Here is a 122500-nt window from a genome sequence, read left to right on the forward strand (position 1 = left end):
ATGGTTCAGACATCAGGCTGTTGAAGGCTAGGATCCACCATGGTTCAGACATCAGGCTGTTGAAGGCTAGGATCCACCATGGTTCAGACATCATGCTGTTGAAGGCTAGGATCCACCATGGTTCAGACATCAGGCTGTTGAAGGCTAGGATCCACCATGGTTCAGACATCAGGCTGTTGAAGGCTAGGATCCACCATGGTTCAGACATCAGGCTGTTGAAGGCTAGGATCCACCATGGTTCAGACATCAGGCTGTTGAAGGCTAGGATCCACCATGGTTCAGACATCAGGCTGTTGAAGGCTAGGATCCACCATGGTTCTGACATCAGGCTGTTGAAGGCTAGGATCCACCATGGTTCAGACATCAGGCTGTTGAAGGCTAGGATCCACCATGGTTCACATCACCAGGCTGTTGAAGGCTAGGATCCACCATGGTTCAGATATCAGGCTGTTGAAGGCTAGGATCCACCATGGTTCAGACATCAGGCTGTTGAAGGCTAGGATCCACCATGGTTCAGACATCAGGCTGTTGAAGGCTAGGATCCACCATGGTTCAGACATCAGGCTGTTGAAGATCCACCATGGTTCAGACATCATGCTGTTGAAGGCTAGGATCCACCATGGTTCAGACATCATGCTGTTGAAGGCTAGGATCCACCATGGTTCAGACATCATGCTGTTGAAGGCTAGGATCCACCATGGTTCAGACATCAGGCTGTTGAAGGCCAGGGATCCACCATGGTTCAGACATCAGGCTGTTGAAGGGATCCACCATGGTTCAGACATCAGGCTGTTGAAGGCTAGGATCCACCATGGTTCAGACATCAGGCTGTTGAAGGCTAGGATCCACCATGGTTCAGACATCAGGCTGTTGAAGGCTAGGATCCACCATGGTTCAGACATCAGGCTGTTGAAGGCTAGGATCCACCATGGTTCAGACATCACTCAGGCTGTTGAAGGCTAGGATGCACCATGGTTCAGACATCAGGCTGTTGAAGGCTAGGATCCACCATGGTTCAGACATCAGGCTGTTGAAGGCTAGGATCCACCATGGTTCAGACATCACTCAGGCTGTTGAAGGCTAGGATGCACCATGGTTCAGACATCAGGCTGTTGAAGGCTAGGATCCACCATGGTTCAGACATCAGGCTGTTGAAGGCTAGGATCCACCATGGTTCAGACATCAGGCTGTTGAAGGCTAGGATCCACCATGGTTCAGACATCAGGCTGTTGAAGGCTAGGATCCACCATGGTTCAGACATCAGGCTGTTGAAGGCTAGGATCCACCATGGTTCAGACATCAGGCTGTTGAAGGCTAGGATCCACCATGGTTCAGACATCAGGCTGTTGAAGGCTAGGATCCACCATGGTTCAGACATCAGGCTGTTGAAGGCTAGGATCCACCATGGTTCAGACATCAGGCTGTTGAAGGCTAGGATCCACCATGGTTCAGACATCAGGCTGTTCAGACATCAGGCTAGGATCCACCATGGTTCAGACATCAGGCTGTTGAAGGCTAGGATCCACCATGGTTCAGACATCAGGCTGTTGAAGGGCTGTTCAGACCTCAGGCTGTTAGGATCCACCATGGTTCAGACATCAGGCTGTTGAAGGCTAGGATCCACCATGGTTCAGACATCAGGCTGTTGAAGGCTAGGATCCACCATGGTTCAGACATCAGGCATGGTTCAGAAGGCTAGGATCCACCATGGTTCAGACATCAGGCTGTTGAAGGCTAGGATCCACCATGGTTGGCTGTTGAAGGCTAGGATCCACCATGGTTCAGACACATCAGGCTGTTGAAGGCTAGGATCACCATGGGCTGTTGAAGGCTAGGATCCACCATGGTTCAGACATCAGGCTGAAGGCTAGGATCCACCATGGTTGACAGGCTGAAGGCTAGATCCACCATGGTTCAGACATCAGGCTGTTGAAGGCTAGGGATCCACCATGGTTCAGACATCAGGCTGTTGAAGGCTAGGATCCACCATGGTTCAGAACATCATCAGGCTAGGATCCACCATGGTTCAGACATCAGGCTGTTGAAGGCTAGGATCCACCATGGTTCAGACATCAGGCTGTTGAAGGCTAGGATCCACCATGGTTCAGACATCAGGCTGTTGAAGGCTAGGATCCACCATGGTTCAGACATCAGGCTGTTGAAGGCTAGGATCCACCATGGTTCAGACATCAGGCTGTTGAAGGCTAGGATCCACCATGGTTCAGACATCATGCTGTTGAAGGCTAGGATCCACCATGGTTCAGACATCAGGCTGTTGAAGGCTAGGATCCACAGACATGGCTTCTGATCCACCATGGTTCATCAGGCTGTTGAAGGCTAGGATCCACCATGGTTCAGACATCAGGCTGTTGAAGGCTAGGATCCACCATGGTTCAGACATCAGGCTGTTGAAGGCTAGGATCCACCACCATCAGGCTGTTCAGACATCACTCAGGCTTTTGAAGGTTAGGATCCACCATGGTTCAGACATCAGGCTGTTGAAGGCTAGGATCCACCATGGTTCAGACATCAGGCTGTTGAAGGCTAGGATCCACCATGGTTCAGACATCAGGCTGTTGAAGGCTAGGATCCACCATGGTTCAGACATCAGGCTGTTGAAGGCTAGGATCCACCATGGTTCAGACATCAGGCTGTTGAAGGCTAGGATCCACCATGGTTCAGACATCAGGCTGTTGAAGGCTAGGATCCACCATGGTTCAGACATCAGGCTGTTGAAGGCTAGGGTCCACCATGGTTCAGACATCAGGCTGTTGAAGGCTAGGATCCACCATGGTTCAGACATCAGGCTGTTGAAGGCTAGGATGCATGGTTCAGACATCAGGCTTGAAGGCAGATCCACCATGGTTCAGACATCAGGCTGTTGAAGGCTAGGATCCCACAGACATGGTTGAAGGCTAGACATGGTTCAGACATCAGGCTGTTGAAGGCTAGGATCCACCATGGTTCAGACATCAGGACATCACCAGGCTGTTGAAGGCTAGTTCAGACATCAGGCACTAGGATCCACCATGGTTCAGACATCAGGCTGTTGAAGGCTAGGATCCACCATGGTTCAGACATCAGGCTGTTGAAGGCTTCACCATAGCAGACATCAGGCTGATGAGGCTGTCATGGTTCAGACATCAGTGGTGATCCACCATGATGACATCAGGCTGGAAAGTGGTGATCAGGCTGTTGAAGGCTGATCCACCATGGTTCAGACATCAGGCTGTTGAAGGCTAGATCCACCATGGTTCAGACATCAGGCTGTTGAAAGATCCACCATGGTTCAGACATCATGGTTGAAGGCTAGATCCACATGGTTCAGATGACATCAGGCTGATGATGTCATTGACATCAGTGGCTAGGATCCACCATGGATGTCATGGAAAGTGGTTCAGACATCATCAGATGATGTCATTGAAAGTAGCTAGGATAGATGTCATGGAAAGTGAAGTGATAGATGATCAGACATCAGGCTGGAAAGTGGCAGACATCAGATGATGTCATGGAAAGTGAAGGCTAGGGATAGATGATGACATCATGGAAAGGTCCACCATGGTTCAGACATAGATGATGTCATGGAAAGTGGCGATAGATGATGTCATGGAAAGTATGGCAGACATAGATGATGTCATGTAAAGTGAAGCGATAGATGATGTCATGGAAAGTGGCGATAGATGATGTCATGGAAAGTGGGTGATAGATGATGGCGATAGATGATGTCATGGAAAGTGGCGATAGATGATGTCATGTAAAGTAGCGATAGATGATGTCATGTAAAGTAGCGATAGATGATGTCATGTAAAGTAGCGATAGATGATGTCATGTAAAGATGATGTCATGGAAATGGCGATAGATGATGTCATGTAAAGTAGCGATAGATGATGTCATGTAAAGTAGCGATAGATGATGTCATGGAAAGTAGCGATAGATGATGTCATGGAAAGTAGCGATAGATGATGTCATGGAAAGTGGCGATAGATGATGTCATGGAAAGTAGCGATAGATGATGTCATGTAAAGTAGCGATAGATGATGTCATGTAAAGTAGCGATAGATGATGTCATGTAAAGTAGCGATAGATGATGTCATGTAAAGTAGCGATAGATGATGTCATGTAAAGTAGCGATAGATGATGTCATGTAAAGTAGCGATAGATGATGTCATGTAAAGTAGCGATAGATGATGTCATGTAAAGTAGCGATAGATGATGTCATGTAAAGTAGCGATAGATGATGTCATGTAAAGTAGCGATAGATGATGTCATGGAAAGTAGTGATAGATGATGTCGTCATGTAAAGTAGCGATAGATGATGTCATGGAAAGTAGTGATAGATGATGTCATCATGGAAAGTAGTGATAGATGATGTCATGTAAAGTAGCGATAGATGATGTCATGTAAAGTAGCGATAGATGATGTCATGTAAAGTAGCGATAGATGATGTCATGGAAAGTAGAGATAGATGATGTCATGTAAAGTAGCGATAGATGATGTCATGGAAAGTAGAGATAGATGATGTCATGTAAAGTAGCGATAGATGATGTCATGGAAAGTAGCGATAGATGATGTCATGTAAAGTAGCGATAGATGATGTCATGGAAAGTAGTGATAGATGATGTCATGTAAAGTAGCGATAGATGATGTCATGGAAAGTAGTGATAGATGATGGAAAGTAGTGATAGATGATGTCATGGAAAGTAGCGATAGATGTCATGTAAAGTAGCGATAGATGATGTCATGGAAAGTAGCGATAGATGATGTCATGGAAAGTAGCGATAGATGATGTCATGGAAAGTAGCGATAGATGATGTCATGTAAAGTAGCGATAGATGATGTCATGGAAAGTAGCGATAGATGATGTCATGGAAAGTAGCGATAGATGATGTCATGGAAAGTGGCGATAGATGATGTCATGGAAAGTAGCGATAGATGATGTCATGTAAAGTAGCGATAGATGATGTCATGGAAAGTAGTGATAGATGATGTCGTCATGGAAAGTAGCGATAGATGATGTCATGGAAAGTAGCGATAGATGATGTCATGTAAAGTAGCGATAGATGATGTCATGTAAAGTAGCGATAGATGATGTCATGTAAAGTAGCGATAGATGATGTCATGGAAAGTAGCGATAGATGATGTCATGGAAAGTAGCGATAGATGATGTCATGGAAAGTAGCGATAGATGATGTCATGGAAAGTAGCGATAGATGATGTCATGGAAAGTAGCGATAGATGATGTCATGTAAAGTAGCGATAGATGATGTCATGTAAAGTAGCGATAGATGATGTCATGGAAAGTAGCGATAGATGATGTCATGGAAAGTGGCGATAGATGATGTCATGGAAAGTGGCGATAGATGATGTCATGGAAAGTGGCGATAGATGATGTCATGGAAAGTGGCGATAGATGATGTCATGGAAAGTGGCGATAGATGATGTCATGGAAAGTGGCGATAGATGATGTCATGGAAAGTGGCGATAGATGATGTCATGGAAAGTGGCGATAGATGATGTCATGTAAAGTAGCGATAGATGATGTCATGTAAAGTAGCGATAGATGATGTCATGGAAAGTAGCGATAGATGATGTCATGGAAAGTAGCGATAGATGATGTCATGGAAAGTAGCGATAGATGATGTCATGGAAAGTAGCGATAGATGATGTCATGGAAAGTAGCGATAGATGATGTCATGGAAAGTAGTGATAGATGATGTCATGTAAAGTAGCGATAGATGATGTCATGTAAAGTAGCGATAGATGATGTCATGTAAAGTAGCGATAGATGATGTCATGGAAAGTAGTGATAGATGATGTCATCATGGAAAGTAGCGATAGATGTCATGTAAAGTAGTGATGGGCCTCAGGATCTCGCCACAGTATCCCTGTGCATCCAAATTGCCATCAATAAAATGCAATTGTGTTCGTTGTCCGTAGCTTATGCCTGCCCACATCATAACCCCACTGCCACCATGGGGCACTGTGTTCACAACGTTGACATCAGCAAACCGCTCGCCCACACATCTGCCCGGCACAGCTGAAAACGGGATTCATCCATGAAGAGCTTCTCCAGCTTTTACCCACAAAACAGTTGGTTACGGCGCCAGACTGCAGTCAGTTCAAGACCCTGGTGAGGGAAGACGAGCATCACACGAGCTTCTCTGAGATGGTTTCTGACAGTTTGTGCAGAAATCCTTCGGTTCTGCGAACCCACAGTTTCACCAGTTGTCCGGGTAGCTGGTCTCAGACGATCTCGGAGGTGAAGATGCCGGATGTGGACGTCCTGGGCTGGCGTGATCTGTGGTTGTGACGCCAAATTCTCTAAAATGACATTGGAGGCGGCTTATAGTAGAGAAATTAACATTCAATTCTCTGGAAACAACTCTGGAGAACATTCCCGCAGTCAGCATGCCAATTGCAACGCTCCCTCAACTTGAGACATCTGTGGCATTATATTTTGTGACAAAACTGCACATTTTAGTGGCCTTTTATTGTCCCCAAGCACAAGGTGCACCTGTGTAATGAGTATGCTGTTTAATCAGCTTCTTGATATGCCACACCGGTGGATGGATTATCTTGGCAAAGGAGAAATTCTCTCAAACAGGGATGTAAACAAAATTTGTGCACAACATTTGAGAGAAATAAGCTTTTTTTTGCATCTGGAACATTTCTGCGATCTCTTTTTATTTCAGCGCACGAAACATGGGACCAACACTTCACATGTTGCTGAAACATGGGACCAACACTTCACATGTTGCTGAAACACAGGACCAACACTTCACATGTTGCTGAAACACAGGACCGACACTTCACACGTTGCTGAAACACGGGACCGACACTTCACATGTTGCTGAAACACGGGACCGACACTTCACATGTTGCTGAAACACAGGACCGACACTTCACATGTTGCTGAAACACAGGACCGACACTTCACACGTTGCTGAAACACAGGACCGACACTTCACATGTTGCTGAAACACAGGACCAACACTTCACACGTTGTTGAAACACAGGACCAACACTTCACACGTTGCTGAAACACAGGACCAACACTTCACACGTTGCTGAAACACGGACCAACACTTCACACGTTGCTGAAACACCGGACCGACACTTTACACGTTGCTGAAACACGGACCGACACTTCACACGTTGCTGAAACACGGGACCGACACTTCACACGTTGCTGAAACACGGGACCGACACTTCACATGTTGCTGAAACACGGGACCGACACTTCACATGTTGCTGAAACACAGGACCGACACTTCACACGTTGCTGAAACACGGGACCGACACTTCACATGTTGCTGAAACACGGGACCGACACTTCACATGTTGCTGAAACACAGGACCGACACTTCACACGTTGCTGAAACACAGGACCGACACTTCACACGTTGCTGAAACACAGGACCGACACTTCACACGTTGCTGAAACACGGGACCGACACTTCACACGTTGCTGAAACACGGGACCGACACTTCACACGTTGCTGAAACACGGGACCGACACTTCACACGTTGCTGAAACACGGGACCGACACTTTACACGTTGCTGAAACACCGGACCGACACTTTACACGTTGCTGAAACACCGGACCGACACTTCACACGTTGCTGAAACACGGGACCGACACTTCACGTTGCTGAAACACAGGACCGACACTTCACGTTGCTGAAACACCGGACCGACACTTTACACGTTGCTGAAACACCGGACCGACACTTCACACGTTGCTGAAACACCGGACCGACACTTCACACGTTGCTGAAACACAGGACCGACACTTCACATGTTGCTGAAACACAGGACCGACACTTCACATGTTGCTGAAACACAGGACCGACACTTCACATGTTGCTGAAACACAGGACCGACACTTCACATGTTGCTGAAACACAGGACCGACACTTCACATGTTGCTGAAACACGGACCGACACTTCACGTTGCTGAAACACGGGACCGACACTTCACACGTTGCTGAAACACCGGACCGACACTTTACACGTTGCTGAAACACCGGACCGACACTTTACACGTTGCTGAAACACGGGACCGACACTTCACGTTGCTGAAACACAGGACCGACACTTCACATGTTGCTGAAACACAGGACCGACACTTCACATGTTGCTGAAACACAGGACCGACACTTCACATGTTGCTGAAACACAGGACCGACACTTCACATGTTGCTGAAACACAGGACCGACACTTCACGTTGCTGAAACACAGGACCGACACTTCACGTTGCTGAAACACAGGACCGACACTTCACGTTGCTGAAACACCGGACCGACACTTTACACGTTGCTGAAACACAGGACCGACACTTCACGTTGCTGAAACACAGGACCGACACTTCACGTTGCTGAAACACCGGACCGACACTTTACACGTTGCTGAAACACAGGACCGACACTTCACATGTTGCTGAAACACAGGACCGACACTTCACGTTGCTGAAACACAGGACCAACACTTCACATGTTGCTGAAACACAGGACCAACACTTCACATGTTGCTGAAACACAGGACCAACACTTCACATGTTGCTGAAACACAGGACCGACACTTCACATGTTGCTGAAACACAGGACCGACACTTCACGTTGCTGAAACACGGGACCGACACTTCACATGTTGCTGAAACACAGGACCGACACTTCACATGTTGCTGAAACACGGGACCGACACTTCACATGTTGCTGAAACACGGGACCGACACTTCACACGTTGCATTTTATATGTTTGTTCAGTGGAGTTGTGATGAGTACCGAGAGAGTGCGCATGTACCGAGAGAGTGCGCATGTACCGAGAGAGTGCGCATGTACCGAGAGAGTGCGCATGTACCGAGAGAGTGCGCATGTACCGAGAGAGTGCGCATGTACCGAGAGAGTGCGCATGTACCGAGAGAGTGCGCATGTACCGAGAGAGTGCGCATGTACCGAGAGAGTGCGTATGTACCAGAGAGTGCGCATACCGAGAGATGCAATGTACGAGAGAGTGCGCATGTACCGAGAGAGTGCGCATGTACCGAGAGAGTGCGCATGTACCGAGAGAGTGCGCATGTACCGAGAGAGTGCGCATGTACCGAGAGAGTGCGCATGTACCGAGAGAGTGCGCATGTACCGAGAGAGTGCGCATGTACCGAGAGAGTGCGCATGTACCGAGAGAGTGCGCATGTACCGAGAGAGTGCGCATGTACCGAGAGAGTGCGCATGTACCGAGAGAGTGAGCATGTACCGAGAGAGTGAGCATGTACCGAGAGAGTGAGCATGTACCGAGAGAGTGCGCATCTACTGAGATGCTCATTACCGAGAGAGTGCGCATGTACCGAGAGAGTGAGCATGTACCGAGAGAGTGCGCATGTACCGAGAGAGTGCTATGTAGATCTCCGAGAGAGTGCGCATGTACCGAGAGAGTGCGCATGTACCGAGAGAGTGAGCATGTACCGAGAGAGTGAGCATGTACCGAGAGAGTGCGCATGTACCGAGAGAGTGCGCATGTACCGAGAGAGTGAGCATGTACCGAGAGAGTGCGCATGTACCGAGAGAGTGAGCATGTACCGAGAGAGTGAGCATGTACCGAGAGAGTGAGCATGTACCGAGAGAGTGAGCATGTACCGAGAGAGTGAGCATGTACCGAGGATACGCTAGGAAGATTAGATTTTTCACACACCATTTTATTTTTAAAACATCATAGTACAAACATTTGAATAGATAATTTAATACAATCACTAAAGATTTCTATAAAAAAAATATATATAAATGGTAAAATAAGCATGCAGAGTATGGCTTAATTATGCCCTTGAATACAAAATGGTGCTTGTAGTATTGCCAAGACTGTTTTTAAAAATGTTCAGTATAATCTTCAAACCTACTGTAGATCTCCTTTTAGAGTCCCCACAGCAGGTCTACTGTAGATCTCCTTTTAGAGTCCCCACAGCAGGTCTACTGTAGATCTCCTTCTAGAGTCCCACAGCAGGTCTACTGTAGATCTCCTTTTAGAGTCCCACAGCAGGTCTACTGTAGATCTCCTTTTAGAGTCCCACAGCAGGTCTACTGTAGATCTCCTTTTAGAGTCCCACAGCAGGTCTACTGTAGATCTCCTTTTAGAGTCCCACAGCAGGTCTACTGTAGATCTCCTTTTAGAGTCCCACAGCAGGTCTACTGTAGATCTCCTTTTAGAGTCCCACAGCAGGTCTACTGTAGATCTCCTTCTAGAGTCCCCACAGCAGGTCTACTGTAGATCTCCTTTAGAGTCCCCACAGCAGGTCTACTGTAGATCTCCTTCTAGAGTCCCACAGCAGGTCTACTGTAGATCTCCTTTTAGAGTCCCACAGCAGGTCTACTGTAGATCTCCTTTTAGAGTCCCACAGCAGGTCTACTGTAGATCTCCTTTTAGAGTCCCACAGCAGGTCTACTGTAGATCTCCTTTTAGAGTCCCACAGCAGGTCTACTGTAGATCTCCTTTTAGAGTCCCACAGCAGGTCTACTGTAGATCTCCTTTTAGAGTCCCACAGCAGGTCTCCTGTAGATCTCCTTTTAGAGTCCCACAGCAGGTCTCCTGTAGATCTCCTTTTAGAGTCCCACAGCAGGTCTACTGTAGATCTCCTTTTAGAGTCCCACAGCAGGTCTACTGTAGATCTCCTTTTAGAGTCCCACAGCAGGTCTACTGTAGATCTCCTTTTAGAGTCCCACAGCAGGTCTACTGTAGATCTCCTTTTAGAGTCCCACAGCAGGTCTCCTGTAGATCTCCTTTTAGAGTCCCACAGCAGGTCTACTGTAGATCTTCTTTTAGAGTCCCCACAGCAGGTCTACTGTAGATCTCCTTCTAGAGTCCCCACAGCAGGTCTACTGTAGATCTCATTCTAGAGTCCCACAGCAGGTCTACTGTAGATCTCCTTTTAGAGTCCCACAGCAGGTCTACTGTAGATCTCCTTTTAGAGTCCCAGAGCAGGTCTACTGTAGATCTCCTTTTAGAGTCCCACAGCAGGTCTACTGTAGAGCTCCTTTTAGAGTCCCACAGCAGGTCGACTGTCTTTGTAAAACTAGTTGGGAGGATAGGGTCTGAAAAAGATACATTTTCCTGAGAACGCGCCATTGAGTCGGCCGAGTAGGAGAACATATATCAAAGTCCAACGACACATTCAGAAAGTAAGACGTAGATATAGTTACATATTAAAACACAAGATACATCCATTCTGAATGCACACCCAATTGGTATAAAACAAAAACACACAAACCACGAAAAACGTCTTGGAAAAATGGCTCCCCCAAGGCAACCACAGTTTCACTGAGAATAGAGAGTAGCTATTATATATATATATATATGGGGGTAGTGCTGCTCAGTGCTCCCACACCCAACAAACATCCTAACCCCCAGGCACACGTAGAAAAACAGACCTTTGGGAAAGTGAGGAGCTGGAGTTGAGCATGGCGTCGTTTCAGGTAGAGAGATGCCACAAAGATTTCCATCCTGAATTAGCTCAAGGCACTGATATCCTGGTAGAAATAACATTATTTAGGCCCAACACCAGACACAGTAAATACAATTGCTAGCTGTTAGCAAAGCAGTGGAGTGACAGGTCGTGCCACTAAAAGCTAGGAATTAAAATTGTACTGGGCAAGCCTGGTTGAGCCAGACCTGGGTTCAAATACTATTTGCAAATCTTTCAAATACTTCAAGCGTTTGCTTAAGCCTGCCTGGGGTGCCAGGTTTGTACTTTTGGGACTTTTCTATTGAAACAGGCAAGCTCAAATCAAGCACAGCTAAAGTACTGAAAATTATTTTAAAATAGTATTTGAACACAGGTTTGGGTCTGAACATGTGAGCTCTTGAAGATCCTCTTGAGAGAAGAGCATATTAGCACCCCCCCCCCCAAAAAAAACCTTACAGATACTCAGGAAAAACAGACTTTACCACTCGCCATCAAACCAACTCAGCCGTCCAACCAAAACCGCCAGTAATACAGGTACCTTCCCCAGCCCCCATTAACACTAAGGGGCCAGTCAGTAATAAAGGTACCTTCCCCATTAACACTAAGGGGCCAGTCAGTAATACAGGTACCTTCCCCAGCCCTCATTAACACTAAGGGGCCAGTCAGTAATAAAGGTACCTTCTCCAGCCCTCATTAACACTAAGGGGCCAGTCAGTAATAAAGGTACCTTCCCCAGCCCCCATTAACACTAAGGGGCCAGTCAGTAATACAGGTACCTTCCCCATTAACACTAAGGGGCCAGTCAGTAATACAGGTACCTTCCCCAGCCCTCATTAACACTAAGGGGCCAGTCAGTAATACAGGTACCTTCCCCAGCCCTCATTAACACTAAGGGGCCAGTCAGTAATAAAGGTACCTTCTCCAGCCCTCATTAACACTAAGGGGCCAGTCAGTAATACAGGTACCTTCCCCAGCCCTCATTAACACTAAGGGGCCAGTCAGTAATAAAGGTACCTGCCCCAGCCCTCATTAACAATAAGGGGCCAGTCAGTAATACAGATACCTTCCTCATTAACACTAAGGGACCAGTCAGTAATACAGGTACCTTCCCCAGCCCTCATTAACACTAAGGGACCAGTCAGTAATACAGGTACCTTCCCCAGCCCTCATTAACACTAAGGGGCCAGTCAGTAATACAGGTACCTTCCCCAGCCCTCATTAACACTAAGGGGCCAGTCAGTAATACAGGTTCCCCCCCCAGCCCTCATTAACACTAAGGGGCCAGTCAGTAATACAGGTACCTTCCCCAGCCCTCATTAACACTAAGGGGCCAGTCAGTAATACAGGTACCTTCCCCAGCCCTCATTAACACTAAGGGGCCAGTCAGTAATACAGGTACCTTCCCAGCCCTCATTAACACTAAGGGGCCAGTCAGTAATACAGGTACCTTCCCCAGCCCTCATTAACACTAAGGGGCCAGTCAGTAATACAGGTACCTTCCCCAGCCCTCATTAACACTAAGGGGCCAGTCAGTAATACAGGTACCTTCCCCAGCCCTCATTAACACTAAGGGGCCAGTCAGTAATAAAGGTACCTTCTCCAGCCCTCATTAACACTAAGGGGCCAGTCAGTAATAAAGGTACCTTCCCCAGCCCCCATTAACACTAAGGGGCCAGTCAGTAATACAGGTACCTTCCCCAGCCCTCATTAACACTAAGGGGCCAGTCAGTAATACAGGTACCTTCCCCATTAACACTAAGGGGCCAGTCAGTAATACAGGTACCTTCCCCAGCCCTCATTAACACTAAGGGGCCAGTCAGTAATACAGGTACCTTCCCCAGCCCTCATTAACAATAAGGGGCCAGTCAGGGGCCAGTCAGTAATACAGGTACCTTCCCCAGCCCTCATTAACACTAAGGGACCAGTCAGTAATACAGGTACCTTCCCAACACAATAAGGGGCCAGTCAGTAATACAGATACCTTCCTCATTAACACTAAGGGACCAGTCAGTAATACAGGTACCTTCCCCAGCCCTCATTAACACTAAGGGACCAGTCAGTAATACAGGTACCTTCCCCAGCCCTCATTAACACTAAGGGGCCAGTCAGTAATACAGGTACCTTCCTCAGCCCTCATTAACACTAAGGGGCCAGTCAGTAATACAGGTACCTTCCCCAGCCCTCATTAACACTAAGGGGCCAGTCAGTAATACAGGTACCTTCCCCAGCCCTCATTAACACTAAGGGGCCAGTCAGTAATACAGGTACCTTCCCCAGCCCTCATTAACACTAAGGGGCCAGTCAGTAATACAGGTACCTTCCCCAGCCCTCATTAACACTAAGGGGCCAGTCAGTAATACAGGTACCTTCCCCAGCCCTCATTAACACTAAGGGGCCAGTCAGTAATACAGGTACCTTCCCCAGCCCTCATTAACACTAAGGGGCCAGTCAGTACTACAGGTACCTTCCCCAGCCCCCATTAACACTAAAGGGACAGCTGTTTTTAAACTGTAACAATTAGCACGTCGGGTACACACTCCGCAGCTGAACCATGTAGTGGGTGACAATCAAACCAACTGACATAACGGCTAGTTAACGTCTACGTTAGTGGCAGGGGCCAGACACTAGAATTATCATTCAAAACAAGAGTAAGTTTAAAAATCAGGCTAATTGTTCTGAACCATCTCCATTAACATAATATTGTCGTTGAGTATGACAGGCCACCGCGGGTGGAACGAGGCGAGTCGGTGTGTGAACGGGGGGGTTTACAGTAGGCTAAGTGCTGATTATGAAACAGACTTTCAGCAATGGTTTGACTACAGGGTGACAAGTGGAGCTGTGGTTGAGGGATGTTTGGTGGCCTGCAGGAGGCTGTGGAGCTGTGGTTGAGGGATGTTTGGTGGCCTGTAGGATGCTGTGGGTAAGGGATGTTTGCTGGCCTGTAGGATGCTGTGGGTAAGGGATGTTTGGTGGCCTGTAGGATGCTGTGGTTGAGGGATGTTTGCTGGCCTGTAGGATGCTGTGGGTAAGGGATGTTTGGTGGCCTGTAGGATGCTGTGGGTAAGGGATGTTTGGTGGCCTGCAGGAGGCTGTGGTTGAGGGATGTTTGGTGGCCTGTAGGAGGCTGTGGTTGAGGGATGTTTGGTGGCCTACAGGAGGCTGTGGTTGAGGGATGTTTGGTGGCCTGTAGGATGCTGTGGTTGAGGGATGTTTGGTGGCCTGTAGGATGCTGTGGGTAAGGGATGTTTGGTGGCCTGCAGGAGGCTGTGGTTGAGGGATGTTTGGTGGCCTGTAGGATGCTGTGGTTGAAGGATGTTTGGTGGCCTGTAGGATGCTGTGGTTGAGGGATGTTTGGTGGCCTGTAGGATGCTGTGGTTGAGGGATGTTTGGTGGCCTGTAGGATGCTGTGGTTGAGGGATGTTTGGTGGCCTGTAGGATGCTGTGGTTGAGAGATGTTTGGTGGCCTGCAGGAGGCTGTGGTTGAGGGATGTTTGGTGGCCTGTAGGATGCTGTGGTTGAGGGATGTTTGGTGGCCTGCAGGAGGCTGTGGAGCTGTGGTTGAGGGATGTTTGGTGGCCTGCAGGAGGCTGTGGTTGAGGGATGTTTGGTGGCCTGCAGGAGGCTGTGGAGCTGTGGTTGAGGGATGTTTGGTGGCCTGTAGGATGCTGTGGTTGAGGGATGTTTGGTGGCCTGTAGGAGGCTGTGGTTGAGGGATGTTTGCTGGCCTGTAGGAGGCTGTGGTTGAGGGATGTTTGGTGGCCTGTAGGAGGCTGTGGTTCAGGGATGTTTGGTGGCCTGTAGGAGGCTGTGGTTGAGGGATGTTTGCTGGCCTGTAGGAGGCTGTGGTTGAGGGATGTTTGGTGGCCTGTAGGAGGCTGTGGTTCAGGGATGTTTGCTGGCCTGTAGGAGGCTGTGGTTGAGGGATGTTTGGTGGCCTGTAGGATGCTGTGGGTAAGGGATGTTTGGTGGCCTGCAGGATGCTGTGGTTAAGGGATGTTTGGTGGCCTGTAGGATGCTGTGGGTAAGGGATGTTTGGTGGCCTGCAGGATGCTGTGGGTAAGGGATGTTTGGTGGCCTGCAGGATGCTGTGGTTGAGGGATGTTTGGTGGCCTGCAGGAGGCTGTGTAGCTGTGGTTGAGGGATGTTTGGTGGCCTGTAGGAGGCTGTGTAGCTGTGGTTGAGGGATGTTTGGTGGCCTGCAGGAGGCTGTGGTTGAGGGATGTTTGGTGGCCTGTAGGAGGCTGTGGTTCAGGGATGTTTGGTGGCCTGTAGGATGCTGTGGGTAAGGGATGTTTGGTGGCCTGTAGGAGGCTGTGGTTGAGGGATGTTTGGTGGCCTGTAGGATGCTGTGGGTAAGGGATGTTTGGTGGCCTGTAGGAGGCTGTGGTTGAGGGATGTTTGGTGGCCTGTAGGAGGCTGTGGTTCAGGGATGTTTGGTGGCCTGTAGGAGGCTGTGGTTGAGGGATGTTTGGTGGCCTGTAGGAGGCTGTGGTTGAGGGATGTTTGGTGGCCTGTAGGATGCTGTGGTTGAGGGATGTTTGGTGGCCTGCAGGATGCTGTGGTTCAGGGATGTTTGGTGGCCTGTAGGATGCTGTGGTTGAGGGATGTTTGGTGGCCTGTAGGAGGCTGTGGTTGAGGGATGTTTGGTGGTCTGTAGGAGGCTGTGGTTCAGGGATGTTTGGTGGCCTGTAGGATGCTGTGGTTCAGGGATGTTTGGTGGCCTGTAGGAGGCTGTGGTTGAGGGATGTTTGGTGGCCTGTAGGAGGCTGTGGTTGAGGGATGTTTGGTGGCCTGTAGGATGCTGTGGTTGAGGGATGTTTGGTGGCCTGCAGGATGCTGTGGGTAAGAGATGTTTGGTGGCCTGTAGGATGCTGTGGGTAAGGGATGTTTGGTGGCCTGTAGGATGCTGTGGGTAAGGGATGTTTGGTGGTCTGTAGGAGGCTGTGGTTGAGGGATGTTTGGTGGCCTGTAGGATGCTGTGGTTGAGGGATGTTTGGTGGCCTGTAGGATGCTGTGGTTGAGGGATGTTTGGTGGCCTGTAGGATGCTGTGGTTGAGGGATGTTTGGTGGCCTGTAGGAGGCTGTGGTTCAGGGATGTTTGGTGGCCTGTAGGATGCTGTGGTTGAGGGATGTTTGGTGGCCTGTAGGATGCTGTGGTTGAGGGATGTTTGGTGGCCTGTAGGATGCTGTGGTTGAGGGATGTTTGGTGGCCTGTAGGAGGCTGTGGTTCAGGGATGTTTGGTGGCCTGTAGGATGCTGTGGTTGAGGGATGTTTGGTGGCCTGTAGGAGGCTGTGGGTAAGGGATGTTTGGTGGCCTGTAGGATGCTGTGGGTAAGGGATGTTTGGTGGCCTGTAGGATGCTGTGGGTAAGGGATGTTTGGTGGCCTGTAGGAGGCTGTGGTTGAGGGATGTTTGGTGGCCTGTAGGAGGCTGTGGTTGAGGGATGTTTGCTGGCCTGTAGGAGGCTGTGGTTGAGGGATGTTTGGTGGCCTGTAGGAGGCTGTGGTTGAGGGATGTTTGGTGGCCTGTAGGATGCTGTGGGTAAGGGATGTTTGGTGGCCTGTAGGATGCTGTGGGTAAGGGATGTTTGGTGGCCTGTAGGATGCTGTGGTTGAGGGATGTTTGGTGGCCTGCAGGAGGCTGTGGTTGAGGGATGTTTGGTGGCCTGTAGGATGCTGTGGGTAAGGGATGTTTGGTGGCCTGCAGGAGGCTGTGGTTGAGGGATGTTTGGTGGCCTGTAGGATGCTGTGGTTGAGGGATGTTTGGTGGCCTGTAGGATGCTGTGGTTGAGGGATGTTTGGTGGCCTGCAGGATGCTGTGGTTGAGGGATGTTTGGTGGCCTGTAGGATGCTGTGGTTGAGGGATGTTTGGTGGCCTGTAGGATGCTGTGGTTGAGGGATGTTTGGTGGCCTGTAGGATGCTGTGGTTGAGGGATGTTTGGTGGCCTGTAGGAGGCTGTGGTTCAGGGATGTTTGGTGGCCTGTAGGATGCTGTGGTTGAGGGATGTTTGGTGGCCTGTAGGAGGCTGTGGGTAAGGGATGTTTGGTGGCCTGTAGGATGCTGTGGGTAAGGGATGTTTGGTGGCCTGTAGGATGCTGTGGGTAAGGGATGTTTGGTGGCCTGTAGGAGGCTGTGGTTCAGGGATGTTTGGTGGCCTGTAGGAGGCTGTGGGTAAGGGATGTTTGGTGGCCTGTAGGATGCTGTGGGTAAGGGATGTTTGGTGGCCTGTAGGAGGCTGTGGTTGAGGGATGTTTGGTGGTCTGCAGGAGGCTGTGGTTGAGGGATGTTTGGTGGCCTGTAGGAGGCTGTGGTTGAGGGATGTTTGGTGGTCTGCAGGAGGCTGTGGTTGAGGGATGTTTGGTGGCCTGTAGGAGGCTGTGGTTGAGGGATGTTTGGTGGCCTGCAGGAGGCTGTGGGTAAGGGATGTTTGGTGGCCTGTAGGATGCTGTGGTTGAGGGATGTTTGGTGGCCTGTAGGAGGCTGTGGGTAAGGGATGTTTGGTGGCCTGCAGGAGGCTGTGGAGCTGTGGTTGAGGGATGTTTGGTGGCCTGCAGGAGGCTGTGGTTGAGGGATGTTTGGTGGTCTGCAGGAGGCTGTGGAGCTGTGGTTGAGGGATGTTTGGTGGCCTGTAGGAGGCTGTGGTTGAGGGATGTTTGGTGGCCTGTAGGATGCTGTGGGTAAGGGATGTTTGGTGGTCTGTAGGATGCTGTGGTTGAGGGATGTTTGGTGGTCTGCAGGATGCTGTGGTTGAGGGATGTTTGGTGGCCTGTAGGAGGCTGTGGTTGAGGGATGTTTGGTGGCCTGCAGGAGGCTGTGGTTGAGGGATGTTTGGTGGTCTGCAGGATGCTGTGGTTGAGGGATGTTTGGTGGCCTGTAGGATGCTGTGGTTGAGGGATGTTTGGTGGTCTGTAGGAGGCTGTGGTTGAGGGATGTTTGGTGGCCTGCAGGAGGCTGTGGTTGAGGGATGTTTGGTGGCCTGCAGGAGGCTGTGGTTGAGGGATGTTTGGTGGCCTGTAGGATGCTGTGGTTGAGGGATGTTTGGTGGCCTGTAGGATGCTGTGGTTGAGAGATGTTTGGTGGCCTGCAGGAGGCCTGGGTTCAGGGATGTTTGGTGGCCTGCAGGAGGCCTGGGTTCAGGGATGTTTGGTGGTCTGCAGGAGGCTGTGGTTGAGGGATGTTTGGTGGTCTGCAGGAGGCTGTGGAGCTGTGGTTGAGGGATGTTTGGTGGCCTGCAGGAGGCTGTGGAGCTGTGGGTAAGGGATGTTTGGTGGCCTGCAGGAGGCTGTGGTTGAGGGATGTTTGGTGGCCTGTAGGATGCTGTGGTTGAAGGATGTTTGGTGGCCTGTAGGATGCTGTGGTTGAGGGATGTTTGGTGGCCTGTAGGAGGCTGTGGTTGAGGGATGTTTGGTGGCCTGTAGGATGCTGTGGTTGAGGGATGTTTGGTGGCCTGTAGGAGGCTGTGGTTGAGGGATGTTTGGTGGCCTGCAGGAGGCTGTGGTTGAGAGATGTTTGGTGGCCTGTAGGATGCTGTGGTTGAGGGATGTTTGGTGGCCTGTAGGATGCTGTGGTTGAGGGATGTTTGGTGGCCTGCAGGAGGCTGTGGGTAAGGGATGTTTGGTGGCCTGTAGGATGCTGTGGTTGAGGGATGTTTGGTGGCCTGTAGGATGCTGTGGTTGAGGGATGTTTGGTGGCCTGTAGGATGCTGTGGGTAAGGGATGTTTGGTGGCCTGTAGGATGCTGTGGTTGAGGGATGTTTGGTGGCCTGCAGGATGCTGTGGGTAAGGGATGTTTGGTGGCCTGTAGGATGCTGTGGGTAAGGGATGTTTGGTGGCCTGTAGGATGCTGTGGGTAAGGGATGTTTGCTGGCCTGTAGGATGCTGTGGGTAAGGGATGTTTGGTGGCCTGCAGGATGCTGTGGTTGAGGGATGTTTGGTGGCCTGTAGGATGCTGTGGGTAAGGGATGTTTGCTGGCCTGTAGGAGGCTGTGGTTGAGGGATGTTTGGTGGCCTGTAGGATGCTGTGGGTAAGGGATGTTTGCTGGCCTGTAGGATGCTGTGGGTAAGGGATGTTTGCTGGCCTGCAGGAGGCTGTGGACCACAACTAAGTGATCCATGTGATAAAAAGGTACTCTAATACACAATTAAAAACAGCAGGTATATATTGTCATTGTTGTGTGTGAGCTAGTATAGAAGGAGGTCCCTGAAGCCGGACTACAGGCTCCTTCAGTTACCAACAATCCCTTTCACTCCTTCCGCCCTTCTGGTCTTAAGGGCCAAAAAAATCTAGTTTGGTAAATTAGTTTAAATATAGAGTCTGATTCAGCAGATACCTAACCTGGTAGTTTAGAAAACTGCACACACACACACACACTTAAAACCTGCAGACCGTGGAGAACAGGCTCGTTTCTCATACAGATCCACTGTCTGTGATGGATCCCAAAATGGCACCCTAGTCCATATACCAGCGCACTAAAAGTAGTGCCCTACATAGGGCGACACTAAAAGTAGTGTACTACATAGGGCGACACTAAAAGTAGTGTACTATATAGGGCGACACTAAAAGTAGTGTACTATATAGGGCGACACTAAAAGTAGTGTACTATATAGGGCGACATTAAAAGTAGTGTACTATATAGGGCGACACTAAAAGTAGTGTACTATATAGGGCGACATTAAAAGTAGTGTACTATTTAGGGCGACATTAAAAGTAGTGTACTATTTAGGGTGACACTAAAAGTAGTGTACTATATAGGGCGACATTAAAAGTAGTGTACTATTTAGGGTGACATTTGGGCCGTAACCAAGGGTAAAAAGAGTCATATGCTGAGTGTGATGCTTTGGATGGTGCTGGCGGAGATCCTGGCGTCCGTTTCCTCTCCGTTGATCCGGAAGATGACCTGTGTGTTGTGGGGGATGGTGCTGGTGGACGTCAGGGACTTCCCCAGCCAGCCTGGAGCTCCGCGTTTATACATCTTCACCGTCACCTACAGGGGAGGACAGAGGAGATGTGAGTAGTCACCGTTAGTTTAGGAGAGAAATATTGTTGTATTTTTTTTAAATTTACATACAAAACAGTGGTCCTCCACGTGTAAAGCTCCATCAAATTTCACAAACAAAAACATTTTTGTAAAAAAAAAAAAGAGAAAAAAAAAGAAAGTATTGTTTGTTTTAAAGTTATGGTGGTCAGTCTGGCTTGGAGGTGTCTCTGACAGTCTGTAACCTCTCTCTCAAGGGTCAGTGGGGACTGTGACCTCGGGTCTATACCTCTACAGACACCTCTGACCTCAAGCTATACTGACAAGCTGTCGCTTCCTGTCTGGGGGGGCGGCAGGAAGCAGAGAAAAGGAGGATGAAACAAAATCACTGGTCCGGGACTCAATCAGATGGTAGATTGACATTATGGCTTTGACATCATTTTGATCATTCACGCTAAACGCTGCAAATGTCAGCTCAATCAGAAAATGACCCAAGGCCTCCCAACCTGAACCCCAGTTTCTATCTGCACCGTCCGTCTTCCAGCCTGAACCCCAGTTTCTATCTGCACCGTCTCCCAACCTGAACCCCAGTTTCTATCTGCACCGTCCGTCTTCCAGCCTGAACCCCAGTTTTTATCTGCACCGTCTCCCAACCTGAACCCCAGTTTCTATCTACACCGTCCGTCTCCCAACCTGAACCCCAGTTTCTATCTGCACCGTCCGCCTCCCAACCTGAACCCCAGTTTCTATCTGCACCGTCCGCCTCCCAACCTGAACCCCAGTTTCTATCTGCACCGTCCGCCTCCCAACCTGAACCCCAGTTTCTATCTGCACCGTCCGCCTCCCAACCTGAACCCCAGTTTCTATCTGCACCGTCCGCCTCCCAACCTGAACCCCAGTTTCTATCTGCACCGTCCGTCTCCCAACCTGAACCCCAGTTTCTATCTGCACCGTCCGTCTCCCAACCTGAACCCCAGTTTCTAACTGCACCGTCCGTCTCCCAACCTGAACCCCAGTTTCTATCTGCACCGTCCGTCTCCCAACCTGAACCCCAGTTTCTATCTGCACCGTCCGTCTCCCAACCTGAACCCCAGTTTCTATCTGCACCGTCCGTCTCCCAACCTGAACCCCAGTTTCTATCTGCACCGTCCGTCTCCCAACCTGAACCCCAGTTTCTATCTGCACCGTCTTCCAACCTGAACCCCAGTTTCTATCTGCACCGTCCGTCTTCCAACCTGAACCCCAGTTTCTATCAACAATGTACAAGGATACTGGAGTGATGGAGGTAGATATGTATAGTGGGAAGGTGACTATATACAGGTTCAGTACCATATTAACAATGTACAGGGATACTGGAGTGATGGAGGTAGATATGTATAGGGGGAAGGTGACTATATACAGGTTCAGTACCATATTAACAATGTACAGGGATACTGGAGTGATGGAGGTAGATATGTATAGGGGGAAGGTGACTATATACAGGTTCAGTACCATATTAACAATGTACAGGGATACTGGAGTGATGGAGGTAGATATGTATAGGGGTAAGGAGACAGGGATACTGTAGTGATGGATATGTATAGGGGTAAGGAGACAGGGATACTGTAGTGATGGATATGTATAGGGGTAAGGAGACGGGGATACTGTAGTGATGGATATGTATAGGGGGAAGGAGACAGGGATACTGTAGTGATGGATATGTATAGGGGTAAGGAGACGGGGATACTGTAGTGATGGATATGTATAGGGGGAAGGAGACAGGGATACTGTAGTGATGGAGGTAGATATGTATAGGGGTAAGGAGACGGGGATACTGTAGTGATGGATATGCATAGGGGGAAGGAGACAGGGATACTGTAGTGATGGAGGTAGATATGTATAGGGGTAAGGAGACGGGGATACTGTAGTGATGGATATGATAGAGTAGCAGCAGCAGCGTAAAACGAGGAAGCAACAGGGATAACAGGACCAGCCGGAAGCCAGTAGAGACCCAGCTAGCACCAATAACCATTTAGCTCCATTCACGTCCCAGACCCACTTACTTTATGTCCCTACAACATAAGTGCATTTGCTGCGAGGAGGTTAGAGTAGGAATCTCCCCCCCCTCTCCCTCTCTCCCTCTCTCCCCCGCTCTCTTTCTTCAATGGGGTTGTCTGGTTGTCTGGCATGACTTGACGGAGCTACAATCTACGAGTGATTTAATTTAGCCCTTTACAAACATGTCTTAATGCCATTAACCCCCAGAGCATTCACTGACCGCCTCTCTGTGACTCCATTAACTAAAGCAGAATGGGGTTTAAAAAGAGCATATTGATGCTGAGCATTATTAACGGCTGATTATCGAGACAACAGACACACACAAAAAAGAAATGGGCCAAAGTGTCTGTTAACTGGTTTATGTGGGGATTCAACATAACAGATGGGAACTGGGGTTCTGAATTAGAATCTACGCCGTGTGTCCCAAACCGCACCCTATTCAATGCACTACTTCTGACCAGGACCCATTAGGTATTAGGGTGGCATTTTGGGGAGCCAGTCGTAACCTGGCACTACTAGATCGCATAGACAGACAATGGAGAAATCAACTGCGGGGATGACATCATCAACTCAGAGCAATAACAGAACGTTACAATACACCGAGTGCTTTAGTGACTGTGGCCCCTGGACAGTGGGTAGGATGTGATACAGACCTGTGGCCTCTAGACAGTGGGTAGGATGTGATACAGACCCGTAGCCCCTGGACAGTGGGTAGGATGTGATACAGACCTGTGGCCTCTAGACAGTGGGTAGGATGTGATACCTAGTGGTTATATGATACAGACCTGTGGCCCCTGGACAGTGGGTAGGATATGATACAGACCTGTGGCCCCTAGACAGTGGGTAGGCTGTGATACAGACCCGTGGCCCCTAGACAGTGGGTAGGATGTGATACAGACCTGTGGCCCCTGGACAGTGGGTAGGATGTGATACAGACCTGTGGCCCCTGGACAGTGGGTAGGATGTGATACAGACCTGTGGCCCCTGGACAGTGGGTAGGATGTGATACAGACCTGGGGCCCCTGGACAGTGGATAGGATGTGATACAGACCTGTGGCCCCTAGACAGTGGGTAGGATGTGATACAGACCTGTGGCCCCTAAACAGTGGGTAGGATGTGATCTCAGAGCCGTAGCCCCTGGACAGTGGGTAGTATGTGATACAGACCTGGGGCCCCTAGACAGTGGGTAGGATGTGATACAGACCTGGGGCCCCTGGACAGTGGATATGATATAGACCTGTGGCCCCTGGACAGTGGGTAGAATATGATACAGACCTGTGGCCCCTAGACAGTGGGTAGGAGGTAGCCTAGTGGTTTCTGCACCTGAACAAGGCAGTTAACCCACTGTTCCCCGATAGGCCGTCATTGTAAATAATAATTTGTTCTTAACAGACTTGCCTAGTTAAATAAAAAGGTTAAAAAAAAGAGAATTGACGGCATTTAAAATAAAAAAAACATTCAAATATATGAATAGTCAATTCTGACGACAACTGCAGACGTCCTCATCTTCTAACCATTGTGTTAGATCTAAAACATGGATTTCCACATGTTAATGTTTCACCCAATGAACAAAAAGAGGGCTTGAGAATGATGGCATCGTCCTACAAGGAGGAGAAGGGGGCCTGGATGGACTGAATACACAGTAGACAGATGAATAACATCCACCAGGCCTATTGAGTCATCTTCAATACAGACGGACACGGGATCTCTCCGCCGTTACTCTTCACCGTGGCTCGGCGCTCATCAGAGATAATAGAACGACAGAGATAATAGAACGACAGAGTTTAATTAGCCACAGTTACATAAAAAAAGGGTAGCGTTCATCGCCGGTCTGGTGCTCTGTGAGTGGGTACAGCGCCGCTGTGCTACACTGCTATAGCGAAGAACAGACACCTGGGACTCCGCAGCACTTGTCTTTGTGTAATTGCCCAAGCTCAGAGGACTCCTACACACTCTGCGGCAAGGGGTTTCTATACACACTGGAGATAATTATTTCAAAAATCACTGGCTCTTCTTTGAAGAGCTTTTTTCCAATTATGGGAAGAAAATAAATCTGAAACCGATGGTAATTTCCACCACAGTTTTCATCTGTTGAAAAAAATAAAAAATGCTTTGTGTTTTATTACTGGACCAAACACATTCTTCAGAAAACTTTTCCAAATGAGGAAAGTGCAAAAAAAAAATTGTGCTGCTATCAAACTTAATACAGAAGACAACCTGAGGTAACGGGCCACAGGACAGCTGTGATCTCCAGGACCTGAGGTAACGGCCACAGGACAGCTGTGATCTCCAGGACCTGAGGTAACGGCCACAGGACAGCTGTGATCTCCAGGACCTGAGGTAACGGCCACAGGACAGCTGTAATCTCCAGGACCTGAGATAACGGCCCCAGTGAGATAACGGCCCCAGTGAGGTAACGGCCCCAGGACAGCTGTAATCTCCAGGACCTGAGATAACGGCCCCAGTGAGATAACGGCCCCAGTGAGGTAACGGCCACAGGACAGCTGTAATCTCCAGGACCTGAGATAACGGCCCCAGTGAGATAACGGCCCCAGTGAGGTAACGGCCACAGGACAGCTGTAATCTCCAGGACCTGAGATAACGGCCCCAGTGAGATAACGGCCACAGTGAGGTAACGGCCACAGGACAGCTGTAATCTCCAGGACCTGAGATAACGGCCACAGGACAGCTGTAATCTCCAGGACCTGAGGTAACGGCCACAGGACAGCTGTAATCTCCAGGACCTGAGGTAACGGCCCCAGTGAGATAACGGCCCCAGTGAGGTAACGGCCACAGGACAGCTGTGATCTCCAGGACCTGAGGTAACGGCCTCAGTGAGAGCAGCTGTAATCTCCAGGACCTGAGATAACGGCCCCAGTGAGATAACGGCCCCAGTGAGATAACGGCCCCAGTGAGATAACGGCCCCAGGACAAATATAATCTCCAGGACCTGAGGTAACGGCCACAGGACAGCTGTAATCTCCAGGACCTGAGGTAACGACTCCAGTGAGATGACAAACCTACCGCCACCGGCCGTGACCACCGAACCTACCGCCACGTCACCGGTCGTGACCCTGACCACCGAACCTACCGCCACCGACCCTGACCACCGAACCTACCACCACCGACCCTGACCACCGAACCTACCGCTACGTCACTGACCCTACCGAATCTCTGTCTGCAGCTCCCGGAGCCAAAGTCTCCCCTTGGGATGCTCATGATGGGAGAACACAGTAGGACCTGGCCAATAGAAGGACAAGGAGGAGTAGGTAGGCAATGTCTTCTATGAAGAACAAACACTCTAGAGCAAGGTCAGGACACGTGGTCGTCCCACCTAGCTAACTACAGTGACGCGTGGTCGTCCCACCTAGCTAACTACAGTGACGCGTGGTCGTCCCACCTAGCTAACTACAGTGACGCGTGGTCGTCCCACCTAGCTCAATACAGTCACGCGTGGTCGTCCCACCTAGCTAACTACAGTGAGGCGTGGTCGTCCCACCTAGCTAACTACAGTGACGCGTGGTCGTCCCACCTAGCTAACTACAGTGACGCGTGGTCGTCCCACCTAGCTAACTACAGTGACGCGTGGTCGTCCCACCTAGCTAACTACAGTGACGCGTGGTCGTCCCACCTAGCTAACTACAGTGACGCGTGGTCGTCCCACCTAGCTAACTACAGTGACGCGTGGTCGTCCCACCTAGCTAACTACAGTGACGCGTGGTCGTCCCACCTAGCTAACTACAGTGACGCGTGGTCGTCCCACCTAGCTAACTACAGTGACGCGTGGTCGTCCCACCTAGCTAACTACAGTGACGCGTGGTCGTCCCACCTAGCTAACTACAGTGACGCGTGGTCGTCCCACCTAGCTAACTACAGTGACGCGTGGTCGTCCCACCTAGCTAACTACAGTGACGCGTGGTCGTCCCACCTAGCTAACTACAGTGACGCGTGGTCGTCCCACCTAGCTAACTACAGTGACGCGTGGTCGTCCCACCTAGCTAACTACAGTGACGCGTGGTCGTCCCACCTAGCTAACTACAGTGAGGCGTGGTCGTCCCACCTAGCTAAATACAGTGAGGCGTGGTCGTCCCACCTAGCTAAATACAGTGACGCGTGGTCGTCCCACGTAGCTAAATACAGTGACGCGTGGTCGTCCCACCTAGCTAACTACAGTGACGCGTGGTCGTCCCACCTAGCTAACTACAGTGACGCGTGGTCGTCCCACCTAGCTAACTACAGTGACGCGTGGTCGTCCCACCTAGCTAACTACAGTGACGCGTGGTCGTCCCACCTAGCTAACTACAGTGACGCGTGGTCGTCCCACCTAGCTAACTACAGTGACGCGTGGTCGTCCCACCTAGCTAACTACAGTGACGCGTGGTCGTCCCACCTAGCTAACTACAGTGACGCGTGGTCGTCCCACCTAGCTAACTACAGTGACGCGTGGTCGTCCAACCTAGCTAACTACAGTGACGCGTGGTCGTCCCACGTAGCTAACTACAGTGACGCGTGGTCGTCCCACCTAGCTAACTACAGTGACGCGTGGTCGTCCCACCTAGCTAACTACAGTGACGCGTGGTCGTCCCACCTAGCTAACTACAGTGACGCGTGGTCGTCCCACCTAGCTAACTACAGTGATGCGTGGTCGTTCCCATATATTATTATATTATATATTTATTATATTATGGTTCCCCCTTTGCTCTACAAGGGCCGCGGCTTTTGTGGAGCGATGGGTAACGATGCTTCGTGGGTGACTGTTGTCGATGTGTGCAGAGGGTCCCTGGTTCGCGCCCGGGTATGGGCGTGGGGACGGTCTAAAGTTATACTGTTACACTAGCCCCGACCAGTACAACTCTGAGTGAGAGGACACGCACGACCCGAGAACAGCGGGCTACGAATATAAACCATCATTTAGTCCATTACGGCCCGCTGCACTCCATCATACTGGAGTCTGATGGTTCCCTGCCTTCTCCAATGTCCTCACCAGAACCCATAGAAAATACACAGAATCCCTTACCGACTGTGGTAATGTTGTCAAGAAAACCGAGGCATTATCCTCCCTGGTATTTTAGTTTTCCTTTGTACGTAGGCGTCTATAAAATGTTTTGCTACGGATCTGATCTAATAAACAAACCTGGCGCCGTCTATTCCTTCTACCCAAACAGCAGCGTAATTAGGTGGCAGGTGGCGTCGTATCGGAGCCCATGTAGTTACAGTACTGGTAACAAATCAAAGACCTGCCGGCCTTAGAGGGTCTGACAACCGTGTCTGAGTTTCGGGTCCAAACCAGATAAGATTTAAGAGCTGTGCTGCCTGTTGACAAATGGGCCTGAAGATACTGACTGTATAATTAGATTTAAGAGCTGTGCTGCCTGTTGACAAATGGGCCTGAAGATACTGACTGTATAATTAGATTTAAGAGCTGTGCTGCCTGTTGACAAACGGGCCTGAAGATACTGACTGTATAATTAGATTTAAGAGCTGTGCTGCCTGTTGACAAATGGGCCTGAAGATACTGACTGTATAATTAGATTTAAGAGCTGTGCTGCCTGTTGACAAACGGGCCTGAAGATACTGACTGTATAATTAGATTTAAGAGCTGTGCTGCCTGTTGACAAATGGGCCTGAAGATACTGACTGTATAATTAGATTTAAGAGCTGTGCTGCCTGTTGACAAATGGGCCTGAAGATACTGACTGTATAATTAGATTTAAGAGCTGTGATGCCTGTTGACAAATGGGCCTGAAGATACTGACTGTATAATTAGATTTAAGAGCTGTGCTGCCTGTTGACAAATGGGCCTGAAGATACTGACTGTATAATTAGATTTAAGAGCTGTGCTGCCTGTTGACAAACGGGCCTGAAGATACTGACTGTATAATTAGATTTAAGAGCTGTGCTGCCTGTTGACAAACGGGCCTGAAGATACTGACTGTATAATTAATTAGATTTAAGAGCTGTGCTGCCTGTTGACAAACGGGCCTGAAGATACTGACTGTATAATTAATTAGATTTAAGAGCTGTGCTGCCTGTTGACAAACGGGCCTGAAGATACTGACTGTATAATTAGATTTAAGAGCTGTGCTGCCTGTTGACAAATGGGCCTGAAGATACTGACTGTATAATTAGATTTAAGAGCTGTGCTGCCTGTTGACAAACGGGCCTGAAGATACTGACTGTATAATTAGATTTAAGAGCTGTGCTGCCTGTTGACAAATGGGCCTGAAGATACTGACTGTATAATTAGATTTAAGAGCTGTGCTGCCTGTTGACAAACGGGCCTGAAGATACTGACTGTATAATTAGATTTAAGAGCTGTGCTGCCTGTTGACAAACGGGCCTGAAGATACTGACTGTATAATTAATTAGATTTAAGAGCTGTGCTGCCTGTTGACAAACGGGCCTGAAGATACTGACTGTATAATTAGATTTAAGAGCTGTGCTGCCTGTTGACAAACGGGCCTGAAGATACTGACTGTATAATTAGATTTAAGAGCTGTGCTGCCTGTTGACAAATGGGCCTGAAGATACTGACTGTATAATTAGATTTAAGAGCTGTGCTGCCTGTTGACAAATGGGCCTGAAGATACTGACTGTATAATTAAAATTGGTAGCATGGGAGGTTCCCAAATGGAAAATCTAGTCATTGCAATTTCTATAATATATTATCATGTGTAGCCCAACGCTCTACCTTGTTAATATTATATTTGAAGAGAGCCAATCATGTGCCTGAAAAAATGAAGTCTTCACTATTATTCTACAATGTAGAAAATAGTTAAAATAAAGAAAAACCCTTGAATGAGTAGGTGTGTCCAAACTTTTGACTGGTACTGTTCGACCCTGCTGGTCATTTATGAACATTTGAACATCTTGGCCATGTTCTGTTATAATCTCCACCCTGCACAGCCAGAAGAGGACTGGCCACCCCACATAGCCTGGTTCCTCTCTAGGTTTCTTCCTAGGTTTTGGCCTTTCTAGGGAGTTTTTCCTAGCCACCGTGCTTCTACACCTGCAGTGCTTGCTGTTTGGGGTTTTTAGGCTGGGTTTCTGTACAGCACTTTGAGATATCAGCTGATGTAAGAAGGGCTTTATAAATACATTTGATTTGATTTGCTGTATATGAATAAATAAATTAATAAATCATTGAAAATGTTCGAAATACTGAATTTCTTATACGAGAGGAAATGTCCTAAGTGTCTCTGTAACAAGACCAGCTGTGAGAAACATCATGGACCAGATCCACCCCTGACCGCTGTATATTATGACAGGAACAAGGTGCCTCGTCACCCAGTCTCTGAGTGGAGCAGAGAAAGCCCTGATGCCTCACAATGCCCAGTAAGCAAGACAGCCGTAACACAGGGCAGGAGGCCTTCCTCCCGGCATACATTCATGGATATCTATCAGAAGACTCATGTTTCTTTGTGAGATATAGATGGTGTGTGTGGTTTGCCTTATGATGGAGGGCCATTCAGCCTCCATTTAATAATATAATATGTTGTAACACACCGAGTCCCCCTGGGCTCTGGGCTAGGGCGCTAGGACTCTGGGCGCTAGGGCCCTGGACTCTGGGCTAGGGCCCTGGACTCTGGGCTAGGGCCCTGGACTCTGGGCTAGGGCCCTGGACTAGGGCCCTGGACTCTGGGCTAGGGCCCTGGACTCTGGGCTAGGGCCCTGGACTCTGGGCTAGGGCCCTGGACTCTGGGCCCTGGACTAGGGCCCTGGACTAGGACTCTGGGCTAGGGCCCTGGACTCTGGGCTAGGGCTCTGGGCTAGGGCCCTGGACTCTGGGCTAGGGCCCTGGACTCTGGGCTAGGGCCCTGGACTCTGGGCTAGGGCCCTGGAAGGGCCCTGGACTCTGGACTAGGGCCCTGGACTGGGGCCCTGGACTAGACTCTGGCTAGGGCCCTGGACTCTGGGCTAGGGCCCTGGACTCTGGGCTAGGGCCCTGGACTCTGGGCTAGGGCCCTGGACTCTGGGCTAGGGCCCTGGACTCTGGGCTAGGGCCCTGGACTCTGGGCTAGGGCCCTGGACTCTGGGCTAGGGCCCTGGACTCTGGGCTAGGGCCCTGGACTCTGGGCTAGGGCCCTGGACTCTGGGCTAGGGCCCTGGACTCTGGGCTAGGGCCCTGGACTCTGGGCTAGGGCCCTGGACTCTGGGCTAGGGCCCTGGACTCTGGGCTAGGGCCCTGGACTCTGGGCTAGGGCCCTGGACTCTGGGCTAGGGCCCTGGACTCTGGGCTAGGGCCCTGGACTCTGGGCTAGGGCCCTGGACTCTGGGCTAGGGCCCTGGACTCTGGGCTAGGGCCCTGGACTCTGGGCTAGGGCCCTGGACTCTGGGCTAGGGCCCTGGACTCTGGGCTAGGGCCCTGGACTCTGGGCTAGGGCCCTGGACTCTGGGCTAGGGCCCTGGACTCTGGGCTAGGGCCCTGGACTCTGGGCTAGGGCCCTGGACTCTGGGCTAGGGCCCTGGACTCTGGGCTAGGGCCCTGGACTCTGGGCCAGGGCCCTGGACTCTGGGCTAGGGCCCTGGACTCTGGGCAGGGCCCTGGACTCTGGGCTAGGGCCCTGGACTCTGGGCAGGGGGACTCCCTGGACTCTGGGCTAGGGCCCTGGACTCTGGGCTAGGGCCCTGGACTCTGGGCTAGGGCCCTGGACTCTGGGCTAGGGCCCTGGACTCTGGGCTAGGGCCCTGGACTCTGGGCTAGGGCCCTGGACTCTGGGCTAGGGCCCTGGACTCTGGGCTAGGGCCCTGGACTCTGGGCTAGGCTACATGTTTAGATAAGGTTAGTATCACCTCATATAGGCCTATGGGCTAGGCTACATGTTTAGATAAGGTTAGTATCACACCTCATATAGACCTATGGGCTAGGCTACATGTTTAGATAAGGTTAGTATCACACCTCATATAGACCTATGGGCTAGGCTACATGTTTAGATAAGGTTAGTATCACACCTCATATAGACCTATGGGCTAGGCTACATGTTTAGATAAGGTTAGTATCACACCTCATATAGACCTATGGGCTAGGCTACATGTTTAGATAAGGTTAGTATCACACCTCATATAGACCTATGGGCTAGGCTATATTACATGGATTTATTGTGATGGTGTAGACTATATTACATGGATTTATTGTGATGGTGTAGACTATATTACATGGATTTATTGTGATGGTGTAGACTATATTACATGGATTTATTGTGATGGTGTAGACTACATTACATGGATTTATTGTGATGGTGTAGACTATATTACATGGATTTATTGTGATGGTGTAGGTAGACTATATTACATGGATTTATTGTGATGGTGTAGGTAGACTATATTACATGGATTTATTGTGATGGTGTAGACTATATTACATGGATTTATTGTGATGGTGTAGACTATATTACATGGATTTATTGTGATGGTGTAGACTATATTACATGGATTTATTGTGATGGTGTAGACTATATTACATGGATTTATTGTGATGGTGTAGACTATATTACATGGATTTATTGTGATGGTGTAGACTATATTACATGGATTTACTGTGAAGGTGTAGACTATATTACATGGATTTACTGTGATGGTGTAGACTATATTACATGGATTTACTGTGATGGTGTAGACTATATTACATGGATTTATTGTGATGGTGTAGACTATATTACATGGATTTATTGTGATGGTGTAGACTATATTACATGGATTTATTGTGATGGTGTAGACTATATTACATGGATTTATTGTGATGGTGTAGACTATATTACATGGATTTATTGTGAAGGTGTAGGTAGACTATATTACATGGATTTATTAGACTTTTTTAAATGTAGATGTTCCTAAGGTCTGCATCAGTGGCTTGTAGTCTGTGTGTGGAAGCCAGGAGATGATAAATGGGTTTATGTTAATTACCGGGTCAATTACCGTGAGACTGACAGTTATTTTCGCTTGACGAAATTGTGACCGCCACAGCCCTACCCTTCCCCCCCAAAACAGCCGTATCATCTATAAAATACAGTTCTGTTAGTTGTAACATATACAATACAAACCAACTTTTTTGTCCAAGTCAGAAATCCGAATCAAGAAGCAGAAATATTCAACATAATATTACTGCAAGATGTTTGAATTCCACAGTCGAAGTGTAACTGAATTCCACAGTCGAAGTGTAACTGAATTCCACAGTCGAAGTGTAACTGAATTCCACAGTCGAAGTGTAACTGAATTCCACAGTCGAAGTGTAATTGAATTCCTGTTCCATCTCAGTACAGCAGTAAGGGTTCCTGAGCACTCGGTCAGAGTCACTATCAGGTTTGGACAAAGGCCAACTGGAGCAGCCGAAAATACACGGACAACGCTGAGCCAATTGTGCGCCGCCCTATGGGATTCCCGATCATGGCCGGTTGTGATACAGCCCGGGATCGAACTAGGGTCTGTGGTGAAGCCTCTAGCGCTGAGATGCAGTGCCTTAGACCGCTGAGTCACTCGGGAACCCTAAAACCCCCATCCCTAACACAGGGTTTTCACTCTTCTCTGCCCCCGATTTCAGATCCTTGTCTGGCCAAGGCGTTGTAGAGGCAAGCCACTCCTCTTTCTAAGCCCTTGTGTTTGGTCTTTCAGTCAGTGGGCAGAATCACAACCGTATTAACCAATCACAGCTCAATATGATGCGCTGGTTGTCATGACGACGGCAGGGCGGGGTGCACTAACCTGAGGGGCGTGTCCCAGCAGAGCCCACAGCGAATTAGCAGACAGCGTTTTGATCTTAAAGAACTCCATGGTGTCAGTCTCCTGGCGGTTCAGAGCGATGTAAGGACAGCTCCGGAAGTCTCCCTTCAAACCAAGTACAGACAAACTTTAATTAAAACAATTCATGACACACACTTCACAGTAAAACAAAGTGTCTTTTGGTTTCAGTACAGCACTAGAAAGAAGCCTACTTTATTATTATTTATTAATATTAATAATAAAATGTAGAAATACAAGGCTATGGGAGTCCTGAGTGACTCAGTTGGTAGAGCACAGCGCAGGTACCTCGCGGAATGTGGGTTCGATTCCCGGGGCCACCCATATTTATAATGCACACACACACACACACACACACACACACACACACACACACACTTCGTGGTGTAGGATAAAAGAGTCTGCAGAATGGCAGATATTAATATCCATTAAGTTGTAAAAGCCACCTTGAGCTGCTCTCCTCCCTGTAGTCTGACCAGGTCCCAGGTCCCCATTTTCCTCACCACTTGTTTCAGCTCCCCTATCTGACGGTACGACAGGTGACCTGCAGGACATGGAGGAAACCAACAAAAAACAGGATTTACAAAACGCTTAAAACACATGCAAATGTGCATCTCTGTCTACCTTCAGCAGTACAGCAAGCAATGAATGGCAGACGAGGCTAACAGTAGTAAATATGGATTAGCTTAGAAATATTGAAAATCTCCCTTATTTCACTATATTTTGGGGAAATATGACAGTTTAAAGTCTTTTCTTATCCAACACATCCATTTTTATTTACAAAATAGTAGAAAAAAAATTAATATTTGTGACCCAAAAACCCACAACGCCTCCTCCACTCACCAGACAGCCAGGCAGGAGTCAGGGCGTCTGATATCCAGGCTACATAGTCCTCTCTGAAGGAGCGGAGGAACTCATCTATTTGACTGTGGGAGACCAGCTCCCTCCTCTTCCTCAACTCTTCATCCAGCTGGCAGTCTGGGGCGAGGAAGACTAGCCTGGGTAGGAAGAGCTCCTGACGCACCGACAGGCCGCTCCTCCTCAGGTACTGCCACAGGTTAGTTGTCTTGGTCTGGAGGATATATATATAGATCACAGGTTAGTTGTCTTGGTCTGGAGGATATATATATATATATATAGAGATCACAGGTTAGTTGTCTTGGTCTGGAGGATATATATATAGATCACAGGTTAGTTGTCTTGGTCTGGAGGATATATATAGAGATCACAGGTTAGTTGTCTTGGTCTGGAGGATATATATAGAGATCACAGGTTAGTTGTCTTGGTCTAGAGGATATATATAGAGATCACAGGTTAGTTGTCTTGGTCTGGAGGATATATATAGAGATCACAGGTTAGTTGTCTTGGTCTGGAGGATATATATAGAGATCACAGGTTAGTTGTCTTGGTCTAGAGGATATATATAGAGACCACAGGTTAGTTGTCTTGGTCTGGAGGATATATATATAGAGATCACAGGTTAGTTGTCTTGGTCTGGAGGATATATATAGAGATCACAGGTTAGTTGTCTTGGTCTGGAGGATATATATAGAGATCACAGGTTAGTTGTCTTGGTCTGGAGGATATATATAGAGATCACAGGTTAGTTGTCTTGGTCTGGAGGATATATATAGAGATCACAGGTTAGTTGTCTTGGTCTAGAGGATATATATAGAGATCACAGGTTAGTTGTCTTGGTCTGGAGGATATATATAGAGATCACAGGTTAGTTGTCTTGGTCTGGAGGAGTTAGAGATCAGGTTGTTGTCTTGGTCTGGAGGATATATATAGAGATCACAGGTTAGTTGTCTTGGTCTGGAGGATATATATAGAGATCAGGTTAGTTGTCTTGGAGGATATATATAGAGATCACAGGTTAGTTGTCTTGGTCTGGAGGATATATATATAGAGATCACAGGTTAGTTGTCTTGGTCTGGAGGATATATAGAGATCACAGGTTAGTTGTCTTGGTCTGGAGGATATATATAGAGATCACAGGTTAGTTGTCTTGGTCTGGAGGATATATATAGAGATCACAGGTTAGTTGTCTTGGTCTGGAGATATATATATATATATATATATAGTTGTCTTGGTCTATATATATAGAGATCACAGGTTAGTTGTCTTGGTCTGGAGGATATATATAGAGATCACAGGTTAGTTGTCTTGGTCTGGAGGATATCACAGGTTAGTTGTCTTGGTCTGGAGGATATATATATAGAGATCACAGGTTAGTTGTCTTGGTCTGGAGGATATATATATAGATCACAGGTTAGTTGTCTTGGTCTGGAGGAGAGATCACAGGTTAGTTGTCTTGGTCTGGAGGATATATATAGAGATCACAGGTTAGTTGTCTTGGTCTGGAGGATATATTAGAGATCACAGGTTAGTTGTCTTGGTCTGGAGGATATATATAGAGATCACAGGTTAGTTGTCTTGGTCTGGAGGATATATATATATATCACAGGTTAGTTGTCTTGGTCTGGAGGATCACAGGTTAGTTGTCTTGGTCTGGAGGATATATATAGAGATCACAGGTTAGTTGTCTTGGTCTGGAGGATATATATATATATAGAGATCACAGGTTAGTTGTCTTGGTCTGGAGGATATATAATATAGAGATCACAGGTTAGTTGTCTTGGTCTGGAGGATATATATAGAGATCACAGGTTAGTTGTCTTGGTCTGGAGGATATATATAGAGATCAGGTTAGTTGTCTTGGTCTGGAGGATATATATAGAGATCACAGGTTAGTTGTCTTGGTCTGGAGGATATATATAGAGATCACAGGTTAGTTGTCTTGGTCTGGAGGATATATATAGAGATAGGTTAGTTGTCTTGGTCTAGGATATATATAGAGATCACAGGTTAGTTGTCTTGGTCTGGAGGATATATATAGAGATCACAGGTTAGTTGTCTTGGTCTGGAGGATATATATAGAGATCACAGGTTAGTTGTCTTGGTCTGGAGGATATATATAGAGATCACAGGTTAGTTGTCTTGGTCTGGAGGATATATATAGAGATCACAGGTTAGTTGTCTTGGTCTGGAGGATATATAGAGAGATCACAGGTTAGTTGTCTTGGTCTGGAGGATATATATAGAGATCACAGGTTAGTTGTCTTGGTCTGGAGGATATATATATAGATCACAGGTTAGTTGTCTTGGTCTGGAGGATATATATAGAGATCACAGGTTAGTTGTCTTGGTCTGGAGGATATATATAGAGATCACAGGTTAGTTGTCTTGGTCTGGAGGATATATATAGAGATCACAGGTTAGTTGTCTTGGTCTGGAGGATATATATAGAGATCACAGGTTAGTTGTCTTGGTCTGGAGGATATATATAGAGATCACAGGTTAGTTGTCTTGGTCTGGAGGATATATATAGAGATCACAGGTTAGTTGTCTTGGTCTGGAGGATATATATAGAGATCACAGGTTAGTTGTCTTGGTCTGGAGGATATATATAGAGATCACAGGTTAGTTGTCTTGGTCTGGAGGATATATATAGAGATCACAGGTTAGTTGTCTTGGTCTGGAGGATATATAGAGATCACATATATATAGAGATCACAGGTTAGTTGTCTTGGTCTGGAGGATATATATAGAGATCACAGGTTAGTTGTCTTGGTCTAGAGGATATATATAGAGATCACAGGTTAGTTGTCTTGGTCTGGAGGATATATATAGAGATCACAGGTTAGTTGTCTTGGTCTGGAGGATATATATATAGAGATCACAGGTTAGTTGTCTTGGTCTGGAGGATATATATAGAGATCACAGGTTAGTTGTCTTGGTCTGGAGGATATATATAGAGATCACAGGTTAGTTGTCTTGGTCTGGAGGATATATATAGAGATCACAGGTTAGTTGTCTTGGTCTGGAGGATATATAGAGAGATCACAGGTTAGTTGTCTTGGTCTGGAGGATATATAGAGAGATCACAGGTTAGTTGTCTTGGTCTGGAGGATATATATATATATCACAGGTTAGCTGTCTTGGTCTGGAGGGGGTATAGCTTACAGAACAGGGCGGTGGGCAGCTGAGTGAAAATGAGGGAAAACAAAACTTCCGGAGGACCCATCATCCTCTTCCTCTGTATCTGCTGTTAAAGTCACGTTCTGTCATCCTTCCACTCCCTCTTCCTCTGTATCTGCTGTTAAAGTCACGTTCTATCATCCTTCCACTCCCTCCTCTTCCTCTGTATCTGCTGTTAAAGTCACGTTCTATCATCCTTCCACTCCCTCTTCCTCTGTATCTGCTGTTATAGTCACGTTCTATCATCCTTCCACTCCCTCCTCTCTACCTTCCTCTGTATCTGCTGTTAAAGTCACGTTCTATCATCCTTCCACTCCCTCCTCTCTACCTTCCTCTGTATCTGCTGTTAAAGTCACGTTCTGTCATCCTTCCACTCCCTCCTCTCTACCTCCTCTTCCTCTGTATCTGCTGTTAAAGTCACGTTCTATCATCCTTCCACTCCCTCCTCTACCTTCTCTTCCTCTGTATCTGCTGTTAAAGTCACGTTCTGTCATCCTTCCACTCCCTCCTCTCTACCTTCCTCTGTATCTGCTGTTAAAGTCACGTTCTGTCATCCTTCCATTCCCTCCTCTCTACCTTCCTCTGTATCTGCTGTTAAAGTCACGTTATATCATCCTTCCACTCCCTCCTCTCTACCTTCCTCTGTATCTGCTGTTAAAGTCACGTTCTGTCATCCTTCCACTCCCTCCTCTTCCTCTGTATCTGCTGTTAAAGTCACGTTCTATCATCCTTCCACTCCCTTCTCTTCCTCTGTATCTCCTGTTATAGTCACGTTCTATCATCCTTCCTCTTCCTCTGTATCTGCTGTTAAAGTCACGTTCTATCATCCTTCCACTCCCTCCTCTTCCTCTGTATCTGCTGTTAAAGTCACGTTCTATCATCCTTCCACTCCCTTCTCTTCCTCTGTATCTGCTGTTAAAGTCACGTTCTGTCATCCTTCCACTCCCTCCTCTTCCTCTGTATCTGCTGTTAAAGTCACGTTCTATCATCCTTCCACTCCCTCCTCCCTCCCTCCTCTTCCTCTATATCTGCTGTTAAAGTCACGTTCTATCATCCTTCCACTCCCTCCTCTCTACCTTCCTCTGTATCTGCTGTTAAAGTCATGTTCTATCATCCTTCCACTCCCTCTTCCTCTGTATCTGCTGTTAAAGTCACGTTCTGTCATCCTTCCACTCCCTCCTCTCTACCTTCCTCTGTATCTGCTGTTAAAGTCACGTTCTATCATCCTTCCACTCCCTCCTCTTCCTCTGTATCTGCTGTTAAAGTCACGTTCTATCATCCTTCCACTCCCTCCTCTTCCTCTGTATCTGCTGTTAAAGTCACGTTCTGTCATCCTTCCACTCCCTCCTCTCTACCTTCCTCTGTATCTGCTGTTAAAGTCATGTTCTATCATCCTTCCACTCCCTCCTCTTCCTCTGTATCTGCTGTTAAAGTCACGTTCTATCATCCTTCCACTCCCTTCTCTTCCTCTGTATCTGCTGTTAAAGTCACGTTCTGTCATCCTTCCACTCCCTCCTCTTCCTCTGTATCTGCTGTTATAGTCACGTTCTATCATCCTTCCACTCCCTCTCTACCTTCTCTTCCTCTGTATCTGCTGTTAAAGTCACGTTCTATCATCCTTCCACTCCCTCCTCTTCCTCTGTATCTGCTGTTAAAGTCACGTTCTATCATCCTTCCACTCCCTCCTCTTCCTCTGTATCTGCTGTTAAAGTCACGTTCTGTCATCCTTCCACCCCCTCCACTTCCTCTGTATCTGCTGTTAAAGTCACATTCTGTCATCCTTCCACTCCCTCCTCTTCCTCTGTATCTGCTGTTATAGTCACGTTCTATCATCCTTCCACTCCCTCCTCTTCCTCTGTATCTGCTGTTAAAGTCACGTTCTATCATCCTTCCACTCCCTCCTCTACCTCCTCTTCCTCTGTATCTGCTGTTAAAGTCACGTTCTATCATCCTTCCACTCCCTTCTCTTCCTCTGTATCTGCTGTTAAAGTCACTTTCTGTCATCCTTCCACTCCCTCCTCTTCCTCTGTATCTGCTGTTATAGTCACGTTCTATCATCCTTCCACTCTTCCCCTCTCTACCTTCTCTTCCTCTTATCTGCTGTTAAAGTCACGTTCTATCATCCTTCCACTCCCTCCTCTTCCTCTGTATCTGCTGTTAAAGTCACGTTCTATCATCCTTCCACTCCCTCCTCTTCCTCTGTATCTGCTGTTAAAGTCACGTTCTATCATCCTTCCACTCCCTCCTCTTCCTCTGTATCTGCTGTTAAAGTCACGTTATATCATCCTTCCACTCCCTCCTCTTCCTCTGTATCTGCTGTTAAAGTCACGTTCTGTCATCCTTCCACTCCCTCCTCTTCCTCTGTATCTGCTGTTAAAGTCACGTTCTATCATCCTTCCACTCCCTCCTCTTCCTCTGTATCTGCTGTTAAAGTCACGTTCTATCATCCTTCCACTCCCTCCACTTCCTCTGTATCTGCTGTTAAAGTCACATTCTGTCATCCTTCCACTCCCTCCTCTTCCTCTGTATCTGCTGTTATAGTCACGTTCTATCATCCTTCCACTCCCTCCTCTTCCTCTATATCTGCTGTTAAAGTCACGTTCTATCATCCTTCCACTCCCTCCTCTCTACCTTCTCTTCCTCTGTATCTGCTGTTAAAGTCACATTCTATCATCCTTCCACTCCCTCCTCTTCCTCTATATCTGCTGTTAAAGTCACGTTCTATCATCCTTCCACTCCCTCCTCTCTACCTTCTCTTCCTCTGTATCTGCTGTTAAAGTCACGTTCTATCATCCTTCCACTCCCTCCTCTTCCTCTGTATCTGCTGTTAAAGTCACGTTCTATCATCCTTCCACTCCTTTCTCTTCCTCTGTATCTGCTGTTATAGTCACGTTCTGTCATCCTTCCACTCCCTCCTCTCTACCTTCTCTTCCTCTGTATCTGCTGTTATAGTCACGTTCTGTCATCCTTCCACTCCCTCCTCTCTACCTTCCTCTGTATCTGCTGTTAAAGTCACGTTCTGTCATCCTTCCACTCCCTCCTCTTCCTCTGTATCTGCTGTTAAAGTCACGTTCTATCATCCTTCCACTCCCTCCTCTTCCTCTGTATCTGCTGTTAAAGTCACGTTCTGTCATCCTTCCACTCCCTCCTCTTCCTCTGTATCTGCTGTTAAAGTCACGTTCTATCATCCTTCCACTCCCTTCTCTTCCTCTGTATCTCCTGTTATAGTCACGTTCTATCATCCTTCCTCTTCCTCTGTATCTGCTGTTAAAGTCACGTTCTATCATCCTTCCACTCCCTCTTCCTTCCTCTGTATCTGCTGTTAAAGTCACGTTCTGTCATCCTTCCACTCCCTCCTCTTCCTCTGTATCTGCTGTTAAAGTCACGTTCTATCATCCTTCCACTCCCTTCTCTTCCTCTGTATCTCCTGTTATAGTCACGTTCTATCATCCTTCCTCTTCCTCTGTATCTGCTGTTAAAGTCACGTTCTATCATCCTTCCACTCCCTCCTCTTCCTCTGTATCTGCTGTTATAGTCACGTTCTATCATCCTTGCTCTTCCTCTGTATCTGCTGTTAAAGTCACGTTCTATCATCCTTCCACTCCCTCCTCTTCCTCTGTATCTGCTGTTAAAGTCACGTTCTATCATCCTTCCACTCCCTTCTCTTCCTCTGTATCTGCTGTTAAAGTCACGTTCTGTCATCCTTCCACTCCCTCCTCTTCCTCTGTATCTGCTGTTAAAGTCACGTTCTATCATCCTTCCACTCCCTCCTCTTCCTCTATATCTGCTGTTAAAGTCACGTTCTATCATCCTTCCACTCCCTCCTCTCTACCTTCCTCTGTATCTGCTGTTAAAGTCATGTTCTATCATCCTTCCACTCCCTCTTCCTCTGTATCTGCTGTTAAAGTCACGTTCTGTAATCCTTCCACTCCCTCCTCTCTACCTTCCTCTGTATCTGCTGTTAAAGTCACGTTCTATCATCCTTCCACTCCCTCCTCTTCCTCTGTATCTGCTGTTAAAGTCACGTTCTGTCATCCTTCCACTCCCTCTTCCTCTGTATCTGCTGTTAAAGTCACGTTCTATCATCCTTCCACTCCCTCCTCTCTACCTTCCTCTGTATCTGCTGTTAAAGTCACGTTCTATCATCCTTCCACTCCCTCCTCTTCCTCTGTATCTGCTGTTAAAGTCACGTTCTGTCATCCTTCCACTCCCTCCTCTCTACCTTCCTCTGTATCTGCTGTTAAAGTCACGTTATATCATCCTTCCACTCCCTCCTCTTCCTCTGTATCTGCTGTTAAAGTCACGTTCTATCATCCTTCCACTCCCTTCTCTTCCTCTGTATCTGCTGTTAAAGTCACGTTCTGTCATCCTTCCACTCCCTCCTCTTCCTCTGTATCTGCTGTTATAGTCACGTTCTATCATCCTTCCACTCCCTCTCTACCTTCTCTTCCTCTGTATCTGCTGTTAAAGTCACGTTCTATCATCCTTCCACTCCCTCCTCTTCCTCTGTATCTGCTGTTAAAGTCACGTTCTATCATCCTTCCACTCCCTCCTCTTCCTCTGTATCTGCTGTTAAAGTCACGTTCTGTCATCCTTCCACTCCCTCCTCTTCCTCTGTATCTGCTGTTAAAGTCACGTTCTATCATCCTTCCACTCCCTCCTCTTCCTCTGTATCTGCTGTTAAAGTCACGTTCTATCATCCTTCCACTCCCTCCTCTTCCTCTGTATCTGCTGTTAAAGTCACGTTCTATCATCCTTCCACTCCCTCCACTTCCTCTGTATCTGCTGTTAAAGTCACATTCTGTCATCCTTCCACTCCCTCCTCTTCCTCTGTATCTGCTGTTATAGTCACGTTCTATCATCCTTCCACTCCCTCCTCTTCCTCTGTATCTGCTGTTAAAGTCACGTTCTATCATCCTTCCACTCCCTCCTCTACCTCCTCTTCCTCTGTATCTGCTGTTAAAGTCACGTTCTATCATCCTTCCACTCCCTTCTCTTCCTCTGTATCTGCTGTTAAAGTCACTTTCTGTCATCCTTCCACTCCCTCCTCTTCCTCTGTATCTGCTGTTATAGTCACGTTCTATCATCCTTCCACTCCCTCTCTACCTTCTCTTCCTCTGTATCTGCTGTTAAAGTCACGTTCTATCATCCTTCCACTCCCTCCTCTTCCTCTGTATCTGCTGTTAAAGTCACGTTCTATCATCCTTCCACTCCCTCCTCTTCCTCTGTATCTGCTGTTAAAGTCACGTTCTGTCATCCTTCCACTCCCTCCTCTTCCTCTGTATCTGCTGTTAAAGTCACGTTCTATCATCCTTCCACTCCCTCCTCTTCCTCTGTATCTGCTGTTAAAGTCACGTTCTATCATCCTTCCACTCCCTCCACTTCCTCTGTATCTGCTGTTAAAGTCACATTCTGTCATCCTTCCACTCCCTCCTCTTCCTCTGTATCTGCTGTTAAAGTCACGTTCTATCATCCTTCCACTCCCTCCTCTACCTCCTCTTCCTCTGTATCTGCTGTTAAAGTCACGTTCTATCATCCTTCCACTCCCTCCTCTACCTCCTCTTCCTCTGTATCTGCTGTTAAAGTCACGTTCTATCATCCTTCCACTCCCTCCTCTTCCTCTATATCTGCTGTTAAAGTCACGTTCTATCATCCTTCCACTCCCTCCTCTACCTTCTCTTCCTCTGTATCTGCTGTTAAAGCCAACGACCAAATACCCAGCGTCCGATTGAGTATACATATTTTTTTTTTTTTTAAATAGTATGCAACATTTTGAAAATCGATCTCTTTAAATGGGGCGGCAGGGTAGCCTAGTGGTTAGAGCGTTTGACTAGTAGGTTACAAGTTCAAATCCCCGAGCTGACAAGGTACAAATCTGTCGTTCTGCCCCTGATCAAGGCAGTTAAAACCACTGTTCCTCGGCCGCCATTGAAAATAAGAATTTGTTCTTAACTGACTTACCTGGTTAAATAAAGGTAAAATAAAAATATTTGACCAAAGACGATTTCTGTTTTCTCATTGAAAACCGTTTCCTGTTCTCGTGGCCTTCGTCAGAGTATTTAAACTAAAATACCAAACCATCTTTTGATTTCTGAATTTGTCGGCACCGGATTGATGGACTGGGCTGTTATTGAGGTCATGTTAACCCAGTTCTGAAGGCTGGCCTACCTATTTAATAACTGAATTGATGGACTGGGCTGTTATTGAGGTCATGTTAACCCAGTTCTGAAGGCTGGCCTACCTATTTAATAACTGAATTGATGGACTGGGCTGTTATTGAGGTCATGTTAACCCAGTTCTGAAGGCTGGCCTACCTATTTAATAACTGAATTGATGGACTGGGCTGTTATTGAGGTCATGTTAACCGGTTCTGAAGGCTGGCCTACCTATTTAATAACTGAATTGATGGACTGGGCTGTTATTGAGGTCATGTTAACCCAGTTCTGAAGGCTGGCCTACCTATTTAATAACTGAATTGATGGACTGGGCTGTTATTGAGGTCATGTTAACCCAGTTCTGAAGGCTGGCCTACCTATTTAATAACTGAATTGATGGACTGGGCTGTTATTGAGGTCATGTTAACCCAGTTCTGAAGGCTGGCCTACCTATTTAATAACTGAATTGATGGACTGGGCTGTTATTGAGGTCATGTTAACCCAGTTCTGAAGGCTGGCCTACCTATTTAATAACTGAATTGATGGACTGGGCTGTTATTGAGGTCATGTTAACCCAGTTCTGAAGGCTGGCCTACCTATTTAACAACTGAATTGATGGACTGGGCTGTTATTGAGGTCATGTTAACCCAGTTCTGAAGGCTGGCCTACCTATTTAATAACTGAATTGATGGACTGGGCTGTTATTGAGGTCATGTTAACCCAGTTCTGAAGGCTGGCCTACCTATTTAATAACTGAATTGATGGACTGGGCTGTTATTGAGGTCATGTTAACCCAGTTCTGAAGGCTGGCCTACCTATTTAATAACTGAATTGATGGACTGGGCTGTTATTGAGGTCATGTTAACCCAGTTCTGAAGGCTGGCCTACCTATTTAATAACTGAATTGATGGACTGGGCTGTTATTGAGGTCATGTTAACCCAGTTCTGAAGGCTGGCCTACCTATTTAATAACTGAATTGATGGACTGGGCTGTTATTGAGGTCATGTTAAACCGGTTCTGAAGGCTGGCCTACCTATTTAATAACTGAATTGATGGACTGGGCTGTTATTGAGGTCATGTTAACCGGTTCTGAAGGCTGGCCTACCTATTTAATAACTGAATTGATGGACTGGGCTGTTATTGAGGTCATGTTAACCCAGTTCTGAAGGCTGGCCTACCTATTTAATAACTGAATTGATGGACTGGGCTGTTATTGAGGTCATGTTAACCCAGTTCTGAAGGCTGGCCTACCTATTTAATAACTGAATTGATGGACTGGGCTGTTATTGAGGTCATGTTAACCAGTTCTGAAGGCTGGCCTACCTATTTAATAACTGAATTGATGGACTGGGCTGTTATTGAGGTCATGTTAACCCAGTTCTGAAGGCTGGCCTACCTATTTAATAACTGAATTGATGGACTGGGCTGTTATTGAGGTCATGTTAACCAGTTCTGAAGGCTGGCCTACCTATTTAATAACTGAATTGATGGACTGGGCTGTTATTGAGGTCATGTTAACCCAGTTCTGAAGGCTGGCCTACCTATTTAATAACTGAATTGATGGACTGGGCTGTTATTGAGGTCATGTTAACCAGTTCTGAAGGCTGGCCTACCTATTTAATAACTGAATTGATGGACTGGGCTGTTATTGAGGTCATGTTAACCCAGTTCTGAAGGCTGGCCTACCTATTTAATAACTGAATTGATGGACTGGGCTGTTATTGAGGTCATGTTAACCAGTTCTGAAGGCTGGCCTACCTATTTAATAACTGAATTGATGGACTGGGCTGTTATTGAGGTCATGTTAACCCAGTTCTGAAGGCTGGCCTACCTATTTAATAACTGAATTGATGGACTGGGCTGTTATTGAGGTCATGTTAACCAGTTCTGAAGGCTGGCCTACCTATTTAATAACTGAATTGATGGACTGGGCTGTTATTGAGGTCATGTTAACCAGTTCTGAAGGCTGGCCTACCTATTTAATAACTGAATTGATGGACTGGGCTGTTATTGAGGTCATGTTAACCAGTTCTGAAGGCTGGCCTACCTATTTAATAACTGAATTGATGGACTGGGCTGTTATTGAGGTCATGTTAACCAGTTCTGAAGGCTGGCCTACCTATTTAATAACTGAATTGATGGACTGGGCTGTTATTGAGGTCATGTTAACCCAGTTCTGAAGGCTGGCCTACCTATTTAATAACTGAATTGATGGACTGGGCTGTTATTGAGGTCATGTTAACCAGTTCTGAAGGCTGGCCTACCTATTTAATAACTGAATTGATGGACTGGGCTGTTATTGAGGTCATGTTAACCCAGTTCTGAAGGCTGGCCTACCTATTTAATAACTGAATTGATGGACTGGGCTGTTATTGAGGTCATGTTAACCAGTTCTGAAGGCTGGCCTACCTATTTAATAACTGAATTGATGGACTGGGCTGTTATTGAGGTCATGTTAACCAGTTCTGAAGGCTGGCCTACCTATTTAATAACTGAATTGATGGACTGGGCTGTTATTGAGGTCATGTTAACCAGTTCTGAAGGCTGGCCTACCTATTTAATAACTGAATTGATGGACTGGGCTGTTATTGAGGTCATGTTAACCAGTTCTGAAGGCTGGCCTACCTATTTAATAACTGAATTGATGGACTGGGCTGTTATTGAGGTCATGTTAACCCAGTTCTGAAGGCTGGCCTACCTATTTAATAACTGAATTGATGGACTGGGCTGTTATTGAGGTCATGTTAACCAGTTCTGAAGGCTGGCCTACCTATTTAATAACTGAATTGATGGACTGGGCTGTTATTGAGGTCATGTTAACCAGTTCTGAAGGCTGGCCTACCTATTTAATAACTGAATTGATGGACTGGGCTGTTATTGAGGTCATGTTCTGAAGGCTGGCCTACCTATTTAATAACTGAATTGATGGACTGGGCTGTTATTGAGGTCATGTTAACCAGTTCTGAAGGCTGGCCTACCTATTTAACAACTGAATTGATGGACTGGGCTGTTATTGAGGTCATGTTAACCGGTTCTGAAGGCTGGCCTACCTATTTAATAACTGAATTGATGGACTGGGCTGTTATTGAGGTCATGTTAACCGGTTCTGAAGGCTGGCCTACCTATTTAATAACTGAATTGATGGACTGGGCTGTTATTGAGGTCATGTTAACCCAGTTCTGAAGGCTGGCCTACCTATTTAATAACTGAATTGATGGACTGGGCTGTTATTGAGGTCATGTTAACCGGTTCTGAAGGCTGGCCTACCTATTTAACAACTGAATTGATGGACTGGGCTGTTATTGAGGTCATGTTAACCGGTTCTGAAGGCTGGCCTACCTATTTAATAACTGAATTGATGGACTGGGCTGTTATTGAGGTCATGTTAACCGGTTCTGAAGGCTGGCCTACCTATTTAACAACTGAATTGATGGACTGGGCTGTTATTGAGGTCATGTTAACCCAGTTCTGAAGGCTGGCCTACCTATTTAATAACTGAATTGATGGACTGGGCTGTTATTGAGGTCATGTTAACCGGTTCTGAAGGCTGGCCTACCTATTTAACAACTGAATTGATGGACTGGGCTGTTATTGAGGTCATGTTAACCGGTTCTGAAGGCTGGCCTACCTATTTAATAACTGAATTGATGGACTGGGCTGTTATTGAGGTCATGTTAACCCAGTTCTGAAGGCTGGCCTACCTATTTAATAACTGAATTGATGGACTGGGCTGTTATTGAGGTCATGTTAACCAGTTCTGAAGGCTGGCCTACCTATTTAATAACTGAATTGATGGACTGGGCTGTTATTGAGGTCATGTTAACCCAGTTCTGAAGGCTGGCCTACCTATTTAATAACTGAATTGATGGACTGGGCTGTTATTGAGGTCATGTTAACCAGTTCTGAAGGCTGGCCTACCTATTTAATAACTGAATTGATGGACTGGGCTGTTATTGAGGTCATGTTAACCCAGTTCTGAAGGCTGGCCTACCTATTTAATAACTGAATTGATGGACTGGGCTGTTATTGAGGTCATGTTAACCCAGTTCTGAAGGCTGGCCTACCTATTTAATAACTGAATTGATGGACTGGGCTGTTATTGAGGTCATGTTAACCCAGTTCTGAAGGCTGGCCTACCTATTTAATAACTGAATTGATGGACTGGGCTGTTATTGAGGTCATGTTAACCCAGTTCTGAAGGCTGGCCTACCTATTTAATAACTGAATTGATGGACTGGGCTGTTATTGAGGTCATGTTAACCCAGTTCTGAAGGCTGGCCTACCTATTTAATAACTGAATTGATGGACTGGGCTGTTATTGAGGTCATGTTAACCCAGTTCTGAAGGCTGGCCTACCTATTTAATAACTGAATTGATGGACTGGGCTGTTATTGAGGTCATGTTAACCAGTTCTGAAGGCTGGCCTACCTATTTAATAACTGAATTGATGGACTGGGCTGTTATTGAGGTCATGTTAACCAGTTCTGAAGGCTGGCCTACCTATTTAATAACTGAATTGATGGACTGGGCTGTTATTGAGGTCATGTTAACCAGTTCTGAAGGCTGGCCTACCTATTTAATAACTGAATTGATGGACTGGGCTGTTATTGAGGTCATGTTAACCAGTTCTGAAGGCTGGCCTACCTATTTAATAACTGAATTGATGGACTGGGCTGTTATTGAGGTCATGTTAACCAGTTCTGAAGGCTGGCCTACCTATTTAATAACTGAATTGATGGACTGGGCTGTTATTGAGGTCATGTTCTGAAGGCTGGCCTACCTATTTAACAACTGAATTGATGGACTGGGCTGTTATTGAGGTCATGTTAACCAGTTCTGAAGGCTGGCCTACCTATTTAATAACTGAATTGATGGACTGGGCTGTTATTGAGGTCATGTTCTGAAGGCTGGCCTACCTATTTAACAACTGAATTGATGGACTGGGCTGTTATTGAGGTCATGTTCTGAAGGCTGGCCTACCTATTTAATAACTGAATTGATGGACTGGGCTGTTATTGAGGTCATGTTAACCAGTTCTGAAGGCTGGCCTACCTATTTAACAACTGAATTGATGGACTGGGCTGTTATTGAGGTCATGTTAACCCAGTTCTGAAGGCTGGCCTACCTATTTAATAACTGAATTGATGGACTGGGCTGTTATTGAGGTCATGTTAACCCAGTTCTGAAGGCTGGCCTACCTATTTAATAACTGAATTGATGGACTGGGCTGTTATTGAGGTCATGTTAACCAGTTCTGAAGGCTGGCCTACCTATTTAATAACTGAATTGATGGACTGGGCTGTTATTGAGGTCATGTTAACCAGTTCTGAAGGCTGGCCTACCTATTTAATAACTGAATTGATGGACTGGGCTGTTATTGAGGTCATGTTAACCGGTTCTGAAGGCTGGCCTACCTATTTAATAACTGAATTGATGGACTGGGCTGTTATTGAGGTCATGTTAACCGGTTCTGAAGGCTGGCCTACCTATTTAATAACTGAATTGATGGACTGGGCTGTTATTGAGGTCATGTTAACCGGTTCTGAAGGCTGGCCTACCTATTTAATAACTGAATTGATGGACTGGGCTGTTATTGAGGTCATGTTAACCAGTTCTGAAGGCTGGCCTACCTATTTAATAACTGAATTGATGGACTGGGCTGTTATTGAGGTCATGTTAACCCAGTTCTGAAGGCTGGCCTACCTATTTAATAACTGAATTGATGGACTGGGCTGTTATTGAGGTCATGTTAACCAGTTCTGAAGGCTGGCCTACCTATTTAATAACTGAATTGATGGACTGGGCTGTTATTGAGGTCATGTTAACCAGTTCTGAAGGCTGGCCTACCTATTTAATAACTGAATTGATGGACTGGGCTGTTATTGAGGTCATGTTAACCCAGTTCTGAAGGCTGGCCTACCTATTTAATAACTGAATTGATGGACTGGGCTGTTATTGAGGTCATGTTAACCAGTTCTGAAGGCTGGCCTACCTATTTAATAACTGAATTGATGGACTGGGCTGTTATTGAGGTCATGTTAACCAGTTCTGAAGGCTGGCCTACCTATTTAATAACTGAATTGATGGACTGGGCTGTTATTGAGGTCATGTTAACCAGTTCTGAAGGCTGGCCTACCTATTTAATAACTGAATTGATGGACTGGGCTGTTATTGAGGTCATGTTAACCCAGTTCTGAAGGCTGGCCTACCTATTTAATAACTGAATTGATGGACTGGGCTGTTATTGAGGTCATGTTAACCAGTTCTGAAGGCTGGCCTACCTATTTAATAACTGAATTGATGGACTGGGCTGTTATTGAGGTCATGTTAACCCAGTTCTGAAGGCTGGCCTACCTATTTAATAACTGAATTGATGGACTGGGCTGTTATTGAGGTCATGTTAACCAGTTCTGAAGGCTGGCCTACCTATTTAATAACTGAATTGATGGACTGGGCTGTTATTGAGGTCATGTTAACCAGTTCTGAAGGCTGGCCTACCTATTTAATAACTGAATTGATGGACTGGGCTGTTATTGAGGTCATGTTAACCGGTTCTGAAGGCTGGCCTACCTATTTAATAACTGAATTGATGGACTGGGCTGTTATTGAGGTCATGTTAACCCAGTTCTGAAGGCTGGCCTACCTATTTAATAACTGAATTGATGGACTGGGCTGTTATTGAGGTCATGTTAACCAGTTCTGAAGGCTGGCCTACCTATTTAATAACTGAATTGATGGACTGGGCTGTTATTGAGGTCATGTTAACCGGTTCTGAAGGCTGGCCTACCTATTTAATAACTGAATTGATGGACTGGGCTGTTATTGAGGTCATGTTAACCAGTTCTGAAGGCTGGCCTACCTATTTAATAACTGAATTGATGGACTGGGCTGTTATTGAGGTCATGTTAACCCAGTTCTGAAGGCTGGCCTACCTATTTAATAACTGAATTGATGGACTGGGCTGTTATTGAGGTCATGTTAACCAGTTCTGAAGGCTGGCCTACCTATTTAATAACTGAATTGATGGACTGGGCTGTTATTGAGGTCATGTTAACCGGTTCTGAAGGCTGGCCTACCTATTTAATAACTGAATTGATGGACTGGGCTGTTATTGAGGTCATGTTAACCAGTTCTGAAGGCTGGCCTACCTATTTAATAACTGAATTGATGGACTGGGCTGTTATTGAGGTCATGTTAACCGGTTCTGAAGGCTGGCCTACCTATTTAATAACTGAATTGATGGACTGGGCTGTTATTGAGGTCATGTTAACCCAGTTCTGAAGGCTGGCCTACCTATTTAATAACTGAATTGATGGACTGGGCTGTTATTGAGGTCATGTTAACCCAGTTCTGAAGGCTGGCCTACCTATTTAATAACTGAATTGATGGACTGGGCTGTTATTGAGGTCATGTTAACCGGTTCTGAAGGCTGGCCTACCTATTTAATAACTGAATTGATGGACTGGGCTGTTATTGAGGTCATGTTAACCGGTTCTGAAGGCTGGCCTACCTATTTAATAACTGAATTGATGGACTGGGCTGTTATTGAGGTCATGTTAACCGGTTCTGAAGGCTGGCCTACCTATTTAATAACTGAATTGATGGACTGGGCTGTTATTGAGGTCATGTTAACCCAGTTCTGAAGGCTGGCCTACCTATTTAATAACTGAATTGATGGACTGGGCTGTTATTGAGGTCATGTTAACCCGGTTCTGAAGGCTGGCCTACCTATTTAATAACTGAATTGATGGACTGGGCTGTTATTGAGGTCATGTTAACCAGTTCTGAAGGCTGGCCTACCTATTTAATAACTGAATTGATGGACTGGGCTGTTATTGAGGTCATGTTAACCAGGTTCTGAAGGCTGGCCTACCTATTTAATAACTGAATTGATGGACTGGGCTGTTATTGAGGTCATGTTAACCAGTTCTGAAGGCTGGCCTACCTATTTAATAACTGAATTGATGGACTGGGCTGTTATTGAGGTCATGTTAACCAGTTCTGAAGGCTGGCCTACCTATTTAATAACTGAATTGATGGACTGGGCTGTTATTGAGGTCATGTTAACCCAGTTCTGAAGGCTGGCCTACCTATTTAATAACTGAATTGATGGACTGGGCTGTTATTGAGGTCATGTTAACCAGTTCTGAAGGCTGGCCTACCTATTTAATAACTGAATTGATGGACTGGGCTGTTATTGAGGTCATGTTAACCAGTTCTGAAGGCTGGCCTACCTATTTAATAACTGAATTGATGGACTGGGCTGTTATTGAGGTCATGTTAACCAGTTCTGAAGGCTGGCCTACCTATTTAATAACTGAATTGATGGACTGGGCTGTTATTGAGGTCATGTTAACCAGTTCTGAAGGCTGGCCTACCTATTTAATAACTGAATTGATGGACTGGGCTGTTATTGAGGTCATGTTAACCAGTTCTGAAGGCTGGCCTACCTATTTAATAACTGAATTGATGGACTGGGCTGTTATTGAGGTCATGTTAAACCGGTTCTGAAGGCTGGCCTACCTATTTAATAACTGAATTGATGGACTGGGCTGTTATTGAGGTCATGTTAACCCAGTTCTGAAGGCTGGCCTACCTATTTAATAACTGAATTGATGGACTGGGCTGTTATTGAGGTCATGTTAACCAGTTCTGAAGGCTGGCCTACCTATTTAATAACTGAATTGATGGACTGGGCTGTTATTGAGGTCATGTTAACCAGTTCTGAAGGCTGGCCTACCTATTTAATAACTGAATTGATGGACTGGGCTGTTATTGAGGTCATGTTAACCGGTTCTGAAGGCTGGCCTACCTATTTAATAACTGAATTGATGGACTGGGCTGTTATTGAGGTCATGTTAACCGGTTCTGAAGGCTGGCCTACCTATTTAATAACTGAATTGATGGACTGGGCTGTTATTGAGGTCATGTTAACCGGTTCTGAAGGCTGGCCTACCTATTTAATAACTGAATTGATGGACTGGGCTGTTATTGAGGTCATGTTAACCCAGTTCTGAAGGCTGGCCTACCTATTTAACAACTGAATTGATGGACTGGGCTGTTATTGAGGTCATGTTAACCAGTTCTGAAGGCTGGCCTACCTATTTAATAACTGAATTGATGGACTGGGCTGTTATTGAGGTCATGTTAACCAGTTCTGAAGGCTGGCCTACCTATTTAATAACTGAATTGATGGACTGGGCTGTTATTGAGGTCATGTTAACCGGTTCTGAAGGCTGGCCTACCTATTTAATAACTGAATTGATGGACTGGGCTGTTATTGAGGTCATGTTAACCAGTTCTGAAGGCTGGCCTACCTATTTAATAACTGAATTGATGGACTGGGCTGTTATTGAGGTCATGTTAACCAGTTCTGAAGGCTGGCCTACCTATTTAATAACTGAATTGATGGACTGGGCTGTTATTGAGGTCATGTTAACCGGTTCTGAAGGCTGGCCTACCTATTTAATAACTGAATTGATGGACTGGGCTGTTATTGAGGTCATGTTAACCAGTTCTGAAGGCTGGCCTACCTATTTAATAACTGAATTGATGGACTGGGCTGTTATTGAGGTCATGTTAACCAGTTCTGAAGGCTGGCCTACCTATTTAATAACTGAATTGATGGACTGGGCTGTTATTGAGGTCATGTTAACCAGTTCTGAAGGCTGGCCTACCTATTTAATAACTGAATTGATGGACTGGGCTGTTATTGAGGTCATGTTAACCAGTTCTGAAGGCTGGCCTACCTATTTAATAACTGAATTGATGGACTGGGCTGTTATTGAGGTCATGTTAACCAGTTCTGAAGGCTGGCCTACCTATTTAATAACTGAATTGATGGACTGGGCTGTTATTGAGGTCATGTTAACCGGTTCTGAAGGCTGGCCTACCTATTTAATAACTGAATTGATGGACTGGGCTGTTATTGAGGTCATGATGTTAACCGGTTCTGAAGGCTGGCCTACCTATTTAACAACTGAATTGATGGACTGGGCTGTTATTGAGGTCATGTTAACCGGTTCTGAAGGCTGGCCTACCTATTTAATAACTGAATTGATGGACTGGGCTGTTATTGAGGTCATGATGTTAACCGGTTCTGAAGGCTGGCCTACCTATTTAACAACTGAATTGATGGACTGGGCTGTTATTGAGGTCATGTTAAACCGGTTCTGAAGGCTGGCCTACCTATTTAATAACTGAATTGATGGACTGGGCTGTTATTGAGGTCATGTTAACCAGTTCTGAAGGCTGGCCTACCTATTTAATAACTGAATTGATGGACTGGGCTGTTATTGAGGTCATGTTAACCGGTTCTGAAGGCTGGCCTACCTATTTAATAACTGAATTGATGGACTGGGCTGTTATTGAGGTCATGTTAACCCAGTTCTGAAGGCTGGCCTACCTATTTAATAACTGAATTGATGGACTGGGCTGTTATTGAGGTCATGTTAACCAGTTCTGAAGGCTGGCCTACCTATTTAATAACTGAATTGATGGACTGGGCTGTTATTGAGGTCATGTTAACCGGTTCTGAAGGCTGGCCTACCTATTTAATAACTGAATTGATGGACTGGGCTGTTATTGAGGTCATGTTAACCAGTTCTGAAGGCTGGCCTACCTATTTAATAACTGAATTGATGGACTGGGCTGTTATTGAGGTCATGTTAACCGGTTCTGAAGGCTGGCCTACCTATTTAATAACTGAATTGATGGACTGGGCTGTTATTGAGGTCATGTTAACCGGTTCTGAAGGCTGGCCTACCTATTTAATAACTGAATTGATGGACTGGGCTGTTATTGAGGTCATGTTAACCAGTTCTGAAGGCTGGCCTACCTATTTAACAACTGAATTGATGGACTGGGCTGTTATTGAGGTCATGTTAACCGGTTCTGAAGGCTGGCCTACCTATTTAACAACTGAATTGATGGACTGGGCTGTTATTGAGGTCATGTTAACCAGTTCTGAAGGCTGGCCTACCTATTTAATAACTGAATTGATGGACTGGGCTGTTATTGAGGTCATGTTAACCCAGTTCTGAAGGCTGGCCTACCTATTTAACAACTGAATTGATGGACTGGGCTGTTATTGAGGTCATGTTAACCGGTTCTGAAGGCTGGCCTACCTATTTAATAACTGAATTGATGGACTGGGCTGTTATTGAGGTCATGTTAACCGGTTCTGAAGGCTGGCCTACCTATTTAATAACTGAATTGATGGACTGGGCTGTTATTGAGGTCATGTTAACCCAGTTCTGAAGGCTGGCCTACCTATTTAATAACTGAATTGATGGACTGGGCTGTTATTGAGGTCATGTTAACCGGTTCTGAAGGCTGGCCTACCTATTTAATAACTGAATTGATGGACTGGGCTGTTATTGAGGTCATGTTAACCAGTTCTGAAGGCTGGCCTACCTATTTAATAACTGAATTGATGGACTGGGCTGTTATTGAGGTCATGTTAACCGGTTCTGAAGGCTGGCCTACCTATTTAATAACTGAATTGATGGACTGGGCTGTTATTGAGGTCATGTTAACCGGTTCTGAAGGCTGGCCTACCTATTTAATAACTGAATTGATGGACTGGGCTGTTATTGAGGTCATGTTAACCGGTTCTGAAGGCTGGCCTACCTATTTAATAACTGAATTGATGGACTGGGCTGTTATTGAGGTCATGTTAACCGGTTCTGAAGGCTGGCCTACCTATTTAATAACTGAATTGATGGACTGGGCTGTTATTGAGGTCATGATGTTAACCGGTTCTGAAGGCTGGCCTACCTATTTAACAACTGAATTGATGGACTGGGCTGTTATTGAGGTCATGTTAACCGGTTCTGAAGGCTGGCCTACCTATTTAATAACTGAATTGATGGACTGGGCTGTTATTGAGGTCATTGTTAACCGGTTCTGGTATAGGAAATTAGCTACCTATTTAACAACTGAATTGATGGACTGGGCTGTTATTGAGGTCATGTTAACCGGTTCTGAAGGCTGGCCTACCTATTTAATAACTGAATTGATGGACTGGGCTGTTATTGAGGTCATGTTAATGTCCGGTTCTGAAGGCTGGCCTACCTATTTAATAACTGAATTGATGGACTGGGCTGTTATTGAGGTCATGTTAACCCAGTTCTGAACTGGCCTACCTATTTAATAACTGAATTGATGGACTGGGCTGTTATTGAGGTCATGTTAACCCAGTTCTGAAGGCTGGCCTACCTATTTAATAACTGAATTGATGGACTGGGCTGTTATTGAGGTCATGTTAACCGGTTCTGAAGGCTGGCCTACCTATTTAATAACTGAATTGATGGACTGGGCTGTTATTGAGGTCATGATGTTAACCGGTTCTGAAGGCTGGCCTACCTATTTAACAACTGAATTGATGGACTGGGCTGTTATTGAGGTCATGTTAACCGGTTCTGAAGGCTGGCCTACCTATTTAATAACTGAATTGATGGACTGGGCTGTTATTGAGGTCATGATGTTAACCGGTTCTGAAGGCTGGCCTACCTATTTAATAACTGAATTGATGGACTGGGCTGTTATTGAGGTCATGATTAACCGGTTCTGAAGGCTGGCCTACCTATTAACAACAATTGATGGACTGGGCTTTATTGAGGTCATGTTAAACCCTGTTCTGAAGGCTGGCCTACCTATTTAACCACTGAAAAATTGTGACTCTGCTGTTCTAACCTATTTAACAACTGAATTGATGGACTGGGCTGTTATTGAGGTCATGTTAACCCAGTTCTGAGGCTGGCCACCTATTTAATAACTGAATTGATGGACGGATCATTCTAAAACCAGTTCTGTAGTTTTGGATTTAATAACTGAGTTTTGGATTCATTCTAGTTTTGGTTCCCAATGATCAGTGATATAGTCTGTGATGCTAAAACGGTACTGAACTAAACCATGCGCCCGGCCGGCCACGATTTTAAACCTGTGAAATAGCCCTTTGATTTGAACATGAGAAAGTGTGTGTACACTTTGGTTTCACTAATAAACATGTTTTGGACCAAATGATCAGTTTTGGATGTCTTCAGTCTTTCAAATGTATAAGTTGGATTCTAAATAGGCTTGGTCTAAACCAGTCTTGAGGAGGATTCAATAGGTAGACGGGCTGTCCTATTGGATTCTAAATCTGATAGGTTTGGATTAAACCAGCCCTGAACTATAATCCGATTCATTTTATATTCAGAGTTTAGACAAATTGATCGTAAGGAAATTAGCTATTATCAGGCTGGTTAATGTGATGCACTGTCTGCTGAATTTGGAGAGAAACTCTGTGCCCACACCAACCCCCACCCCACCTACTCAGGATCCACTCTTGCATTGCGGCCGAGGCATACTGCATAATTTCTACTAAATGGGACATGTTAAATAGTATGCGACAATGAGTACACAGTATGCTAGTATAGGTACACTTTATCAATCTATAATGTCAAGGTTCTGCCTCTAAACCAAGGAAACACTTTTCCACCTTGCCTCCAAAAGTTTGACAACATCCACTCAACCTATTGAGTCTACTGGTCTCACTCACCCAGTATTACCTGTCACCTTGACCTCTTTCTCCCCTCTCTCTCTCTCTCTCTCTCTCTCTCTCCAGATGACATCCACTCAACCTATTGAGTCCACTGGTCTCACTCACCCAGAACTACCTGTCGCCTTGACCTCTTTCTCCCCTCTCTCTCTCTCTCTCTCTCCAGATGACATCCACTCAACCTATTGAGTCCACTGGTCTCACTCACCCAGAACTACCTGTCGCCTTGACCTCTTTCTCCCTCTCTCTCTCCAGATGACATCCACTCAACCTATTGAGTCTACTGGTCTCACTCACCCAGAACTACCTGTCGACTTGACCTCTTTCTCCCCTCTCTCCAGATGACATCCACTCAACCTATTGAGTCCACTGGTCTCACTCACCCAGAACTACCTGTCACCTTGACCTCTTTCTCCCTCTCTCTCTCTCTCTCTCTCTCCAGATGACATCCACTCAACCTATTGAGTCCACTGGTCTCACTCACCCAGAACTACCTGTCGCCTTGACCTCTTTCTCCCAACTCTCTCTCTCCAGATGACATCCACTCAACCTATTGAGTCCACTGGTCTCACTCACCCAGAACTACCTGTCGCCTTGACCTCTTTCTCCCTCTCTCTCTCTCTCCAGATGACATCCACTCAACCTATTGAGTCTACTGGTCTCACTCACCCAGAACTACCTGTCGACTTGACCTCTTTCTCCCTCTCTCCAGATGACATCCACTCAACCTATTGAGTCCACTGGTCTCACTCACCCAGAACTACCTGTCACCTTGACCTCTTTCTCCCCCTCTCTCTCTCTCTCTCTCTCTCTCTCTCCAGATGACATCCACTCAACCTATTGAGTCTACTGGTCTCACTCACCCAGAACTACCTGTCGCCTTGACCTCTTTCTCCCCTCTCTCGCTCTCCAGATGACATCCAGCAACTAGTGATCCACCCCGACAACCTGCCCGCCTGCCCAACCCCATCCTCTTCTCCCGACCTTCACCTCCCCAGCAACTCATCCCTGACCCTTGGCTGACCCTCTAACCTCAAAATGTCCAGAGTTGCTCTATCAGATCCTCCTCTCCACCCTCTCAGGGCTGGGAGTCTCAGGCTCTGTCAGATCCTCCTCTCCACCCTCTCAGGGCTGGGAGTCTCAGGCTCTATCAGATCCTCCTCTCCACCCTCTCAGGGCTGGGTGTCTCAGGCTCTATCAGATCCTCCTCTCCACCCTCTCAGGGCTGGGAGTCTCAGGCTATCAGATCCTCCTCTCCACCCTCTCAGGGTTGGGTGTCTCAGGCTCTATCAGATCCTCCTCTCCACCCTCTCAGGGCTGGGTGTCTCAGGCTCTATCAGATCCTCCTCTCCACCCTCTCAGGGCTGGGAGTCTCAGGCTCTGTCAGATCCCCTCTCCACCCTCTCAGGGCTGGGAGTCTCAGGCTCTGTCAGATCCCCCTCTCCACCCTCAGGCTCTATCAGATCCTCCTCTCCACCCTCTCAGGGCTGGGAGTCTCAGGCTCTATCAGACCCTCCTCTCCACCCTCTCAGGGCTGGGAGTCTCAGGCTCTATCAGACCCTCCTCTCCACACTCTCAGGGCTGGGAGTCTTAGGCTCTATCAGATCCTCCTCTCCACCCTCTCAGGCTCTGCACACTCTTGGTTGCATTCTACCCGTCTGGCCGCTCTTACCAGGTCACATGGAGATGGTCTGTATCTGCACCACATACTCTCACTACTGGTGTCCCCCAGGGCTCGGTTCTAGGCCCTCTGCTCTCATTACACCAAGTCACACAGCTCTGTCATATCCTCACATGGTCTCTCCTATCACTGCTATGAGTATGGACCTCTCCTCTCTATTGACCAAGTCACTGGTTATATCCTCACATGGTCTCTCCTATTGTTTCTATGCGGATGACACTCAACTACCCCCCACCCCCAAATAACTAAAAAGTGAATGTAAAATCTAAGTGTATAGATATAAATCATTAGCTAATAATCAGAGACCTAATCATTAGCAAGTCTGTCAAGTATAGTATATCATTATTCACCAAGCATCATTTTAACAACCACAAATAATAACTCATAATGTATGTTTTTGGTGGGAAATGTTCTTCTGACACACTATGGAAATGCAAAGCACAGTTTAGGAAAAATTGTGTTACCCCCAAAAATCACCATTGGAAGGATTTGATGATAAAATATCCTTCTAAACCACTCTGTAGTTTTGGATTCTAAACCACTCTGTAGTTTTGGATTCTAAACCACTCTGTAGTTTTGGATTCTAAACCACTCTGTAGTTTTGGATTCTAAACCACTCTGTAGTTTTGGATTCTAAACCAAACTGTAGTTTTGGATTCTAAACCAAACTGTAGTTTTGGATTCTAAACCACTCTGTAGTTTTGGATTCTAAACCAAACTGTAGTTTTGGATTCTAAACCAAACTGTAGTTTTGGATTCTAAACCAAACTGTAGTTTTGGATTCTAAACCAAACTGTAGTTTTGGATTCTAAACCAAACTGTAGTTTTGGATTCTAAACCACTCTGTAGTTTTGGATTCTAAACCACTCTGTAGTTTTGGATTCTAAACCACTCTGTAGTTTTGGATTCTAATCCACTCTGTAGTTTTGGATTCTAATCCACTCTGTAGTTTTGGATTCTAATCCACTCTGTAGTTTTGGATTCTAATCCACTCTGTAGTTTTGGATTCTAATCCACTCTGTAGTTTTGGATTCTAATCCACTCTGTAGTTTTGGATTCTAATCCACTCTGTAGTTTTGGATTCTAATCCACTCTGTAGTTTTGGATTCTAATCCACTCTGTAGTTTTGGATTCTAAACCACTCTGTAGTTTTGGATTCTAAACCACTCTGTAGTTTTGGATTCTAAACCACTCTGTAGTTTTGGATTCTAAACCACTCTGTAGTTTTGGATTCTAAACCACTCTGTAGTTTTGGATTCTAAACCACTCTGTAGTTTTGGATTCTAAACCACTCTGTAGTTTTGGATAAAATGACAATCCACCTAAACCACTCTGTAGTTTTGGATTCTAAACCAAACTGTAGTTTTGGATTCTAAACCAAACTGTAGTTTTGGATTCTAAACCAAACTGTCTGCTTTATCCTGGATCTTGACTGAGTCAGAGTAGTACATTTATATGTAAATGAGTTGATGAACACTACAGCGGGAGCAGGGTTAGGTAAAGTCCCTTCCACAAAGTGGGGCCTCTTGATTTTTAACAGCTGTAATTATGTTTATAGAGGGGAAAACAGGTGCCTCAACACAGCTGTCACCCTGTCTACCAGGGCAGGACAGGAGTCACTCATTTACATTCACTGTATAGAGCAAGAGCCTCAGGGATGTCAAACATATGGGCCAGATCTGGCCTGCGAACCCCTTCAATCTGGGGGGGACAATCTCAATCAACATTGAGATTGAGGTTACCAAAATAAAACTGAATCTCTGTAGAAATAACGGACCTACATTTATAGTCTTCACTGTCCAGCTTACTAACAGCCATCTAAAGGAAAGCGAGACAGTCAGGGAGCATAGCTGATTCCAGAAGCTATGGATAGAGTAAATAACAATCCATTTTAAGTGCTTTCCGGACCTCGGTGAAGACCGTAGGCGGGCCGCGGGGGCAAAATGAGCAACCCTGCTGTAGATGCTATGTTGGGGCAGAGGTTGGATAAGAGGGAGCTTGGCTGGCAGACTGAAGTACCAGGCTACACTCAGCCCACACTGACAACTAGGCTACGCTAACACTCAGCCCACACTGACAACTAGGCTACGCTAACACTCAGCCCACACTGACAACTAGGCTACGCTAACACTCAGCCCACACTGACAACTAGGCTAGGCTAACACTCAGCCCACACTGACAACTAGGCTAGGCTAACACTCAGCCCACACTGACAACTAGGCTAGGCGACCACTCAGCCCACACTGACAACTAGGCTAGGCGACCACTCAGCCCACACTGACAACTAGGCTAGGCTACCACTCAGCCCAAACTGACAACTAGGCTAGGCTACCACTCAGCCCAAACTGACAACTAGGCTACCACTCAGCCCAAACTGACAACTAGGCTACCACTCAGCCCAAACTGACAACTAGGCTACCACTCAGCCCAATCTGACAACTAGGCTACCACTCAGCCCAATCTGACAACTAGGCTACCACTCAGCCCAATCTGACAACTAGGCTACCACTCAGCCCAATCTGACAACTAGGCTACCACTCAGCCCAATCTGACAACTAGGCTACCACTCAGCCCAAACTGACAACTAGGCTACCACTCAGCCCAAACTGACAACTAGGCTAGGCTACCACTCAGCCCAAACTGACAACTAGGCTAGGCTACCACTCAGCCCAAACTGACAACTAGGCTACCACTCAGCCCAATCTGACAACTAGGCTAGGCTACCACTCAGCCCACACTGACAACTAGGCTAGGCTACCACTCAGCCCAATCTGACAACTAGGCTAGGCTACCACTCAGCCCAAACTGACAACTAGGCTACCACTCAGCCCAAACTGACAACTAGGCTACCACTCAGCCCAAACTGACAACTAGGCTACCACTCAGCCCAAACTGACAACTAGGCTACCACTCAGCCCAAACTGACAACTAGGCTACCACTCAGCCCAAACTGACAACTAGGCTACCACTCAGCCCAAACTGACAACTAGGCTACCACTCAGCCCAAACTGACAACTAGGCTACCACTCAGCCCAAACTGACAACTAGGCTACCACTCAGCCCAAACTGACAACTAGGCTAGGCTACCACTCAGCCCACACTGACAACTAGGCTACGCTAACACTCAGCCCACACTGACAACTAGGCTACCACTCAGCCCAATCTGACAACTAGGCTACCACTCAGCCCAAACTGACAACTAGGCTACCACTCAGCCCAAACTGACAACTAGGCTACCACTCAGCCCAAACTGACAACTAGGCTAGGCTACCACTCAGCCCAAACTGACAACTAGGCTACCACTCAGCCCAAACTGACAACTAGGCTACCACTCAGCCCAATCTGACAACTAGGCTACCACTCAGCCCAAACTGACGCCATCTAGGCGAGGGGTTCTCAGTGGCCAGACATAACAAATAAAAATAAAGGTATATACCCTTTTTAAATAAAAAACTAATTTAACAGATGTAACTAATTTCAAAGGATCTCTGGAATAAGTAATACAATGTATGTTCTTGAACCTTGGGCAAATACTTCCATTATAATTAACTTTTTACATAAAATGCACAGCAAATGAAGATTTTAAACTGCAAAAGTCTCATGGAAAAATGTGTAGTTACAGGATATTAGCTTTAAAGCTCCCCCATTAAATAACATTGCTTTGCCCCCCCCCATTAAATAACATTGCTTTGCCTCCCCATTAAATAACATTGCTTTGCCCCCATTAAATAACATTGCTTTGCCCCCCCATTAAATAACATTGCTTTGCCCCCCCATTAAATAACATTGCTTTGCCCCCATTAAATAACATTGCTGCCCCCATTAAATAACATTGCTTCCCCCATTAAATAACATTGCTTTGCCCCCACCCCAATTAAATAACATTGCTTTGCCCCCATTAAACATTGCTTTGCCCCCATTAAGTAACATTGCTTTGCCCCCCCATTAAATAACATTGCTTTGCCCCCATTAAATAACATTGCTTTGCCCCCATTAAATAACATTGCTTTGCCCCCATTAAATAACATTGCTTTGCCCCCATTAAATAACATTGCTTTGTCCCCCATTAAATAACATTGCTTTGCCCCCCCATTAAATAACATTGCTTTGCCCCCCCCATTAAATAACATTGCTTTGCCCCCACCCCCATTAAATAACATTGCTTTGCCCCCCCACCCCCATTAAATAACATTGCTTTGCCCCCATTAAACATTGCTTTGCTTCCCCCCATTAAGTAACATTGCTTTGCACCCCCCATTAAATAACATTGCTTTGCCCCCATTAAATAACATTGCTTTGCCCCCCATTAAATAACATTGCTTTGCCCCCATTAAATAACATTGCTTTGCCCCCCCATTAAATAACATTGCTTTGCCCCCATTAAATAACATTGCTTTGCCCCCCATTAAATAACATTGCTTTGCCCCCCATTAAATAACATTGCTTTGCCCCCATTAAATAACATTGCTTTGCCCCTCCCCATTAAATAACATTGCTTTGCCCCCTCCATTAAATAACATTGCTTTGCCCCCCATTAAATAACATTGCTTTGCCCCCATTAAATAACATTGTTTTGCCCCCATTAAATAACATTGCTTTGCCCCCATTAAATAACATTGCTTTCCCGCCCCATTAAATAACATTGCTTTGCCCCCATTAAATAACATTGCTTTGTCCCCCATTAAATAACATTGCTTTGCCCCCATTAAATAACATTGCTCCCCCCATTAAATAACATTGCTTTGCCCCCATTAAATAACATTGCTTTGCCCCCATTAAATAACATTGCTTTGCCCCGCCCCATTAAATAACATTGCTCCCCCCCATTAAATAACATTGCTTTGCCCCCATTAAATAACATCGCTTTGCCCTATGACACATTGTTGTTTATAGAATTGCAGGAAATGTGCTTTCCTATGCCTAAGAGGTGGGCCTTTAAAAATGTTCCTTCCCAGGGCCTGAGACTTGTCCGACCATGCCCTACCACAGTCATAGTAAAACTATAGGCCATTTATTATCTCAATCAAGTTATTGGGCACCCCCCTCATTAAGTGATAACCCCCTGACCTAGACTTCATACTGTAGTCTTTTGGACCACTAGTCTATGTGAAATACTTGGCTACATTTGATATGTGATTTATTTTATTAACTAAAAAGATGTTCTGACATATTTACCATGACGGCCTCAATGGGGTCAGCCACCTGTTCGATGGAGGTGTTGGTAAAGTTGCGGTGCTGTTCTTTGAGCTGGACGTGCCATTGCTGTCGCTGGGAAGACACCGTTCCTCTCCAGGGCTTCACGTCGATGCAGAACACCCCGTGACCTTAGAAGACAGAGAGAAGAGGGTTGAGTTGTGAGAGGAGGTTTGAGTTGTGAGAGGAGGTTTGAGTTGTGAGAGGAGGTTTGAGTTGTGAGAGGAGGTTTGAGTTGTGAGAGGAGGTTTGAGTAAAACTAGGCACTCCGACCCTGTTCCTGGAGAGCTACTGTCCTCTAGGTGTTCACCCTCCGACCCTGTTCCTGGAGAGCTACTGTCCTCTAGGTGTTCACTCCAACCCTGTTCCCGGAGAGCTACTGTCCTCTAGGTGTTCACTCCAACCCTGTTCCCGGAGAGCTACTGTCCTCTAGGTGTTCACTCCAACCCTGTTCCTGGAGAGCTACTGTCCTCTAGGTGTTCACTCCAACCCTGTTCCTGGAGAGCTACTGTCCTCTAGGTGTTCACTCCAACCCTGTTCCTGGAGAGCTACTGTCCTCTAGGTGTTCACTCCAACCCTGTTCCTGGAGAGCTTCTGTCCTCTAGGTGTTCACTCCAACCCTGTTCCTGGAGAGCTACTGTCCTCTAGGTGTTCACTCCAACCCTGTTCCTGGAGAGCTACTGTCCTCTAGGTGTTCACTCCGACCCTGTTCCTGGAGAGCTTCTGTCCTCTAGGTGTTCACTCCGACCCTGTTCCCGGAGAGCTACTGTCCTCTAGGTGTTCACTCCGACCCTGTTCCCGGAGAGCTACTGTCCTCTAGGTGTTCACTCCGACCCTGTTCCTGGAGAGCTACTGTCCTCTAGGTGTTCACTCCGACCCTGTTCCCGGAGAGCTACTGTCCTCTAGGTGTTCACTCCGACCCTGTTCCCGGAGAGCTACTGTCCTCTAGGTGTTCACTCCGACCCTGTTCCCGGAGAGCTACTGTCCTCTAGGTGTTCACTCCGACCCTGTTCCCGGAGAGCTACTGTCCTCTAGGTGTTCACTCCGACCCTGTTCCTGGAGAGCTACTGTCCTCTAGGTGTTCACTCCGACCCTGTTCCCGGAGAGCTACTGTCCTCTAGGTGTTCACTCCAACCCTGTTCCCGGAGAGCTACTGTCCTCTAGGTGTTCACTCCAACCCTGTTCCCTGGAGAGCTGCTGTCCTCTAGGTGTTCACTCCAACCCTGTTCCTGGAGAGCTACTGTCCTCTAGGTGTTCACTCCAACCCTGTTTCTGAAGAGCTTCTGTCCTCTAGGTGTTCACTCCAACCCTGTTCCTGGAGAGCTACTGTCCTCTAGGTGTTCACTCCAACCCTGTTCCTGGAGAGCTACTGTCCTCTAGATGTTCACTCCAACCCTGTTCCTGGAGAGCTTCTGTCCTCTAGGTGTTCACTCCAACCCTGTTCCTGGAGAGCTACTGTCCACTAGGTGTTCACTCCAACCCTGTTCCTGGAGAGCTTCTGTCCTCTAGGTGTTCACTCCAACCCTGTTCCTGGAGAGCTACTGTCCACTAGGTGTTCACTCCAACCCTGTTCCTGGAGAGCTACTGTCCTCCAGGTGTTCACTCCGACCCTGTTCCTGGAGAGAACACCTACTGGTAGACCTACATTATGATCACATAGCCACAGTAGCCTACTGTTTGGCAACTATTAAAACTAACTTAAAGTGGGTACAGCCTCAGTGTTCACAGTAAACGAGAGCTGGAAGCTGCAAGAATTTTAAAGTTTGCGCTCAGCAGAAGTGAAATTTGCTCAGTGCAGTTTCCAAAAAAAGAGAAGGAACATTGGTTAGGGGAGTCGAGTCAACCACACAGTACATAGGCCTAGTTAGTTAAATACTGGACAGTACATAGGCCTAGTTAGTTAAATACTGGACAGTACATAGGCCTAGTTAGTTTAATACGAGGGGACAGTACATAGGCCAAGTTAGTTTAATACTGGACAGTACATAGGCCAAGTTAGTTTAATACCGGACAGTACATAGGCCAAGTTAGCTTAATACCGGACAGCACATAGGCCTAGTTAGTTTAATACCGGACAGCACATAGGCCTAGTTAGTTTAATACCGGACAGCACATAGGCCTAGTTAGTTTAATACTGGACACTACATAGGCCTAGTTAGTTTAATACCGGACACTACATAGGCCTAGTTAGTTTAATACCGGACACTACATAGGCCTAGTTAGTTTAATACCGGACAGTACATAGGCCTCGTTAGTTTAATACCGGACAGTACATAGGCCTCGTTAGTTTAATACCGGACAGTACATAGGCCTCGTTAGTTTAATACCACACAGTACATAGGCCTAGTTAGTTTAATACCACACAGTACATAGGCCTAGTTAGTTTAATACCGGACAGTACATAGGCCTAGTTAGTTTAATACCGGACAGTACATAGGCCTAGTTAGTTTAATACCGGACAGTACATAGGCCTAGTTAGTTTAATACTGGACAGTACATAGGCCTAGTTAGTTTAATACTGGACAGTACATAGGCCTAGTTAGTTTAATACTGGACAGTACATAGGCCTAGTTAGTTTAATACTGGACAGTACATAGGCCTAGTTAGTTTAATACTGGACAGTACATAGGCCTAGTTAGTTTAATACCGGACAGTACATAGGCCTAGTTAGTTTAATACCGGACAGTACATAGGCCTAGTTAGTTTAATACCGGACAGTACATAGGCCTAGTTAGTTTAATACCGGACAGTACATAGGCCTAGTTAGTTTAATACCGGACAGTACATAGGCCTAGTTAGTTTAATACCGGACAGTACATAGGCCTAGTTAGTTTAATACCGGACAGTACATAGGCCTAGTTAGTTTAATACCGGACAGTACATAGGCCTAGTTAGTTTAATACCGGACAGTACATAGGCCTAGTTAGTTTAATACCGGACAGTACATAGGCCTAGTTAGTTTAATACCGGACAGTACATAGGCCTAGTTAGTTTAATACCGGACAGTACATAGGCCTAGTTAGTTTAATACCGGACAGTACATAGGCCTAGTTAGTTTAATACCGGACAGTACATAGGCCTAGTTAGTTTAATACCGGACAGTACATAGGCCTAGTTAGTTTAATACCGGACAGTACATAGGCCTAGTTAGTTTAATACCGGACAGTACATAGGCCTAGTTAGTTTAATACCGGACAGTACATAGGCCTAGTTAGTTTAATACCGGACAGTACATAGGCCTAGTTAGTTTAATACCGGACAGTACATAGGCCTAGTTAGTTTAATACCGGACAGTACATAGGCCTAGTTAGTTTAATACCGGACAGTACATAGGCCTAGTTAGTTTAATACCGGACAGTACATAGGCCTAGTTAGTTTAATACTGGACAGTACATAGGCCTAGTTAGTTTAATACTGGACAGTACATAGGCCAAGTTAGTTTAATACTGGACAGTACATAGTTTAATACTGGACTGAGCACCTGTGAGGATGACGAGGTCGATGTCGTCTGCCTTGGTGGTTTGAAACTGGGTCGGGACTCGTAGGTCGCAGAAAATGTTCTCTTTTTTCAGTCCGCCAAGTTTCCTAAAGAAAATAAAGAGGGATATAATCCAAGGTCCCTTTTTACTAGATACAACCTGACCCCCCCCATAACACAACCTGACCCCCCATAACACAACCTGACCCACCCCATAACACAACCTGACCCCCCCATAACACAACCTGACCCCCATAACACAACCTGACCCCCCCATAACACAACCTGACCCCCCATAACACAACCTGACCCCCATAACACAACCTGACCCCCATAACACAACCTGACCCCCCCATAACCCCCATAACACAACCTGACCCCACCCCCCATAACACAACCTGACCCCCCCCCATAACACAACCTGACCCCTGTCCCCCCCACCCCCCCCCATAACACAACCTGACCCCCGTCCCCATAACACAACCTGACCCCGTCCCCATAACACAACCTGACCCCGTCCCCATAACACAACCTGACCCCGTCCCCATAACACAACCTGACCCCCCGTCCCCATAACACACCTGACCCCCATCCCCATGTGGTCCTTCTGTAGCTCAGTCCCCAGAGCATGGCGCTTAACACAACCGCCAGGGTAGTAACACAACCTGATTCCCGGGACCACCCATGACGTAGAATGTATGCACACATGACTGTGAGTCCTTTGGATAAAAGCGACCCCTGTCCCCTAAATGGCATACCTGATATTTATAACACAACCTGGCCCCCATAATACAACCTATAACACAATGACCCCCCATAACACAACCTGACCCCTCCCGTCCCCATAACACAACCTGACCCCCGTCCCCATAACACAACCTGACCCCCCCGTCCCCATAACACAACCTGACCCCCATCCCCATAACACAACCTGACCCCCCCGTCCCCATAACACAACCTGACCCCCTGGTCCCCATAACACAACCTGACCCCCCCCATCCCCATAACACAACCTGACCCCCTGGTCCCCATAACACAACCTGACCCCCCCATCCCCATAACACAACCTGACCCCCCCCATCCCCATAACACAACCTGACGTCCCCATAACACAACCTGACCCCGTCCCCATAACACAACCTGACCCCTCCGTCCCCATAACACAACCTGACCCCCCATCCCCATAACACACCTGACCCCCTGTCCCCATAACACAACCTGACCCCCCCCTGGTCCCCATAACACAACCTGACCCCCCCGGTCCCCATAACACAACCTGACCCCCCCCTGGTCCCCATAACACAACCTGACCCCCCTGGTCCCCATAACACAACCTGACCCCCCTGGTCCCCATAACACAACCTGGCCCCCCTGGTCCCCATAACACAACCTGACCCCCCTGGTCCCCACATCGTACTAGCTAGCTACCACTGTCGAGGATAAACAAGAACATCAAGCTAACAACCTCACCATACGTACAGAACACACCATACGTACAGAACACACCATACGTACAGAACACACCATACGTCCCCAGAACACACCACCCCCGTCCCCAGAACACACCATACGTACAGAACACACACCATACGTACAGAACACACAGAACACACCATACGTACAGAACACACAGAACTCACCATACGTACAGAACACACCATACGTACAGAACACACCATACGTACAGAACACACCATACGTACAGAACACACCATACGTACAGAACTCACCATACGTACAGAACACACCATACGTACAGAACACACCATACGTACAGAACACACAGAACTCACCATACGTACAGAACACACCATACCCTGACCACCGTACAGAACTCACCATACGTACAGAACTCACCATACGTACAGAACACACCATACGTACAGAACACACCATACGTACAGAACACACCATACGTACAGAACACACCATACGTACAGAACACACCATACGTACAGAACTCACCATACGTACAGAACACACCATACGTACAGAACTCACCATACGTACAGAACACACCATACGTACAGAACTCACCATACGTACAGAACTCACCATACGTACAGAACACACCATACGTACAGAACTCACCATACGTACAGAACACACCATACGTACAGAACACACCATACGTACAGAACACACCATACGCACAGAACACACCATACGCACAGAACACACCATACGCACAGAACACACCATACGCACAGAACACACCATACGCACAGAACTCACCATACGTACAGAACTCACCATACGTACAGAACACACCATACATACAGAACTCACCATACGTACAGAACACACAGAACACACCATACGTACAGAACTCACCATACGTACAGAACTCACCATACGTACAGAACACACCATACGTACAGAACACACCATACGTACAGAACACACCATACGTACAGAACACACCATACGTACAGAACACACCATACGCACAGAACACACCATACGCACAGAACACACCATACGTACAGAACACACCATACGTACAGAACACACCATACGTACAGAACACACCATACGTACAGAACACACCATACGTACAGAACTCACCATACGTACAGAACACACCATACGTACAGAACACACCATACGTACAGAACACACCATACTCACAGAACTCACCATACGTACAGAACACACCATACGTACAGAACACACCACACGTACAGAACACACCATACGTACAGAACACACCATACGTACAGAACACACCATACGTACAGAACACACCATACGTACAGAACACACCATACGTACAGAACTCACTATACGTACAGAACACACTTGTAGAAGTCCCTTCCGTGTTAAATCAATCATTTAGGGCCTACCTGACACGTTGGATAAAGTCCTGTACTGTTAGGGTAGGCTGTGTACTGTCTCCTGTGGCACCTGCAATAGCAGTACTGGGTCCTGTGGAGAAGTGAAACTGGGCCAGCTGGCTTCCAAGCTGAAACATTCTCCTTGTGGATCTGAAACAACCAGAACCAAACTTGAAAATAAGTGGAACAACACCGAGCGTATAAAACATTAGGAACATAGGACTGACCAGGTGAAAGCTATGATCCCTAATTGATGTCACCTGTTCAATCCACTTCAATCAGTGTACATGAAGGGGAGGAGACATGCAGATGAAGGGGAGGAGACATGTAGATGAAGGGGAGGAGACATGTAAATGAAGGGGAGGAGACACGTAGATGAAGGGGAGGAGACCGGTTAAATTCAGAGGGTGAATGGGGAAAGACAAAAGATGTAAGTGCCTTTGAAAGGGGTATGGTAGTAATTAGGTGCCAATCGCACCGGTTTGAGTGTGGCAAGAACTGCAACGCTGCTGGGTTTTTCCATGCGCAACAGTTTCCCGAGTGTATCAAGAACGGTCCACCACCCAAAGAATATCCAGCCAACTTGATACAACTGTTGGGAAAGCATTGGAGTCAACATGGACCAGGATCCCTGTGTCACTCTTTAAGACACCTTGTCGAGTCCATGACCCGACGAACTGAGTCTGTTCTGAGGGTAAACCGGGGGATGCAGCGACTCAATATCAGGAAGGTGTTGCTAATGGTTTGTCTATGTAACTATAGAAGCGGAGAGGTGTAAGCTATATGTTGACATCAAACCGCATCACACTACAGGAAACTAAAAGCTCATTTAGACAGCAACATCTTAAAACAACAAGACTATATAGCTAAATAACAAAAAAAAATAACATTTAGAAAACGTGTTTTCTTTGACGGCTGGATATCATTTGTGTTTTACGTTCCAACCGGAATCCAAAAAACTTCGTAAATAACAAGAATACCGAAAAAACAACGTATACAAAGTAGCAAGATCAATTCACCAAGTTAAACCAAGTTAACTAGCTGTCGAAAAGGCATCAACTCACCACGTAGCCCACTTCCCTACCTGGTATCTTATTCTGCCGATGAACAACTCTGTTGTATGTTGGAAACCTTGTTATTTACAACGTTTTTTGGAATAGATTCCTGTTCCACATTTATTCCCAGCCGTTTTTGACTGTGCGACTTGGGAGGGGAAGCAGGCACAGCATGTCCTAGATAATTAAACTATATTTGGACAACACATCATTTACGTTACATTATCTCGCTGTATTTAGCTACAACTTCTACATTGCCAATGTCAACAAACGTGTTTGTTCACGACAAAAAAACACTCAGCGTTAGAACAAAAGACGGAGACTAATTCTAGCGTTAGAACAAAAGACGGAGACTAATTCTAGCGTTAGAACAAAAGACGGAGACTAATTCTAGCGTTAGAACAAAAGACGGAGACTAATTCTAGCGTTAGAACAAAAGACGGAGACTAATTCTAGCGTTAGAACAAAAGACGGAGACTAATTCTAGCGTTAGAACAAAAGACGGAGACTAATTCTAGCGTTAGAACAAAAGACGGAGACTAATTCTAGCGTTAGAACAAAAGACGGAGACTAATTCTAGCGTTAGAACAAAAGACGGAGACATACGTCGAGCGCTTACATTAATAAAGCCAGAGAAAGTTGAAAACAGGAGTTGTGGATGAGGCTTTGTGGATGAGGCAGCCGATATATTTACCAGCCGTCCAAACTTGTTGCAATGAAATTGTATCCAGGAATGATGTTGCCCAATCAGCGCTGTTCCGCTGCGGCCCGTTCCTGGAAGACGTAAACAACCAACCACGTGGAGGTCGGGTTTCCACCAGGAAAACCTCACCGCACTATACACGCTATCTGGGAGCAAAAAAATACATATATTTTGGACATTTTCGTCTTCTCATTCAACTGGAGAAAACACAAACTAACAAGTCATTCAATTTAAAATAAATACAATAAAAGTATGGGGCGTCGAGTTATGAGAGCGCAGTAGGCTATGGAAATCAATCTCTCACAGAGTGGATTCAGTTTACATTGCCGTGGTCATTGACTGTGGGGAGATGCATACGGTCTGTACCAGTAGAACATAGACATATAGCGAGCACAAACAAGTCATATGATCTTATGGTGTGTGTGTGTGTGTGTGTGCTTAAGTACATTACAGGAGGAACATGGTGTCTCCCCCTCCACATCCTTCCCCTCTTATTATGGAGCCACCTCTCTAACCAGGGCGCACAGGACAAGACCTCTAATTATGGAGCCACCTCTTTAACCAGGGGCACAGGACAAGACCTCTAATTATGGAGCCACCTCTCTAACCAGGGGCACAGGACAAGATCTCTTTAATTATGGAGCCACCTCTCTAACCAGGGGGCACAGGACAAGACCTCTAATTATGGAGCCACCTCTCTAACCAGGGGGCACAGGACAAGACCTCTAATTATGGAGCCACCTCTCTAACCAGGGGGCACAGGACAAGACCTCTAATTATGGAGCCACCTCTCTAACCAGGGGGCACAGGACAAGATCTCTTTAATTATGGAGCCACCTCTCTAACCAGGGGGCACAGGACAAGACCTCTAATTATGGAGCCACCTCTCTAACCAGGGGGCACAGGACAAGACCTCTAATTATGGAGCCACCTCTCTAACCAGGGGGCACAGGACAAGATCTCTTTAATTATGGAGCCACCTCTCTAACCAGGGGCACAGGACAAGACCTCTAATTATGGAGCCACCTCTCTAACCAGGGGGCACAGGACAAGAACTCTAATTATGGAGCCACATCTCTAACCAGGGGCACAGGACAAGACCTCTAATTATGGAGCCCTCTCTCAAACTAAGGGGCACAGGACAAGACCTCTTTAAGTATGGAGCCACATCTCTAACCAGGGGGCACAGGACAAGACCTCTAATTATGGAGCCACCTCTCTAACCAGGGGGCACAGGACAAGACCTCTCTAAGTATGGAGCCACATCTCTAACCAGGGGGCACAGGACAAGACCTCTAATTATGGAGCCACCTCTCTAACCAGGGGCACAGGACAAGATCTCTTTAATTATGGAGCCACCTCTCTAACCAGGGGGCACAGGACAATATCTCTTTAATTATGGAGCCACCTCTCTAACCAGGGGCACAGGACAAGACCTCTAATTATGAAGCCACCTCTCTAACCAGGGTGCACAGGACAAGACCTCGAATTATGGAGCCACCTCTCTAACCAGGGGGCACAGGACAAGATCTCTTTAATTATGGAGCCACCTCTCTAACCAGGGGGCACAGGACAAGACCTCTAATTATGAAGCCACCTCTCTAACCAGGGTGCACAGGACAAGACCTCGAATTATGGAGCCACCTCTCTAACCAGGGGGCACAGGACAAGACCTCTAATTATGAAGCCATCTCTCTAACCAGGGTGCACAGGACAAGACCTCTAATTATGGAGCCACCTCTCTAACCAGGGGCACAGGACAAGAACTCTAATTATGGAGCCACATCTCTAACCAGGGGGCACAGGACAAGAACTCTAATTATGGAGCCCTCTCTCAAACCAGGGGGCACAGGACAAGACCTCTCTAAGTATGGAGCCACATCTCTAACCAGGGGGCAGAGGACAAGACCTCTCTAAGTATGGAGCCACATCTCTAACCAGGGGGCACAGGACAAGACCTCTAATTATGGAGCCACCTCTCTAACCAGGGGGCACAGGACAAGACCTCTAATTATGGAGCCACCTCTCTAACCAGGGGGCACAGGACAAGACCTCTCTAATTATGGAGCCACCTCTCTAACCAGGGGGCACAGGACAAGACCTCTAATTATGGAGCCACCTCTCTAACCAGGGGGCACAGGACAAGATCTCTTTAATTATGGAGCCACCTCTCTAACCAGGGGGCACAGGACAAGACCTCTAATTATGGAGCCACCTCTCTAACCAGGGGGCACAGGACAAGACCTCTAATTATGGAGCCACCTCTCTAACCAGGGGGCACAGGACAAGACCTCTCTAAGTATGGAGCCACATTTCTAACCAGGGGCACAGGACAAGACCTCTAATTATGGAGCCACCTCTCTAACCAGGGGCACAGGACAAGATCTCTTTAATTATGGAGCCACCTCTCTAACCAGGGGCACAGGACAAGACCTCTAATTATGGAGCCACCTCTCTATCCAGGGGCATAGGACAAGACCTCTAATTATGGAGCCACCTGTCTAACCAGGGGGCACAGGACAAGACCTCTAATTATGGAGCCACCTCTAACCAGGGGGCACAGGACAATGACTCTCTAATTATGGAGCCACCTCTCTAACCAGGGGGCACAGGACAAGACTCTCAAATTATGGAGCCACCCCTCTAACCAGGGGGCACAGGACAAAACCTCTAATTATGGAGCCACCTATCTAACCAGGGGGCACAGGACAAGACCTCTAATTATGGATCCACCTTTCTAACCAGGGGGCACAGGACAAGACTGTGCAACTGAGCATTGTTTCAAATGCTTGCTATTTTTGAATTTCTTGTTATTGAAAAGTAGTGGACAGGTTAACATTGAAATGCAGAGTCAAAGACAGACCCAATGAAACCCAGAAGACTGTCATTTTTTAAATCTTTATTTAACCAAGCAAGTCAGTTAAGAACAAATTCTTATTTTCAATGGCGGCCTAGGAACAGTGGGTTAACTGCCTGTTCAGGGGCAGAACGACAGATTTGTACCTTGTCAGCTTGGGGGTTTGAACTTGCAACCTTCCGGTTACGAGTCCAACGCTCTAACCACTAGGCTACCCTGCAACATATAGAAGACTGTCATATGGAAGACTGTCATAGAGAAGACTGCCATAGAGAAGACTGCCATAGATGGAAGACTGCCATAGAGAAGACTGTCATATGGAAGACTGTCATACAGAAGACTGTCATATGGAAGACTGCCAGACTGCCAGAAGACTGTCATATGGAAGACTGTATGGAAGACTGTCATAGAGAAGACTGTCATATGGAAGACTGTCAGACTGAGAAGACTGTCATAGAGAAGACTGTCATAGAGAAGATGCCATAGAGAAGACTGCCATACAGAAGACTGTCATATGGAAGACTGTCATAGAGAAGACTGTCATATGGAAGACTGTCATATGGAAGACTGAGAGAAGACTGTCATCATAGAGAAGACTGTCATAGAAGACTGTCATATAGAAGACTGTCATAGAGAAGACTGTCGTATAGAAGACTGTCATAGCGAAGACTGTCGTACAGAAGACTGTCATAGAGAAGACTGTCGTACATAAGCACAACAGTGAAATGAAGATCAGAGAGCCTGTATTTTCTCTACAAACGTTCGTTAGGATGTTCAGCCTCTGCCTTTGTCAGCGAGGCAGAATGTCTGAAGTGGTCCTCAGGGGAGCAGGAGGAAGGATAGCTGAGGGTAATTTCACCTGAAGTAGAGAGAAGGTGAGGGAAGAGGGCCTTTTGTACAAATGGCTCAGCATTGTGTGGTTTAATGGAGCTGATAAACCCCACCCCCAGTTTCAAGTGGATAAACCCCCACCCCCTGTGGATAAACCCCACCCCCACTGTGTTATTTAATGTATCATACTGGGGTGTTATTGCATAACACAAGTGGATAAACCCCACCCCCTGTGGATAAACCCCACCCCCACTGTGTTATTTAATGTATCATACTGGGGTGTTATTGGATAAACACAAGTGGATAAACCCCACCCCCACCCCCTGTGGATAAACCCCCCCACCCCCCTCTGTGGATAAACCCCACCCCCTGTGGATAAACCCCACCACCCTGTGGATAAACCCCACCCCCACTGTGTTATTTAATGTATCATACTGGGGTGTTATTGCATAACACAAGTGGATAAACCCCACCCCCCTGTGGATAAACCCCACCCCTCTGTGGATAAACCCCACCCCTGTGGATAAACCCCACCCCTGTGGATAAACCCCACCCCGGTGGATAAACCCCACCCCTGTGAATAAACCCCACCCCCTATGGATAAACCCACCCCCTGTGGATAAACCCCAACCCCATGTGGATAAACCCCACCCCCCTGTGGATAAACCCCACCCCCTGTGGATAAACCCCACCCCCCTGTGTGTTAGTTAATGTATCATACTGGGGTGTTATTGCATAACACAAGTGGATAAACCCCACCCCCCTGTGGATAAACCCCACCCCCCTGTGTGTTAGTTAATGCATCATACTGGGGTGTTATTGCATAATGTTATGGGCATTTCTAGGGTTCTTTAAAGTACCGTAGATCACTAAATGATCCGCAAGCCATCAGATACAAGACGACTCAATGTCTTTTTTTGGGGAGGGGGGGGGCTTAAGATACACAAAGAGCTACAGCTGCACACTGACACACACTGATACACACACTGATACGCACTGATACACACTGATACACACTGATACACACTGATACACACACTGATACACACTGATACACACTGATACACACACTGATACACACACTGATACACACTGATACACACTGATACACACACTGATACACACTGATACACACTGATACACACTGATACACACACTGATACACACTGATACACACTGATACACACTGATACACACTGATACACACTGATACACACTGATACACACTGATACACACTGATACACACACTGATACACACTGATACACACTGACACACACTGATACACACTGATACACACACTGATACACACTGACACACACTGATACACACTGATACACACACTGATACACACTGATACACACTGATACACACTGATACACACTGATACACACACTGATACACACTGATACACACTGATACACACTGATACACACTGATACACACACTGATACACACTAACACACACTGATACACACACTGATACACACACACACACAGGCAATGCTTTTTTGGGGGGGGCATAAGATACACAAAGAGCTACAGCTGCACACTGATACACACTGATACACACTGATACACACTGATACACACTGATACACACTGACACACACTGATACACACTGATACATACTGATACATACTGATACACACTGATACACACTGATACACACTGATACACACTGATACACACACTGATACACACTGATACACACACTGATACACACTGATACACACTAACACACACTGATACACACACTGATACACACACTGATACACACTGATACACACACACTGATACACACACTGATACACACTGATACACACTGATACACACTGATACACACACTGATACACACACTGATACACACTGATACACACTGATACATACTGATACACACACTGATACACACTGATACACACTGATACACACACTGATACACACACTGATACACACTGATACACACACTGATACACACACTGATACACACTGATACACACTGACACACACTGATACACACACTGATACACACTGATACACACTGATACACACTGATACACACTGACACACACTGATACACACTGATACACACTGATACACACACTGATACACACTGATACACACTGACACACACTGATACACACTGATACACACTGATACACACTGATACACACTGATACACACTGATACACACTGACACACACTGATACACACTGATACACACTGACACACACTGATACACACTGATACACACTGATACACACTGACACACACTGATACACACTGACACACACTGATACACACTGATACACACACACTGATACACACTGACACACACACTGATACACACACAGATACACACTGATACATACTGATACACACTGACACACACTGATACACTGATACACACTGATACACACTGATACACACACTGATACACACTGATACACACTGATACACACACTGATACACACTGATACACACTGATACACACTGATACACACTGATACACACTGATACATACTGACACACACACTGATACACACACTGATACACACACACACAGGCAATGCTTTTTTTTGGGGGCATAAGATACACAAAGAGCTACAGCTGCACACTGATACACACTGATACACACTGATACACACTGATACTGATACACTGATACACACTGATACACACTGATACACACTGATACACACTGATACACACTGATACACACTGATACACACTGATACACACTGATACACACTGATACACACTGATACACACACTGATACACACTGATACACACACTGATACACACTGATACACACTGATACACACTGATACACACTGATACACACTGATACACACTGATACACACTGATACACACTGATACACACACTGATACACACTGATACACACTGACACACACTGATACACACTGACACACACTGATACACACTGATACACACTGATACATACTGATACACACTGATACACACTGATACACACTGATACACACTGATACACACTGATACACACACTGACTGACACACTGATACATACTGATACACACTGACACACACTGATACACACTGATACACACTGATACATACTGATACATACTGATACACACTGATACACACTGATACATACTGATAGACACTGATACACACTGATACACACTGACACACACTGATACACACTGATACATACTGATACATACTGATACACACTGATACACACTGATACATACTGATACACACTGATACACACTGATACATACTGATACACACTGATACACACTGATACACACTGACACACACTGATACACACTGACACACACTGATACACACTGATACATACTGATACATACTGATACACACTGATACACACTGATACATACTGATACACACTGATACATACTGATACACACTGACACACACTGATACACACTGATACACACTGATACATACTGATACATACTGATACACACTGATACACACTGATACATACTGATACACACTGATACACACTGATACACACACTGATACACACTGATACATACTGATACACACTGATACACACTGATACACACTGATACACACTGACACACACACTGATACACACTGATACACACTGATACACACTGATATACACACTGATACACACTGATACACACTGACACACACTGACACACACTGATACACACTGATACACACTGATACACACTGACACACACTGACACACACTGACACACACTGATACACACTGATACACACTGATACACACTGACACACACTGATACACACTGACACACACTGATACACACTGATACACACACACTGATACACACTGATACACACTGATACACACTGACACACACTGATACACACTGATACACACTGATACATACTGATACATACTGATACACACTGATACACACTGATACATACTGATACACACTGATACACACTGATACACACACTGATACACACTGATACATACTGATACACACACTGACACACACTGATACACACTGATACACACTGATACACACTGACACACACTGATACACACTGACACACACTGATACATACTGATACACACTGATACACACTGATACATACTGATACACACTGATACACACTGATACACACACTGATACACACTGATACATACTGATACACACTGACACACACTGATACACACTGATACACACTGATACATACTGATACATACTGATACACACTGATACACACTGATACATACTGATACACACTGATACACACTGATACACACACTGATACACACTGATACATACTGATACACACACTGACACACACTGATACACACTGATACACACTGATACACACTGACACACACTGATACACACTGACACACACTGATACATACTGATACACACTGATACACACTGATACATACTGATACACACTGATACACACTGATACACACTGATACACACTGACACACACTGATACATACTGATACACACTGATACACACTGATACACACTGATACACACTGATACATACTGATACATACTGATACACACTGATACACACTGATACATACTGATACATACTGATACATACTGATACACACTGATACATACTGATACACACTGACACACTGATACACACTGATACACACTGATACATACTGATACACACTGATACATACTGATACATACTGATACACACTGACACACACTGATACACACTGATACACACTGATACACACTGACACACACTGATACATACTGATACACACTGACACACACTGATACACACTGATACACACTGATACATACTGACACACACTGATACACACTGATACACACTGATACATACTGATACACACTGATACATACTGATACATACTGATACACACTGACACACACTGATACACACTGATACACACTGATACACACTGATACACACACTGATACACACTGATACACACTGATACACACTGATACATACTGATACACACTGATACACACTGACACACACTGATACACACTGATACATACTGATACATACTGATACACACACTGACACACACTGATACACACTGATACACACTGATACACACTGATACACACTGATACACACTGACACACACTGACACACACTGATACACACACTGACACACACTGATACACACACTGACACACACTGATACACACACTGATACACACACTGATACACACACTGATACACACTGATACACACTGATACACACTGATACACACTGATACACACTGATACATACTGATACACACACACTGATACACACTGATACACACTGATACACACTGATACACACTGATACACACACACTGATACACACTGATACACACTGATACACACTGATACACACACACTGATACACTGATACACACACACTGATACACTGATACACACACTGATACACACTGATACACACACTGATACACACACTGATACACACTGATACACACTGATACACACTGATACACACTGATACACACTGATACACACTGATACACACACTGATACACTGATACACACACTGATACACACTGATACACACTGATACACACTGATACACACACTGATACACTGATACACACACTGATACACACTGATACACTGACTGACACACACTGATACACACTGATACACACTGATACACTGATACACACTGATACACACTGATACACACACTGATACACTGATACACACACTGATACACACTGACACACACACTGATACACACTGATACACACTGATACACACTGATACACACACTGATACACACACTGATACACTGATACACACACTGATACACACTGATACACACTGACACACACTGATACACACTGATACACACTGATACACACTGATACACACTGATACACACTGATACACACTGATACACTGATACACACACTGATACACACTGATACACACTGACACACACACTGATACACACTGACACACACTGATACACACTGATACACACTGATACACACTGATACACACTGATACACACTGATACACACTGATACACACACTGATACACACTGATACACACTGATACACACACTGATACACACTGATACACACACTGATACACACTAACACACACTGATACACACTGATACACACACTGATACACACTGATACACACACTGATACATACTGATACACACTGATACACACACTGATACACACTGATACATACTGATACACACTGATACACACTGATACACACACTGATACACACTGATACACACTGATACACACTGATACACACTGATACACACACTGATACACACACTGATACACACACTGATACACACACTGATACACACTGATACACACTGATACACACACTGATACACACACTGATACACACTGACACACACTGATACACACACTGACACACACACTGATACACACACTGATACACACACTGATACACACTGACACACACACTGATACACACACTGATACACACTGATACACACTGACACACACTGATACACACTGATACACACACTGATACACACTGATACACACTGATACACACACACACTGACACACACTGATACACACTGACACACACTGATACACACTGATACACACTGATACACACACTGATACACACTGATACACACTGACACACACTGACACACACTGATACACACTGATACACACTGATACACACTGACACACACTGATACACACTGACACACACTGATACACACTGATACACACACACTGATACACACTGATACACACACACTGATACACACTGATACACACACTGATACACACTGATACATACTGATACACACTGACACACACTGATACACACTGATACACACTGATACACACACTGACACACACTGATACACACTGATACACACACTGATACACACTGATACACACTGATACATATTGACACACACACTGACACACACACTGACACACACACTGATACACACTGATACACACTGATACACACACACTGATACACACTGATACACACTGATACACACTGATACACACTGACACACACTGATACACACTGATACACACTGATACATACTGACACACACACTGACACACACAGACACACCCAACTACCCCTGACACACACTGATACACACCATGTACACACATACACACACACACACACACACACACACACACACACACACACACACACACACACACACACACACACACACACACACACACACACACACACACACACACACAAACAAACAAACAAACAAACAAACAAACAAACACACACACACACACACACACACACACACACACACACACACACACACACACACACACACACACACACACACACACACACACACACACACAGAGAGAGAGAGAGGAGACCACACATATAGAAGAGGATATTATAAAAGTGATGAGGAATATTTAATTCAACCACAAGTGTAAATACACCCTGGAATATCTCAAAACAGGGACGAACAATATCCGGATGGCGACGCGCCAAACGCTACGAACAGAGCTCAGTATCTTAACGGCAGATAGTCAAATCAGCTTCATATGAAAGGGACTCAATGAAAAGCCAATAAACTGAGGCACTCTGCCCGTCCTGGTCTCTGGTGACCTTCACTTGAGTAGAGATGGGCCTGATAACTAAACGTAGCCAGGCACAACCTCAATAAAATACATTTTTTAAAAAGCCCAACAATGGGAGGGTAACAAATAAAAAATAAAAAAATGTAATTAAAGCAGAGAGGCGATATTGGCTGAACTGCAACAGGAATTCTCCAACAGAAGCTTTTCTTTGTGTCGTTTAATATTGTCTCCAATCACCTCATAATACGTATCCGATCATATCCGTCATCTCTCGCTCACGCTTATCAGTCCCCTTTGTATTACAACTTGCAAATGAAATGACTTGGCGTTTTGAAGAGCCACATTCATTTAACAAAGAATATGCTTCAGCCTTTTTCATTTTCGGTTGGATTCTGAATCACGTGTGACCGTCTTTCATGCCCTTCCAATGTGGTTCCTCGCGCTTCATTGCAATCAGTTACGACTTGAGGATATGAAGAAGCTGCTGTGTTGGTGGAGGCTGTTGTAGTTCCCTGGTCCACTGAAACATCACCTCTCTTTACGGCAACCTAGAGATGATCAATACCATCAGACCTACCCTTAATCAATCATACCATTACACCTAACCTTAATCAATCATACCATTACACCTAACCTTAATCAATCATACCATTATTCTTCACCTTAATCAATCATACCATTACACCTAGCCTTAATCAATCACACCATTACACTTAACCTTAATCAATCACACCATTACACTTAACCTTAATCAATCATACCATTACACCTAACCTTAATCAATCATACCATCAGACCTAACCTTAATCAATCATACCATTACACCTAACCTTAATCAATCATACCATTATTCTTCACCTTAATCAATCATACCATTACACCTAGCCTTAATCAATCACACCATTACACTTAACCTTAATCAATCACACCATTACACTTAACCTTAATCAATCACACCATTACACTTAACCTTAATCAATCATACCATTACACTTAACCTTAATCAATACACCTAATGTGAAGGTGTTATTCAATTAACTGAATTAAAAGATGTCATGCAAGTAATCCCACTTCCTGTCAACGGATGACATCATTAAGTGGTGGCTAAATGCTTTTTCCTCTCCTGTTCCAGACTAAATGCTTTGTCCTCTCCTGTTCCAGGCTAAATGCTTTGTCCTCTCCTGTTCCAGACTAAATGCTTTGTCCTCTCCTGTTCCAGACTAAATGCTCTGTCTTCTCCTGTTCCAGGCTAAATGCTTTGTCCTCTCCTGTTCCAGACTAAATGCTTTGTCCTCTCCTGTTCCAGGCTAAATGCTTTGTCCTCTCCTGTTCCAGACTAAATGCTCTGTCCTCTCCTGTTCCAGACTAAATGCTCTGTCCTCTCCTGTTCCAGGCTAAATGCTTCATCCTCTCCTGTTCCAGACTAAATGCTCTGTCCTCTCCTGTTCCAGACTAAATGCTTTGTCCTCTCCTGTTCCAGACTAAATGCTTTGTCCTCTCCTGTTCCAGACTAAATGCTTTGTCCTCTCCTGTTCCAGACTAAATGCTCTGTCCTCTCCTGTTCCAGACTAAATGCTTTGTCCTCTCCTGTTCCAGGCTAAATGCTTTGTCCTCTCCTGTTCCAGACTAAATGCTTTGTCCTCTCCTGTTCCAGACTAAATGCTTTGTCCTCTCCTGTTCCAGACTAAATGCTTTGCCCTCTCCTGTTCCAGACTAAATGCTTTGCCCTCTCCTGTTCCAGACTAAATGCTTTGTCCTCTCCTGTTCCAGACTAAATGCTTTGTCCTCTCCTGTTCCAGACGAAATGCTTTGTCCTCTCCTGTTCCAGACGAAATGCTTTGTCCTCTCCTGTTCCAGACTAAATGCTTTGTCCTCTCCTGTTCCAGGCTAAATGCTTTGTCCTCTCCTGTTCCAGACTAAATGCTCTGTCCTCTCCTGTTCCAGACTAAATGCTCTGTCCTCTCCTGTTCCAGGCTAAATGCTTCATCCTCTCCTGTTCCAGACTAAATGCTCTGTCTTCTCCTGTTCCAGACTAAATGCTTTGTCCTCTCCTGTTCCAGACTAAATGCTTTGTCCACTCCTGTTCCAGACTAAATGCTTTGTCCTCTCCTGTTCCAGACTAAATGCTCTGTCCTCTCCTGTTCCAGACTAAATGCTTTGTCCTCTCCTGTTCCAGGCTAAATGCTTTGTCCTCTCCTGTTCCAGACTAAATGCTTTGCCCTCTCCTGTTCCAGACTAAATGCTTTGTCCTCTCCTGTTCCAGACTAAATGCTTTGCCCTCTCCTGTTCCAGACTAAATGCTTTGCCCTCTCCTGTTCCAGACTAAATGCTTTGTCCTCTCCTGTTCCAGACTAAATGCTTTGTCCTCTCCTGTTCCAGACGAAATGCTTTGTCCTCTCCTGTTCCAGACTAAATGCTTTGTCCTCTCCTGTTCCAGGCTAAATGCTTTGTCCTCTCCTGTTCCAGACTAAATGCTCTGTCCTCTCCTGTTCCAGACTAAATGCTCTGTTTCCATTAGGCTAAATGCTTCAGTGTTCCAGACTAAATGCTGTCTCTCCTGTTCCAGACTAAATGCTTTGTCCTCTCTGTTCCAGACTAAATGCTTTGTCCAGCCTGTTCCAGACTAAATTCTTTGTCCTCTCATTCCAGACTAAATGCTCTGTCCTCTCCTGTTCCAGACTAAATGCTTTGTCCTCTCCTGTTCCAGGCTAAATGCTTTGTCCTCTCCTGTTCCAGACTAAATGCTTTGCCCTCTCCTGTTCCAGACTAAATGCTTTGTCCTCTCCTGTTCCAGACTAAATGCTTTGCCCTCTCCTGTTCCAGACTAAATGCTTTGCCCTCTCCTGTTCCAGACTAAATGCTTTGTCCTCTCCTGTTCCAGACTAAATGCTTTGTCCTCTCCTGTTCCAGACGAAATGCTTTGTCCTCTCCTGTTCCAGACTAAATGCTTTGTCCTCTCCTGTTCCAGACGAAATGCTTTGTCCTCTCCTGTTCCAGACGAAATGCTTTGTCCTCTCCTGTTCCAGGCTAAATGCATTATTAGACAGTGTTGAGCCTTAGTGGACTCTGTTTCATTAGACAGTGTTGAGCCTTAGTGGACTCTGTGTCATTAGACAGTGTTGAGCCTTAGTGGACTCTGTTTCATTAGACAGTGTTGAGCCTTAGTGGACTCTGTTTCATTAGACAGTGTTGAGCCTTAGTGGACTCTGTTTCATTAGACAGTGTTGAGCCTTAGTGGACTCTGTTTCATTAGACAGTGTTGAGCCTTAGTGGACTCTGTTTCATTAGACAGTGTTGAGCCTTAGTGGACTCTGTTTCATTAGACAGTGTTGAGCCTTAGTGGACTCTGTTTCATTAGACAGTGTTGAGCCTTAGTGGACTCTGTTTCATTAGACAGTGTTGAGCCTATAGTGGACTCTGTTTCATTAGACAGTGTTGAGCCTTAGTGGACTCTGTTTCATTAGACAGTGTTGAGCCTTAGTGGACTCTGTTTCATTAGACAGTGTTGAGCCTTAGTGGACTCTGTGTCATTAGACAGTGTTGAGCCTTATAGTGGACTCTGTTTCATTAGACAGTGTTGAGCCTTATAGTGGACTCTGTTTCATTAGACAGTGTTGAGCCTTAGTGGACTCTGTTTCATTAGACAGTGTTGAGCCTTAGTGGACTCTGTGTCATTAGACAGTGTTGAGCCTTATAGTGGACTCTGTTTCATTAGACAGTGTTGAGCCTTATAGTGGACTCTGTTTCATTAGACAGTGTTGAGCCTTAGTGGACTCTGTTTCATTAGACAGTGTTGAGCCTTAGTGTGTTTCATTAGACAGTGTTGAGCCTTAGTGTGTTTCATTAGACAGTGTTGAGCCTTATAGTGGACTCTGTTTCATTAGACAGTGTTGAGCCTTAGTGGACTCTGTTTCATTAGACAGTGTTGAGTCTTAGTGGACTCTATTTCATTAGACAGTGTTGAGCCTTAGTGGACTCTGTGTCATTAGACAGTGTTGAGCCTTATAGTGGACTCTGTTTCATTAGACAGTGTTGAGCCTTATAGTGGACTCTGTTTCATTAGACAGTGTTGAGCCTTAGTGGACTCTGTTTCATTAGACAGTGTTGAGCCTTAGTGTGTTTCATTAGACAGTGTTGAGCCTTAGTGTGTTTCATTAGACAGTGTTGAGCCTTATAGTGGACTCTGTTTCATTAGACAGTGTTGAGCCTTAGTGGACTCTGTTTCATTAGACAGTGTTGAGTCTTAGTGGACTCTATTTCATTAGACAGTGTTGAGCCTTAGTGGACTCTGTTTCATTAGACAGTGTTGAGCCTTAGTGTGTTTCATTAGACAGTGTTGAGCCTTAGTGTGTTTCATTAGACAGTGTTGAGCCTTATAGTGGACTCTGTTTCATTAGACAGTGTTGAGCCTTAGTGTGTTTCATTAGACAGTGTTGAGCCTTAGTGTATTTCATTAGACAGTGTTGAGCCTTAGTGGACTCTGTTTCATTAGACAGTGTTGAGCCTTATAGTGGACTCTGTTTCATTAGACAGTGTTGAGCCTTAGTGTGTTTCATTAGACAGTGTTGAGCCTTAGTGTGTTTCATTAGACAGTGTTGAGCTTTATAGTGGACGCTGTTTCATTAGACAGTGTTGAGCCTTAGTGTGTTTCATTAGACAGTGTTGAGCCTTATAGTGGACTCTGTTTCATTAGACAGTGTTGAGCCTTAGTGTGTTTCATTAGACAGTGTTGAGCCTTATAGTGGACTCTGTTTCATTAGAGAGGCCTCCACGGTAATTAGTCATCCAGTATGCAACGCTGAAGTGGTCATTAGCATGCTAAAGTTGAATTGTTCAATTATCATTGGAAACCTCGATGCCGTGGAAACCAGTGTTGGAAAACCATGGAGAACCTTCCTGTTCCTGCCATGCTGCCACACAGGCATTATGTGCAATGGTCCCAATTAGGAGGGCCCTCACACTAAGCTGTGGTGGCCTGTGTGGGCGGTGTGTGTGTGTGTGTGTGTGTGTGTGTGTGTGTGTGTGTGTGTGTGTGTGTGTGTGTGTGTGTGTGTGTGTGTGTGTGTGTGTGTGTGTGTGTGTGTGAAATGTGTTATGGTGTCAGTGGAGGCTGCTGATGGGAGGATGGAGTCATAATAGACGGCTGGGAACGGAGTTAATGGAAGGGCATCATATACATGGAAACCATGGAAACTGTCATGGAACCATGGAAACCATGGAAACCGTGGAAACCATGGAAACCATGTGTCTGATACCGGGGGTTCCACTGATTCCTGCCATTACCACCAGCCCTTCCTCCCAAATTAAGGTGACACAACCTCCTGTGGGGTTCTGTCATGGAGGGACATTATGTGTGTGTGGGGGTTGTGTGTGTGAGTGACATTGTGTGACACTGGGTGGGGTTCTGTCATGGAGGGACATTATGTGACACTGTGGATGGAAATCTGGTTAATGAGTGAATTATAGAGACACTGGGACCTCAGGGGGTTCTGTCATGGAGGGACATTATAGAGACACTGGGACCTCAGGGGGTTCTGTCATGGAGGGACATTATAGAGACACTGGGACCTCAGGGGGTTCTGTCATGGAGGGACATTATAGAGACACTGGGACCTCGGGGGGTTCTGTCATGGAGGGACATTATAGAGACACTGGGACCTCAGGGGGTTCTGTCATGGAGGGACATTATAGAGACACTGGGACCTCGGGGGGTTCTGTCATGGAGGGACATTATAGAGACACTGGGACCTCAGGGGGTTCTGTCATGGAGGGACATTATAGAGACACTGGGACCTCAGGGGTTCTGTCATGGAGGGACATTATAGAGACACTGGGACCTCAGGGGGTTCTGTCATGGAGGGACATTATAGAGACACACGGGGACCTCAGGGGGTTCTGTCATGGAGGGACATTATAGAGACACACTGGGACCTCAGGGGGATCTGTCATGGAGGGACATTATAGAGACACGCTGGGACCTCGGGGGGTTCTGTCATGGAGGGACATTATAGAGACACTGGGACCTCAGGGGGTTCTGTCATGGAGGGACATTATAGAGACACTGGGACCTCGGGGGGTTCTGTCATGGAGGGACATTATAGAGACACTGGGACCTCAGGGGGTTCTGTCATGGAGGGACATTATAGAGACACTGGGACCTCGGGGGGTTCTGTCATGGAGGGACATTATAGAGACATGCTGGGACCTCAGGGGGTTCTGTCATGGAGGGACATTATAGAGACACTGGGACCTCGGGGGGTTCTGTCATGGAGGGACATTATAGAGACACTGGGACCCTGGGGGTTCTGTCATGGAGGGACATTATAGAGACATGCTGGGACCTCAGGGGGTTCTGTCATGGAGGGACATTATAGAGACACACTGGGACCTCCTCTCCCCCTCCCTCCCTCCCTCCCTCCCTCCCTCCCTCCCCCTCCCTCCCTCCCTCCCTCCCTCCCTCCCTCCCTCCAGGGTGCTGTGGAGACAGGAGACGTTTTATACAGACATTTATCGTGTAATTACAGCTCCAGGATCAGTTTGTGACGACCCCGGCATGATGGCTGATAAACGATAATGGTCTGTTTCACTCCTTTCAACGACCCAGGTGGGGTTCGTTCCCAGGCACAAAGGGAACATCCCTCAGTCCCCTTCACTATGCTCATTACTGTCCTATATTAAACCGTACGTTTCCAGAGACCGATGGTCTATTTTTGGCAAGAGAACATTGGGCCACCAAAACCCCTGTGTAGTTGGCACACACAGGGAGACACACTGGCCACGGATGAGAAGAAGGCGAGTAAAGCTTTCAAACTGTTGAGATGGGCTTGCAGTAATATATGAATAATAATATATGCCATTTAGCAGACGCTTTTATCCAAAGCGACTTACAGTCATGTGTGCATACATTCTACGTATGGGTGGTCCCGGGAATCGAACCCACTACCCTGGCGTTACAAGTGCCATGCTCTACCAACTGAGCTACAGTTGGCAGAGCAGTCATACAATTACAATCCCATCATTTGTGTCGATGGATTCCAGCTACTGTGTTCCAGCTACTGTGTTCCAGCGACTGTGTTCCAGCTACTGTGTTCCAGCTACTGTGTTTCAGCTACTGGGTTCCAGCTACTGTGTTCCAGCTACTGTGTTCCAGCTACTGGTTCCAGCTACTGGGTTCCAGCTACTGTGTTCCAGCTACTGGTTCCAGCTACTGGGTTCCAGCTACTGGGTTCCAGCTACTGGTTCCAGCTACTGTGTTCCAGCTACTGGTTCCAGCTACCAGGTTCCAGCTACTGTGTTCCAGCTACTGGTTCCAGCTACTGGGTTCCAGCTACTGTGTTCCAGCTACTGGTTCCAGCTACTGTGTTCCAGCTACTGTGTTCCAGCTACTGTGTTCCAGCTACTGTGTTCCAGCTCTCAGGTCCAGCCACATCTCAGTGTTTTATATGACCAAGACGACAATACCATCTAGAATACAACACGGAGGGCTGCTGGGCTGTATCTGATGTCTGGTTATCGACCTCTCTCTCTCCCCACTGACTGACTTCACATAAACCTGCAGGTTATGGTGGGGTCACAAACTCCCCCTAAACCTGCAGGTCAAGGTGGGGTCACAAACTCCCCCTAAGCCTGCAGGTCAAGGTGGGGTCACAAACTCCCCCTAAACCTGCAGGTCAAGGTGGGGTCACAAACTCCCCTTAAACCAGCAGGTCATGGTGGGGTCACAAACTCCCCCTAAAGCAGCAGGTCAAGGTGGGGTCACAAACTCCCCCTAAACCAGCAGGTCATGGTGGGGTCACAAACTCCCCCTAAAACAGCAGGTCATGGTGGGGTCACAAACTCCCCCTAAAGCAGCAGGTCAAGGTGGGGTCACAAACTCCCCCTAAACCTGCAGGTCAAGGTGGGGTCACATGGTCTCCAACTGAAAACCAGGTGTTACATTAGGAGCCTGTTCACCAGCTGGTCTCACCCTGATGTTTATACTCCCCAGGTGTTACAGTAAGCCTGTTGGTCTCTACCCTGATGTTTATACCACAGGTGTTACAGTAGGAGCCTGTTCACCAGCTGGTCTCTACCCTGATGTTTATACCACAGGTGTTACAGTAGGAGCCTGTTCACCAGCTGGTCTCTACCCTGATGTTTATACCACAGGTGTTACAGTAGGAGCCTGTTCACCAGCTGGTCTCTACCCTGATGTTTATACCACAGGTGTTACAGTAGGAGCCTGTTCACCAGCTGGTCTCTACCCTGATGTTTATACCACAGGTGTTACAGTAGGAGCCTGTTCACCAGCTGGTCTCTACCCTGATGTTTATACCACAGGTGTTACAGTAGGAGCTTGTTCACCAGCTGGTCTCTAGCTGGTCTCCCTGATGTTTATACCACAGGTGTTACAGTAGGAGTCTGTTCACCAGCTGGTCTCTACCCTGATGTTTATACACAGGTGTTACAGTAGGTGTTCACCAGCTGGTCTCTACCTGATGAGCCAGGTGTTTAGGAGCCTGTTCACCAGCTGGTCTCTACCCTGATGTTTATACCACAGGTGTTACAGTAGGAGCCTGTTCACCAGCTGGTCTCTACCCTGATGTTTATACCACAGGTGTTACAGTAGGAGCCTGTTCACCAGCTGGTCTCTACCCTGATGTTTATACCACAGGTGTTACAGTAGGAGCCTGTTCACCAGCTGGTCTCTACCCTGATGTTTATACCACAGGTGTTACAGTAGGAGCCTGTTCACCTGCTGGTCTCTACCCTGATGTTTATACCACAGGTGTTACAGTAGGAGCCTGTTCACCAGCTGGTCTCTACCCTGATGTTTATACCACAGGTGTTACAGGAGCCTGTTCACCAGCTTACCCTGATGTTTATACCACAGGTGTTACAGTAGGAGCCTGTTCACAGGTGTTACAGTAGGAGCCTGTTCACCAGCTGGTCTCTACCCTGATGTTTATACCACAGGTGTTACAGTAGATGAGCCTGTTCACCAGCTGGTCTCTACCCTGATGTTTATACCACAGGTGTTACAGTAGGAGCCTGTTCACCAGCTGGTCTCTACCCTGATGTTTATACCACAGGTGTTACAGTAGGAGCCTGTTCACCAGCTGGTCTCTACCCTGATGTTTATACCACAGGTGTTACAGTAGGAGCCTGTTCACCAGCTGGTCTCTACCCTGATGTTTATACCACAGGTGTTACAGTAGGAGCCTGTTCACCAGCTGGTCTCTACCCTACCACAGGTGTTACAGTAGGAGCCTGTTCACCAGCTGGTCTCTACCCTGATGTCTATACCACAGGTGTTACAGTAGGAGCCTGTTCACCAGCTGGTCTCTACCCTGATGTTTATACCACAGGTGTTACAGTAGGAGCCTGTTCACCAGCTGGTCTCTACCCTGATGTTTATACCACAGGTGTTACAGTAGGAGCCTGTTCACCAGCTGGTCTCTACCCTGATGTTTATACCACAGGTGTTACAGTAGGAGCCTGTTCACCAGCTGGTCTCTACCCTGATGTTTATACCACAGGTGTTACAGTAGGAGCCTGTTCACCAGCTGGTCTCTACCCTGATGTTTATACCACAGGTGTTACAGTAGGAGCCTGTTCACCAGCTGGTCTCTACCCTGATGTTTATACCACAGGTGTTACAGTAGGAGCCTGTTCACCAGCTGGTCTCTACCCTGATGTTTATACCACAGGTGTTACAGCTGGTCTCTACCCTGATGTTTAAGCCTGTTCACCAGCTGGTCTCTACCCTGATGTTTATACCACAGGTGTTACAGTAGGAGCCTGTTCACCAGCTGGTCTCTACCCTGATGTTTATACCACAGGTGTTACAGTAGGAGCCTGTTCACCAGCTGGTCTCTACCCTGATGTTTATACCACAGGTGTTACAGTAGGAGCCTGTTCACCAGCTGGTCTCTACCCTGATGTTTATACCACAGGTGTTACAGTAGGAGCCTGTTCACCAGCTGGTCTCTACCCTGATGTTTATACCACAGGTGTTACAGTAGGAGCCTGTTCACCAGCTGGTCTCTACCCTGATGTTTATACCACAGGTGTTACAGTAGGAGCCTGTTCACCAGCTGGTCTCTACCCTGATGTTTATACCACAGGTGTTACAGTAGGAGCCTGTTCACCAGCTGGTCTCTACCCTGATGTTTATACCACAGGTGTTACAGTAGGAGCCTGTTCACCAGCTGGTCTCTACCCTGATGTTTATACCACAGGTGTTACAGTAGGAGCCTGTTCACCAGCTGGTCTCTACCCTGATGTTTATACCACAGGTGTTACAGTAGGAGCCTGTTCACCAGCTGGTCTCTACCCTGATGTTTATACCACAGGTGTTACAGTAGGAGCCTGTTCTGATGTTTATACCAGCTGGTCTCTACCCTGATGTTTATACCACAGGTGTTACAGTAGGAGCCTGTTCACCAGGTGCTGGTCTCTACCCTGATGTTTATACCACAGGTGTTACAGTAGGAGCCTGTTCACCAGCTGGTCTCTACCCTGATGTTTATACCACAGGTGTTACAGTAGGAGCCTGTTCACCAGCTGGTCTCTCCCCTGATGTTTATACCACAGGTGTTACAGTAGGAGCCTGTTCACCAGCTGGTCTCTACCCTGATGTTTATACCACAGGTGTTACAGTAGGAGCCTGTTCACCAGCTGGTCTCTACCCTGATGTTTATACCACAGGTGTTACAGTAGGAGCCTGTTCACCAGCTGGTCTCTACCCTGATGTTTATACCACAGGTGTTACAGTAGGAGTCTGTTCACCAGCTGGTCTCTACCCTGATGTTTATACCACAGGTGTTACAGTAGGAGCCTGTTCACCAGCTGGTCTCTACCCTGATGTTTATACCCACAGGTGTTACAGTAGGAGTCTGTTCACCAGCTGGTCTCTACCCTGATGTTTATACCACAGGTGTTACAGTAGGAGCCTGTTCACCAGCTGGTCTCTACCCTGATGTTTATAGCTGGTCTCTACAGGTGTTACAGTAGGAGCCTGTTCACCAGCTGGTCTCTACCCTGATGTTTATACTTCCACAGGTGTTACAGTAGGAGCCTGTTCACCAGCTGGTCTCTACCCTGATGTCTATACCACAGGTGTTACAGTAGGAGCCTGTTCACCAGCTGGTCTCTACCCTGATGTTTATACCACAGGTGTTACAGTAGGAGCCTGTTCACCAGCTGGTCTCTACCCTGATGTTTATACCACAGGTGTTACAGTAGGAGCCTGTTCACCAGCTGGTCTCTACCCTGATGTTTATACCACAGGTGTTACAGTAGGAGCCTGTTCACCAGCTGGTCTCTACCCTGATGTTTATACCACAGGTGTTACAGTAGGAGCCTGTTCACCAGCTGGTCTCTACCCTACCCAGGTGATGCCTGTTATACCACAGGTGTTACAGTAGGAGCCTGTTCACCAGCTGGTCTCTACCCTGATGTTTATACCACAGGTGTTACAGTAGGAGCCTGTTCACCAGCTGGTCTCTACCCTGATGTTTATACCACAGGTGTTACAGTAGGAGCCTGTTCACCAGCTGGTCTCTACCTGATGTTTATACCCCTGAGGTTTTACCACAGGTGTTACAGTAGGAGCCTGTTCACCAGCTGGTCTCTACCCTGATGTTTATACCACAGGTGTTACAGTAGGAGCCTGTTCACCAGCTGGTCTCTACCTGGTCTCTACCCTGATGTTTATACCACAGGTGTTACAGTAGGAGCCTGTTCACCAGCTGGTCTCTACCCTGATGTTTATACCACAGGTGTTACAGTAGGAGCCTGTTCACCAGCTGGTCTCTACCCTGATGTTTATACCACAGGTGTTACAGTAGGAGCCTGTTCACCAGCTGGTCTCTACCCTGATGTTTATACACACAGGTGTTACAGTAGGAGCCTGTTCACCAGCTGGTCTCTACCCTGATGTTTATACCACAGGTGTTACAGTAGGAGCCTGTTCACCAGCTGGTCTCTACCCTGATGTTTATACCACAGGTGTTACAGTAGGAGCCTGTTCACCAGCTGGTCTCTACCCTGATGTACCACAGGTATACTGTTCACAGCTGGGTGTTACAGGTGTAGGAGCCTGTTCACCAGCTGGTCTCTACCCTGATGTTTATACCACAGGTGTTACAGTAGGAGCCTGTTCACCAGCTGGTCTCTACCCTGATGTTTATACCACAGGTGTTACGGTAGGAGTCTGTTCACCAGCTGGTCTCTACCCTGATGTCTATACCACAGGTGTTACAGTAGGAGCCTGTTCACCAGCTGGTCTCTACCCTGATGTTTATACCACAGGTGTTACATTAGGAGCCTGTTCACCAGCTGGTCTCTACCCTGATGTCTATACCACAGGTGTTACAGTAGGAGCCTGTTCACCAGCTGGTCTCTACCCTGAATCTCAGGTGTTTGTCCAGAAACCCTGATGTTTATACCACAGGTGTTAGGATAGCCTGTTCACCAGCTGGTCTCTACCCTGATGTTTATACCACAGGTGTTACAGTAGGAGCCTGTTAAAGCTGGTCTGTACCCTATGTTTATACCACAGGGAATAGGGCCTGTTCACCAGTATAACAGGTGTTACAGTGTACTATATAGGGAATAGGGCTGTGAGTATAGGAGTAGTGTACTATATAGGGAATAGGGCTGTAGTATAAAGTAGTGTACTATATAGGGAATAGGGCTGTAGTATAGAGTAGTGTACTATATAGGGAATAGGGCTGTAGTATAAAGTAGTGTACTATATAGGGAATAGGGCTGTAGTATAGAGTAGTGTACTATATAGGGAATAGGGCTGTAGTATAGAGTAGTGTACTATATAGGGAATAGGGCTGTAGTATAGAGTAGTGTACTATATAGGGAATAGGGCTGTAGTATAAAGTAGTGTACTATATAGGGAATAGGGCTGTAGTATAGAGTAGTGTACTATATAGGGAATGGGGCTGTAGTATAAAGTAGTGTACTATATAGGGAATAGGGCTGGAGTATAAAGTAGTGCACTATATAGGGAATAGGGCTGTAGTATAAAGTAGTGTACTATATAGGGAATAGGGCTGTAGTATAAAGTAGTGTACTATATAGGGAATAGGGCTGTAGTATAGAGTAGTGCACTATATAGGGAATAGGGCTGTAGTATAGAGTAGTGCACTATATAGGGAATAGGGCTGTAGTATAAAGTAGTGCACTATATAGGGAATAGGGCTGTAGTATAAAGTAGTGCACTATATAGGGAATAGGGCTGTAGTATAAAGTAGTGCACTATATAGGGAATAGGGCTATAGTATAAAGTAGTGCACTATAATAGGGAATAGGGCTGTAGTATAGAGTAGTGTACTATATAGGGAATAGGGCTGTAGTATAAAGTAGTGTACTATAATAGGGAATAGGGCTGTAGTATAAAGTAGTGTACTATATAGGGAATAGGGCTGTAGTATAAAGTAGTGTACTATAATAGGGAATAGGGCTGTAGTATAAAGTAGTGTACTATATAGGGAATAGGGCTGTAGTATAAAGTAGTGTACTATATAGGGAATAGGGCTGTAGTATAAAGTAGTGTACTATAATAGGGAATAGGGCTGTAGTATAAAGTCGTGCACTATATAGGGAATAGGGCTGTAGTATAAAGTAGTGTACTATATAGGGAATAGGGCTGTAGTATAAAGTAGTGTACTATAATAGGGAATAGGGCTGTAGTATAAAGTAGTGTACTATATAGGGAATAGGGCTGTAGTATAAAGTAGTGTACTATATAGGGAATAGGGCTGTAGTATAAAGTAGTGTACTATAATAGGGAATAGGGCTGTAGTATAAAGTCGTGCACTATATAGGGAATAGGGCTGTAGTATAAAGTTGTGTACTATATAGGGAATAGGGCTGTAGTATAAAGTAGTGCACTATATAGGGAATAGGGCTGTAGTATAAAGTTGTGTACTATATAGGGAATAGGGCTGTAGTATAAAGTTATTTTTATTTTTTTATTTTTTTTATTTCACCTTTATTTAACCAGGTAGGCTAGTTGAGAACACCTTTATTTAACCAGGTAGGCTAGTTGAGAACACCTTTATTTAACCAGGTAGGCTAGTTGAGAACACCTTTATTTAACCAGGTAGGCTAGTTGAGAACACCTTTATTTAACCAGGTAGGCTAGTTGAGAACACCTTTATTTAACCAGGTAGGCTAGTTGAGAACACCTTTATTTAACCAGGTAGGCTAGTTGAGAACACCTTTATTTAACCAGGTAGGCTAGTTGAGAACACCTTTATTTAACCAGGTAGGCTAGTTGAGAACACTTTATTTAACCAGGTAGGCTAGTTGAGAACACCTTTATTTAACCAGGTAGGCTAGTTGAGAACACCTTTATTTAACCAGGTAGGCTAGTTGAGAACACCTTTATTTAACCAGGTAGGCTAGTTGAGAACACCTTTATTTAACCAGGTAGGCTAGTTGAGAACACCTTTATTTAACCAGGTAGGCTAGTTGAGAACACCTTTATTTAACCAGGTAGGCTAGTTGAGAACACCTTTATTTAACCAGGTAGGCTAGTTGAGAACACCTTTATTTAACCAGGTAGGCTAGTTGAGAACACCTTTATTTAACCAGGTAGGCTAGTTGAGAACACCTTTATTTAACCAGGTAGGCTAGTTCAGAACAAGTTCTCATTTGCAACTGCGACCTGGCCAAGATAAAGCATAGCAGTGTGAACAGACAACACAGAGTTACACATGGAGTAAACAATTAACAAGTCAATAACACAGTAGAAAAAAAGGGCAGTCAATATACAATGTGTGCAAAAGGCATGAGGAGGTAGGAGAATAATTACAATATTGCAGATTAACACTGGAGTGATAAATGATCAGATGGTCAAGTACAGGTAGAGATATTGGTGTGCAAAAGAGCAGAAAAGTAAATAAATAAAAACTGTGGGGATGAGGTAGGTGAAAATTTGTGGGCTATTTACCAATAGATTATGTACAGCTGCAGCGATCGGTTAGCTGCTCAGATAGCTGATGTTTGAAGTTGGTGAGGGAGATAAAAGTCTCCAACTTCAGCGATTTTTGCAATTCGTTCCAGTCACAGGCAGCAGAGTACTGGAACGAAAGGCGGCCAAATGAGGTGTTGGCTTTAGGGATGATCAATGAGATACACCTGCTGGAGCGCGTGCTACGGATGGGTGTTGCCATCGTGACCAGTGAACTGAGATAAGGCGGAGCTTTACCTAGCATGGCCTTGTAGATGACCTGGAGCCAGTGGGTCTGGCAACGAATATGTAGCGAGGGTCAGCCGACTAGAGCATACAAGTCGCAGTGGTGGGTGGTATAAGGTGCTTTAGTGACAAAACGGATGGCACTGTGATAAACTGCATCCAGTTTGGGGAGTCGAGTGTTGGAAGCCATTTTGTAGATGACATCGCCGAAGTCGAGGATCGGTAGGATAGTCAGTTTTACCAGGGTAAGCTTGGCAGCGTGAGTGAAGGAGGCTTTGTTGCGGAATAGAAAGCCGACTCTTGATTTGATTTTCGATTGGAGATGTTTGATATGGGTAAGTGCACTATATAGGGAATAGGGCTGTAGTATAAAGTAGTGTACTATATAGGGAATAGGGCTGTAGTATAAAGTAGTGTACTATATAGGGAATAGGGCTGTAGTATAAAGTAGTGCACTATATAGGGAATAGGGCTGTAGAATAGAGTAGTGTACTATATAGGGAATAGGGCTGTAGTATAAAGTAGTGTACTATATAGGGAATAGGGCTGTAGTATAAAGTAGTGCTCTATATAGGGAATAGGGCTGTAGTATAAAGTAGTGCACTATATAGGGAATAGGGCTGTAGTATAAAGTAGTGCACTATATAGGGAATAGGGCTGTAGTATAAAGTCGTGTACTATATAGGGAATAGGGCTGTAGTATGAAGTACTGCACTATATAGGGAATAGGGCTGTAGTATAAAGTAGTGCACTATATAGGGAATAGGGCTGTAGTATAGAGTAGTGTACTATATAGGAATACTATATAGGGAATAGGGCTGTAGTATAGAGTAGTGTACTATATAGGGAATAGGGCTGGTTGTAGTATAGAGAAAGTGTACTATATAGGAATAGGGCTGTAGTATAAAGTAGTGTACTATATAGGAATAGGGCTGTAGTATAGAGTAGTGTACTATATAGGGAATAGGGCTGTAGTATAAAGTATAATAGAATAGGGCTGTAGTATAAAGTACTATATAGGAATAGGGCTGTAGTATAAAGTAGTGTACTATATAGGGAATAGGGCTGTAGTATAAAGTAGTGTACTATATAGGGAATAGGGCTGTAGTATAAAGTGCACTATATAGGAATAGGGCTGTAGTATAGGAATAGGGCTGTAGTATAAAGTAGTGCACTATATAGGGAATAGGGCTGTAGTATAAAGTAGTGCACTATATAGGGAATAGGGCTGTAGTATAAAGTAGTGTACTATATAGGGAATAGGGCTGAATAGGGCTGTAGTATAAAGTGCAATATAGGGTGTACTATATAGGGAATAGGGCTGTAGTATAAAGTAGCTGTAGTATACTATATAGGGAATAGGGCTGTAGTATAAAGTAGTGCACTATATAGGGAATAGGGCTGTAGTATAAAGTAGTGCACTATATAGGAATAGGGCTGTAGTATAAAGTAGTACTATATAGGGAATAGGGCTGTAGTATAAAGTAGTGCACTATATAGGGAATAGGGCTGTAGTATAAAGTAGTGCACTATATAGGGAATAGGGCTGTAGTATAAAGTAGTACTATATAGGGAATAGGGCTGTAGTATAAAGTAGTGCACTATATAGGGAATAGGGCTGTAGTATAAAGTAGTGCACTATATAGGGAATAGGGCTGTAGTATAAAGTAGTGTACTACATAGGGAATAGGGCTGTAGTATAAAGTAGTGCACTACATAGGAATAGGGCTGTAGTATAAAGTAGTGCACTACATAGGAATAGGGCTGTAGTATAAAGTAGTGCACTATATAGGGAATAGGGCTGTAGTATAAAGTAGTGCCCTATATATAGTGCAGTGTGAACAGACAACACAGGAATAGGGCTGTAGTATAAAGTAGTGCACTATATAGGGAATAGGGCTGTAGTATAAAGTTGTGTACTATATAGGGAATAGGGCTGTAGTATAAAGTAGTGCACTATATAGGAATAGGGCTGTAGTATAAAGTAGTGCACTATATAGGGAATAGGGCTGTAGTATAAAGTAGTGCACTATATAGGGAATAGGGCTGTAGTATAAAGTAGTGCACTATAGTTATAGGGAATAGGGCTGTAGTATAAAGTAGTGCACTAGGGAATAGGGAATAGGAATAGGGCTATAAAGTAGTGTAGTATAAAGTAGTGCACTACATAGGGAATAGGGCTGTAGTATAAAGTAGTGCACTACATAGGGAATAGGGCTGTAGTATAAAGTAGTGCACTACATAGGGAATAGGGCTGTAGTATAAAGTAGTGCACTATATAGGGAATAGGGCTGTAGTATAAAGTAGTGTACTATATAGGGAATAGGGCTGTAGTATTAAGTAGTGTACTATATAGGGCTGTAGTATAAAGTAGCCTGACCTGCCCTGACAACACAGGATCTGTTCATGTTTGTCCAGCTCAATACCAAGAGGCCCTACTTTAGACCAGGGCCTATAGGGTAGTAGTGCACTACTTTAGACCACGGTTTATAGGGTAGTAATGCACTACTTTAGACCAGGCCCTATAGGGTAGTAGTGCACTACTTTAGACCAGTGTCTATAGGGTAGTAGTGTACTACTTTAGACCAGGGTCTATAGGGTAGTAGTGCACTACTTTAGACCAGGCCCTATAGGGTAGTAGTGCACTACTTTAGACCAGTGTCTATAGGGTAGTAGTGTACTACTTTAGACCAGGGTCTATAGGGTAGTAGTGCACTACTTTAGACCAGGCCTATAGGGTAGTAGTGCACTACTTTAGACCAGTGTCTATAGGGTAGTAGTGCACTGCTTTAGACCAGGCCCTATAGGGTAGTAGTGCACTACTTTAGACCAGGCCCTATAGGGTAGTAGTGCACTGCTTTAGACCAGGCCCCATAGGGTAGTAGTGCACTACTTTAGACAAGGCCCTATAGGGTAGTAGTGCACTACTTTAGACCAGGCCCTATAGGGTAGTCGTGCACTACTTTAGACCAGGCCCTATAGGGTAGTAGTGCACTACTTTAGACCAGGCCCTATAGGGTAGTAGTGCACTACTTTAGACCAGGCCCTATAGGGTAGTCGTGCACTACTTTAGACCAGGCCCCATAGGGTAGTAGTGCACCACTTTAGACCAGGCCCTATAGGGTAGTAGTGCACTACTTTAGACCAGGCCCTATAGGGTAGTCGTGCACTACTTTAGACCAGTGGTGCCACTAGGGACATTGACAGAGTTTGTGGAGACAAGGGGTGAATTGTCCCTAAGCAATGACAGAGTCCCCCCCCCCCTCTAAATTCCCCATATCATTTCTACACAAAGGGGCAATTTGTCTGTCATGAGACCTGTGAGTAGCGGGCGGCTCCGGGGCTTTTACACTGAGGGCAACGTTATTAGCCGTAAGGGGAGCCAACGGATGTAGGAATTTTAGCCACTGTTCGCAAAAGGGATATTTTTTTTCCCGTGATTAATTTGATAAATACATTAATTATGAATCGAAGTTGACAGTACTGTCTCTGTCTCTGTCTCTGTCTCTCTCTCTCTCTCTCGCTCCCTCTCAATCTATTTCTCTCAGTCTCTCTCTCTCTCTCTCGCTCCCTCTCAATCTATTTCTCTCTCTCGCTCCCTCTCAATCTATTTCTCTCTCTCAATCTATTTCTCTCTCTCAATCTATTTCTCTCTCTCTCTCTATCTATTTCTCTCTCTCTCTCTATCTATTTCTCTCTCTCTCTCTATCTATTTCTCTCTCTCTCTCTATCTATTTCTCTCTCTCTCTCTCTCTCTCTCTCTCTCTCTCTCTCTCTCTCTCTCTCTCTCTCTCTCTCTCTCTCTCTCAGTCTCACTCTCAGTCTCTCGCTCCCTCTCAATCTATTTCTCTCAGTCTCTCTCTCTCTCCCTTGATCTCTCTCTGTCTCTCGCTCCCTCTCAATCTATTTCGCTCAGTCTCTCTATCAGTCTCTATCAGTCTCTCTCTCAGTCTCTCTCTCAGTCTCTCTCTCAGTCTCTCTCTGTCTCTCTCGCAGTCTCACTCTCAGTCTCTCGCTCCCTCTCAATCTATTTCTCTGTCTCTCTCTCTCTCTCTCCCTTGATCTCTCTCTGTCTCTCTCTCCTCTCAATCTATTTAGCTCAGTCTCTCTATCAGTCTCTCTCTCTCTCTCTCTCTCTCTCTCTCTCTCTCTCTCTCTCTCTCTCTCTCGCTCCCTCTCAATCTATTTCTCTCTCTCGCTCCCTCTCAATCTATTTCTCTCTCGCTCCCTCTCAATCTATTTCTCTCTCTCAATCTATTTTCTCTCAATCTATTTCTCTCACTCTCTCTATCTATTTCTCTCTCTCTATCTATTTTTCTCTCTCTCTATCTATTTCTCTCTCTCTCTCTCTCTCTCTCTCTCTCTCTCTCTCTCTCAGTCTCTCTCTCAGTCTCTCTCTCTCTCTCTCTGTCTCTCTCGCAGTCTCACTCTCAGTCTCTCGCTCCCTCTCAATCTATTTCTCTCAGTCTCTCTCTCTCTCCCTTGATCTCTCTCTGTCTCTCGCTCCCTCTCAATCTATTTCGCTCAGTCTCTCTATCAGTCTCTCTATCAGTCTCTCTCTCAGTCTCTCTCTCAGTCTCTCTCTCAGTCTCTCTCTGTCTCTCTCGCAGTCTCACTCTCAGTCTCTCGCTCCCTCTCAATCTATTTCTCTGTCTCTCTCTCTCTCTCTCTCCCTTGATCTCTCTCTGTCTCTCTCTCCCTCTCAATCTATTTCGCTCAGTCTCTCTATCAGTCTCTCTCTCTCTCTCTCTCTCTCTCTCTCTCTCTCTCTCTCTCTCTCTCTCTCTCTCTCTCTCTCATAGGGGTTCTAGAGGGTACTCTGGGGTTTCTGACTGGAGCTGTCTGTAACCCCCCCCCCGAGCTCAGCCCCCCTTATCAACACCTAGTCCATTCACCAGCTCATTTCCTGTGTGTTGTAATTAAATGGAAGCTTTCTGATTGCAAGTGACTCTCTTTAAGAGGGGGAGGGAGGTTCAGTGGACAGAGGGTTTGAGCTGGGCTGAGAGGACAGAGGGCCTCTTGGGTTTGAGCTGGGCTGAGAGGACAGAGGGCCTCTTGGGTTTGAGCTGGGCTGAGAGAGGGAGGGAGGTTCAGTGGACAGAGGGCTTCTTGGGTTTGAGCTGGGCTGAGAGGACAGAGGGCTTCTTGGGTTTGAGCTGGGCTGAGAGGACAGAGGGCCTCTTGGGTTTGAGCTGGGCTGAGAGAGGGAGGGAGGTTCAGTGGACAGAGGGCTTCTTGGGTTTGAGCTGGGCTGAGAGGACAGAGGGCCTCTTGGGTTTGAGCTGGGCTGAGAGAGGGAGGGAGGTTCAGTGGACAGAGGGCTTCTTGGGTTTGAGCTGGGCTGAGAGGACAGAGGGCTTCTTGGGTTTGAGCTGGGCTGAGAGGACAGAGGGCTTCTTGGGTTTGAGCTGGGCTGAGAGGACAGAGGGCGTCTTGGGTTTGAGCTGGGCTGAGAGGACAGAGGGCCTCTTGGGTTTGAGCTGGGCTGAGAGGACAGAGGGCCTCTTGGGTTTGAGCTGGGCTGAGAGGACAGAGGGCCTCTTGGGTTTGAGCTGGGCTGAGAGGGAGGGAGGTTCAGTGGACAGAGGGCTTCTTGGGTTTGAGCTGGGCTGAGAGGACAGAGGGCTTCTTGGGTTTGAGCTGGGCTGAGAGGACAGAGGGCCTCTTGGGTTTGAGCTGGGCTGAGAGGACAGAGGGCTTCTTGGGTTTGAGCTGGGCTGAGAGGGAGGGAGGTTCAGTGGACAGAGGGATTCTTGGGTTTGAGCTGGGCTGAGAGAGGGAGGGAGGTTCAGTGGACAGAGGGCTTCTTGGGTTTGAGCTGGGCTGAGAGGACAGAGGGCCTCTTGGGTTTGAGCTGGGCTGAGAGAGGGAGGGAGGTTCAGTGGACAGAGGGCTTCTTGGGTTTGAGCTGGGCTGAGAGGACAGAGGGCCTCTTGGGTTTGAGCTGGGCTGAGAGAGGGAGGGAGGTTCAGTGGACAGAGGGCTTCTTGGGTTTGAGCTGGGCTGAGAGGACAGAGGGCTTCTTGGGTTTGAGCTGGGCTGAGAGGACAGAGGGCTTCTTGGGTTTGAGCTGGGCTGAGAGGACAGAGGGCCTCTTGGGTTTGAGCTGGGCTGAGAGGACAGAGGGCCTCTTGGGTTTGAGCTGGGCTGAGAGGACAGAGGGCCTCTTGGGTTTGAGCTGGGCTGAGAGGACAAAGGGCCTCTTGGGTTTGAGCTGGGCTGAGAGGGAGGGAGGTTCAATGGACAGAGGGCTTCTTGGGTTTGAGCTGGGCTGAGAGGACAGAGGGCTTCTTGGGTTTGAGCTGGGCTGAGAGGACAGAGGGCTTCTTGGGTTTGAGCTGGGCTGAGAGGACAGAGGGCTTCTTGGGTTTGAGCTGGGCTGAGAGGGAGGGAGGTTCAGTGGACAGAGGGATTCTTGCGTTTGAGCTGGGCTGAGAGGACAGAGGGCTTCTTGGGTTTGAGCTGGGCTGAGAGGACAGAGGGCCTCTTGGGTTTGAGCTGGGCTGAGAGGGAGGGAGGTTCAGTGGACAGAGGGATTCTTGGGTTTGAGCTGGGCTGAGAGGACAGAGGGCTTCTTGGGTTTGAGCTGGGCTGAGAGGGAGGGAGGTTCAGTGGACAGAGGGATTCTTGGGTTTGAGCTGGGCTGAGAGGACAGAGGGCTTCTTGGGTTTGAGCTGGGCTGAGAGGACAGAGGGCTTCTTGGGTTTGAGCTGGGCTGAGAGGACAGAGGGCCTCTTGGGTTTGAGCTGGGCTGAGAGGACAGAGGGCTTCTTGGGTTTGAGCTGGGCTGAGAGGACAGAGGGCTTCTTGGGTTTGAGCTGGGCTGAGAGGACAGAGGGCTTCTTGGGTTTGAGCTGGGCTGAGAGGACAGAGGGCCTCTTGGGTTTGAGCTGGGCTGAGAGGACAGAGGGCTTCTTGGGTTTGAGCTGGGCTGAGAGGACAGAGGGCTTCTTGGGTTTGAGCTGGGCTGAGAGGACAGAGGGCCTCTTGGGTTTGAGCTGGGCTGAGAGGACAGAGGGCCTCTTGGGTTTGAGCTGGGCTGAGAGGACAGAGGGCCTCTTGGGTTTGAGCTGGGCTGAGAGGGAGGGAGGTTCAGTGGACAGAGGACCTCTGCTGTCCTCTACAGGTTACGCCCCCGGGCTTGCATTAGTCCACTGTTACTATGATATACGCTGCACCGACTATGGGATGAGCTCTTCAGAGTGTGAATAAGACACAAGGAGATCTCATCATAGGGGTCCATCACAAACAAAGACACATCTCACAAGTCTTTGGTTGTTTTTTGTTTTCTTCTCGTCGACGAGGAAACTGTGGATCTTTCCTGTGTCTGTCAGAATACCATGACAAAATATTCAGACCACGTTTGACGCTCACGTCAAGACCTGAGCTACAAGTCAGTCATCATACATCTGTACAGCACTTTGAGATATCAGCTGATGTACGAAGGGCTATATAAATAAAATTTGATTGATTGATTGATTGATTGATTGATCATCCGATGGAATCGGTAACATCGCAGGGTCATTGATATCCAGAAAACATGAAGCCTAAAAATATATAATAATATAATAGTAATTAATTAATAATAATAAGTTAACTTCCTATCACGGGACGCTGTCTGTCATAGATCCAGAATGGTTTCCAATGTTAGTTTAAAAAAGAAAAAGTGTTTTTAAATGTGTTAATTTAGTTTTCTGTTCTCCCTTCTGCCACCTGTAACCTGCAGGATAGATCAGTCAATCAATCAATCAAATTAATCAATCAAATGTATTTTTATAAAGACCCTTTTTACATCACCAGTTGTCACAAAGTGCTTTACATCCTGGGCAGTCTGTCGACCTCTCTATCGCAGCCTGCCATTGGCTGTACCTGTATGGTGAACGACAAGGCCTATGACCCAGTCAGAACAACAAATCCAGCACAGGGAGTGAGCTCCCCCTGGTGGCTACATGAGGACTTTACATGTCAAATGGTTTCAGGTTCTCTTCACTCACCTTCTGCAGACAGGGGCCAGTCATTGGCCAAGCTAAACGTTAGGTAAAATGGTCTGTCTAGCAAAGAGAGAGAGAAGAAAGGGATCTCGTCTGTGCTGATTGCCGAAGGAGTTAAAACAACACATAACGGCAGACTAATAGGTAAAGGTTAGTAACCAGTGTTCCATCTCATCTTGAATAGCAGAGGAGGGGTCAGACAAAGTCAAGGGTCTCAGACAGGACAGCTTTTCATTCCCCAGGCGCAGGGGCAGCGTGAAAAAGCCAGCTGGGATGGAGACAGTAATAACCAGGAACACACAGTGTCATTCTCTGTGCTAATGGCCCAATGAGAAAAGGACTATGAGAGGACTTCGTCAACCATTTTGAAAAGAAGGTCGACGACATCCGATCCTCGTTTGCTAAGTCAAACGACACCGCTGGTTCTGCTCACACTGCCCTACCCTATGCTCTGACCTCTTTTCTCCTCTCTCTCCAGATGAAATCTCGCCTTGTGACGGCCGGCCGCCCAACAACCTGCCCGCTTGACCCTATCCCCTCCTCTCTTCTCCAGACCATTTCCGGAGACCTTCTCCCTTACCTCACCTCGCTCATCAACTCATCCCTGACCGCTGGCTACGTCCCTCCCGTCTTCAAGAGAGCGAGAGTTGCACCCCTTCTGAAAAACCTACACTCGATCCCTCCGATGTCAACAACTACAGACCAGTATCCCTTCTCTCTTTCTCTCCAAAACTCTTGAGCGTGCCGTCCTTGGCCAGCTCTACCGCTATCTCTCTCAGAATGACCTTCTTGATCCAAATCAGTCAGGTTTCAAGACTAGTCATTCAACTGAGACTGCTCTTCTCTGTATCACGGAGGCGCTCCGCACTGCTAAAGCTAACTCTCTCCTCTGCTCTCATCCTTCTAGACCTATCGGCTGCCTTCGATACTGTGAACCATCAGATCCTCCTCTCCACCCTCTCCGAGTTGGGCATCTCCGGCGCGGCCCACGCTTGATTGCGTCCTACCTGACAGGTCGCTCCTACCAGGTGACGTGGCGAGAATCTGTCTCCTCACCACGCGCTCTCACCACTGGTGTCCCCAGGCTCTGTTCTAGGCCCTCTTATTCTCGCTATACACCAAGTCACTTGGCTCTGTCATAACCTCACATGGTCTCTCCTATCATTGCTATGCAGACGACACACAATTAATCTTCTCCTTTCCCCTTCTGATGACCAGGTGGCGACCGCATCTCTGCATGTCTGGCAGACATATCAGTGTGGATGACGGATCACCACCTCAAGCTGAACCTCAGCAAGACGGAGCTCCTCTTCCTCCCGGGGAAGGACTGCCCGCTCCATGATCTCGCCATCACGGTTGACAACTCCATTGTGTCCTCCTCCCAGAGCGCTAAGAACCTTGGCATGATCCTGGACAACACCCTGACGTTCTCAACTAACATCAAGGCGGTGTCCCGTTCCTGTAGGTTCATGCTCTACAACATCCGCAGAGTACGACCCTGCCTCACACAGGAAGCGGCGCAGGTCCTAATCCAGGCACTTGTCATCTCCCGTCTTGATTACTGCAACTCGCTGTTGGCTGGGCTCCCTGCCTGTGCCATTAAACCCCTACAACTCATCCAGAACGCCGCAGCCCGTCTGGTGTTCAACCTTCCCAAGTTCTCTCACGTCACCCCGCTCCTCCGCTCTCTCCACTGGCTTCCAGTTGAAGCTCGCATCCGCTACAAGACCATGGTGCTCGCCACGGAGCTGTGAGGGGAACGGCACCTCAGTACCTCCAGGCTCTGATCAGGCCCTACACCCAAACAAGGGCACTGCGTTCATCCACCTCTGGCCTGCTCGCCTCCCTACCACTGAGGAAGTACAGTTCCCGCTCAGCCCAGTCAAAACTGTTCGCTGCTCTGGCCCCCAATGGTGGAACAAACTCCCTCACGACGCCAGGACAGCGGAGTCAATCACCACCTTCCGGAGACACCTGAAACCCCACCTCTTCAAGGAATACCTAGGATAGGGTAAGTAAGGGTAAGTAATCCTTCTCACCCCCCTTCTCCCCCAACAAGATTTAGATGCAAGTGGCTGTTCCACTGGTTGTCATAAGGTGTATGCACCAATTTGTAAGTCGCTCTGGATAAGAGCGTCTGCTAAATGACTTAAATGTAATGATGTAAATGACAGACAGACAGACAGACAGACAGACAGACAGACAGACAGACAGACAGACAGACAGACAGACAGACAGACAGACAGACATACGGGGGATTCTATGCTGTAGTAAAGGGATTGTAGATACGAACTTCAAACCGGCTCGAAGTTCGTAACAAAAGGAATGACAAAATATATTTATTAAACAAAGTAAACTAAATACAATTAACAATGGTGTGTGTAATCAAATCAAATCAAATGTATTTGTCACAAACACATGGTTAGCAGATGTTAATGCGATTGTAGCGAAATGCTTGTGCGTCTAGTTCCGACAATGCAGTAATAACCAACGAGTAATCTAACCTAACAATTCCAAAACTACTACTACCTACAAGTGTAAGGGGATAAAGAATATGTACATAAAGATATGTGAATGAGTGATGGTACAGAACGGCATAGGCAAGATACAGTAGATGGTATTGAGTGCAGTATATACATATGAGATGAGTATGTAAACAAAGTGGAATAGTTAAAGTGGCTAGTGACACATGTATTACATAAGGATGCAGTAGATGATATAGATATAGAGTACAGTATATACGTATACATATGAGATGTAATCATATGATAATGATATATATATATAATAATATAATAATAATAATATAATAATAATAATAATATAATATATAATATAATAATAATATAATAATATAATAATAATAATATAATAATAATAATAATAATATAATATAATAATATAATAATATAATATAATAATAATATAATAATAATAATATAATAATATAATATAATATATAATATAATAATAATAATATAATAATATAATATAATATATAATATAATAATAATAATATAATAATATAATATATAATAATAATATAATAATATAATAATACTAATAATAATACTATATAATATAATATAATAATAATAATATAATAATAATAATAATATAATCAATCACCACCTTCCGGAGACACCTGAAACCCCACCCCTTTAAGGAATACCTAGGATAGGATAAAGTAATCCTTCTCACCCCCCTTAAAAGATTTAGATGCACTATTGTAAAGTGGCTGTTCCACTGGATGTCATAAGGTGAATGCACCAATTTGTAAGTCGCTCTGGATAAGAGCGTCTGCTAAATGACTTAAATGTAAATGTAAATGTAATAATATAATAATACTAATAATAATACTATATAATATAATATAATATAATAATAATAATATAATAATAATAATAATAATATAATAATAATATAATATAATAATAATAATGTAATAATATAATAATAATAATATAATAATAATAATATAATAATATAATATATAATATAATAATAATATAATATATAATACTAATATGATAATATAATATATAATAATAATAATATAATAATATAATAATAATAATATAATAATAATATAATATAATAATAATAATATAATATATAATACTAATAATAATATAATAATATTATAATAATAATATAATAATAATATAATATAATAATAATAATATAATATATAATACTAATAATAATATAATAATATTATAATAATAATATAATAATAATAATAATAATAATATAACAATATAATAATATAATAATATAATAATACAATAATAATAATAATAATAATATAATAAAATATATAATATAATAATATAATAATAATAATAATAATAATATAATAATAATAATATAATAATATAATAATAATAATAATAATAATATAATAATAATATAATAATATAATAATAATAATAATAATAATAATATAATACTAATAATATAATAATACAATAATAATAATACTATAACAATATAATAATATAATAATAATATAATATAATATATAATATAATATAATATAATATATAATACTAATATGATAATATAATATATAATAATAATAATAATATAATAATATAATAATAATATAATATAATAATAATATAATATATAATACTAATAATAATATAATAATATTATAATAATAATATAATAATAATATAATAATATAATAATAATAATAATAATAATAATACTAATAATATAATAATACAATAATAATAATACTATAACAATATAATAATATAATAATAATATAATAATATAATAATACTATAATAAAATATATAATATAATATAATATAATATATAATACTAATATAATATAATAATATAATAATATAATAATATAATGTAATGATACAGTAATAATGTAATCAGTAGTGTAAGTGAGTGTTTGCGTGTGTAGATGTGATAATGTGGTGTGTTGAAAGGTGCCAAAGCAAACAAACAAAATGCCACAACCAAAATCTATCAGTGTCTGCATTTATCCTGGGACACACCCTGCACAGGTATGTCTGCATGGAGAGAGTCTCCTCAATGACTGGGGGAAGAGGTGCATTTATCCAGGGACACACCCAGCCCAGGTGTGTCTGCATGGAGAGAGTCTCGTCATTGACTGGGGGAAGAGGTGTATTTATCCTGGGACACACCCGAGCCCAGGTGTGTCTGCATGGAGAGAGTATCCTCAATGACTGGGGGAAGAGGTGCATTTATCCTGGGACACACCCAGCCCAGGTGTGTCTGCATGGAGAGTCTCCTCAATGACTGGGGAAGAGGTGTATTTATCCCAGGACACACCCTGCCCAGGTGTGTCTGCATGGAGAGAGTCTCCTCAATGACTGGGGAAGAGGTGTATTTATCCTGGGACACACCCTGCACAGGTGTGTCTGCACGGAGAGAGTCTCCTCAATGACTGGGGAAGAGGTGCATTTATCCTGGGACACACCCTGCACAGGTGTGTCTGCATGGAGAGAGTCTCCTCAATGACTGGGGGAAGAGGTGTATTTATCCTGGGACACACCCTGCACAGGTGTGTCTGCACGGAGAGAGTCTCCTCAATGACTGGGGAAGAGGTGTATTTATCCTGGGACACACCCTGCACAGGTGTGTCTGCACGGAGAGAGTCTCCTCAATGACTGGGGAAGAGGTGTATTTATCCTGGGACACACCCTGCACAGGTGTGTCTGCATGGAGAGAGTCTCGTCAATGACTGGGGAAGAGGTGTATTTATCCTGGGACACACCCTGCACAGGTGTGTCTGCATGGAGAGAGTCTCGTCAATGACTGGGGAAGAGGTGTATTTATCCTGGGACACACCCTGCACAGGTGTGTCTGCATGGAGAGAGTCTCCTCAATGACTGGGGGAAGAGGTGTATTTATCCTGGGACACACCCTGCACAGGTGTGTCTGCATGGAGAGAGTCTCGTCAATGACTGGGGAAGAGGTGTATTTATCCTGGGACACACCCTGCACAGGTGTGTCTGCATGTAGAGAGTCTCGTCAATGACTGGGGAAGAGGTGTATTTATCCCAGGACACACCCTGCACAGGTGTGTCTGCATGGAGAGAGTCTCGTCAATGACTGGGGAAGAGGTGTATTTATCCTGGGACACACCCTGCACAGGTGTGTCTGCATGGAGAGAGTCTCCTCAATGACTGGGGGAAGAGGTGTATTTATCCTGGGACACACCCTGCACAGGTGTGTCTGCATGGAGAGAGAGTCTCGTCAATGACTGGGGAAGAGGTGTATTTATCCCAGGACACACCCTGCACAGGTGTGTCTGCATGGAGAGAGTCTCCTCAATGACTGGGGGAAGAGGTGTATTTATCCTGGGACACACCCGAGCCCAGGTGTGTCTGCATGGAGAGAGTCTCGTCAATGACTGGGGGAAGAGGTGTATTTATCCCAGGACACACCCTGCACAGGTGTGTCTGCATGGAGAGAGTCTCCTCAATGACTGGGGAAGAGGTGTATTTATCCTGGGACACACCCGAGCCCAGGTGTGTCTGCATGGAGAGAGTCTCCTCAATGACTGGGGGAAGAGGTGTATTTATCCTGGGACACACCCTGCACAGGTGTGTCTGCATGGAGAGAGTCTCGTCAATGACTGGGGAAGAGGTGTATTTATCCCAGGACACACCCTGCACAGGTGTGTCTGCATGGAGAGAGTCTCCTCAATGACTGGGGAAGAGGTGTATTTATCCTGGGACACACCCGAGCCCAGGGTGTCTGCATGGAGAGAGTCTCGTCAATGACTGGGGAAGAGGTGTATTTATCCTGGGACACACCCGAGCCCAGGTGTGTCTGCATGGAGAGAGTCTCGTCAATGACTGGGGGAAGAGGTGTATTTATCCCAGGACACACCCTGCCCAGGTGTGTCTGCATGGAGAGAGTCTCCTCAATGACCAGGGGAAGAGGTGTATTTATCCTGGGACACACCCTGCCCAGGTGTGTCTGCATGGAGAGAGTCTCCTCAATGACTGGGGAAGAGGTGTATTTATCCTGGAACACACCCAGCACAGGTGTGTCTGCATGGAGAGTCTCCTCAATGACTGGGGGAAGAGGTGTATTTATCCCGGGACACACCCAGCCCAGGTGTGTCTGCATGGAGAGAGTCTCCTCAATGACTAGGGAAGAGGTGTATTTATCCCGGGACACACCCTGCCCAGGTGTGTCTGCATGGAGAGAGTCTCCTCAATGACTGGGGAAGAGGTGCATTTATCCTGGGACACACCCTGCCCAGGTGTGTCTGCATGGGAGAGTCTCCTCAATGACTGGGGAAGAGGCATTTATACTGGGACACACTGAGCCCAGGTGTGTCTGCATGAGAGAGTCTCCTCAATGACTGGGGGAAGAGGTGTATTTATCCCGGGACACACCCTGCCCAGGGTGTCTGCATGGAGAGTCTCCTCAATGACTGGGGGAAGAGGTGCATTTATCCTGGGACACACCCTGCCCAGGTGTGTCTGCATGGGAGAGTCTCCTCAATGACTGGGGGAAGAGGTGCATTTATACTGGGACACACTGAGCCCAGGTGTGTCTGCATGGAGAGAGTCTCGTCATTGACTGGGGGAAGAGGTGCATTTATCCTGGGGGTTAACTGTGGGTTAACTGTCTGACAGCCAACCAGGGAACAGTGGGTTAACTGTCTGATGGCCAACCAGGGAACAGTGGGTTAACTGTCTGACAGCCAACCAGGAACAGTGGGTTAACTGTCTGATGGCCAACCAGGGAACAGTGGGTTAACTGTCTGATGGCCAACCAGGGAACAGGGGTTAACTGTCTGATGGCCCACCAGGGAACAGTGGGTTAACTGTCTGACAGCCTACCAGGGAACAGTGGGTTAACTGTCAGACAGCCAACCAGGGAACAGGGGGTTAACTGTCTGATGGCCAACCAGGAACAGTGAACAGTGGGTTAACTGTCTGATGGCCAACCAGGAACAGTGGGTTAACTGTCTGATGGTCTACCAGGGAACAGGGAACAGTGTGTTAACTGTCTGATGGCCAACCAGGGAACAGGGGTTAACTGTCTGATGGCCAACCAGGGAACAGTGGGTTAACTGTCTGATGGCCAACCAGGGAACAGGGGGTTAACTGTCTGATGGCCAACCAGGGAACAGGGGGTTAACTGTCTGATGGCCAACCAGGGAACAGGGGGTTAACTGTCTGACGGCCAACCAGGGAACAGGGAACAGTGGGTTAACTGTCTGATGGCCAACCAGGGAACAGTGGGTTAACTGTCTGATGGCCAACCAGGGAACAGTGGGTTAACTGTCTGATGGCCAACCAGGGAACAGGGAACAGTGGGTTAACTGTCTGATGGCCAACCAGGGAACAGGGAACAGTGGGGTTAACTGTCTGATGGTCTACCAGGGAACAGGGGGTTAACTGTCTGATGGCCAACCAGGGAACAGTGAACAGTGGGTTAACTGTCTGATGGCCAACCAGGGAACAGTGGGTTAACTGTCTGATGGCCAAACAGGGAACAGTGGGTTAACTGTCTGATGGCCAACCAGGGAACAGTGGGTTAACTGTCTGATGGCCTACCAGGGAACAGGGAACAGTGGGTTAACTGTCTGATGGCCAACCAGGGAACAGTGGGTTAACTGTCTGATGGCCAACCAGGGAACAGTGGGTTAACTGTCTGATGGCCAACCAGGGAACAGTGAGTTAACTGTCTGATGGCCAACCAGGGAACAGGGGTTAACTGTCTGATGGCCAACCAGGGAACAGTGGGTTAACTGTCTGATGGCCAACCAGGGAACAGTGAGTTAACTGTCTGATGGCCAACCAGGGAACAGTGGGTTAACTGTCTGATGGCCAACCAGGGAACAGTGAGTTAACTGTCTGATGGCCAACCAGGGAACAGTGGGTTAACTGTCTGATGGCCAACCAGGAACAGTGAGTTAACTGTCTGATGGCCAACCAGGGAACAGTGGGTTAACTGTCTGATGGCCAACCAGGGAACAGGGGGTTAACTGTCTGATGGCCAACCAGGAACAGTGGGTTAACTGTCTGATGGCCCACCAGGGAACAGTGAGTTAACTGTCTGATGGCCCACCAGGGAACAGGCCTCTACACAGAGGTGCCATTAGACAACACTAACCTCCTCCTCTACAAGGAGGTGCCATTAGACAACACTAACCTCCCTCCTCCACAAGGAGGTGCCATTAGACAACACTAACCTCCCTCCTCCACAAGGAGGTGCCATTAGACAATACCTCCCTCCTCCACAAGGAGGTGCCATTAGACAACACTAACCTCCCTCCTCCACAAGGAGGTGCCATTAGACAACACTAACCTCCCTCCTCTACAAGGAGGTGCCATTAGACGACACTAACCTCCCTCCTCTACAAGGAGGTGCCATTAGACAACACTAACCTCCCTCCTCCACAAGGAGGTGCCATTAGACAACACTAACCTCCCTCCTCCACAAGGAGGTGCCATTAGACAATACCTCCCTCCTCCACAAGGAGGTGCCATTAGACAACATTAACATCCCTCCTCTACAAGGAGGTGCCATTAGACAACACTAACCTCCCACCTTTACACAGAGGTGCCATTAGACAACACTAACCTCCCTCCTCTACAAGGAGGTGCCATTAGACAATACCTCCCTCCTCCACTAGGAGGTGCCATTAGACAACATTAACATCCCTCCTCTACAAGGAGGTGCCATTAGACAATACCTCCCTCCTCTACAAGGAGGTGCCATTAGACAATACCTCCCTCCTCTACAAGGAGGTGCCATTAGACAACATTAACATCCCTCCTCTACAAGGAGGTGCCATTAGACAATACCTCCCTCCTCTACAAGGAGGTGCCATTAGACAATACCTCCCTCCTCTACAAGGAGGTGCCATTAGACAATACCTCCTCTACAAGGATGTGCCATTAGACAATACCTCCCTCCTCTACAAGGAGGTGCCATTAGACAATACCTCCCTCCTCTACAAGGAGGTGCCATTAGACAATACCTCCCTCCTCTACAAGGAGGTGCCATTAGACAATACCTCCCTCCTCTACAAGGAGGTGCCATTAGACAATACCTCCCTCCTCTACAAGGATGTGCCATTAGACAATACCTCCCTCCTCTACAAGGAGGTGCCATTAGACAATACCTCCCTCCTCTACAAGGAGAACGCCTCATTGTGTTGTATTGTTGAAGATTATTACAGGGAGTTGAAGACAGACTGATGAACAGGGTATTACAGGGTATTACAGGGAGTTGAAGACAGACTGATGAACATGGTATCACAGGGAGTTGAAGACAGACTGATGAACAGGGTATTACAGGGAGTTGAAGACAGACTGATGAACAGGGTATTACAGGGAGTTGAAGACAGACTGATGAACAGGGTATTACAGGGAGTTGAAGACAGACTGATGAACAGGGTATCACAGGGAGTTGAAGACAGACTGATGAACAGGGTATCACAGGGAGTTGAAGACAGACTGATGAACAGGGTATTACAGGGAGTTGAAGACAGACTGATGAACATGGTATCACAGGGAGTTGAAGACAGACTGATGAACAGGGTATTACAGGGGTTTGAAGACAGACTGATGAGCAGGGTATTACAGGGAGTTGAAGACAGACTGATGAACAGGGTATTACAGGGAGTTGAAGACAGACTGATGAACAGGGGTTGAAGACAGACTGATGAACAGGGTATTACAGGGGGTTGAAGACAGACTGATGAACAGGGTATTACAGGGAGTTGAAGACAGACTGATGAACAGGGTATTACAGGGAGTTGAAGACAGACTGATGAACAGGGTATTACAGGGGTTGAAGACAGACTGATGAACAGGGTGTTACAGGGAGTTGTAGACAGACTGATGAACAGGGTATTACAGGGAGTTGAAGACAGACTGATGAACAGGGAGTTGAAGACAGACTGATGAACAGGGTATTACAGGGGTTGAAGACAGACTGATGAACAGGGTATAACAGGGAGTTGAAGACAGACTGATGAACAGGGTATTACAGGGGTTTGAAGACAGACTGATGAACAGGGTATTACAGGGGTTGAAGACAGACTGATGAACAGGGTATTACAGGGAGTTGAAGACAGACTGATGAACAGGGTATTACAGGGAGTTGAAGACAGACTGATGAACAGGGTATTACAGGGAGTTGAAGACAGACTGATGAACAGGGTATTACAGGGAGTTGAAGACAGACTGATGAACAGGGTATTACAGGGAGTTGAAGACAGACTGATGAACAGGGTATTACAGGGGTTGAAGACAGACTGATGAACAGGGTATTACAGGGGTTGAAGACAGACTGATGAACAGGGTATTACAGGGGGTTGTAGACAGACTGATGAACAGGGTATTACAGGGAGTTGAAGACAGACTGGTGAACAAGGTATTACAGGGAGTTGAAGACAGACTGATGAACAGGGTATTACAGGGAGTTGAAGACAGACTGATGAACAGGGTATTACAGGGGTTGAAGACAGACTGATGAACAGGGTATTACAGGGGTTGAAGACAGACTGATGAACAGGGTATTACAGGGAGTTGAAGACAGACTGATGAACAGGGTATTACAGGGAGTTGAAGACAGACTGATGAACAGGGTATTACAGGGAGTTGAAGACAGACTGATGAACAGGGAGTTGAAGACAGACTGATGAACAGGGTATTACAGGGGTTGAAGACAGACTGATGAACAGGGTATTACAGGGAGTTGAAGACAGACTGATGAACAGGAGTTGAAGACAGACTGATGAACAGGGTATTACAGGGGGTTGAAGACAGACTGATGAACAGGGTATTACAGGGGTTGAAGACAGACTGATGAACAGGGTATTACAGGGAGTTGAAGACAGACTGATGAACAGGGTATTACAGGGAGTTGAAGACAGACTGATGAACAGGGTATTACAGGGAGTTGAAGACAGACTGATGAACAGGGTATTACAGGGGGTTGAAGACAGACTGATGAACAGGGTATTACAGGGAGTTGAAGACAGACCGATGAACAGGGTATTACAGGGAGTTGAAGACAGACTGATGAACAGGGTATTACAGGGAGTTGAAGACAGACTGATGAACAGGGAGTTGAAGACAGACTGATGAACAGGGTATTACAGGGGTTGAAGACAGACTGATGAACAGGGTATTACAGGGGTTGAAGACAGACTGATGAACAGGGTATTACAGGGGTTGAAGACAGACTGATGAACAGGGTATTACAGGGAGTTGAAGACAGACTGATGAACAGGGTATCACAGGGAGTTGAAGACAGACTGATGAACAGGGTATTACAGGGAGTTGAAGACAGACTGATGAACAGGGTATTACAGGGAGTTGAAGACAGACTGATGAACAGGGTATTACAGGGAGTTGAAGACAGACTGATGAACAGGGTATTACAGGGAGTTGAAGACAGACTGATGAACAGGGTATTACAGGGGTTGAAGACAGACTGATGAACAGGGTATTACAGGGAGTTGAAGACAGACTGATGAACAGGGGGTTGAAGACAGACTGATGAACAGGGTATTACAGGGAGTTGAAGACAGACTGATGAACAGGGTATTACAGGAGTTGAAGACAGACTGATGAACAGGGTATTACAGGGGTTGAAGACAGACTGATGAACAGGGTATTACAGGGAGTTGAAGACAGACTGATGAACAGGGGTTGAAGACAGACTGATGAACAGGGTATTACAGGGAGTTGACAGAAGACAGACTGAGTTGAACAGGGAGTTGAAGACAGACTGATGAACAGGGTATTACAGGGGTTGAAGACAGACTGATGAACAGGGTATTACAGGGAGTTGAAGACAGACTGATGAACAGGGAGTTGAAGACAGACTGATGAACAGGGTATTACAGGGGTTGAAGACAGACTGATGAACAGGGTATTACAGGGGTTGAAGACAGACTGATGAACAGGGTATTACAGGGAGTTGAAGACAGACTGATGAACAGGGTATTACAGGGAGTTGAAGACAGACTGATGAACAGGGTATTACAGGGAGTTGAAGACAGACTGATGAACAGGGTATTACAGGGGGTTGAAGACAGACTGATGAACAGGGTATTACAGGGAGTTGAAGACAGACCGATGAACAGGGTATTACAGGGAGTTGAAGACAGACTGATGAACAGGGTATTACAGGGAGTTGAAGACAGACTGATGAACAGGGAGTTGAAGACAGACTGATGAACAGGGTATTACAGGGGTTGAAGACAGACTGATGAACAGGGTATTACAGGGGTTGAAGACAGACTGATGAACAGGGTATTACAGGGGGTTGAAGACAGACTGATGAACAGGGTATTACAGGGAGTTGAAGACAGACTGATGAACAGGGTATTACAGGGAGTTGAAGACAGACTGATGAACAGGGTATTACAGGGAGTTGAAGACAGACTGATGAACAGGGTATTACAGGGAGTTGAAGACAGACTGATGAACAGGGTATTACAGGGAGTTGAAGACAGACTGATGAACAAGGTATTACAGGGAGTTGAAGACAGACTGATGAACAGGGTATTACAGGGAGTTGAAGACAGACTGATGAACAGGGTATCACAGGGGGTTGAAGACAGACTGATGAACAGGGTATTACAGGGAGTTGAAGACAGACTGATGAACAGGGTATTACAGGGAGTTGAAGACAGACTGATGAACAGGGTATTACAGGGAGTTGAAGACAGACCGATGAACAGGGTATTACAGGGAGTTGAAGACAGACTGATGAACAGGGTATTACAGGGAGTTGAAGACAGACTGATGAACAGGGAGTTGAAGACAGACTGATGAACAGGGTATTACAGGGGGTTGAAGACAGACTGATGAACAGGGTATTACAGGGGTTGAAGACAGACTGATGAACAGGGTATTACAGGGGTTGAAGACAGACTGATGAACAGGGTATTACAGGGAGTTGAAGACAGACTGATGAACAGGGTATTACAGGGAGTTGAAGACAGACTGATGAACAGGGTATTACAGGGAGTTGAAGACAGACTGATGAACAGGGTATTACAGGGAGTTGAAGACAGACTGATGAACAGGGTATTACAGGGAGTTGAAGACAGACTGATGAACAAGGTATTACAGGGAGTTGAAGACAGACTGATGAACAGGGTATTACAGGGAGTTGAAGACAGACTGATGAACAGGGTATCACAGGGGTTGAAGACAGACTGATGAACAGGGTATTACAGGGAGTTGAAGACAGACTGATGAACAGGGTATTACAGGGAGTTGAAGACAGACTGATGAACAGGGTATCACAGGGAGTTGAAGACAGACTGATGAACAGGGTATTACTGGGGGTTGAAGACAGACTGATGAACAGGGTATTACAGGGAGTTGAAGACAGACTGATGAACAGGGTATTACAGGGTATTACAGGGAGTTGAAGACAGACTGATGAACAGGGTATTACAGGGAGTTGAAGACAGACTGATGAACAGGGTATTACAGGGAGTTGAAGACAGACTGATGAACAGGGTATTACTGGGGGTTGAAGACAGACTGATGAACAGGGTATTACAGGGAGTTGAAGACAGACTGATGAACAGGGTATTACAGGGGGTTGAAGACAGACTGATGAACAGGGTATTACAGGGAGTTGAAGACAGACTGATGAACAGGGTATTACAGGGAGTTGAAGACAGACTGATGAACAGGGTATTACAGGGAGTTGAAGACAGACTGATGAACAGGGTATTATAGGGAGTTGAAGACAGACTGATGAACAGGGTATTACAGGGAGTTGAAGACAGACTGATGAACAGGGTATTATAGGGAGTTGAAGACAGACTGATGAACAGGGGGTTGAAGACAGACTGATGAACAGGGTATTACAGGGAGTTGAAGACAGACTGATGAACAGGGTATTACAGGGGTTGAAGACAGACTGATGAACAGGGAGTTGAAGACAGACTGATGAACAGGGTATTACAGGGAGTTGAAGACAGACTGATGAACAGGGTATTACAGGGTATTACAGGGAGTTGAAGACAGACTGATGAACAGGGGTTGAAGACAGACTGATGAACAGGGAGTTGAAGACAGACTGATGAACAGGGTATTACAGGGAGTTGAAGACAGACTGATGAACAGGGTATTACTGGGAGTTGAAGACAGACTGATGAACAGGGTATTACAGGGAGTTGAAGACAGACTGATGAACAGGGTATTACAGGGGTTGAAGACAGACTGATGAACAGGGTATATTACAGGGAGTTGAAGACAGACTGATGAACAGGGTATTACAGGGAGTTGAAGACAGACTGATGAACAGGGTATCACAGGGAGTTGAAGACAGACTGATGAACAGGGTATTATAGGGAGTTGAAGACAGACTGATGAACAGGGTATTATAGGGAGTTGAAGACAGACTGATGAACAGGACTATTACAGGGAGGGAGTTGAAGACAGACTGATGAACAGGGTATTACAGGGAGTTGAAGACAGACTGATGAACAGGGTATTACAGGGAGTTGAAGACAGACTGATGAACAGGGTATTACAGGGAGTTGAAGACAGACTGATGAACAGGGTATTACAGGGAGTTGAAGACAGACTGATGAACAAGGTATTACAGGGAGTTGAAGACAGACTGATGAACAGGGTATTACAGGGAGTTGAAGACAGACTGATGAACAGGGTATCACAGGGGTTGAAGACAGACTGATGAACAGGGTATTACAGGGAGTTGAAGACAGACTGATGAACAGGGTATTACAGGGAGTTGAAGACAGACTGATGAACAGGGTATTACAGGGAGTTGAAGACAGACCGATGAACAGGGTATTACAGGGAGTTGAAGACAGACTGATGAACAGGGTATTACAGGGAGTTGAAGACAGACTGATGAACAGGGAGTTGAAGACAGACTGATGAACAGGGTATTACAGGGGTTGAAGACAGACTGATGAACAGGGTATTACAGGGGGTTGAAGACAGACTGATGAACAGGGTATTACAGGGGGTTGAAGACAGACTGATGAACAGGGTATTACAGGGAGTTGAAGACAGACTGATGAACAGGGTATTACAGGGAGTTGAAGACAGACTGATGAACAGGGTATTACAGGGAGTTGAAGACAGACTGATGAACAGGGTATTACAGGGAGTTGAAGACAGACTGATGAACAGGGTATTACAGGGAGTTGAAGACAGACTGATGAACAAGGTATTACAGGGAGTTGAAGACAGACTGATGAACAGGGTATTACAGGGAGTTGAAGACAGACTGATGAACAGGGTATCACAGGGGTTGAAGACAGACTGATGAACAGGGTATTACAGGGAGTTGAAGACAGACTGATGAACAGGGTATTACAGGGAGTTGAAGACAGACTGATGAACAGGGTATCACAGGGAGTTGAAGACAGACTGATGAACAGGGTATTACTGGGGGTTGAAGACAGACTGATGAACAGGGTATTACAGGGAGTTGAAGACAGACTGATGAACAGGGTATTACAGGGTATTACAGGGAGTTGAAGACAGACTGATGAACAGGGTATTACAGGGAGTTGAAGACAGACTGATGAACAGGGTATTACAGGGAGTTGAAGACAGACTGATGAACAGGGT

At 46.0% G+C, this 122500-nt stretch overlaps 2 protein-coding genes and 4 long non-coding RNA genes across 118 annotated transcripts; 2 read left to right on the forward strand and 4 right to left on the reverse strand.

The window, feature by feature from the left end:
* The first annotated feature begins 9762 nt into the window (after window positions 1-9762).
* On the forward strand, window positions 9763-11268 carry LOC127929506 (uncharacterized). Of its 50 annotated transcripts, none has more exons than XR_008134951.1 (5): window positions 9763-9959; window positions 10104-10248; window positions 10321-10536; window positions 10609-10752; window positions 10899-11268. It is a non-coding gene; the product is annotated as an uncharacterized LOC127929506 (long non-coding RNA). The 50 variants fall into 50 exon arrangements; XR_008134968.1 differs by having other exon boundaries at window positions 10140-10211; window positions 10285-10536; XR_008134919.1 differs by adding an exon at window positions 10789-10862 and having other exon boundaries at window positions 9764-10211; window positions 10935-11268.
* Window positions 11269-11518: 250 nt separating this feature from the next.
* Window positions 11519-13903, forward strand: LOC127929507 (uncharacterized). Of its 45 annotated transcripts, none has more exons than XR_008134994.1 (8): window positions 12083-12314; window positions 12602-12699; window positions 12749-12846; window positions 12895-12992; window positions 13091-13188; window positions 13231-13279; window positions 13429-13568; window positions 13618-13903. It is a non-coding gene; the product is annotated as an uncharacterized LOC127929507 (long non-coding RNA). The 45 variants fall into 45 exon arrangements; XR_008134993.1 differs by lacking the exon at window positions 13429-13568 and adding an exon at window positions 13340-13388 and having other exon boundaries at window positions 13140-13188; XR_008134987.1 differs by having other exon boundaries at window positions 13140-13188.
* A 1969-nt stretch (window positions 13904-15872) lies between these two features.
* LOC127929505 (uncharacterized) lies at window positions 15873-19565 on the reverse strand. 3 transcript variants are annotated; one of them, XM_052517373.1, is made up of 3 exons: window positions 18795-19565; window positions 16943-18148; window positions 15873-16837 (listed from the first exon to the last, which is right to left on the reverse strand). In XM_052517373.1, the coding sequence occupies exons 1-3, from the start codon at window positions 19563-19565 to the stop codon at window positions 15875-15877; spliced, it is 2940 nt and encodes a 979-aa protein (XP_052373333.1). In that variant the 3' UTR covers window positions 15873-15874. The 3 variants fall into 3 exon arrangements, with proteins under 3 accessions (XP_052373333.1, XP_052373332.1, XP_052373334.1); XM_052517374.1 differs by having other exon boundaries at window positions 16015-16522; window positions 16768-18148; XM_052517372.1 differs by having other exon boundaries at window positions 15873-18148.
* Window positions 19566-20267: 702 nt separating this feature from the next.
* On the reverse strand, window positions 20268-72001 carry LOC118382546 (uncharacterized). Of its 3 annotated transcripts, none has more exons than XM_052517377.1 (8): window positions 71876-72001; window positions 70136-70276; window positions 67293-67396; window positions 63794-63942; window positions 34041-34269; window positions 33644-33741; window positions 33162-33284; window positions 20268-20435 (listed from the first exon to the last, which is right to left on the reverse strand). In XM_052517377.1, exons 2-8 carry the CDS (start codon window positions 70261-70263, stop codon window positions 20268-20270), a joined length of 999 nt encoding a protein of 332 aa, XP_052373337.1. In that variant the 5' UTR covers window positions 70264-70276; window positions 71876-72001. The 3 variants fall into 3 exon arrangements, with proteins under 3 accessions (XP_052373337.1, XP_052373335.1, XP_052373336.1); XM_052517375.1 differs by having other exon boundaries at window positions 71801-71960; XM_052517376.1 differs by lacking the exon at window positions 71876-72001 and adding an exon at window positions 71211-71792.
* On the reverse strand, window positions 37410-39190 carry LOC127929509 (uncharacterized). Of its 2 annotated transcripts, none has more exons than XR_008135036.1 (3): window positions 39146-39190; window positions 38813-38875; window positions 37410-37566 (listed from the first exon to the last, which is right to left on the reverse strand). It is a non-coding gene; the product is annotated as an uncharacterized LOC127929509 (long non-coding RNA). The 2 variants fall into 2 exon arrangements; XR_008135037.1 differs by lacking the exon at window positions 37410-37566 and adding an exon at window positions 38272-38314.
* LOC127929508 (uncharacterized) lies at window positions 39827-42839 on the reverse strand. Of its 15 annotated transcripts, none has more exons than XR_008135030.1 (3): window positions 42795-42839; window positions 41680-41742; window positions 39827-39869 (listed from the first exon to the last, which is right to left on the reverse strand). It is a non-coding gene; the product is annotated as an uncharacterized LOC127929508 (long non-coding RNA). The 15 variants fall into 15 exon arrangements; XR_008135029.1 differs by lacking the exon at window positions 41680-41742 and adding an exon at window positions 42345-42407; XR_008135028.1 differs by lacking the exon at window positions 42795-42839 and adding an exon at window positions 42732-42776.
* Window positions 72002-122500: the final 50499 nt, after the last annotated feature.

Source organism: Oncorhynchus keta, unplaced genomic scaffold (genome assembly GCF_023373465.1).
Source record: "Oncorhynchus keta strain PuntledgeMale-10-30-2019 unplaced genomic scaffold, Oket_V2 Un_scaffold_7590_pilon_pilon, whole genome shotgun sequence".
Classification (NCBI taxonomy): domain Eukaryota; kingdom Metazoa; phylum Chordata; class Actinopteri; order Salmoniformes; family Salmonidae; genus Oncorhynchus; species Oncorhynchus keta.

Coding starts and splice junctions, on each gene's coding strand:
- LOC127929505 (XM_052517372.1), bottom strand. CDS start 19,565: ATGGATCACTTAGTTGTGGTCCACAGCCTCCTGCAGGCCAGCAAACAT. Junction 18,149..18,794: donor TCAACCACAGCATCCTACAG/GCCACCAAACAT, acceptor AGCATCCTACAG/ACCACCAAACATCCCTTACC.
- LOC118382546 (XM_052517377.1), bottom strand. CDS start 70,263: ATGTTTCAGCTTGGAAGCCAGCTGGCCCAGTTTCACTTCTCCACAGGA. Junction 63,943..67,292: donor CGACCTCGTCATCCTCACAG/GTGCTCAGTCCA, acceptor CTGTCTTCTAAG/GTCACGGGGTGTTCTGCATC. Junction 33,742..34,040: donor GACTCCTGCCTGGCTGTCTG/GTGAGTGGAGGA, acceptor CATGTCCTGCAG/GTCACCTGTCGTACCGTCAG.